At 37.4% G+C, this 144179-nt stretch overlaps 7 protein-coding genes across 12 annotated transcripts; 3 read left to right on the forward strand and 4 right to left on the reverse strand.

Annotated features, from left to right (window-relative positions):
• Nucleotides 1-31350: 31350 nt before the first annotated feature.
• Nucleotides 31351-34524, reverse strand: LOC136219172 (probably inactive receptor-like protein kinase At5g41680). The gene is made up of 2 exons (XM_066006451.1): nt 32286-34524; nt 31351-32207 (listed from the first exon to the last, which is right to left on the reverse strand). Exons 1-2 carry the CDS (start codon nt 33016-33018, stop codon nt 31564-31566), a joined length of 1377 nt encoding a protein of 458 aa, XP_065862523.1. The 5' UTR covers nt 33019-34524; the 3' UTR covers nt 31351-31563.
• Nucleotides 34525-34665: 141 nt separating this feature from the next.
• Nucleotides 34666-36962, reverse strand: LOC136219173 (probable serine/threonine-protein kinase WNK11). The gene is made up of 3 exons (XM_066006452.1): nt 36681-36962; nt 35747-36250; nt 34666-35589 (listed from the first exon to the last, which is right to left on the reverse strand). Exons 2-3 carry the CDS (start codon nt 36248-36250, stop codon nt 35194-35196), a joined length of 900 nt encoding a protein of 299 aa, XP_065862524.1. The 5' UTR covers nt 36681-36962; the 3' UTR covers nt 34666-35193.
• A 24811-nt stretch (nt 36963-61773) lies between these two features.
• Nucleotides 61774-67155, forward strand: LOC136219174 (FRIGIDA-like protein 1). The gene is made up of 3 exons (XM_066006453.1): nt 61774-62904; nt 66020-66195; nt 66282-67155. The coding sequence occupies exons 1-3, from the start codon at nt 61995-61997 to the stop codon at nt 66921-66923; spliced, it is 1728 nt and encodes a 575-aa protein (XP_065862525.1). The 5' UTR covers nt 61774-61994; the 3' UTR covers nt 66924-67155.
• A 22169-nt stretch (nt 67156-89324) lies between these two features.
• Nucleotides 89325-95669, forward strand: LOC136219175 (probable WRKY transcription factor 20). 4 transcript variants are annotated; one of them, XM_066006454.1, is made up of 6 exons: nt 89325-89663; nt 91276-91425; nt 92059-92602; nt 92757-92886; nt 92969-93127; nt 94857-95669. In XM_066006454.1, exons 1-6 carry the CDS (start codon nt 89430-89432, stop codon nt 95356-95358), a joined length of 1719 nt encoding a protein of 572 aa, XP_065862526.1. In that variant the 5' UTR covers nt 89325-89429; the 3' UTR covers nt 95359-95669. The 4 variants fall into 4 exon arrangements, with proteins under 4 accessions (XP_065862526.1, XP_065862527.1, XP_065862528.1 ...); XM_066006455.1 differs by lacking the exon at nt 89325-89663 and adding an exon at nt 90482-90668; XM_066006456.1 differs by lacking the exon at nt 89325-89663 and adding an exon at nt 90698-90858.
• A 1155-nt stretch (nt 95670-96824) lies between these two features.
• Nucleotides 96825-98657, forward strand: LOC136219177 (uncharacterized). The gene is made up of 2 exons (XM_066006460.1): nt 96825-97217; nt 98053-98657. The coding sequence occupies exons 1-2, from the start codon at nt 97034-97036 to the stop codon at nt 98655-98657; spliced, it is 789 nt and encodes a 262-aa protein (XP_065862532.1). The 5' UTR covers nt 96825-97033.
• On the reverse strand, nt 98069-102059 carry LOC136219176 (scarecrow-like protein 21). 3 transcript variants are annotated; one of them, XR_010684067.1, is made up of 3 exons: nt 101956-102059; nt 98974-101043; nt 98069-98672 (listed from the first exon to the last, which is right to left on the reverse strand). XR_010684067.1 is itself a non-coding variant. In XM_066006459.1 (3 exons), exon 3 carries the CDS (start codon nt 100705-100707, stop codon nt 99238-99240), a length of 1470 nt encoding a protein of 489 aa, XP_065862531.1. In that variant the 5' UTR covers nt 100708-100801; nt 100883-101043; nt 101956-102059; the 3' UTR covers nt 98792-99237. The 3 variants fall into 3 exon arrangements, 2 of the variants coding, with proteins under 2 accessions (XP_065862531.1, XP_065862530.1); XM_066006459.1 differs by lacking the exon at nt 98069-98672 and having other exon boundaries at nt 98792-100801; nt 100883-101043; XM_066006458.1 differs by lacking the exon at nt 98069-98672 and having other exon boundaries at nt 98792-101043.
• A 20465-nt stretch (nt 102060-122524) lies between these two features.
• On the reverse strand, nt 122525-123046 carry LOC136219179 (uncharacterized). Its single transcript, XM_066006461.1, has one exon. The coding sequence runs from the start codon at nt 122931-122933 to the stop codon at nt 122622-122624; it is 312 nt and encodes a 103-aa protein (XP_065862533.1). The 5' UTR covers nt 122934-123046; the 3' UTR covers nt 122525-122621.
• Between the last annotated feature and the right edge of the window lie 21133 nt (nt 123047-144179).

A 144179-nucleotide genomic window follows, 5' to 3' on the forward strand; every position in this document is an offset into this window, starting at 1 on the left:
CTTGACCTAGTTAGTGTCCATCTCTTCTTTGCTTAAGTTGAGTAGGCGTATAGCCTCACCGATTTGCTCAATGGAGCATTGAGATGAGGAGGAGATAAGTTCACGAGCCCCGGTTAGCTCGGCAGATAGCTGGGAGAAATGCTGAGTGATTTCAGCATAGGTTGTAGATGTTGAGTTCGCAGCTGATAAGGCATTAAGTTTTCCTTCGATGGAGTTTATGTGATTTACCATCATCAGCTGTAGTTCAGCCAGCTTCATTATTAATTCTTGCTTGGGCTGCTGAGAGACTAGAGAAGTCATGACATTCATCAGCTCCTTCAGACCTTTTAGTTCAGTCAGAAGTTGAGTGACGAAAGAGAATTGAGTTGGCTCAGCAGGAATGGACCCAGCAGCATCGGTGTGAGACTGATGAATATCTTGAAGTAGAGCGTGAGCTGAGTGGATGATTTTCCTTCCAGACTCAGAAGCATTTAGATAAGTGTAGGATTCATTAGTGTTATGCTCAGGGGCCGTATTGTTGTCAGCACCGGATGGAGGAGGTGTTTGGTGCTGCCCAGAAGTGAAGGTGCCAGCTTGGTCAGCAGCTGCACTTTTATTTAGGCCAGCAGCAGGAGCGGACTGGTTTTCTGTTTGCTTGATAGGAGTAGGAAGAGTTCGATCAGCAGTATTATTCACCTGCTCAATGTCAGTCTGAAGTTGAGTTGTAATTGGAGGTTGAGGCAACTCAGCACTGTCTTTAGCAAGGGGAGTTTCCTTTGCTAACTCTTTAGGTTGAGAAACAAAAACATCGAGCACTTGCTCTGTTGAAGGTTGAGTGGAAGTGTCGGCAGAAATGGGACCCTTAGTGGCTTGTCCCTCAGCTTGAGAAACAGAGGCTTGTTTTTCCTTTACTTGGTCCGGAGTTGGCTCAGTGATGTTGGTGAAAAATTGGAACTGGAGCCCGGTCAAGTCTGTGATTGGGTCCCTCAGAGGTGATTCATCCAGCAGATCTATCACGCTGGGCTTTAGAGCCTTTCTCTTAAACCTCTTGTCTGCACTGCCCTTTGAAGTTTTGGTTGGAGGAGAAGGGTCAGCAGTAGGAGAGTCAAGTGACTCAGAGGAGAAGTTGAGTCCTAAGTCAATGTAATGGTTCTCTTCAACCTTATCCTTCACTGGAGACTTAGCTCCGTCCTCATTAGCTTGCTCAGCATCAGCTGTATTGCTCGGCTCAGTAGACCCTAGTTTATCAGCTTGAGGCTGTTCCTCAGTACGGTCCAGTTCTTCCTCCTGATCACGCGGAGTCTTTTCCAAATCAATTTCTTGACTCCGCACGAAGTGTGATTCTTTTGTAATCACAAAGTCAAGTGGTTAGCATCAATTGGCTTCAACCCAGAGGTTTTCTTCCTCTTTAGAGGTTGATCTGGTGTTTCCTCACTTTCTTCCTCAGGCTCAGCTCTCTTCTTATTGCCTTCGGCTGACTTAGGTTCCCCTTGAGCTGACTCAGCATGAGCAGCTTTCTTCACACCAGTTACTATCCTTGGAGCTATGTTGCTGTCTTTGGTTTTGGGGGTTGAGGATTGGTCAGCTTTCCTCTTTCTTTCCTGCCTAGTGCGCTCAGCCGGTGCTTCTTCAACCATAAATTTCTTTCCTTTCTTGGTTACCTTAGCATCTGCTTCCTCAACCATATTATCCTCAGCAGCATCTTCTTCAGTCACAACACCCTTCCCTTTCTTAGGCTTGATAGGCTGAATGTGGGCCAGCGCGAGTAGGATTCCTGAGGTGATTTCAGTGCCTTCTATGTCAATTTCCTCTTTTAGGCTGACCTCGTGATCCTAGAGGATCTTGGTGATAAGGGAACCCATCCTGAGGATCCCGGTACTGCGTTGGAAAGCCCCAATGAGGAAAACAGGTATATTGAGTGGCTTATAGTTCAACATATGATAGATAAAGCACTGCTCAAAGTTTGAGGTTGAGGAGGAGGCGTTGACCTTAGGAAACAAGAAATTGGTCAGGATATAGCGAGCTTCCTTTTGATGCTGACCCATACACATACTGGTGATTTCTCCCTTGTGATTTTTCGGTTTACGAAACTCAACAATGTACTTAACGTGCAGGTAGTCGTTCGTGCACCTGAGTTCTGATCCTTCTTCCTTTAGCTTTAGTAGTTTAGTGAGATAAGAAGGAGTGATGATGATCTTCTTGTTTTTTACTGTAGTGACCATATAATCACAGTCATCGTTGTCCACTTGGAGGTTAGTGTAGAATTCTTTTACCAACTGTGGGTAGGTTGTTCCAGGGAGAGAGAAGAGAGTAGTCCATCCGTTCTTTAAGATCCACTCGCAGAAAGGTTTCTCAGCTTCCACAAAGCTCTTAGAGAACCATCGGCAGTGGAATACTTTGAGATTTTTGACGTTCTTTAGGACATAGGAGAACGTCCTTTCCTTAGGTTTTTTGTTCTTTTTCTCCTTCCTCTTCTTTGATGAGGTTGGTTGGTCAGCTTGAGGGTTTTCGCGAGGCATGCTGACCTTGGGAAAAAATTGGTCATGCTGACCATGAGTTTGTTCTTGAGACTCTGTGGAAGTCTCCTGATATTCATGCTCAGCAGGAGATGGAGGATTTACATCGGAGCGATTGTCATCGTATTGCTCGTCGGAGTGGTTCTGGGAATCGCGAGACATGGTGTTCTTAAGGATTTGAGAAATACAGAAGATTAGGGATTTCAGAGAGAGAGAGATTGAATGCGATAAGTTTCAAGCGTAAAGGGAAGTTAGTGGGAATTCATCCACTATTTATAGTCAAAGCGCGTCGATCTGATAGGTCAGAATGGCGGTTTGATTTTGAAACGTTCAACGGCTTTAAATTCTGACATTTATGACACGTTTGGCGTATGGGATTCTAACATTACGCATACATCATCCTAGGTGGCTACTTAAATTCGCGTGCAAACATTAAATTTCGCAAGTTGTCTTACTCAGCATCTAGAATACTAAACGTTTGGAGTTCTGAGTGCTCAGTTTAGCGTAGAAGGGATTCATATTATGTGAAGTAACTCAACATTTAGTAATCACTCAATATATATAGCAACTCAGCATACAGTGATTTTATATCATTTAATTTTGCTCAGCATATGATAGTTACTCAGCATATTATAATCACTCAATATTCATTCAGCTCAGATATTTATTGAAGAGGATTAGACATACCGATAGCTTCCCTTAGTATGCTGAACTTCTCACGAGCCAATGGCTTCGTGAAGATATCCATAAGTTGTTCATTTGTTGGAACATAGGTCAGCTTGATCTCACCATTGAGTACATGATCTCTGATGAAGTGATGCCTTATGCTGACATGCTTCATCCTACTGTGTTGGATTGGATTCTTAGATAAGTCAATGGCACTTTTGTTGTCACATTTGACTTCATTCGTTTTGGTTTCAACTCCATAATCATCCAGCTGTTGCTTGATCCATAGGACTTGTGCAACACAGCTTCCAGCAGCAATGTACTCAGCGTCAGTTGTTGACAGGGCAACTGACGACTGCTTCTTACTGAACCAAGACACTAGACAGCTTCCAAGGAATTGACATCCTCCTGAAGTGCTTTTTTGCTCCAGCTTGTCTCGTCCATAGTCAGCGTCAGTGTATCCGATGAGTGTGAAATCACTTGTGTTTGGATACCATAGACATGCATTCACTGAGCTTTGCAAATATCTAAGGAGTCTTTTCACAGCTATGTAGTGAGATTCCTTAGGGTCAGCTTGATATCTAGCGCAGTAACATACTGAGTACTGAATGTCTGGCCTACTTGCAATTAGATAAAGTAGAGAGCCAATCATACCTCGATATAACTTGCTGTCTACTGACTTACCTTTCTCATCAGCACAAAGCACAGTGTCAGTACCCATTGGGGTAGATATAGGCTTACACTCTTCCATATCAAATTTTTTCAATATTTCCTTAGCATACTTAGTTTGGCTAATGAAGATGCCGTTTTTACCTTGTTTGATTTTAAGTCCAAGGAAGAAGTTGAGTTCTCCCATCATTGACATCTCAAACTCAGTTTGCATCTGTTTGCTAAATTCCTTGCACATAGATTCGTTAGTAGCACCAAAGATAATATCATCTACGTATATTTGTGCTAACAGGGTATCTTTACCCTTTTTCTTAATGAATAAGGTTGTGTCAGCTTTTCCTCTGACATAGTTCCTGGTCAGCAGGAAACTGGTCAGCCTTTCGTACCAAGCACGTGGTGCTTGCTTTAGGCCGTACAGAGCCTTTTTGAGTTTATAAACATGGTTTGGGAATTTTGGATCCTCAAACCCTAGAGGCTGACTAACATACACCTCTTCATTTATAACTCCATTAAGAAATGCACTCTTAACATCCATTTGGAACAGTTTAAAGTTCATAAAGCTAGCATATGCACATAATATTCTTATTGCCTCTAATCTAGCTACGGGTGCAAAGGTTTCACCATAGTCAATACCTTCCTGCTGACTGTAACCTTGAGCTACAAGTCTGGCTTTGTTCCTGACTACATTACCTTGTTCATCTAGCTTATTGCGAAATACCCACTTTGTTCCTATGGTCTTTTGATTCTTCGGTTTAGGCACTAGATCCCATACTTCGTTTCTCTTGAATTGATCAAGTTCCTCTTGCATAACATTGATCCAGAATTCATCGTGCACAGCTTCCGAGAAGTTTTTCGGTTCATGAACTGAGACGAACGCAACATTACTGAGATATCTCCTGAGTTGATTTCTGGTCATCAGGGTGTTCTCAGCAGCATCAAGAATGGACTTCTCTGAGTGTCCTCTTGGGATCTTGATCTCTTTTGGCAGTGTTGAGTTTTCAGACGTTGGTGTTTCAACAATCTCTGCAGGATTATATTGGTCAGCAAAGATAATTTCAGGTTCATTTTTACCTTTGGTCAGTCCTTGAGGTGATGACTCAGTGGCTCCATTTTGGTCAGCGGAAGCTGAGCATGGGTCATCTTCTGTAGGCTGACTTATCTTCCCTGCAGGGTCAGTTTCATCGAACTCAATATGTACAGACTCTTCTATGACATGAGTTCGTTTATTAAATACCCTATATGCTTTGCTGTTTGTTGAGTACCCTAAGAAGATAGCTTCATCAGCTTTTGAATCAAATTTAGCAAGGTTGTCCTTAGTATTTAAAATAAAACATTTATAACCAAAGGCACGAAAGTATACAATGTTGGGTTTTCGTCCTTTCCAAAGTTCGTAGGGGTTTTTCTTAAGTATAGGTCTAACTAAAGCCTTATTGAATATATAGCAAGCTGTGTTGACAGCTTCACCCCATAAATACTTTGAAAGCCTATTCTCACTCAGCATTGTCCTAGCTATTTCGACTAAAGTTCTGTTCTTCCTTTCAACTACACCATTTTTTTGAGGAGTTCTAGGAGTAGAAAAATTGTGGTCAATGCCGCTGACTTCACAGAATTCATCAAATTGTTGATTTTTGAATTCTCCGCCATTATCACTTCAGATGTGAGCTAATTTTAGGTCTTTGTCATTTTCAAGTTTTCTAATCAGTGTTGAGAACATCTCAAACGCTTCATCCTTGCTACTCAGCAAGATGATCCAAGTATATCGAGAGAAATCATCTACAATGACCAAGGAAAATCTCTTACCACCCAAGCTCAGTGGCTGGACTGGTCCGAAAAGATCCAAGTGTAGTAATTCCAATGGACGATTGGTTGAGACTACATTTGTACTTTGAAAAGACTTTTTGGTTTGTTTACCTTGTTGACAAGCATTGCATAATTGATCCTTCTCAAATCTAAGTTTGGGCAAACCCTCAACTAATTGCTTTCTTGCTAGTTTGGCTAGGAGATCCATGCTTACATAACCAAGTCTCATATGCCATAGCCAGGAATTATCTTCCTTTGACACTAAGCATATATTCTTTGAAAACTTCTTTTCTAAACTCAGTATGAAGACGTTGTCAACACGAGGGGCAGTTAAAAGCAAATCATTTGTTTTTCCCTCGAGTATCCGACACTCAGTGACATCAAATACAACCTTTCTACCGCTGTCACACAGCTGAGCTACGCTCAATAGGTTATATTTAAGACCCCTGACTAGGGAGACTGACTCAATAGTAGGATTACCTCCAATAGTACCTGATCCCACTATCTTACCCTTTTTTTGTCTCCAAAACTTACATTTCCACCTCGTTTATGCACAAGTGTGATGAACTGAGTTTCATCACCAGTCATATGCCTCTTGCATGCGCTGTCAATGTACCATAGCTTTGACTTCTCCGCGCACCTCAGGCTCACCTGCAATTGAACTAGTTATCTTTAGGTACCCAATTCTTTTTGGGTCCTCGTTTGTTAGAGATAACAGGTGAAGCATCATATTTGATTTTGTGACGACATACATTTATGGTGTGGCCATCTTTCCCACAGTAGTCAATAAACCACCCTTTGAGTGTGTTTCCATTTTTGGTCAGCACGATGATGCTGAGCATACCAACACACACTTACAGTGTGTCCTTTCTTTCCACAACAGTCACACTGACTGTTCTGTTGAGTGTACCGTCTTTGTTGACTCGTATCTGAATACTCAGCATTTGGATAGAACCTTTTCTTAGCCGATGAACTCAGCTGGTTCTGTATTGAAGCGATGTCCTTTCTCAGTTTCTTAGAATCTGATTGGACTTCCGAGACAAACCGATGCATGATTTTTAGATTTTCATCTTGCCTGGTATTGTCCTGGAGCAGATGTCGGAGGTCACTCAGTTTGACCTCTTCAATCTCATCACACCGCCTGCTGAGTGCTCTTATTTTCTTGTTACACTTTTTGATCAGTGTATAGAGGTCACTCAGGGCATTAACCATTTCATTTCTAAGCAAGGATATAGATGTTACCTCATTAGAGTGTTCCTCATGATCAGACTCGTCGGAGAGGTCAGCTTGCTCAGATCGGCAGTCGTTAATAGCTTCGTCAGCCATAAAACAGATATTTGTTGAGTCAGTGGCATTAGCTTCTGATGAGGTTGACTTATCACTGTCACTCCATGTGGCCACCATTGCCTTTCTACTGCCCTTCTTTTTTTTCTTCAGAGTAGGACAGCTTGACTTGATGTGCCCAGTTTGATGGCATTCGAAACAAGTAACAAGCTTGGAGCTGTCCTTCTTATGTCTGCTGTCGCTAGACTCAGCTCTGTATTTATCACTTCTTTTGAATGTCCTTTTGCTGTTCTTGTCGCTTTTCCTAAACAGATTCTTCATCTTCCTGATAAACATGGCCATCTCGTCATCATCTGATGAGTCAGCTTCGGTTGAATCAGCTTTCATGACAAGAGATTTTTGCTTCTTATCCTCAGTTTTCTCTTTAGCCTCAAAGTTTTTCATGGAGATCTCATGGGTCAGCAGAGATCTGATGAGCTCATCATATTTGTATGTGGTCAGGTCCTGAGCTTCTTCAATAGCTGTCTTCTTAGCTTGCCAGCTCTTGGGGAGACTTCTCAAGATTTTCTTCACCTGCTCTTCTTCTGTGAAGTTTTTGCCGAGTCTCTTAAGCTCATTTATGATGTTGGTGAATCTTGAGTTCATTTCAGAGATGTCTTCATTTTCATTCATCTCGAATAGCTCGTATAGCCGCATGTGTTGATTCATTTTGGACTCTTTGACCTTACTGGTTCCTTCATAGGTAACCTCCAGCTTCTTCCAGATTTCTTGTGCTGACTCACAACCTGAAATTTTGTTGTACTCTACAGCATCTAACGCACAGTGAAGCATCGTATTGACCTCACGAGCCCCTTGTTTCGGCATTATTGGCGTCCAACAAAGAAGGATGATGAAGACATGATTTACTAGACTACCTGTACCAAATGAAAGCCCTTCATAAAACAAAAAATCTAAAGCCATAAAGATTTTAAACCGAAGTGGTTTTGGATTGAACTAAATGGTATCAATCCAAATAATCCTTATGCCCCGGGTGGCTTTCCATTTCCCACAAAATGGAATGCCAATCCAAAATCTTCTGACACCTGGAAGCTGAAACGAGCTTTGGCTCCGATTGAAGAGGCTGCCCGCGAACCAGAATTGAAGCTTATCATCATAAATGGGAATATAAAGACATGCTTGAAGTTCTCCAAACCTTTGGATGAACCTGCTTCTATTCCCGAAAGCACGACATTATATATCCAGGAACTGACTTATTTGCCGAATCCGAAAGTGATTTCTTCATTTCAAATTTAATTTACTTTTGATTTTCCTTACTTTGCAGGTAATCTGACTATGTCTATTCATGCTGTTATCATAGCTCGCCTGAAAGAGATGGAAATGGAGCATGAATCTGCCCTTAAGAATTAAGAACCAAATTCTGAGCATCTCCCATTGGTGATTGACGAAGCTGGGACATCCCGAACTCCTGCTGCTCAAAAACCGAAACCAACCAACACGACCTTGTTGTTGGTGTGCCCTAGTTCGTATGCATTAGTCCTGGAATATGTATTATACATTCTGTATATTGTTTGAATACATTGTATACGTGTTATATGAATAAAGGCAATAATTCATAATGTTTATATCTTGTGCAATGAAACATGTATGGAGTATTCGTTGACTGATAATCATGAAACGTCTGACACCTGTTCTATTCGTGGGAACGAATATAACTATAGGTCTATGCATCTAGTATCTGTGTAGTTGTGTAGGAAGCACCACTACAACACTTGTATAGCCAGATCTGTATATAAGTACACATTGATGTAGCTCAATGTGGGACTGGACCAATTCGCTCTAGAAAGATTCATGGTGGACGTGCCATTGATCTTTCCAAGTGTAGAACTCTATTATCTCTAGACCTATTTCATTATAGTATATGACGTGGAATGTCGTTCACTTTGATATACGCCTAACAGGTCCGTAACAGGATGCAAAATATGGGCATATTGGGTGGATCGTTGAACATGTTATTGTGGATAAATGAAGTGAAGGGATTGTTGAAACACCTTTCCACATGATTTTGATTTGACAAAATTATTTAAATTAATCCCATGATTAAGATAATTAAATTTAAGTGTTTTGGTTTAATTGTACTAATATGTTTGTTCAATGTTGAGTAAGTAAACTGATTAGAATAGGAACAAAGTGTTCATAAAAAGAAAGACAGAATAAAGTCAGCATAAACAAATCACACAGCAGAAGCTGAGTGGAATACAACTCAGCGTTACAAAAGAAAATTCTTCTTCAGAATAACGCTTGAAGGCTAAGCCGCCCGAAGAAGCTGAGTAGAACGTAACTCAGCCCAGATAAAGAAAAAATTGTAGGCAAAGCCAATCTAATCAAGCTGTGTACTCGTCAGGACAGCGCCAATGATCCGTTAACTAGAAGACATAGTCCGAAAGATCTCTACAACAAATCAGAAGTCTCGGAAATATGATCAAAGACCTTTTCGAGATGCATGGACCGTCTTGCCTTTGGCTAGAAGACAAAGCTGGCGCTAGAAGACGAAACTGGCACAAGAAGACGAAACTGGCAAGCCTGCCTCCTGCGCAAATCAGAAGACAGGATTGACCTGCGGTTCTGGAAGTTGAGCAATGCATGACGAAAGAAGACCGTTCTTCTCAACGGCTATGTCGGATTTTCAAATCATTGGAGCTTCAGAATTCAGTATAAATGGACAAGTTCATCACTTGGATCATTGCCGAACATATACAAGAGAAATAGACAAGCAAAATCTTCACCAAGTCAAAAATTCCAAAAGAGAAGCTGTCTGAATAGAAAAAGCAAGTTCTTACACCAAATTCCAATCATTGTGTAAAAGTCTAGAGTGAATTTGTATTCATCTAAAGTGTTCTTCGTTTTGAGAGAACAATTTTGTATCAATTGTAAAGGTTAGAAGAGTGGAGCTGAGTACTCGGTTATAGTATTCAGTATGAGATAGGATTGAGTAGACGAATAGAGGACGGTACTCTTGCATACTCAGTTGGTATTGTAAATGGTTTGTGCTCTACCTTTAAAGAGCTCAGTAGTGGATTGAAAAAGCCCGGAGGGATTCTAGGGACTGGACGTAGGCGGTGATGCCGAACCAGGATAAGACTGCTGAGTAATCTCTAACCCTTTCTCTTGATATATATATATATATATATATATATATGTATGTGTTGCTTGCTTAAATTACTCAGTATATAATTTGTACAAGCCAGCGCTGAGTAATCAGAGTGCTAAGTTGGAAGCTGACCTAAAGTGTTATTTCCCAACTCACAATTAAAACAGCTCTAGTCAGTGTCTGATTAAAGCTGTCTCATACTTCACTTAGCCTTGCTGACCTAAAGCTGAGTTAAATTATCAAACATTTAATTAAGTCAGCATTATTAAGCGAAAAAGTTATATTAGTTCCTAACCCCCCCTTGGAACTAATCATATTAAGTTACACGGGACCATCAAGTGGTATCAGAGCTCAGTAGCTCACTATCCAAGATAAAACTATCTTGAGCTGATCCCTGTAAATGGCTGAGAACAGCACTCGTTTCCTTCCAGGAAATCAAACAACACAGATACTCCCTGAGGGATTATCAATCAGTCGGCCTCCTCTGTTCTTCGGGTCAAATTATACATTCTGGAAGAACATGATGAAAAACTTTATCCAGGCAATAAACATGAGTGCATGGCTAGCTATAGTCCAAGGCCCGTTTGTTCCCTATAAAACTATTGATGGTGTAAAGTCCGTCAAAAGTGAGGATAAATGGTCAGATGATGACCTTAAGAAATTACAAAATAATGCTTCGGCTATGTCTGTGCACACTTCGTTGAAACTTAATAGCTCTAACCAGGCATTAGGGATAATTTGACAGGGGTAGATGTTGAATTCTTGAAGAATCGAAACAACGCCGACTTGGAGGGGAAAGCTCATTTTCCACTCTAAATATTGGGTAAAGACGCCTAATTTGAGCTCGAAGGGGGGATTATAAGCCCTTTCGTTCGGTTGGTGAAGGGAGACCGTCATCGTCTCCAACCAGTCATACTGTTTTTTTTAAGTTCTATCAAGTCTTCCTTAGTTAATGAAGATGGTTGGTTTGGAATCCTAGGGTTTACCTTCCTAGGTTTCTTAACAGCCTCTTCATCCTCCAAAGGGGAATTTTGAACTTTGGTTTGGCGAATTTTCTTAGTCACGGCTTTAGGGGCCATAAGGAAAAGAAAATTCAAGATGAAGATGAGGAGGTAAAAGTTATGAGAAACTTACAGGTTTTTTCCAGGAAAATAGTAGGAGAGGAAAGTAGCAGAAGATGCCTGTGATTTATGAAGAAGGTGGTGTGTGAAGCGTCTTTCTTTTGGTTAAAAAAGCATTCATTAATAAAATGAATAATAAATGACCCAAAGAGGAAAACGGTGTGTCAGTGAAAGGACTAAGCTGATGACATCACTATTAGAAATAATAACGATGACATTCCAGTGTTCAAGAAATTCCTAAAGGACGTCATCAAAGATCTAAGGGAGACTCATGATATGGTATGAAATATGAGAATGAGCTTAGACATACAAGCTCAGACCCACTATTTCATATATCTGGCCAACCCATCCAGCTATGAAAGACCTTTCCGGAATTAACAATGTGGAAAGAGCTTTGGATTCCAAATTACACGCTCAAGTCACTCTATTACGGAAATGTAGCTCTCGGACCAATCAAGAAGTGACACGTGTACAAAGGCACAAACACAAATACCTGTAAATAGCCAATTGTGACCCACGAGGATCAAAATTTGTGACATACGCAATTTGTATTAGGTGAATGCATGGCCTGTTGAAGTCCGTATGCATGTCGATCTTCTACACAACCTAAGAGACTTGGTGCTCAAAAAAGTCCTAGTTCGCGATCAGAATCTAATAATTCTAACTCCTTCTAAATCTAATACATTTAATTCATCAACTGGTTGAAGATAACAATTAATTTACACAAGTTTAGTAGTACTTGCTCTATCAGTCTTTATGGGAACGATTCTGGACTCACCAGATACTAAAGTGCACTTGCTTTTGTACGTGTCAGATCTTTAATTGTTTTGGTCCTTTTTTCTTTTGCTTTCATTTTATACTTCTTGTATAGCTCGTGTTTAAGTCCTATATACAACCTTGTAATATGTGTTTTAAAGGTGTCAAAATTGAACAAATAGTGACAGAAATTAGTGAGCAGTTTTTTTTTTTTTTTTTGTAAATAGGAGGGCATGTCCAGAAACAAACAGAAAAAATTAAGAAGAAGAAACTATTTTTTTCATGGATCGTCCATCACAATCCCCGTTAAGAATATCCTGGAGGCCTATAGGAGGCACATCACACTCGTGATAACCCAAAGATTATGATCCTGCGAAATTTGTCATCCAGTCGGCAGCTTGATTGCCTTCACGATAAATATGGGAAAAAACAACATCCCATTCTCTGTCCCTAATCGCATAACATTTGTGAAGCAGCCACGCTTGCGGGTGATAAACTTAAACACCCTCCTCCATAGCCTGAATTAAGTCTCGTGAATCGACCTCCATAATTACTTTCTGATATCCTCTTTAGTGAGCAGTTTTACGATCTTAATTATAATATTATTCTTCCAAATAAATATTTTTCTCTTTATATAGTCGTTAGATAAAATTAATTGAATCGTGTAAATATTACGTTTTAAGTTATTTAATTCGCATATTAAGTTTTTATAATCAATACACAAACTTTGAATTTCTAATAGGTTAGATCCTTGATTTTGCAATTTTATTCATTATAATCACACATCAAGCTTCTTTCATGTTAGTTGTAAATATTAACTTTGTCTAAAAGTGTTTTACTTATTTTATTATTTTTTTAATAATTTTTTTATATATCTAATATCACTATTGAGAGATAAAAAAAACACCAAACTGAAATTAAAAATGCATCAAACATAAAAAAAAAATCAAACAATTAGGAAACTCGATATGCTTATTTAATTTCCCAAATAATTTAATATATAATTATAAGTTCATTTTTACATCACATCATGTCATTTAACATAGTTAATATCTTGCCCCTTTACATTTGTGAATTACTATACCTAGCGACAAATTCCTACCTCTAACCTCGAGAATTGACCGAACTATCCTTTACACAAAAATTGAAAAAACCCAAAACCTCTCAAGAACCCTATACAATCTTCGATCAAATCCGGACTAATTTTTGAACCGAATCATGGATGGTGACAGAGGACGGAAAGGGAAAGCGAAAATGGTAAGATTTACGGTTTTATTTCGTTGATTTACGCTTATATATGAGATCTGTGGGTAGTTTTTGAAAATCGCCGGAATCGCAGTCGAGCATATGAACATCACGCCCGACCTGTGGTTCCGGCGTAAGAACATCACGCCCGACCATTGGTGCGGGCGTGATAGCCACATGCCCGCACCACTGGTCGGGCGTGATGTTCAAACGCCCGCACCATAGGTCGGGCGTGATGTTCATACGCATAAGGGTGTTTTTTTTTATAATTTATATTTACATTTAAATTAATTTAGTGTAATTTATAATTTATATGTTACAATTTTAGATTAACTTAGTGTAATTTTTTGTAGACGGAGCGACCCACTAGGAGTGGAAAATCCATCCCGTCATCTGCTCGTCGTCTAGATATGGACGACAAGGATGATACACCACGCCATACGAGATTGCGTGGTATTGATATATCTACTCGTATGCGAAGAGGGGCTGCGACGGAGCAGATGAGGAGGGGGCCGATTGTGGATCAGCCCGATATTCATGGATCGGAGGGGGCGACAGATTTTGGTGACAGAGAGCCTGATAGCGATTCTGTGGAGGACTACCTGGATGTGGTAGCCCAGGTACTGCGACAGTCTGCAACTGCACGTGATCGCGAGGGTGAGGATATCGATGAGCAGCTGACCCCGGTCAGACAGCCGACCCAGCGCATAGGAGGTCGCTTTGCGACTACATGTACTTTAGTATAGTTTTAATATAATTTAATAGTTAATTTTATAACTTTAGTATAATTTTAGTATAATTTAATACCTTTAGTATAATTTTAGTATAACTTTAGTATAGTTTTAGTATAATTTTATAACATTAGTATTTTTTAGTATAATTTTATAACATTAGTATAATTTAGTATAATTTTATAACTTTAGTATATTTTATAGTTTTAGTATAATTTTATAACTATAGTATAGTTTTAGTATAATTTTAGTAAAATTTAATAGTTAATTTTAGTATAATTTTATAGTTAATTTTATAACTTTAGTATAATTTAATACCTTTAGTATAATTTTAGTATAATTTTATAACTTTAGTATAGTTTTTTTTGGGAAAGAACTTTAGTATAGTTTTAGTATAATTTTAGTATAATTTTACAACTTTAGTATAATTTTATAACTTTCAGGGACCAGCAAACGTCCCAAAGCTAGTGAGGACGAGAGCTGGCTAGTTAGTGGACCGGTGGATGGTGGCCCCGTTGATGGTTCCGTGATTCCTAGTTTTCTAGGACATGTTGCCTCACGGATGCTGAGAGGAGAGCTTCGGTCGTTTCTAACATGCTACAACAGATCAACAGCATGCCGAGATTTGTGGGTGTGGTTTTCTGGTGCGTCACCCGAGGTAAGAATAATTTAGTTTGTCAACATTTATTGTAATTTGTATTTTTAACTATAAACCTCAAAAACATTCAGTAATTGTATATGTGTCATTTTACAGCTGAAAGAGATGATCGAGAAGACTGGTTTGTCTCACCTTCCACATATCATGTTTAGGAACCTCGACACTCCGCTGTTGACTGCGTTCGTGGAGCGGTGGCAGCCCGATACGAACTCCTTCCACATGCTGTTTGGGGAGATGACTATCCAGCTGCATGATGTATGGCAGATTCTTCGGATCCCGATCGACGGTGCGATGGTGTCCGAGTCTCCCACTACTGACCGGCTTCATGCCATGTGCATGATGATGTTTGGGGTGGATCGGGAGCAGCTTCTGTCGCCGACCCGACATTTCTGGAGTGGTGGAGGTGCATTTGTTGAGGCTATACACAGGCTTGTCATCCAGGGTAGGGATGACGCTACTCGGGCCACAGCGTGGATGTGGCTTATGCTCGGATCCACTTTGTTTGTTGACAAGAGTGGAGATAGGATTAGGCCAGCCCATCTTGCTGAGGTTTACGGCGGTGTTAGAGGGGCAGGTGGATTTTCATGGGGGTCTGCTACACTTGCCACATTGTACCGGCAGCTGGGGATAGCGAGCAGAGGAGACTGTTCTGGTATATGCGGATGTTTGACCCTACTACAGGCGTGGATATCCGAGTATTTTCTGGTGTTCTGGCCGCATAGACCAGCTCACGTGATCTCAGCTGACCATGCCCGTGCACTAAGATGGGAGGTCGGGGTACCAGGCAAGACGACCGCCCGACTAGATACCATACGTGGGCAGCTGGACCGTATGACGGCAGCAGAGGTATTTTATAAAATTTTAGAATTAATTTAAGTATTATTTATAGTATATTGTTATTTATTATTGAGTATTATTTTTTTTCAGGTGACGTGGTTGCCTTATGGTCCTGTCCCCGATGATGATCGGCTTCGAGCGTCCTACGACGGTTGGATACGGTGTAGGGACATCGTCGAGCCGTATATGCCCGATCGAGCGTTGCGACAGGTCGGATATACTCAGCCTATCCCAGCTGAGTGTATTAGACCCGATAAAGCAGTACGACCATGGAGGTCTTTATCGTACAAGCTCACGCATTCCTCTGTCACAGTTGAGGATACCTGGCGGAGATTTCCATCGGCTCGGGGCATTGATCGGAGGAGATGCCGACTAGTTGGATACGATCCCACTGCCTGTGATCCTGCTTATATGGACTGGTATATGCGATATTCACATCCTCATCTCCTTCATGCATCACGGGCTGGACCGGTCCAGCATGCTCGTGCCAACAGCGAATTTGTAAGTTTATTATTATTTAATATTATTATTTAGTATTAGTTTATATGTGTTTATTTTTTAATATTTACTTATTTATTTTTTTGCAGTGGGTTAGTTGGTTGTGGCGTGTCACCCAACTAGCGGCTACCCACCGATCTGACGAGGATGCTCCACGCATTCAAAGGGAGATGGATGAGTTTATGGACGCGTGGCGTCGGGCGAACTAAATTATTTTTGTAGAACTTCATACATTTTAACACTTTTGATATTATATGTACTCTTTTATGTTTATTAATTTTTATTTTAATGTTTATGTTTTTAAATTTTATTTGTTAAAGGGTAATCCGAGTTAAAATGCCGTAATTTTATTTCTAAACGGATAATTCGAGTTAACCACAATCAAATCAATAAATTTTTTTGTGATTTATTCATGCGGGCGTGAGGTAATCACGCCTCACCACATGGTGAGGCGTGATTACCTCACGCCTCACCACAGGGTGAGGCGTGATTACCTCACATCCGCATGCCGGGAGAGGTTTTTCCCCCATTTCCCACCTCAAAGCCTCAAAAGGTACTTTCGTCCTTTCACGGGGCTAGAGGTGGGAAATTGGGGCTGGGTTTAACAACACCATTACATTTTTATTATATACATAAATATAAATCGAAGACGAAATATGCTTTTGGGACTTGGTAACTCGTTAAAATAGCTAAACGTTGTAACTCGTTAAAATAGCTAAACTCTCAAGGTTCATTTGTTTCCATTTTTCGGAATTGTTTTTTTTTTTTGTCTTCCAATACCAAACAGAAAATGGAAAGTGTTTGGTAAAATTTCGAAACAACTACTTTTTGCAAAAAATAAAAAATAACTAATAAATGTCTCTCAACAGCAACAAACGGCAAACAACTAACAGCTAACAACAAACAAAAACAATTGAAACAAATTGGCCCGTAATACCTATATCTAAACAATCATAATCTTCTAAGCAAATAAGGAATTTCCCTTGAACATTAAATCTATTTTACACTTTATTATCTAGAGTCTTTGTAACAAAAAAAAAAAATCTTAACCACCGGATAATATAGTATTTGTTGACATGCTATAACCGTTTAACCATTAAAAACAAAGATAAATTATAACTATGGTACCCGACGTTTAACCTTTTTCACACTTTGATATATAAACTTCATTTTTCGCATAAGAGGCATAGTTTGACAAAGTCTTTGGCTTAAATGTGAGACCCACTTGAGCTATAAAGACAATTTAACCCTTCGTTTCTATATCTAATCTTCCCATTTTTTTTATTCTTCTCTTTCTATTACCTCTTTGAATCACTAAAAATTGAAGAAAAATCCAAAGAGTTCATAATACTGAAATAAAAAATTGCTAACAAATTCGCCCAATGACGAAACTATGCAAAGTTTTTTATAATATCCCGAAATTGATTTACTTTTTCACATCTCAATAAAAGGTAGGCAGCAACATTTTCATTTCTTGTAGGAAAGTCATCACAATAAAACATTCTCATATCATCTCCTACCTTCTTATGTCCCTCCCTATTTTGGTGTGCAAAACTAAAATTTGGCTACCAAAAGTTTAGATATTTTTAATGGTTAATCGGATTTAAAGTTTAGATATTTTTAAACTAAAGTATATCATTATTGTAATTTATCTATATTTTTAATGGTTAACGGTTGTGACAAGTCATATATACTATATTATACAGTCAACTTAAATTCATGTATTTTTTATGCAAAAATAAAAGATACCAAAATGTAAAAGATGAAAAATTGAGGTATCATAGTTGTAATTTATCCTAAGAATGTATGACCTTTATTTTCTAGTTAAAAGACAGTATATTACCATAAATAGAAGTTATCTTAAGGTTGTGGTAAGTTAATGTTTTGTATTATATACATATAAAAATCTTGATTTTATTCTAATGTTGGATTAGTTAAACAACCATATACACACCTAACTAATTTGGTATTACCCAAAACTTTATTGAAAGGTCTTAATTTCCCATTCCCAATTAGAAACCAAACCTGTTTGTATGGGAAAATAAGGACAATGTCACAAACTGGGTAAAAGACACAAATTATAATTAGCAAAAAAAAAAATGGAATTTTTATAGGAAATTTCACATCTTTTAGATGTCTTTATTTTGTTATTAATTAATTAATTAATTTTTGGAATTGACAAATTGGCTGCTTTTGAAATGAGACTGGCTTCAAGTTATATTGTTAAAGCATCATTTTTCACCTATTTCATGAAGGAGAAATGAGTACTTATTTATTTATGGGTTAATACATATATTTGCCCTCGTATTTTCTCGGAAAAACAGATTTGCCTTATATCAAACAAACTCTCAAAAACCTCCCTGAGCTTTCCTCGAACCTTCACATATGCCCTAATCTAACGGGGTTGTGATTTGGCACAAACGGCGTGCCACGTATGACGCCACGTCCGCTGCCAACACATTAAAAAAATCCACGTCAGTTTTTCTCACCATATATACGAGCTTCCATCCCCTTCTTCCCCATTTTCATTCGTGATTTGCCCCTGTTCCTTCTTCTTCGTCCATGTCTATATGAAAGGGAAAGAGTTAGGGCAAACTGAAGACTGTGTTTTCAAACTTTCAGGACGTGTTATTGAAGAAAGAAAGATGACAAGTGAAAGCTCCATTGGGTCGTTACATTCTCTTCGCCATAGGAGGATGGAAAAAACGTACGATGATCCCCCCAAGTTCTATTACTGTGAATTGAAAGCGCCCAGATGGACGAGCTGGAGTGACGAGAACCCTGGAAGGAGATTTTATGCATGCCTTAAATTTCGGGTATGTTTATTGTGTTCTCAAATTAGGGATTTAATATACAGATAATTAGGGTTCATCAAAATACTTTTCTGAAATTAAAGGGTTATGTATAAATTGTTGGATTGTTGGGTATAAATTGTTGGAATGTTGGATTGTTGCTGATTGTAAGTTTGATTGTTGCTGATTATTAGATTATTGTAAGTTTGCTTAATAACAAAATGGGTTAATAGGTTGGGAATCATGTTTTGCTTATTCATTGATGGACAAAGGGTATGATTTATGTATATTAACCCAATATTGGATGATAATCATACTGTGTGTAAGCTGATATGGTTCAATCTCTATGTGATTAAATATACAGGACAAAGGATGTGGCTACTTTGATTGGCATGACGAGAAGCTGTCGGTTAGAGCAAAGAGTGTGGTTGATGAGCTCCGTCAACAAATTAAGCACTTGAAGGAGGAGAATCACACGCTGCGCACTGAAGGAGAATACACATCCAAGGATGATTCATTGTACTGGCAGTCCCTGATACAAACTCAGCTTGACAAGAATCATGAATTGGGAGTTGTGCTAAAGACTGTGAAGAAGACTAAGAACGTCTTAATTGGGTTGCTTGTCATCACTTGGCATTTTTTCATTTACATGTGGCGTTTTGGACCAAGTCATGTAATGAAATAGTGTCCTTTAATCTAGCTGTTGATTTTGCAAATTGAGCTATTGATTTTGCTTCATTTTCTAACTAAAAAAGGTCATTTTTCAGACCTACTAGGAGATGAAGACAAGGCATATTTCTTACTTGTTATTTCATTCTATTTGATGACTGAGGGATATAAGGAGTGGCGAATTGAAAGCTCTAAATCCATTTGATGGGTTGAGGAATCTTTTTAAATGAGATCTTCAGTGTATTACTGCTCAGGGTTGTGTTCTGCATCTCTTACCTCCATTTTCCATTTTTGAGTTTAAGTCTGATTATAAGGAGGCTTCTCAACTGGAGAAAGAAAATATGGAGACATGCCTGTGACTGATTTATAAGACATGCCTGTGACTGATATTTACTTGCAATAACAAAGTAGCTATTAATTGGAAATGCGTTTGTAAATTTACATAGTTAAGGTTTATTAGTCCCTGAATTTTAATTAATCTATCAACTCATTTATTCAGCTAAAACCTTTATATCGTAAATTGCTTTCACAGAAAGAATAGATTGTTGACTGAAAGACTCCATCTTGTAAAGCATTTAGTCCAATAATTTTTTACAGAAGTTGTTTAAAAATTACCAAATAAAAGGCAGATGGTTTGCTTTTAATTAATCCACATAGTATAATCCAAAGCTCGAAGTGTACCCATCAAATAGCTCAAATACATCCAACAATGACCATGTAAAATATCCTCTTGCATTTGATCCATTCCTTTCAATTCCAAATACAATAATGTCAACTTGAAATGATGATCCAAAAAGAAGAAAAGATTGCACCAATGTACAACTAATACTCATAAAAGAATAATTGAAATATTTTAGTTTATTTTTTTTTATTAGATTTTCGTATCTAGAGTCAGTGTATCCAGTACTAAATCTTAGTTCCACATTCACTACACCAATTGATATATTGTGAAATTTTTTAATCGGAATATCCGCAACCCTTCCTCTTGAGCTCAATTGGATCCGTAAATAAGAGAATTGTCGGCTCACCGACATAAGCACTTTGATGCTCAAGTTAGCACTATACTTAAATCTGAAGAGTAAAGTAAAAGTAGAGGCTAGGGTTTTTCGGCGTACATGTGAGGTTCCTTCTACCTTATATTTATAGATCGTGTGGCCTCTTATAAATGTTTTCTCTTAGCACCTTTTTACATGTCGGGCTTCTATTGGAACATTTATGTCTTCCAATAGCAAGTCATTACGTGTAAAGATTTTCTTTTGTGGTACTTACTTTTAATGGACATGACCGTCCTTCGGCCTTTGCCAGCTCTGCCTCGTTGTATTATTGGCAAGGCTAAGGATGGGCTACTATTTTTTAAGGCGATTCTCAGCCAGCTATCTTGGAGCCTCCTTATAGGACTTAAGTTGAGCAGTCGAGATAGACTTATTTCAGTTTATTGTTATCACGTGTATTAGAAACACAATTTATTAATATAGTTATATCTCTTTCTCTCCATTTTCGATGTAGATTTAGTTCATTTCAGTTCCATTGTCATTTTTAGAATCGCTTATTGTTAAAACATTTCACTTCAAGACCGCTATTTTAGAAGCGGATCATTACAAATAAAATGATAAGTTATGTTGCTATAAGAATATTAAATGAAAACTAATTGATAATGACATAAAAGGATAGAAGCTTTTAGATGAGAGAAAATGGTAGGGATAGTACTAAATGAATTTAAAAAGACTTGTATCATTATTAATAAAGCCTGAGAGAGAGAAGTGCAAGTGTTACCATCTCAATTTTATGACATAAAAAAAACTTCTATTTTGATTCTTAGATGTTGACTTAAATTAAATTAAATTGAATCAAATACTTCATAGCTAGCCTAGGCCCTATATAACCTCAACTCTTAAAAAAAAAAAAAAAAAAAAAAAAAAGATGGTCCAAAGATGAAAGAGAGCTCAATTTGTGACATTAAGTGTGGTTGGTAGGGCAAGGTTAGGTTCATATAGTTGTGGTAATATTATGTATGTTTTTGTGTTTTGTAAGTATGAAATGGCATCTTTTGGTTGCTAGCTATAAACTATAATGTATACTTATTAAGGTGGTTGCTCTAATTTGTAAGCAACTATTCAATTATGTTCAAATGTCACATTCTTTATATTGTTTTGCAATTATATGTTGATGCACCACTTGAAAGCAAGAACCATCAAGGTTTGTATGGAAAATAGTAAAATTTGGAGTTAGAATCGAATACTCGGGATCAATCGAAAGAAATTTATAAAAATATACAAAAAAAAATAGTACTAAATATTAGTAATAGTTATTTTCTTTGTAAATGATATCAAATCTATAGTAGATTCTGAATATAATAAAATTGCTCATGAAATCTATATATTTAGAATAAAATTTTCCGATGATTTTAATGCTTTTCATTTTCTCTCTAAAATCTATCTTTGTGACCACCTACTTTTGTTCATAAATGACGTTAGAAAAGAAAATTCAACAAAATCTTCATATTTATTACAATTTTTTTTTTTTATTTTTTTTTTTTTGTTATAATACACATATTGAGAGTTAAGGTTCCTAAGCTCTCATCACAAATGTATTTAATTAGTGAAAAATGAAATTCATCCTACATTTGTCAACTGAACTATAACACACAATATTTTACTTTTAGGTCAACCTATCTTATCAACAAAATCTCCATATTTATTAAAAATTTTACTTTTAGCTCTCTAGCTTTTGTACTTTAATTATTATTAAAACTTTAATTTATTTACACATTAAATGGTAAATAAATTAAAAGGGAAAAATACAAAAATAAAAATAAGCATCTGATTTCATTGATTCACAAGTAAAGGATATGGCAATTAGTAAATCATGAAACAACTTAAAATATAATAAGTAAGACTGTCTCGCTTTTGACGAGGATACTTCCGCCGCCCCTTTGTTGCAAACCCTAAGTCCGACCACTGCCGCTTTCTCAATGGAAACTGTGATTGATGATACAGCCTTGATTACACTTGCTGCTGAAGTTGAAGCGGGTTTAATTTTGCAGGCCGATGATGTTCTAGAACAGCAGGAGCCAACGAAATGGAGCCTCCTAGGTCGAATTCTGACGGACCGCAACATCAAAATCCAGGTAATGAAGAATACCTTTGCCGACCTCTGGCGACCGTCCAGGGGTTTATGTATTTCTGTTTTGGGACCAAATCTATTCAGATTTGATTTCTTCCACCCGTTAGAGAGGGACCGAGTCATTCATGGAGGCCCCTGGACCTTTGAACAGAACTTGCTCCTGACCCGGAAAGTAGAAGACGGGCAACACAGTGATGAAACTCTATCCTTAGCGGAATTTTGGATTCAGGTTTATGAGCTTCCAGTTGGCTTCATGTCTGAGCGTGTAGCAGTGAGCATTGGTAACTTCCTGGGTACTTACATCGAATCTGATCCGAATAATTTCTCAGGAGCTAGCAGGTTGTTCATGCGGATTAGAGTATCGATGAATGTCATGCAACCCTTAAAAAGGAAAATGAAGATCGCGAAGGCAAGGGCTGAATTCTCATGGATATATTTTAAATACGAACGGTTGCCCACATTCTGTTTCTTTTATGGCCTGATAGGTCATGCAGACAAATACTGTTCTGCTTTACTTGATCACCCGCAACCAGATAAAGCAGAGAGGTCGTATAGCACAATGCTTCGAGCTCCCACAAGGAGAGTGATTGCCCAGCCCCAGTCGCGCTGGCTGCTAGATGGACCACCATTAGTTGTGCCTACATCTGCTGGTTCTCCAATGAAGGAAAATATTCCCCCCAATGACACAACGTCCACCATTGCCCAGCAGCCCCCCGTCCCTAAGGTCCCTTTCGGAGCTTCTGTCTCGGTAAGGATAAATGTGTTGGAACAAAAAACAGCCAATAGTGCTAATGCTAATAGCCTAGAGGATGGAGTCCTCATCTCAGAAGTAAAGCGCAGGAAGCAGGATCATCAGGACTATGCATATAAGGAGAAAATGGAATGCGATGGCGGAATGAACGGGTTAGAAAAGGGGACATTAGCGGGCTCTGTACCGGAGACCCGCCAGGACCAATGAGCACCTTAAGTTGGAACTGTAGGGGGATGGGCAACTCCCGTACAGTTCGTATGCTAATTGCCCTTGTTGATAAGTTAAAACCCGATTTCATCTTCTTGATGGAAGTGAAGTGCTGTCGTGAGAAGATTGAAGCGCTGAAAAGGAAGATTGCTTATCAGGGTATGTTTTTTGTGGATCCTATTCAGCTAGGGGGTGGTCTAGCTCTGCTGTGGAAAAATAATGGAGTGGCTAGTCTTCGGGGTTTCTCCAGAAATTTTATAGATATCAATGTCTCTTTTCAAGGTTTGCCGGAGTATCGATTAACCGGTTTCTACGGGTACCCCGAGCGTGCTCGCCGTTCCCAATCTTGGGATCTGATCAAACATCTCGCTAGTGCTTCTACTCTCCCTTGGGTTATCATCGGGGATTTTAATGATATGATGTCATCTTCCGACAAACGGGGTGGCCGGCGTCATCCCCCGGGTCTTCTCAGTGGCTTTACTAACACTCTCTCCCTATGTAATCTCTTTGAAATTAAAATGCAGGGTCATACGTTTACTTGGGAAAAGAGCCAGGGCTCGTTGAATTTTGTGGAAGAAAGATTAGACTAGGCCTTCGCATCCTCTAACTGGTTATCCCTGTTTCCCGAGGCAAAGCTCAGTAATGTCGAGGCCCATTGCTCTGATCACACGGCTTTGTACCTTGCTCTAAAACAGACAAGCTACGCTTGGAGGAGGAGGTTCCGTTTTGAGAATTCATGGCTGAGAGAGGACAACTGTAAACAGAAGGTAAGTGATGCATGGGAAGCGGGTAATAATGAGGACTTGATTCCGAGACTAGAGAAATGCGGCAGACAGTTAATGGTTTGGGGTGAAGATCTCCGTCGGCGTTTCCGCGGTGATCTGGCGGATTGTCGATCTGAAATTGCAAGACTAAAAAGAAGGGGAGACCATCACTCTCATCAGCGCATTTTGACTATTAGGGGGCGGCTGGATATGTTACTTGCGCAGCAGGAGACTTATTGGCGCCAACGGTCCAAAAAATTGTGGTTACAAGGAGGGGACCAGAACTCTAGCTACTTTCACAAAGCCGCTTCAGCAAGAAAAAGAAAGAACAGCATTGAAAAGTTGAAGGATGGTAATGGGCAATGGCGTACATGGGAAACAGGTTTGGGCTCTATCATTCACTCCTACTTTCAGTCAATGTTCAAATCCATGGGATGTGATGAAACGTGCATTCTTCCAAATGTTGCTTCTAAGATCAGTGCCGAGATCAATTCTGATCTGATGTGTGACTTTGATGAGTCGGAAATCAAAAATGCACTATTCTCAATGCACCCTGACAAGAGCCCTGGGCCTGACGGGTTCAATCCTGGCTTCTATCAGAAACATTGGGACATCGTGGGGACTCAGGTAACATCTTATTGTTTATACTGGTTGAACTTGGGTATTATTCCGAACGACATAAATGCGACTAATATTGTTCTTATCCCAAAGAAATCAATTCCGGAATATGTCTCAGACTTGCGCCCAATAGCATTGTGTAACATCATCTATAAGATCATGTCAAAAGTGTTGGCAAACCGCCTAAAAAAGGTGTTGCATCTTGTTATTTCTCCGTCTCAAAGCGCCTTTATTCCGGATAGGCTGATTTCAGACAACGTGATGCTTGCATATGAAATTAACCACTACATACACAAGAAGTCAAATAGACGCTCAGGTATTGCTGCTCTCAAACTTGATATGTCTAAAGCCTATGATCGGGTTGAATGGAAATTTCTGGAATTGATGATCCTCCGATTGGGTTTCTCTGCAAATTGGGTCAATCTAGTTATGCAATGTGTTCGTAAAGTGAAATATGTAGTGGTCAATGGTAATCAGGCCAGTGAGGAAATCGTCCCAGAGAGGGGTCTTCGTCAGGGTGACCCCATTTCTCCCTACCTGTTTATTATCTGTGCAGAAGGATTATCACTGACACTGCATAATCTCGAGATACAAGGGCAGATCCATGGTTGTAAAATTGCTCGCAATGCTCCGTCAATCTCTCACTTACTATTTGCAGATGACAACTACTTCTTCTTCAGGGCTACCGAATCAGAGGCAACCGCAATTAAACTCTGTCTTGAGATGTATGAAAAGGCGTCGGGCCAGCAGATTAACTTTAGTAAATCTTGTATTGCGTTCAGCAAAAGATGCCCGGAGGCTAATCGAAACCTGACAAGCTCCATCCTTGGAGTTACAACTTCAAATGTCCATGGCAAATACCTGGGATTACCTTCAGTTATTGGCCGTAATAAATCACAAGTCTTTGCTTACATAACGGATATGGTGGAATTGAGACTGAGAAGCTGGAAATCCAAATTCCTGTCACGAGCAGGCAAGGAAATACTGATAAAATCTGTTCTTCAGGCATTGCCTTCTTATGCAATGAGTTTATTCATGATACCTGAAGGCCTGTGTAACGAGCTGGAAAGGAAGCTGAACGCTTTCTGGTGGGGTTCAAACGAAGCAGGGAAAGGTGGAATTCGCTGGAAGGCGTGGCATCATCTGTGTGAAGCAAAGAAATTTGGAGGAATGGGATTCAGAAAGCTCCATCAATTCAACATTGCATTGCTTGCTAAGCAAGGGTGGCGCTTCCTCACATGCCCGGATTCACTTGTTGCTCGGGTCTATAAGGCTCGTTATTTCCCGGATTGTTCTTTTCTTGAAGCGGAACTCACCGATCAGCCAAGTTTCATTTGGCGAAGCGTGGTAGCAGCAAAACATTTACTGATAACTGGGGCGAGAAAAATGGTCGGAGACGGAACTATAATCCATATCTGGCAGGATCCTTGGCTCCTAGACAAACAGAACCCGATGATAGAGAGCGCGAGAATGGACAGTCTGGACATCAGTATGGTTGCGGATCTGATTGATGTGGAGACAAACACCTGGGATGGAGAACTCATTCGTGGCGTCTTTACTGATAGGGACCAAGATCATATTCTACAAATCCCCCTTAGCAGAAGGCGGATAACTGATTCGTGGTTCTGGTATGGTGAGCGCAATGGTATTTACTCGGTCAAAAGCGGCTACAGGCAGCTGTCAGAAAGAAATATGGAGACCCCGATACCCATTCAAACAAAGGTATGGAACTTATTATGGGAACTTCACATTCCGCCAAAAGCAAAGAATCTCATGTGGCGGGCGCTAACTAATTGTCTCCCTGTTATGGCTGAGCTAAGACACAGACATGTCCCGGTGTCTAATACCTGCCCTATTTGTGATGCCACTGCAGAAACTACTCATCACGCGCTGTTTGAATGCCCGTGGGTTCGGGCGGTTTGGCGTCGCTCTGCTGTTGGAGAAATCGGAAGAACCAAGGCGGGTGTAATGGACTTCTGGCTGGCAGTGTCTGTTCGACCGAGGCAGCAGTTGGAGGTGGCGGTAATGTTATGCTGGAAGATATGGCTTAACAGAAATGAGCTAGTTTGGCAGCAGAAATTAGCTCCTGCGGCAATCGTTTTTGAAGGAGCTGTAACGTATTTAACAGCATGGAAAGAGGCTCAGGCTAGACTTTCGTCTTTTGGGGAATCTTCGATTATCGCTGCTGATACAAATAAATGGTCTAAACCGGCTCAGGGATTCCTCAAGCTCAATGTCGATGCTGCGTGGTCAGATGAAACGACGAAAGCAAGTTTTGGTTGTGTTGTTCGCAATGAAGAGGGTGTTTTTGTTGCTGCCCGTAACGGATACTTACCAAATGCACCGGATTCCACCTTTGTCGAAGCCCTGTCAATCCGCGAAGCCCTTAGCTGGATCAAGGACAATAATTGGAGTAAGGTAATTGTTGAGTCTGATGCACAGATTGTGATTCAATCAATGGTCCACACATCGAGGGCGATATCGCCTTTCTTTGTCATAATCAGAGATTGTAAGCAAGCTCTTGACAACCTTTCGGGGTGCTCACTAGCTTTCACCAGACGTTCTGCTAATATTTCAGCACATGTTCTTGCTAGGAATGTAATAGACAGTGATCACTGGGGTGTGTGGTACTCAATCCCACCTCCTTTCCTTTGTAACAGTCTTACCATTCTTTAATTCCATTCATTCTTTCATTCAAAAAAAAAAGTAAAGGATATGGTCTTTGTTGTTACAAAAAAATGTATTTTAGGGTATTTTTAGTGGTAGAAATTTGTAACAAAAAAAAAAGTTTGTTACAATTCTAGTAACAAATAATCTTATCCCTAAAATCCAAAATCATGCTTTCTTAAAGCTGCGGAGAGGCCGAATGCGTCAGATCCGAAGAGTGAGACACTTTTTATGACTTTAAGAATCTGCTTTTTAGACTCAGAAAATTATAGTTTCGGTCTTTGAAAAATTACAGTTTCGGTCTCTATTTATAATTAATAATTTTTTTACCATACAAAATTTTAAATGACAACTCACTTCTAATGGAATGTTACTAAAGTCTCTAAAGTTACAATAGTTGTTACCAACCATTTTGTAAGTTATAAAAAAAACTATGCTTGATATATTTTTAACTTCATGTACTTATTTAAAAAAATCAACTTCTTCATATCTTTAAAACGTCTTATTTATTCTCATAAACTTGCAAAACATGACCTATTGACCCCCTAGAATTCACGTGGTAGAGCAATAGTAGATTTTGGACAAGTTGATGTGCATAAGTTTAGGAGATCTATAGAAACAAATTTGGGAGGAATATGTCACTTAGAGCATCTTCAACAGTCTTTTAGTTGACTCTTAAATTAAAATTTGATGAGAGAATGTTAAAAACCAACTCAAATAGTCTCTCAGTGACTCCTTAAATCACTAGCAGTCTCTTTCCACTCTTAGCATCTTTAACAGTTTTTTTTATTATTATTAATTTACTATTAAACAGGCTTGGAAGTTGTTGGTTACTCCAAATTCTTTAGTGGGTAGAATGTTCAAAGCTAAATATTTCTCTAGAGACCCATTTCTTTCCTCCAAATTAGGCAATAATCCCAGTTTTGTTTGGGGGAGTGTTTGGAGAGCAATTGAGGTTCTGAGATTGGGGGTTCGGTGGAGAATTGGGGATGGGAAGTCAATTCATGTGTGGAAAGATCCATGGATAAATACTGTGGCTCCATTTATGGTCCAGGGTGATGCTGTTATGCAGCAGGATGATACAAAAGTGGCCGACCTGTTTATTCAAGGCAGGAAAATCTGGGACAGAGGGAAGGTGGAGGATTTGTTGACTGAGGCAGATGCCGAAATTGTGTGTAGGATGATGTTGCCTATCAGAGAAGTTGAAGATGGACCAATGTGGAACTTTACCAAAAATGGCATGTACACAAGTAAATCAGGGTATAGAGCTCTTTGTGATGGTTATGGTGGAGAGAATCAGGAGGATGGGTGGAGTAGAATTTGGAAGATGTATGTGCCTCCGAAAGTTAGAATGTTTGTTTGGAAGCTGGCCTCGGGGTGTGTGGCAACTAGGCATAGATTGGCAGGGAGAGGGACGTCAATTCCAACACAGTGCCCCTTCTGTCATTCTGACACTGAGCATGACCATCACCTCTTTGTGGATTGTGTATACGCCCAAGAATGTTGGAACCTATCCGGGATCAATACGGATGTATTCCAACCTGATTATCTAACGGGTTCTATTTTGCAGGTACTCTTGTCCAATGATCAGGACTTCATAACCAAGGTGGCAATGACGTTTTGGGCTATTTGGAACCAAAGGAATCAAATAGTCTGGGAGAGCAAAGTCCAATTACCAGAAACGGCAGTCTCTCTTGCGAATAACTACCTTGCTGCCTGGCGTCAGGCCCAGTTGAAGATCCCTCCTGTTGCTGCCCGTCATCCGTCCACGTCCACAGCAGCTGATGCCGTCAATGCACAAAATCATCCGAGCACAGCACCTCAGGCGGATGCTGCGACCCATGCCCGGCTTACTGCGCAGCGCCGGCCACCTGCCGCCATTAACACCGACGCAAATGCAATGGATGGCTCTGCTATCCGTCGACACCAGCACGTGATGCGGTTGACATCGACACAGGTACGACACACCAGTTGGTCTCGCCCCCCTCTAGGCTTTGTCAAATGCAATTGTGATGCGGCTTCTTTTAAAGCTGAGTCTCGAAGTGGGGTGGGAGCTTTACTTAGATCCTCTGATGGATCCTTTATGGCTTGTCGTAGTCGCCAAGTCCCCTTTATCGATGATACCAGGGAAGCTGAAGCATTAGCTCTTCGTGAGGCACTGCTTTGGTGTGCCTATCTTAATTGTATTAATGTGTTGTTCGAAAGTGACTCGCTGATTGTGGTTAATAGTGTCAATTCGCTTGATCCAGACTTGTCTGTTTATGGGTCTGTTATCCAGGATTGTAAGTTTTTGTTAAGCTGTCGACACGATTATAAAGTGTCCTTCTCTCCACGCCTAGCGAACAGGGGAGCTCATGTCGTTGCACGACATGCCCTGTCCAATGCTTGCTCCGGTTTGGTTGCAGGAGACTATTGTTGCTGATTCAGATTAAGGAATGAATATCACTTTGCCTTCAAAAAAATAATAATTTACTATTAAGTAGTATCTCCTCCCAATATTAGTAAATATAACAATACTTGATAATTTTAATAATAAAATAATAAATAAGAAGTGAATATGATGAATATTGTTGTTAGAGATTATATATATTAATCACTTCTCAAATCACTAATAGATAATTATTTATATTACTTTTAGAGAATGAAGTAAAATGCTCTTAAGAAAGTCGAGTGATTTAATAGGTGAATTTAAGCAATAAACGTTTTTAAATTACAAAGGCAATTCACTTTTTTGTACACAAGTATAACAACAACAACAACAAAGCCTTAGTCCCGAAATGATTCGGAGTCGGCTAACATGAACCATCATATATAACCGTGAAATCAAGTCGTGTCAGCTACACAAATTCGCTCCCTCCACTCCTTCCTATCCACTACCATATTTTCCTCAATTCCCAGTAAACTCATATCACTCTCGATCACCCTCCTCCAAGTTTGCTTAGGTCTTCCCCTACCCCTCACCACTACATCCCTTTGCCACTCTTCGGTTCTCCTAACCGGCGCATCAAGCGCTCTACGTCTCACATTCTCAATAGATGTGACCCCTACTTTTGTCCTAATTATTTCATTACTCACCCGATCCTTTCTCGTATGACCACACATCCATCTCAACATACGCATCTCCGCCACCGACATCTTATGGATGTGGCAGTGTTTCACTGCCCAACACTCCGTACCATATAACAATGCTGGTCTAATTGCCGTCCGGTAGAATTTTCCCTTCAATCTATTAGGCATGCCGGGGTCACAAAGGAAACCCGTAGCACTCTTCCACTTCGACCAACCAGCTTTAATCCTATGAGCAATATCTCCATCTACTTCTCCATCCGTTTGGATAATAGATCCTAAATACCGGAAGCAATCCGAGGCCTGAACAACTCTCCCATCTAGGGTGATTGTCCCTGCCTCCCTACTCCTATGGCCGCTAAACTTACACTCCAAATATTCTGTCTTACTTCGGCTCAATTTAAAGCCTCTAGATTCTAGAGTTTGTCTCCATAGTTCCAACTTCCTCTCTACTCCTTCTTTCGTCTCATCAACCAACACAATATCATCTGCAAACAGCATGCACCATGGTATACCATATTGGAGTGAACTTGTTAGTTCATCCATAACGATGGCAAAAAGAAATGGGCTTAGTGCGGAACCTTGATGCACTCCAATCGTAATAGGGAACTCTTCAGTCTTCCCAACACTAGTACGTACACTCGTGCATGCTCCCTCATATATGTCCTTTATGATGTCAATATATTTCCGCGAAATGTATTGAGTGATTTGACTAATATCATCGCTAACATATCACATCATCGAAACTTAATATTTCATTGTGTTATATCATTGAAGTCAACAAATTAACACGACACAGGACCCATCAAAAACTAACAGATTCGATTATCATTAAATAAAGCTCATTCATTCAACTAGTTATTATGTATAAACATTGGCTTCATCCTTGGGGGAGAAAGGGATTTTATTAGACAAAGTTCTCCTTCATCCAAAGATCACATGAAAGAAACAAAGAAAAAGCTCAGTAATTAGAAGCAGGAGTATCCCAAAGAAAAAGCTCAGTAATTAGAAGCAGGAGTATCCCAATCCTCAGGAATAACAGTATGCAATAAACAACAATCATATGGACTAGGCTCCGAAGCCATTGATGAAATTGAAACATCTTCATGTTCATGTTCACTTCCTACTTCTTCTATCTTCTCCATTACTTCTCCCATCCTCGGCCTATCCTCTTCCAAATTCGCTACACATTTCAGCGCAATATTCAGCAGAGGAAACGCATACTCTCTCGCACCTATATTCAACTCCTTATCAAAAACTTCCCCTGTCCATTCCTCTCTCACCATTGATCTCACCCATTTTGGAAGATCAATCCCACTTTTCTCCACTGTTTTTCCTGTCAGAAGTTCTAGCAAAATTATCCCAAAACTGAACACATCTCCCTTTTCTGATACCGTTCTCTCCGGTGCTGTGTAACCATTGCAGACCAGTAAAGAACATGTCTTTCTGTCTATGAATCCTGTGTATCCGTATTCACTTATTAAAGCTTCTTCCTTTTCATCTATCACTATGTTTGATGACTTTAGGTTTCCATGTGGTATGGCTTCTGGATTCTGGTATATGTAATCTAATCCCCTTGCAATTCCACTTGCTATTGATAGCCTGAGTTTCCATGGAAATGTCTTCTTTCCTGCAATGTGATCTGAAGATGAATTTGATCAGCTAAAACATAACCAAAAACCGAAACACTAAAAATAGGTAACTTATTGATTGAACTTACTCTCTAGCAGATTTAACAGGCTTCCACTGCTTTGATACTTGTAAATCAGAAGTTTTTCTTCAGGGGTAGAGTTATAGCCAATCAAAGGAAGGATGTTAGGATGTTTTAGGTTTCCGATTCGCCTTATTGTTCGACTAAATTCCTCGAAAGATATCTGAAGTTTTTTGAATCTTTTGACAGCATAAACAGCATTGTTCCTCAGGATTACCTTGTAAAGGCTGCTGTAAAGTGTGTGGCTTTGTAAGTCAGCTGTGGCCTCGAAAAGGTCATCTAATTTAAACGTTTCTTGATCGTCCACGAAGAAAACTAGCTCGGATTGTCCTTCATTTGCTTCTTGATGCACAGGTTGGGGAGGTATCTCTGCTAAAGATTTCAGGAATTTCCTATCTTTTGCTCTTTTTGATAACCTCTGAGTCACAAAGTAGATGAGCAGCAAGAACACGAAAATAAAGGCGAAACCAAGTAGAAATGGCATCAAATCTAAGAGCTGTTTGTACCATTTCTTTCTCTTGTAACCTTCTGTTTGACTACCAGTTGAGGGACTCAAGGAACCACCATCGTTTTCGCCTGCAGTGACTCGAAAAGTTAACAGTTTTCGAAGAATATACACTGGATTCGCAGTTTGTTCCGAGGAATGTGTCTGATTTTGGGGATCAGATAACTCAGCTTCTGTACATAATATGATCAGCATAAAAGAGGCCAATGCTGTGATGAACAGCCCGAAACTCCGCATTTTCGCAGCCTTTACTTGCTTATTGAATCATATCAGAAACAGGAGTTAATTACTTGTTTTGTTTCGGAAGATGAGGACAGTCACAGGTTACAAAGAATGTTTCTGTCCATAGCTCATCATTGGATATACCGATGAATCAATGTTCAATATTTAGATAACTTCAATGTTGAAATCATATTTAGGATCAAAGTATGAAGTTGGTGCAGTTGAAATCAAAAATTGGCATTATTTCAACAATGTTATCAACACATAAATGCAGACAAGTATTTGGAGAAACCAATATAAGTTGTTATGGCATTTTGTTGTCATTCAGATAACCTTTTTTTTATCATTTCAATGCATAATCATATGGTATTTTTGGTCCATGTTAATGAGAAATTAAATTAATGGAATCATGTTTTGTGGCAGAAGGATGTCTTTCCATAAAAAGGTTGCTTTCTGCATAATTAATTAAAACTTGAAGTCATTAAACTGTGCTTAAAAAACTTGAATTCCTCTGATAGCCATTTGGAACTTGGAAGGTCATAATGAAACTAGCATCACAATAGTTTACCAAAATCTTGTTTAATTTATTAATCCCAATACACAATCATTGAATTTGAGTATTAAAATGAGGATGGATTGACAATTTCAACTAAAGAATGTTTGAATTATAATGTTAATCACATGGGCAACAGTAATAGTAACAGATAGATGCAGCAATAATAGACTTCCATCTCCCTTAAATCAAATTATTTCTACTCTTTTTTTTTATATACTTTCTTCAAGTATTGTTGTATCGATGATGTGATAATATTCACCTAGTCATCTCCCGACAAAATGAAGATTAGTCCGTCTCCATTATATATTAGAATTCTACGATTGAGAAATTAACTAATGAAATAAACTATAAAATTTTCCACTATCATTCAAATCTAATGGTGACCGGCTACATTCCATTTGATAAATCACTAATCCGACAAATCTAATGGTGACCGGTTACACTCCATTTGATAAATCACTAATCCGACGTACAATACACCTTTACTGGTATCAATATTAGGTTGTTGGCTTAGAGAAAAAGCACATTTTGATCTGTTCACAAATAATGTCAAACCTAGCTAATTTCACAATCTTCTTCTCCATAATGTAAGTTCTACCTGATAGGACAAATCTAAAAAGTCTGGAATAGAATTAAACATTCATTAATTACTGACAAATTCTATTCAATATATATATAAAGAATTTATTTTTAAGGGTAAAAAGAACTCCGAAAACTATCATTCAATCAATAGACATCAAAACATTCGTGTTAGTGAATTATAGATCTGTTCAAAACTCATCCAACCCCTCCAACCCCCATTAAGTGAATCTTCTCTTTCTAGAACTCGAACTCAATATCTCTAACTTCTTAATCTCCGACTTGAAACTTTCGAACACTCAATCCAACGTTAGTTGGTCAGATCTCTCATTGTCCCTTATGTGATATGACATGAAAACTTAGAAACAACAATGTTTTTTTTCCCTATATTTTAATAATTACTCATAATACTACTTTATACTCAAACAGTTTTCAGAATAATCCCATCCAATTCAAAAACACAAAAAATAGGAGCAAAATGCACCAGCAAGAAAGCAAAAAGGTAGAACATCAAGTCTGCAAATTGATTTCAGAAAGAGAAACTATTATTATTTATTTCCAATAGTATATTTTTGACAGAAAGGAAAGCATCCTCGTCAACCCCACTTGGGACTTTTTTTAATAATAGTGATGGGCTCAATGCCAACATATCCACCTCCTCTCACAAGCTTGAAAGGTCATTTACTTTTGCTTAAAAAGTCACATTCTCTGCTGCTACATCCATCATTTCCAACCTCCTTTGCTTCCAAATTACATTACTCCCAATCCAACTCACCAATTCACCAATCCTTCAAACAAATCTTCATTTATCCTATATCTTTTAAATTAATTGTACATTAAACAATAAATACTCCTTGTATTAAATCAATAAAATACCCACAAACCCCATCCCATAATCATAATCATAATTCTACTATTTTATGCCCCTACTCAAACTCTATGCATAAACTAACTTCATCTTTTTCTCTTTTTCTAAAAGGAGAAAAAAAAAAGTAACAATTCAAAACAGGATTCTAGCATAATATCAACATAAAACACAACCACATCAGTATATATTATGAACAAGCATTATTATCTTCGTTTTCGTCGTCATCAATTTCGTCAAAGAATGAATCTTTCAGGAGGTCTGCAGCAGAGGGTCTTGCCCTAGGCTGAGCAAGGCAATTCTCAATGAATGCCCTAACTTCTGGATCCCTAACCTTGCTTAAAGCCTGAGGCCTTACTCCTGATGATACTTTCTTGTATATTTTTGCAATATTGTCACATTCGCTATACGGAATCTCCAAAGTAACCATTTCTAACACGCACATACCGAACGAGTAGATGTCCACTATTTCTGTGTAATCCTCTTCGTAAAGCTCTGGTGCCATATATTCCGGTGTCCCCAGAATTGAATGTGCTGAATGATTCTTTCCCACTATTGCAGCCAAACCAAGATCACCAATCTTAACCTGTAATTAACATACAAAATCACAATAGGAAAAAGGGCGAAAAGCAAAATAAAATAAATAAAGAGCATATGATTCATATTCTGCTTTCTTTACTTTATCCACCACCAACCAAACATGTCATACTAATTAAGAAAAAGCAAAGTGGTTATGGTATTACCTGGCCAATGTTCCCATTGACAAACAAGTTACTGCAATTGAGATCTCTATGAATGATACAAGGCTCATGTGTATGCAAATAATCCAACCCTTTCAGTATCTGTTTAGACCATTTCTTGAGTGCCTTCATTGACACATGCCTATGTTTCTTCCTGTATTCCCTCAAATTCCCAGATGTGCAAACTTCTGTTATGAAATTCAAGGTGTTCCGCTCTTCGTCCCGCCACACATTGTATAAACAAATGATGTTCCTGTTCGTTAAGCTTCTTAACAACCGAACCTCCGAGTAAAGCCTATCAATAGTAGCTGGATCATTACTGAAGTGCCTTAGTTTCACTTGATTCCAGGCAACCTCTATCCCTTCTTCCTGATCAAATGCTCGGTATACCTTCTTAACTGCACCAGACCCTAACAACTCGCTGTAACGTCCATAGCGTCCAGTGGGATCAATTTCAACAAAGGGCTCCGAGTCCTTATCAGATGAATCAGGGCAAACGCTTGGCATCTTTAAGGAAAAATCACAATATGAAATCAGAGACATAAAAATTCAATTCCTATGCGCAATTGAGAACCTAATTCCAAAAAGTACCAAAACAAACAAAGGAAAACAAAATTTTGAACAAGAAATTAAGCAATCTCCATATTTCATTAAGAAATTGTAACAATAGAACATCCAAAACTTAAAGTAAGCTTCTAGAACAGATAGAAATGTAGAATTCCTTAATTACTACGCATAATAATACATCTATGCATGATTCAGTTCTCAAAATTTAGGAACACAAATTAACAACACCCTAATATCCAAGAAGACAACTCAGAAAAAACTAAAATTAAAATTAACCCAATTGACATACGAAATTAAAATGGAGAAAAAGGGGTTAATTAGCCCTAAACAAACAACATAAACAAAAAAGAAGAGGATATTATAGTATTACCTTAAACAGGAAGGCTTAGGCAACAGAGAGCAAAAGCTCTTGTTGAGAGAGAGCTCTGTGTCAAAGCAGAAAGCTTTGATTTCAAAAGCTAGTGTGAATAAAAGGAGAAACAAGTAAGGAGAAAAGCTCAAAGGTTTAGGGAGGATGAATATATATATGCGGCGGTGAACATCTTAACCAACAATATCAATATTAAAGGATTAGGCTTTCGGAAAATCGAACGGTTCAAATTTAGGATTTTGAAGATTTCATCCTTTAATTTTAATTGATTTGGGGGCGGGGTCAGGCAGTGTAAAGCATGTTTTTCTTTTTCTTAATGGTGCAGTTTGCCAGCTGTCGGCATAAGATCCTTCTTAGACGCCACGTTGTAGCGTGTTCTTCTTGGACAATATAGTAATTTCAGAAATATGTTTGAGGGAAAAAGTCAATATTTATGGGGCGTATGATCGGGGTCGTACACGTCAGGAAGTGATGTGGTATATATGGCACGGACGGTTTAGATGACGATGGCGATTCCAGCAAATGTGGAGGGGTCAACTATTAACATCTGGAGCGTGTTTGGCTTGGGAATTGGAGTATGAAATTGTTTCTCCTTTCCCTCCTAACAGACGGTCAATTTTCAACCAAAGTATGATCTAACAACTTGGTAGTATTACTGTTTACGTAATTCAATTTTCGCCATCAACATTCATAACTCCTCAACCTACTTCAATAACCACCCGAATTTTGAAGTTAGGATTTTTTTTTTAAAAAAAAAATTGAATTTAGGGTTATAACCTCTCAATTTGCTTAAAAGGTCGTAAATTGATCTTTTAGTTTGATGTGGCATCGAGCTTACCGCAAATCAAATATTTTATTTAAATCCTGAAATATAACGGTTTGAATTAAGAGGTGTACCCTTTAAATTTTAAACAACAATGATAATAATTTTTTTTTTTTTTTGTGTTTCTTCTCTTCTGTTCTATTCGGTTTCATTTTCTCTTCTTTTCTAAAATTGCTTCTTCTTTTGTCTTCTAAAATTTTTTTTTTTTTCTTGTTTTATGAGTTTATTCTCTTGAAATCGTTTCTTTTTTCAGTTTGTGTTTTTTCTTTTTTTTTTTCTTTTCTAATTTAGTTGTGTTAGTGTTGTGTCTTAAGGATAATAGTTTTGGAAACTTTTGTTGAAATAAATGAATAGTTCGTTTGAGATTATTTGATCCATTAGAAATAGTAATTGACTATATAAAAGCATTTTATCTTTTATTCCACAATTAATAAGATGGAAAAGATTCATAGTTTATAATCATAGGGTATTGCTAAATACCGCCCTTAATTTCCGTTTCACCGCATTGTTTTGACCATTTTACCCTTGCCACTTTTTTTTCCCCTAAAACCTTAAAAACTCTCTCTAGTTTTCTCTCCCGAGCACAAATCCCGGATTTGAAAAAAATGGATCAAAACATTCCCGAAGACAATGAGTTCGAACATGAGGTAATATTACGAGAATTAAAAACGTTATTAATCATTTTTTTATTTTTTTTTATTCGAATTTTGCCTGGGCGGGTGGCGATTACCACCCGTTCCTTAGGCCGATCGGATGAACTACCCGATCGGCCTAAGGAACGGGTGGTAATCGCCACCCGCTCCACCCATGGAACGGGTGGTACGCGCCACCCGTTCCACCTTTGGAACGGGAAGTACGCGCTGTCTGTTTCCACCTATGGTGGAACGGGTAGCCTGCCCGTTCAGGCAAAAGTGGGCAGAAATTGCTCCGAACTAACTTCGAACGGGAGAAATAGGCCCGAAGTATTTTTTTTTGTAATTTTAATGTAAATTTTTCGTATATTCAGGTACCGATAGAAGATTGGAACCCCGATAACATTGATTATAGTTCGTGTTTTATAACGGATACCGTTTTCCCCTCCAGTTAGGATGCTATTGATTGGGCAAAAAAGATAGCTATTCAGAATGGGTTTGAGCTTGTAATATCTTCGCACAAAAATGGGGGTAAACAGAAGTTGTTGCGCTGTTCACGGGGTGAACGATATAGAGGTGTTGTGAAAAATGATGAAGATCCTGCAATTAGGAAAAGTAAAACTAAAGCGTGCCGATGTAAATTTCAGATTAAAGCCTATCAACATGCAGACCTTTCGGGATGGGGGATAAAGGCTAAGGCTGGGTTAACTGGAATGCATAACCATACAATGCGTATGTATCCAGAGGGAAGTCGGCAAATGAGCGGACTCAGTATCGCATCTAAACAAATTGTGCGTGATATGTCTTCAGCTCAAGCAAAGCCTTGTGCTATTTTAGCAGCAGTTAAAGAAAAACACCCAGAGGACAACTCAGTAATTAAACACATATATAATTACAGGGACAAAATGAGGAGGGACGCGTTTGAAGGTAGAGACCTGGCTAGTCAATTCTACCATATTGCTGTGGAGAACAAATATGTCAATTACACACAGGCTGATTCAGGTGTGATAACGCATGTGTTCATGGCACATCCAGAGTCAGTTGATATGTTCAGGACTTACCACTGGTACATCGGCATTGATTCAACGTACAAAACAAACAAGTACAAAATGCCGTTTGTTGAGATTGTTGGGATGACGCCATGCAATAATAACTTCAAGATAGCGTATGCTATTGTTAAAGACGAGACCGAAGGGAGATATCATTGGATTTTGCAAAGGCTGAAGATTTTGCTTGGGGATGATCTTAACCCGACCGTTGTTGTTAGTGACAGGGAGCTTGGGTTATTAAAGCCGATACAAGAAGTTTTTCCACAAGCAGCGCACTTGCTATGCACTTGGCTTATTAATAAGGATGTGGAAGATCGTGTGTATAGAATCATTGGAGATAAAAGGCCTTGCCTCTAAATTCAAGAATGGCAAATGGAGAACAATATTAGAATCATTAACCATTGAGGAGTACGAGACCAATCTTATGATGATGAAGGAAAAGATGAGCAGGTTCAAAGGAGTTATCTCGTATGTTGAGGAGACGTGGTTGGTGCATAAGGAGAAGTTTGTTGTTGCTTGGACAAAGGAGTTCCTACATTTTGGTAACACAACTACTTGTCGAGTGGAGAGCGAACATGCTAGTCTAAAGCAATGGCTCAATACGGCAACTGGGTCCCTTGACACGGTATGGCAGAAGGTTCACAAGCAGATTGAATCACAAGCAACCAATATAAGGTATTTGCAATTTCTTCTACTGCGATTTTGGAATTTGCATTTAGGGTTGTATCATTTCACTAACTAATAATAATTTTGTCTTCGTATCAGGTACATGCTTGAACAGTCGCGGCTTCGTCAAGCAGTCACTTTCACCGGACGCCCATTAAGCCAACTTGTATTCAAAGTCTCTCATTATTGTCTGCAGTTGTTGAATCAAGAGTTAGAGCGTATGAGAGGGTTGAGCCATGAAGTGTACGTGCGTTGCGGTTGTGTATTGAGAACATCGCATAAGATACCATGTGCATGTGAACTGAAACGAGCTTGTGATCTGGAACAAATGATCAGTTCTGAGAGTGTTCACGTGTTTTGGAGAACACTTTTAATCAATCATGGTCACACTGATGAAAATGACGGGCGTAATGATCTGAACGAGGAGCAGTGATATTTTAAGTCCTTAGTGGACCAAGTCTCTAAAGCCGATCCATCCGTAATGCGTAATATTTCAATGTTTATCCATGATCAACTACACCCTGATCAAGCTCAGTACACCGAACCCGATGTCAAAATTAACGTGCGGGGGCGACCTAAGGTGAGCAAATCCACAAAACGTATGCCGAGTTTTTGGGAATATAATGAAACTCGTCGTGGACGGGCTCGTTCTACTAGTTCATCTAGGAGTCGTGGTAGAAGTGGCAGAATTAGCTCGTCATCCTCGGTACATAATGCTGCCTCATCAGGTAAATTATATCTGATAAACCTAACTTTTTTTTATAACTGTTTTGCAATATAGAGTTGTTTTACACTAATATACATGAATGCAGATGGAAAAACGTATCATGGTTCTGAATTCGTACATTCCGATAAAATAGTTGGCATAATTAAACCATCGTCGAATCATACTACGACGTTGTAGGTGATGGAAATTGTGGTTTCCGTACGGTAGCAACTTACATTTTTGGTGACGAAGAAGCGTGGCAGACAGTTAGGCATCACATTCGAAATGAAGTAATTGCTAACCGTTGTTTGTATCAAAGAGTGTTTGTTGATACTGTTGATGCAGCTCTTCGTAGAGTAAGTTGGGACGGTGCAGGTTGTACGCCGGATTATTGGATGATCATTTGGGATGACTTATGGCCGGTTGCTACCATGTACAATTCTGCTATCATGTTATTTGGCTTCTCATGTGGGGACACATTAGCGTTGTGTGGTACTATCTTACCATTGTATGCCGCATCGACTGCTACAAGACCATCACGTGAGATTTGTATAGCTCATTTAGGGAATCACTGCCAGCACTACATACGTTTAAATTTATCGCCTAACTTTCCGGTGCCCCCTATAGTACACTGGTGGTTTGTGCACCGAGGCCAAAGCGTTGTAGGATGGGAGCGCTTCTATCAGGATAGGGTGACACAGTGGACCAGATTGGCCCAACTTAGGGGATATTAGTGGTTGATATTCTATAATGTTACAGGTGAATTCTGATGAATTATGTGTGGTTCTGTAATTTTACAGGTGAATTGTGATGAATTATGTGTGGTTCTGTAATGTTACAGGTGAATTCTGATCAATTATGTGTGGTTCTGTAATGTTACAGGTGAATTCTGATGAATTATGTGTGGTTCTATCAGGATAGGGTGACACAGTGGACCAGATTGGCCCAACTTAGGGGATATTAGTGGTTGATATTCTGTAATGTTACAGATGAATTTTGTGTGGTTCTGTAATGTTACAGGTGAATATTGATGAATTTTGTGTGGTTCTGTAATGTTACAGGTGAATTGTGATGAATTTTGTGTGGTTCTGTAATGTTACAGGTGAATATTGATGAATTTTGCTACTTCAGTTATCCACATTCCAACGTCTATATTCCAACGTCTATATTCCAACGGCTATATTCCAACGTCTATATTCCAACGTCTATATTCCAACGGCTATATTCTCCATCTATAAAATTAAACAATGTTGCTACTTCAGTTATCCACATTTACTCTTTACATTACGATCAACGAAAACTCTCAAACATAAATGGCTTCATCTGATTTTACCAACGAGTTCCCTAATTTTCCTCCCGAGAAAAGCATAGTTTCAACTTTGAATAAGTCTGATTGCACGACGAAGATGCTTGATTATCAATACTACGCAATCCGTGTATATGGAGAGACATTTGTGAGTCCAACAATGTTCCATCCTGAATTTCCATTTATGTTTTGCTTCAAGCATCCGTCTGCTGGTGAGTTTCCAATATACTCACTACACATGTTGTGGTTCTTATGTTATATGTATTACATGCCTTTTGAATTTGCTCTAGAGGAATGGTTGAACAATTTGAATGAAGGAAATATTCCTAGTCATATTCAAACATTTCTGAAGTGGTTTATGCCTATTGATGACTGGAAAGCTATGTTCGCCAGACTATTGCGTGATAATCAGAGGGGAATCATCCCTAAAAAAAATTTCAACTCCATCATGCATCAAAATGGTCATCTCGCCAAATGGCATGTGAAATGATGACGTGTCTGGCTGCCACCGCTCAACAAATGCCGTGATCAGTGCAACATCTATGTGACTGTGCATAATACCAGGTAAATGGAACAAGCCAGATGACTCGATACGCGACTGAATCGTCCGGGGAGAACCACTGTACCATAATCTCAGCTTCGTGCAATACCCTGATCTGGTATGACACCTAAGGACGCCCCTGTCCTGACCGGCCCATATAGCACATGCAATATGTCCCAAAAAGCTCGGGATCACAGCACCATCAAATGGACCCCCGGGGACGGGGTCCTTCACAACCCAGTCATCCTCTACACTCCTCGATCGCTTGCTGCTACCTGAAATTACAGCAAACGGTAGACATTAATTTTTTAGTATATTTTTCAATAATCACGATTAACACAAATACAAATAAACACATTTTTTAATTTCTCTTACCAGAAGAAGATGCTGTGGTAGAAGAAAATCGTCCGTCTCGACCCCTCGTCACAACGCCACGATCTATGGGGATAGTATCAGCACTAGGACGATGCATAGAAGCATCCCCGTCCATGTCTATACCAGCCGCCTCATCCCGTCCCTCAGCACGCTCCGCCTGTGCAGTATGTGCCCTCCGGGCGTCCGCCATAAACCGCTGCTGCTCCTCCCGGTCCCGCCGAGCAGATGCAGTAACAGGACGTGAAGACGTGCGTCTAGGGTCAGCTCCCTCCTTATCCTGTAATATTATTTATTTATAAGGTATATTCAATTTAACATAATTTTTTTTTCTATACGTTCGGGTTTGCCTACGCCCGGTCCGTGCAATTTTTTTTAAAAAAAATTCAAAATTTGCCCCTTTTTGGCCTGGGCGGGTGGTTTACACCACCAGCCCTAAGGGCCAAACGGGTGCGGCGCACCAGTCGGCCTTAGGGCCGACCAGTGCGCCGTAAACGTTTGGCCCTTAGGCCAAACGGGTGGCGCATGCGCCCCACCATAAGGTGGAGCGCATGCGTTGTACGCGTTCCACCTTAAGTGGAACGCGTACGTCGAGCGATCCACCCTAAGGTGGATCGCATGCGTCGCGCGCTCCGCCTTACGGTGGAGCGTGTGCGCCGTGCGATCCACCTTAGGGTGGATCGCTCGACACGCTGCATCTCCACCTACGGTGGAACGCATAGTTCATGCGTTCCACCGTAGGTGGAGATGGATTCCGGCGCCCGCCTAGACGAAATTCTGGGATTTTAATCCCGAATTTCGGCCCGATTACTCACGATTTTGATAAATTTTTTTATGGAAATACTTACCGTAATACCCATGTATCCTTTGCCGATGCCTCCTCTTCATGCCATCTCGTTTTTGGTCGGTTTTTTTTAGAATGGAAAAGATGTTGAGAGGATTTGGAATTTCAAAACTTATGTTTGAAATAATGAGAAGGGCAAAAAGGTCAATACAGGGCGGTGAACCGGAATTTTAGTGCGGTATATAGTCGCCCACTAATCATAACATAAAGTGTCTATACAATATGAAGTGGGATTGTATTTTATGAAACTAATTAAATGGTAATAAACTTAAACATCTCAAGTCAAGCATTATATTATAGGATTGATATAACGTCGTTGAGACATGCATGTAACAGTGTTTCATGTTTGTGAAACAAGGACCGGATCTCACAAACTTTAGATATGAAGATATTTAGGCAGTTATATGGATGTATATGAATGACTCATATACATTGGAGATCCGCCATGAGATAACATGATGAATAAATCTGCCAAATGTCACATGTCTTATCTCATTTGTGGTAGTAGGTGTAACTAATCATCACGTTCAAATAACCATCAAGAGTATTCTAGATTATGTAGTGTGATGATTTGGTTATATTATCGTGCATGATCAGTTCAGGTGTGCCTTGGGTTGTTTTTGGGTATCGCATAAAGTAATCGCAGGGTAGTTGTTTGATAGATTGAGCATTTATCACTTTTGATAGATGAGAGAGATATTAGGTCATTTGTGGTAGAATTACTCTAAACCTTTGTAAGGTGGTAGGTTAGGAGTATAAATGAAGATTTCATTTAACATATCTCTGGAGCGAATTCAACCTTGTTGGTCCCTTATAACGTTGCAAGTATAGTTCCAAGGGGGGGTTAGGAACTATTTAGACTTTTTCTCTAAACCTTAGGGCAAAATTCTTTTCTAAAGAGAAAAGGATTCAACAGCGGCGCTGAGTGATCAGTAACATACTGGCTTAGTCAACTGGTGACTAGGTCAGTTTCTTAGCTTGAGTCAGGAGATAGCACTTAGAGTCTATTCCTGAGCTCAGATGTTCAACACGCACAACTCAACTTGACCTCTTTACTTGGTCAGTTTTTGGTTATTTTAAGCAAGCAATATATATAAGGAGTTAAAGGTAAGAAATACTTTACTCAGCAGATTTATCCAGGTTCGGCTTCTTCTAAGCCTACGTCCTGTCCCCGGAACACGTTCCGAGATTTCGAATCCTCTACTGAGCTCTTTAAAGGTAGAGCCTCAAACCTTTTACAATCTTAGCAACTGAGTATAACAAGAGTACCTTCCTCTATACCTCTACTCAATCCTAATCTCATGCTGAGTACTATAACCGAGTACTCAGCCTCTCCTTTCTAATCTCTAGAAATGATAAGTGTTTTGTCCTATACAATGATTTGCTAAGACACTTTAGACGATTGAAATAATCACTCTAAACTTTTACACAAATATATGAATTGTAGTGTAAGATTTGCTTTGCTTCTTTGCTTGCAGAACTTGTGTAGAAATTTGGTCAGCGTAATGGCTTGATCAAGTTCTGTGTGGAATGAAGCTTCTGATGGCCCTATTTATAGAGACGTCTGGGCATCGGTCATTTCGAATTTCGAAATAACCGTTGGAGGGAAACGGCTTCCTGTCATTGTCATCCTGACTTGCTCAGAGCTCTCGGCCAATCAGATTTGAGTATCTTCTGTCCTCGGTCAGCTTTTAGTCAGCTCGGCAGAGTGTCTCACCATTTATGGTAAAGTCAACTGGACAGCATACTGTGTCGTCTGAACTTTACCCAAAGTGGAAATACTTTGTCTGGAAGTTTTCCTTAGCCAGCTGCTGTCTTGTACGCTTGTCGAATCTACTCAGCAGCTTCATCTTGAAGTTGTTCCCGAAGGTCTTCCAGATCCTTCGATTGCTGAGTTGCGTTTTGTACACAGCGACATCGTTTTGACAAACGCGGGCCGAGTTGTATTAGAACTGTTTGACTTGGGCTTTGACACTTGTATTGGGCTTGGGCCTTTTAATTCTTGTGTCTTATAAACAATATAACTCAACATTGAACAAACACATTAGTAGAATAAATCAAAGCATTTAAACTTAGTGTGTTTAGAATATGTATTTCAATTATACTTAAACAATTTTGTCAAATCAAAATTATATGGAAAGGTGTTTCAACAAACTCCCCCATTTTGATGTTGGCAAAACTATTCAGCGAGGAACTCAGTATTGAGCTCCCCCATGATAGTTGACCTATTATAACTTAGCAAACTCCCCCGTCAGGGTTGAGCTACTGACTTAGTTTTACTCTAAACATTTAAAGGTTTAATCGAGTAAGTCTAAGGTCAGTTTTCAGATATAGGTCAGCTTATGTAACATATTCTATTTACTCAGTATTAAGCGGAAGGTTTAATCATTTAGAGTGCGCTAAGTAATTTGTTGTTCAATGAGTTCTTAAAAGACAATGTTTTATAAACACATAGGTCAATGTCAAACATGTTATCAGCATTTGATTCAATCAATAAGTTTCATAAGTATTAAACATATCTGATTTAATTGAAGATACATAATGACTCAGTACACAGCAACATATATCATAACTCAGGAATTTAATGAAAGATGCATGTATGATATATTGAAATTGGTAGTCAATGTTTACAAACAAAACTTAAAGACAAGGCATATAAAAGACAAGGCATATAGATTACATCATACTTAGTTTATACTGAGCTAGCCTATATCTATTTCTTTTTCTTTTGTTGGGATTGACTAGACCCATGATGTGTTCTTGCTGGTGTTCTCGCTTGTTCTTTCTCCCCCGTTTTGTCAGCATCGGGAGGAGGAATCCTAAAGCTGTCGGTTAAGACGGCCCTGGTCAGTTCGTTGGACAGCTCTTTAAGTCGGTCAGCGCTTTCATTGACACCATAAAAAATGGCAACTCCCTGATCTGCGATTTCATCGGGTATATTGAGTGAGGCAGCGCTGATCATACTGACGATGAAAGCTTCAGACTTACCAATCCATATAAGCGCACCAGTCAGTCCAGCAATGACTTGATGAAAGGTTTTGAGTAAGTAGATGTCAAAGTACTGACGCTGAACATTTGTGTGACGGATGTGATTGAAGGTTTGTCTTGTGATAGACAGCATCTCGTTTTGTTTCATTGCGTCAGTGTCCATCTCCTGCTTGTTCAGATTTAGCAATCGAACAGCTTCACCAATTTTCTCCACTGAGCACTGAGAGTAAGAGACCATTTGCTCATTGGTCTTGAGTTGCTCGGTGTGAAGCTGAGCAAAGAGCATCTTACCTCATCAGAAGTTGCATATCCAGGGTTCACAGCTGACAAGTTCTATACTTGCTGTTGTAGAGCATTTAAGTGTTGCACAGTTGTCAGCTGGATCTCGGCCAGCTTGGCGATGGAATCCTGCTTAGCTTGCTGTGTTTGATATGAGATGATGATACTCAGCAAGTCCTTAAATCCCTTAACTTCGTTCAGAAGCTGAGTTACTTGGGAAAGCTGAGTAGTCTCCATATTAGAAGACCCAGCAGCAGGAGTAGACGATTGTTGAAGGTCTTTGATCAAGGTTTGTACTGAGTCGATGATGCATTTGCCAGACTCAGTGACGTTCATGTAGCTTAAAGAACCTTCATTCAATTGTCCAGATGCATCAGTATGACCGGTGGGAGGAGGAGTCAAAGGAATGACATGGTCAGTGACTGGAAGTGTTGTTCCAATCTGCACTTGAGGTTCTGGTATGGTTGATTGATCGGCAGAGATGTTAATTAGAGAAGTAGAAACTCGAATACTGTCTGTGCTGACGGGGGAAGATGTGTTTGGAGTCAGCACAATGCTTGGATGGATAGCATTGACAGCACTCGTCTCAACATGACTTGTTGAGGTGGCAGAAGCATTTTGGTCGGCATGTTCCTATTGGGAAGAAACAGAGGCTTGTTTTTCGATGGATGCCGCGAGTTTTCTACCAACAAATCTGAGTTTTAGGGCAGAAGGGTCTTTGATTGGTTATTGAATGGCAAAGGTAGGAAGAGTTGATAGTTCAACAGGAGTCTCACTGACTTCTTCTGACTTGCCTTGATGAGTTTTCTTCTTCGAGGAGGAGGAGGATTGTCAGCTTGAATAGACTCTCCTGAGTGAGAAGGAGAAGTTTCTTCCTGATCATGATGAGGGAGGTCAGCTTGCTCTTAGACTTGATCATCATTGTGTTGGTCAAGTTCTTGCTCTTCTCCAGCATCCAACCCAGTATTGGCTTGCCCAGCTGCAACCTCACTGGTTGTTTCCTCATTATCCTCAGCGTCATCCTGACCGCTGGTCTCTTCTTCTTCATCATCTTCTGAACTATCACCATCTAGTTCTTCCTCAACTTGTGCAATAAACTGGTCGTCCAGATGCACCTCTTCTTCTTGGTCCTCAGATACAGTTCCTAGACATTGTGTGAAGTGAGAGTCACCTGGCACAACAATGTCAGTAGGGATAGCATCGAGGGGAGCCAGTGTAGAAGGCTTCTGCTTCTTTTGAGGTTGCTCATTGGTGTCCTCAGTTTCAGGCTCATCTTGCCTGCTCCATTTCTCAGCTGACTTAGGTCTCTCCTGACCCTTAGTACCAGCTGACTTCTGCCTCTTAGCTGGAGACTCAGCATCATGTGAGGTAGTCTCAACAACTTTTCTTTTTCGGGAAGCTGGGGCCTTAGTCCTTCTCCCTTTCTTTGGGACAGCAGTTTCCTCAGCTTGCTGTTCAGCACCCGCAGCAGCAGCTTTTCCCTTCTTCAGAGGTTGACCGAACTTCAACGCTCTCAGCGAAGCCGCTGTGATCTCAGATCCTTAAGCTGTTTCTTCATCAGTCAGGTCTATCTGATGATCAATGAGGATCCTGGTGATGAGTGATCCTAGCCTTAAAGTTCCGGTACTCCTTTGGAAGCCAGCAATGAGGAATACTGGCATATTGATCGGCTTGTACATCAGCATATGCCAGATGAAGCATTGCTCGAAGTTTGTTGCTGAGGTTGTGCAGTTAATCTTGGGATAGATAAAATAACTCAGCAGATAATGAGCCATCTTCTGGTGCTGACGTATAGATAAGGCTGAGACTTCTCCTGAGTGGCCTTCAGGTTTATAGAAGTTGACCTCGTACCCAGTACCATCCTGATCTCCAAATCTCCTTAGCCTTGCTCCCTCAGTTTTTAATTTGAGCAAATTCCCTAGGTAGAGAGGGTTGATGAAGATGGTTTTCTCTTTCACCAGAGTTGCCAAGTAGTCCTGGTTATCATTGGCAACGCGAAGGTTGTGGTAAAACTCCTTTACAAGGTCAGGATAGGTGGGATCCCTAATTGAAAACAGCTCAGTCCATCCATTTTGTGAAATCCACTCACAGAAGGGTTGTTCGGATTGTACGAATGATTCAGATACCCATCTTGAGGGCTCAACCTTCCATTCTCGGACGTTTTCGAAGACCTTTGAATAGGTCCTGACTTTTTCAGGCTTTCCCTTGCCAGAGGAGGTTTGGCCAGTCTTTCCTTTGCTCGGCGAGGTGACCTTGGTAGATTCCGGCGCAGAGGTTTGCCTGGAAGTTTCATCGGAGCTGGGTTTAGGGTGGCCAGCACCGGAGATGTTGAAGGAAACTTTAGTCATAGTTGAAGAATGCGTTTGGGAAGCTTTGAGAGTTTTTGGAGAGAAAGCTTTCTTTGCCTTAGAATTCGGTAGTCGTAAAGAGAAAACAATGGGGATTTACCCATTATTTATAGCGGTGAAGAATGAATCTTATCGAATCCATGTGTCAGTTTTGCCTCGGGATTGTGAACCGACAAAGATCCTGGCATTTATGACACATTCGGCGCATACGTCATCCTAGGTGGCTATACACGTGCTTTTGCATTTATTCTAACGGATCTAACACTCAGTGTTTAGAATACTAAGCGTTTCATATTCTGAGTGGTCAGTATTGCATAAAGGGATGATTTCCAAGTTTAAACTAACTTACTCAGTGTGCAAATTTACTCAGTATTTGCTGTTCAATTAATTTCAATGAGTACTCAGCAAAAACAATCATTCAGCATAGTAATTCACTCAGCATGCATATTCATTTAGTTCAGGAATTTACTGAAGAGGATTAAACATACCAATAGCTTCTCTCAGTATGCTGAACTGCTCACGGGCCAGTGGCTTCGTGAAGCTATCCGCAAGCTGCTCGTCCGTTGGGACAAAGGTTAGCTTGATCTCACCATTGAGTACATGATCTCTAATGAAGTGATGTCTGATGCTGACATGCTTCATTCTGCTGTGTTGAATTGGGTTCTTTGAAAGATCAATTGCACTTTTGTTATCACATTTGACTTCAATTGTCTTTGTTTGAACACCATAGTCTTCAAGCTGTTGCTTAATCCATAGGACTTGAGCAACACAATGACCAGTAGTAATGTACTCAGCTTCGGTGGTAGACAAGGCTACTGACGCCTGCTTTTTGCTGAACCAGGATACAAGACAGCTTCCTAAGAAGTGACATCCTCCAGAGGTGCTTTTACGTTCCAGCTTATCCCGTCCATAGTCAGTGTCAGTGTATCCGATGAGTATGAAATCATGAGTATTGGGATACCATAAACATGCGTTCACCGAGCTTTGCAAATATCTAAGGATTCTTTTTACAGCAATGTAATGAGATTCCTTAGGGTTAGATTGATATCTAGCACAGTAGCATACTGAAAACTGAATATCCGGTCTGCTTGCTGTTAAGTAAAGTAGAGAGCCTATCATACCTCGATATAATTTGCTGTCTACCGACTTACCATTCTCGTCAGCACATAGGACAATGTCAGTGCCCATAGGAGTGGATATTGGCTTGCAATTTTCCAAATCATATTTCTTTAATATCTCCTTGGCATATTTGGCTTGACTGATGAAGATGCCATTCTTTCCTTGTTTAATTTGAAGACCGAGGAAGAAGTTGAGTTCTCCCATCATGGACATTTCAAACTCAGTCTGCATTTGTTTGCTAAACTCCTTGCACATTGATTCCTTAGTTGCACCAAATATTATATCATCAACATAAATTTGGGCCAGCAGGGTATCTTTACCCTTTTTCTTAATGAATAAGGTTGTATCAGCTTTGCCTCTGACATAATTTCTAGTCAGCAGAAAACTGGTCAGCCTCTCATACCAAGCACGTGGTGCTTGCTTGAGGCCGTACAGAGCCTTTTTGAGTTTATAAACGTGGTTTGGGAATTTAGGGTCCTCAAAACCTGGAGGTTGATTAACATAAACCTCCTCGTTTATAACTCCATTAAGAAATGCACTTTTGACATCCATTTGGAATAATTTAAAGTTCATGTAAGATGCATATGCACATAGAATTCTAATTGCCTCTAGCCTTGCCACTGGGGCAAAGGTCTCACCGTAGTCAATACCTTCTTGCTGAATGTAGCCATGAGCTACAAGTGTTGCTTTGTTTCTGACTACGTTCCCTTGTTCATCCAACTTGTTTCTGAAGACCCATCTTGTTCCAATGGTCTTCTGACTCGTTGGATGAGGCACTAGCTCCCATACATCGTTTCTTCTGAATTGATCGAGCTCCTTTTGCATTGCGATCATCCAGAATTCATCGTACTCAGCTTCAGCGAAATTCTTCGGTTCTTGAACTGAGACGAAGGCTACATTGCTGAGGTACTTCCTGAGTTGATTCCTCATCATCAAGGTATTCCCAGCAGAATCAAGGATTGCACTCTCTGAGTGCCCTCTTGGAATCCTTATCTCTTTAGGTAGATTTATATCTTGTGATGTCTGTGTTTCAACAATCTCTGCAGAAGTAGATGGGTCAGTGAAAGTAATCTTAGGTTCACTCTTACTTTTGGTCAGCCTTTTAGTGAATGACTCAGTAGCTGGTTCTTGGTCAGCGGTTACTGAGTGTGGATCATCCTCGGTCAGCGGCTGGTATCTACCTTTAGGGTTAGTTTCATCGAACTCCACATGTACTGACTCTTCTAAAACTTGAGTTCACTTATTAAAAACTCTGTATGCTTTGTTGTTTGTTGAGTAGCCCAAAAAGATAGCGTCATCAGCTTTTGAGTCAAACTTTGCTAAGCTATCTTTGGTATTCAAAATAAAACATTTACAGCCAAAGGCACGAAAGTATCCAATGTTGGGCTTTCGTCCTTTCCAAAGTTCATAGGGGTTTTTCTTTAATATAGGTCTAACTAGAGCCCTATTAAGAATATAGCACGCTGTGTTGACAGCCTCTCCCCAAAAATACTTTGGAAGCCTATGCTCATCCAGCATTGTCCTGGCTATTTCAACCAGAATTCTGTTCTTCCTTTCAACAACCCCATTTTGTTGAGGAGTTCTAGGAGCAGAAAAATTATGGTCAATGCCGCTGGCTTCACAGAATTCAACAAACTTTTGGTTTTTGAATTCTCCACCATTATCGCTACGGATGTGAGCTAATTTTAGGTCTTTATCATTTTCAATTTTTCTAACCAAATTTGAAAATGTCTCAAAGGTCTCATCCTTGCTACTCAGCAAGATGACCCACGTGTACCGAGAGAAGTCATCTACAATGACCAAGGAAAATCTTCTTCCACCCAGACTCAGCGACTGGACTGGACCGAAGAGATCCAAGTGTAGTAACTCTAACGGACGCTTAGTTGAGACAATATTTTTTCTGTGAAAAGGTTGTTTGGTTTGTTTTCCAGCTTGGCAAGCGTGGCATAATTGATCTTTTTCAAATTTAAGTTCAGGCAGTCCCTCAACCAATTGCTTTCTTGCTAATTTGGCCAGGAGGTCCATGCTTACATGACCAAGTCTCCTGTGCCATAGCCAGGAATTTTCTTCCTTTGATACTAAGCATACAGTTTTTGAAAACTTTTTCTCTAAGTCTAGCATAAAGACATTATCTATGCGAGGGGCAGTTAAAATTAACTCATTTGATTCACCCTCGTATATTTTACATCCAGTAGCATCAAATATAACTTTTCACCCATTGTCACATAGCTGAGCTACGCTGAGTAAGTTATATTTGAGTCCGCTGACTAGGGAGACAGATTCAATAGTAGGATTACCTCCAATGGTTCCTGACCCTACTATCTTACCCTTCTTGTTGTCTCCAAAACTTACACTTCCTCCTCGTTTACGCTCAAACGTGATGAACTGAGTTTCATCACCAGTCATATGCCTCGAGCATACACTGTCAATATACCACATCTTTGACTTCTCGGCACATCTCAGGCTTACCTGCATTGTAACTAGTTACTTTTAGGTACCCAATTCTTTTTGGGTCCTTGCTTGTTAGGTGCAACAGGTAAAGCATCATATTTTATTTTATGGCGACATACTTGGACAGTATGGCCATTCTTTCCACAGAAGTCACATCTGTCCTTCTGCTTAGGATATTTCACTGACTTGTCAGCACCCTAGTGCTGAGCGTGCCAGCACACCTTAGTGGTGTGTCCTTTCTTCCCACAAAAGTCACACTGGACTTTTCGCTGGGGATTCCATTTCTGCTGAGTACCTTGGTACTGAGTTCTCAGAGGAATGTTTCTTTTATTTGGAACCTTTAATTTGTTCTGGATAGTTGTGACGTCCTTTCTCAGTTTCTTTGAAACTGATTGGACTTCAGAGACAGACTCGTGTATGATTTTCATGTTATCATGCAGAGTTGAATTGTCCTGAAGAAGGAATCTGAGGTCACTCATCTTGACCTCTTCCACTTCGTCACAGCGCCTGCTGAGTGCTCTAACTTTCTTATTACACTTCTTGACAAGTGTGTAGAGATCACTCAGGGCATTAACCATATCGTTTCTGAGCTGGGGAAGAGTAATTACCTCATTTGATTGCTCCTCGTAATCTGATGCAACGGATGGGTCAGCATGCTCAGAGACGCACGGCTCAGCAAGTTCGTCAGCCATGAAGCATATCTTCGCTGACTCGGTGGCCTCAGATTCTGTAGATGAAGACTCATCACTGTCGCTCCATGTAGCCACCATTGCCTTCTTGCCGCTCTTCTTGTCTTTCCTCAGTGTGGGGCAGCTTGACTTAATATGGCCAGTTTGATGGCACTCAAAGCATGTAATGGGCTTTGAGCTGTCCTTTTTGTATTTGCTGTCGCTTGAGTCAGCTTTATACTTATCAAACTTTCTGTAAGGCTTCTTAGAATATTTGTCATTCTTCCTGAATAGCCTTTTCATCTTCCTTGTGAACATAGCCATCTCCTCGTCATCAGTCACTACAAGAAATATGACAATTCATGACGATTTTCCTTTTTACGAACACATTTTCGTCACCAAAAATAAATTAACCATGACGCATTTTACCTTTTGTCATTGTTTTTAATTTTCTCATGACAATTTTTAAGAGCGTCTCCATTGTTTGACCTATTTGTCACTATAAGATATATTTTATGACGATATACAAAAAATTGTCACCTATAGTTTTGGAGGAAAAATTTATTAGAATGAATTTGGAGGGAAAATTTTTCCATGACGAAATAATGATATCTAGTGACAAATGTATCGTCATAGTAAAAAGTACTTTTCTATGACATTTTTTATTCGTCATAACTTGATTCGAAGAAAGGGTAACAAATTAGATTTCGTCATTTATTATTATCATTTTTTATATGATTTAAATATAGTCATGTATTTTGCTATTATTGTGACAATGTATGGATTATCATCACCATAATATTTACTGAGAAATTTTAGTAATTTCACATTAAAAAATAATAATTTAAGGACGAAATAATTTTTAATAGATGACGAAATAATTTTTCATCATGGGAGATAAATACGTCATAAATAATCGAGAAAATGTGATAAAAATATGTTGTTATTTATTATTGTTATCTTGTTGTGACTATATTTACATATTGTTTGTCTATTTGAATAATTTATGATAATAAAGTAAATGGTCATAATATAAATTATATAATGTTTTTCCGTGACAGTTTATCTGATTTCTCTGTCTGAGGCTCGTCAGATACCTTTTAGATAGATCCCTTTCCAATTAAAGCTTTACTTGTATACTAGGACTCGAACTCAAGATCTAAGTTAAGCGACTTAAGACTCTGAATCCAACTTTAATTGGTTATATAATATTAATTGATGACTTTTTTATGTCGTCATATAATATAATATTATTTATTATAATTCCTTGTCATAAAAAATAATTTTTTAAAGCAGTGATTAATTAAATTTGGTCATATATTTTTATTTTTATTATTATGACATCAATAATGCATAGTCATATATGTATTTTCATGACAAAATATTCATGTCTATTTAATAATGATAATTTTGTCATGTCAATGTGTAATATTAATATGACCTTATTTAGAAAATATTATTAATTATTATACAGTAGTAAATTTTACAGAATTACATATTAAGAAAAAAAAAAAGTGTATTATGAAATTGTAAGTTGTAGTATTACTTAATGGGTTAAGGTGCAAAAATACCCTTAGCGTTTTGGATTAGGAGCAATTTTACCCCTAACGTTTAAAATGGTACAATTTTACCCCTAACGTTTGTAACCAAGAGCAATTTTACCCATAACGTTGATAAATTAGGTCAATTTGATAAATAATTCATCAAACTGTCTTCTCAGCCATGAATCTTGTCATCTACACTTCACACGCATGTCATTTTATCAGTAACAAATCACAAACATATGTTGGGATGTGAAAAAATATAAAAAAATATAATGTCTTTTGTATGAATTAGACAAAAAAAATCAAAAAATTCACCGAATTTATAAATATTAATCTCCAATTCTATTATTAAATTACAAAAAACATGAAATCCTTTTTTATATAATGATTGATATGCAATTGGTGCGAAATAAAGAACAAAAATATATGTGTTTTATAATAATTTCTGAAATTGACCCAAATTATCAACGTTAGGGGTAAAATTGCTCGTGGTTACAAACGTTAGGGGTAAAATTGCACCATTTTAGACGTTAGGGGTAAAATTGCTCCTAACCTAAAACGTTAGGGGTCTTTTTGCACCTTAACCCTTACTTAATTAATAACGTAAAAAAAGCACTATATGAGAAAATTAAAATCCTAATTAATGCATGCCCAAATAAAATCTAGATCATAGTTAGAAATTAATATTCTTTTTTATATACAGATTATCGCCAACCAATTAGAGGGGGACATGGCAACTCAAAATTAAATAGCTATATGCAATTACATATATGTGTGTTTCAGTAATGGAAAAACTCATCTCTCTTAACTGTTTTTCACTGTAAAAGCGGCACATTATTTGGTGATATATGGAAGTGGAAATCGTGTGATGGTGAAAGCAAAGCTAACAGAATTCGAATCCAACTCTATTACTTCTATTACTAGGTCCAAAACTCATCTCTTTCATCTCTTTTGCACATGAAAATTTCTTTCATTTTCTCTGTCTCTCATTTTTGTTTAGTGACAAATTGAGTGTGCAACTTGAATTTCTTCTTTATCCCTATATAAGCATCTACAAGGACGAAAAGGAATAGAAGCAATTACCTAACAACGAGAACAAATGTCTTTTTCAACGCAATTTTGCCAAATTACGGTGAGGAATTTATAGAGAGTTAGACTACTCTCTCCTAGAAAAGTTTTTCGGTAGGTTTTATAGGTAGGACAATATCATTTGCTTATTGATTCGATCATGCTTCGTTTTCCTTATGTATCTTATCAATTTTCAGTTATATAAGAATCAATTAACGGAAATTGTTTCTCTAAAGTCCATACAGTCCATGCTGACACACACGTTAGATTTCATATGTCTACATCTCAAAAAGGTTCGGTAATGAGAGGTACATGAAACAGAATCAATGGAACCTTGATGTATAATTTTTTTTAAGAGAAACCAATTTCTAATTTTACAATCCTAATTGGTATTCAGTGCAGGTCATTTTTTCTTCACAATGTTGCAGTATAGGATCAGCAAACTCATACATGCTCTTGAAGTCGCCACCATGAGCTGCAATACGCTATCAACTTTGCTCATCCAACTAGGTTGTCATTGTAGTGCATCAGACCCGATGGAAGTTTCCAGTTTCAGTTTGGGATCCTTTAGAATTGAAATGAAGTTGATGAGATATTATATATACACATTTTATTGCCATTTGAATTAATTGGTTGGTAATAGATTGTTTTTTATCATCGTTTTCTTGTTCTATTAAACACAGTTAATAAAAAATGGTACGGTGGTTTATGAATTTACAATGGAAGTCATGCCAACAACAAGCTTCCGCTTGACCTATAGATTTTTCTGTTAATTAATATATGGATAGTACATTGTACCAACTAGTTAAAAATAGAAAAATTTGGCTTATTATGTTATGAATCTTGATAAGCAAATCAAGTTTTAGTTGTATATATGGAATCCCTGATATGAGTCAAAGACCATCTCTTACATATCTCTGGACATAAACTTTTAGTTACAATATCATTTCCATAACTTAATACTCTTTATTGACGACTTAAATTTTAAAATAACAATAATTATGACATTTATAATGTCATCAAAATTCTGCAATTTAAGTTAAATATACATATTCGTCACCTTAATTGTGTCTTTTAATGACAAAATATGAATTTCGTCACTTAAATATTTAAGTTTCATGACAAAATTTAATCTTGATTGATAGAAATTTTGACAGTTACAACGTCACGAAAACTATATAGTTTCAATCTTTAATTAGAATTTGTCACCTTAACTATATTTTTAGATGACAAAATTTTGTTTGACGTCATTTAAATGTTCACAATTCATGACAAAATGAAGTGTGAAGTGACAAAATATTTGTAAAAATAGTGACAAAATAAACGTTACTAAAACAAAATAAATATAGTGACACATGTTCATGTTTGTCATATAAAAGTAAATCATTCATGACAAAAGAAAAATACATCACATATACATAATACCACGCTCCTACTATGACGATCGATGTGACAACAAATTTTTGTCACATATTGTGTATTGTGACGAAAAATTATGCTTTTATGACAAATTTTATCCGTCATAAAGATCAAATTTCTTGTAGTGAGTTGAGCTCCCGTCAGTGGAGTCAGCTTTCATGACAAGAGACTTCTGCTTCTTGTCTTCAGATTTTTCCTTCACCTCGAAGTTTTTCATAGATATCTCATGGGCCAGCAACGAGCCGATGAGTTCGTCATATTTGTAGGTGGTTAAATCCTGAGCTTCCTCAACAGCGGTCTTCTTTGCTTGCCAGTCTTTAGGAAGACTCCTGAGTATCTTTTTGACTTGTTCTTCCTCAGTGAAGATTTTTCCAAGTCTCTTGAGCTCATTAATGATGTTGGTAAACCTTGCATTCATGTCTGAAATGCCCTCATCATTGTTCATCTCGAACAGCTCGTACAGTCTCATCTGCTGATTCACCTTGGACTCCTTTACTTTATTGGTTCCCTCGTAGGTGACTTCCAGCTTTTTCCAGATCTCTTGCGCCGACTCACAACCTGAGATTTTATTATATTCTGCAGCATCGAGCGCACAGTGAAGCATATTGATAGCCGAAGCGTGATTTTGAAGCTTCTTAAGATCATCCTCTGTCCATTTTACCTCAGCTTTTACAACTGTTAGGCCAGCCACAACTTCGACAGGTACAAATGGGCCTTGAACTATAGATAGCCAGGCACTCATATTTGTAGCCTGAATGAAATTTTTCATCCTATTCTTCCAAAAGGTATAGTTAGACCCGAAGAATAGGGGAGGCCGAGTGATGGACAGCCCCTCAGGCAGTATCTGAGTTGTTTGGTTTCCTGGGAGAAACCGAGTACTGTTTTCGCCCATGGTAGGGATCAGCTCAAGGTTGTTAGACCTTTTACAGTGAGCTTTTAAGCTCTGATACCACTTGTTGGTCCCTTATAACGTTGCAAGTATAGTTCCAAGGGGGGGTTAGGAACTATTTAAACTTTTTCTCTAAACCTTAGGGCAGAATTGTTTTCTAAAGAGAAAAGGATTCAACAGCGGCGCTGAGTGATCAGTAAGATACTGGCTTAGTCAACTGGTGAATAGGTCAGTTTCTTGACTTGAGTCAGGAGATAGCACTTAAAGTCTATTCCTGAGCTCAGATGTTCGATGCGCACAACTCAGCTTGACCTCTTTACTTGGTCAGTTTTTGGTTATTTAAGCAAGCAATATATATAAGGAGTTTAAGGTAAGAAATACTTTACTCAGCAGATTTATCCAGGTTCGGCTTCTTCTAAGCCTACGTCCTGTCCCCGGAACAAGTTCCGAGATTTCGAATCCTCTACTGAGCTCTTTAAAGGTAGAGCCTCAAACCTTTTACAATCTTAGCAACTGAGTATAACAAGGGTACCTTCCTCTATACCTCTACTCAATCCTAATCTCTCGCTGAGTACTATAACCGAGTACTCAGCCTCTCCTTTCTAATCTCTAGAAATGATAAGTGTTTGTCCTAAACAATGATTTGCTAAGACACCTTAGATGATTGAATAATCACTCTAGACTTTTACACAAAAGATATTGAATGTAGTGTAAGGTTGCTTTGCTTTTTGCTTGCAGAACTTTGCGTAGAGATTTGGTCAGCGTAATGGCTTGATCAACTTCTGTAAGTGTTGAAGCTTCTGATGGCACTCTATTTATAGAGACGTCTGGGCATCGGTCATTTCGAATTTCGAAATAACCGTTGGAGGGAAACGGCTTCCTGTCGTTGTCATCCTGACTTGCTCAGAGCTCTCGGTCAATCAGATTTGAGTATCTTCTATCCTCGGTCAGCTTTTAGTCAGCTCGGCAGAGTGTCTCACCATTTATGGTAAAGTCAACTGGACAGCATACTGTGTCGTCTGAACTTTACCCAAAGTGAAAATACTTTGTCTGGAAGTTTTCCTTAACCAGCTGCTGTCTTGTACGCTTGTCGAATCTACTCAGCAGCTTCATCTTGAAGTTGTTCCCGAAGGTCTTCCAGATCCTTCGATTGCTGAGTTGCGTTTTGTACACAGCGACATCGTTTTGACAAACGCGGGCCGAGTTGTATTAGAACTGTTTGACTTGGGCTTTGACACTTGTATTGGGCTTGGGCCTTTTAATTCTTGTGTCTTATAAACAATATAACTCAACATTGAACAAACACATTAGTAGAATAAATCAAAGCATTTAAACTTAGTGTGTTTAGAATATGTATTTCAATTATACTTAAACAATTTTGTCAAATCAAAATTATGTGGAAAGGTGTTTCAACAAACCTAAGTAAGTAAACAAACGTCTCTGTATATGTAATTTGACAGTTTTCATAGTCACGATTCAATTTGATTCGTTTTGGATATAATTGATGAAAGATCGTATTTTACTACATCGATTCACAGAAAGTTAAAGGTAAAGGATTCTGATACGAAAGACACCACGACTCTCAGTCATGATTCCTATTTGCATATCCATCAAAGCTTACCATCCTCTAGTCCCCCAACTCACTGTTTTGGACCTGAATATCTATATAGTGATCCGAGTAGGAACAAACTGAAACGTTGTATGAGTCCTTCCACAATAGAACAAGCTCCCCACTTATTCCACCATAATTAAAAGAGAAACAATGATTGAACAGAAATTTACAACGAACCACATCCAAATGACTTTTATCAACCAAGGTCTCCATAAGAAAGATAATATTAGGGTTTTGTGGTTTTACCAACTCCCCCCAAAGAATGAATTGCACGAAGGTAACCTAGTCCTTAACAATTCCGGCTAAGACAGTTCATTGCTCTTGACAAACCTGATGCACAAGCCTCACCGCTTCAGTGTTAGTCAAAAAAACCGAATCCTTAGAAATTAAAGAAACAGAACCCCTCAAAGTTGATTGCAAGACTTCGTTTGTAAGAAATTCACTAATATTTAGATTATTTCATAGGTTTTGTACCAAACTGTCACCAGAACACCAACCCTTCTTCATTTGGACTCAAAACTAAGGTAAATAAAAAATTATTTTTTATGCTCAAAATCCTAAAATGTACATTAATTATAGGATATGGAGAAAGAAGCTTTTGCAACACGGACTTTTATATTTATTAATCATTATGTTGTGGTTTGTACAAAATTGTTAGTATTTCATGAGTTTTTATTAGTCATCTTTATGTAACAAATTTTTCTGACGAACCAATGTGTCAAGTTGGTATCTTTTGAATGAGAATAAAAAGACATTCATACGTTAATAAATTAGTGGTTTAGTAATTAAGTTTTTACAACAGTTTTATGTGTACCATAAATGATAATAAGTTGAATTGTAACATTTTTATATATTCACTTCTATCTTCAATTCTTAAAATTTATTAATATTAATTTTTGTTTATCTCAAATGAAAATTATTTAATTGGATTGCCATATCTATTGCATTCATTGTCTATTATTATAAATTTGTAAGTAAGTTGATATTGATGTGTGTGTAATATAGAGTTATGTCATATGTAGTCTCATACTATTTTTAGAATCAAATTATAATCATTCGTTTTAATTTTTTATTCGTGAATTTGATACTTATCCTAATAAAAATCATAATTGCGGTTCGTTTGATCTTGAGTTTTACAGCACTATAGTTGCATTCACTACATTTTTACTCAGTTAATATACCGTTATTCAAGCATATTGACATTATGAAAATTCTATTCATGGTATAAATATTTTATTTTTTGACGTGTATTTTTTATTTTATATATTATTAAAAATATTAATTTTTTTATCAAATATACCCCTATTTAAGTTGACTTTTTATATTGGAAATATATAAAGTTATTTTTGGATGCAATTAATTTTAAACAAAGTTTTTTATTTAAAATTAATTACATTTCTTAATTAGTGTACATTAAACTTAAAGGGTGTTTGTTACGTGGGATAAATGGAGTGGAATATGGATAAAAAAAAATCTAAAGATAAGGAATGGATACAAATCTTATATCTAAAGAAGACTGGTATAAAAAGATCCGATAAGCTTCTACAATTTTAATAAAATGGAAAAATCAATTTTATCCCTCAAATCAATATTCTACGGTTTAAACGAAAATAATATAGTAAAATATATTATTTTATTTTTATCCATATCACACAAATTAAATATAAAATAATAATTATCAACTATTTAATTTTATTTTATCTCAATCTTTTATCTCAATATTTATGTTTATTTCTCTCCCTACCAAACTTCGTTAAAAAACATGTAATGTGGAAAAAACATGATAGTTAAATACGTTGTATCCGACTAGTTTCATTAACGCCTGGATTCGGAAGAAATATAAATGTCGGAGCATGTCTCCTATCTCCACCCGGTTATCGTCGTCTCGGCCAGTGGCACCGTTATATGCCTCATCCAAAGCCAGGAACTTTTTAGCTTTCTCTGCCTCTCTGTCTAGGGTTAGGGTTTAATTTTTTTATACATTATAACAATGGCATCCTCGAACGGGACTCTGAAAACGATAGAATCAGCGTTGAAGCTAGTGGATACCAAAAAGGAAAGCCTTAAGCGTGCCTATGATGATTTACAAGCTCACTCCTCTCTTCTTTCCTCCTTTCCCCTCTCCTGGTCTGACATCGACGCCCACTTCTCCTCCCTTCAAACCTCCCTCACTCGTCGCTTTCAGGACCTCCAACAATCTCTTGAATCCTCTGAGCCACTTGACTCAGCTGTCGTTCTTCACGGGTCCGGTGGTTCCGATCAATTGGCAACCGTTAACGGTGGAGACCCATCTTCTTCGTCTATTCAATTGCATGAGTCTCAAACGCTGTCTAAGGAAGTCCCTGTGCACGAACCATCATCTTCTCTTAATGCATTGATTGGTAACTCCGCTGCTCGGCCGGAATTGGTGCTTCTGTGCGAGAAGAGGGATGGTCAAGGATTGAGAAACTATTTTAATGATCATTCAAGAGAGCGAAGCTCTATCCGGGAAGAGCTTGTAAGTTTAATGAGGGCTGTTCCAGATGCAGGGGCAATGGTTTTGGATGCAATGGAGGGTTTTTTTCCAGCAAATTCAAGTTCTAGAGGTGATAAAGATACGGACCTGTGCCATTTGAGGAAGGGTTGTTTGGACTTATTCGAGGTGTTAATAGAGACTAAACCCGTTCTGAGTGATCAGGTGAAAGAAAGAGCTAAAACCATGGCTTTGGAATGGAAAAATAAAGTGAATTTGGATGGGGATTGCTCTTTAGAGGCATTAGGTTTTTTGAATTTGATTGTGGCATATGAGTTGTGGGGGATATTTCAAGCAGATGACCTTTTAAATTACTTTTTTGTCATTGCTCGGTTTAAGCAAGCTACAGAATTGTGTCGGGCTATTGGCTTGGGAGACTTAATAAATGGTAAGATTCTTTTCATTTAAATTCAATGCACTTGAATGTATCAGCTTGAGTCTGTTTCTTATTGTTATTCTCTAGGTCTGTGTGGACTCTTTTGTGATATTTTGATGGGAAGTGTTATTGATGATGAACTCAAGGTGTTCACTTGTTTCATTTGTGTCTGCTACTACTAGGCAAGCTTACTCTATAGCCAAAAAGCTATTGTAACTAGAATGTAGTTTAAATATGGAAGTTCATGTGTGATGGTACAGCCTACAAGTGCAAGTTAGGTTGAATAGTTGGAAAAAGTTGGGAAATTGAAACTTCATTTTTTACATTGATGATAGAATGAGTGATACCTGGAGAAGAGTAGTTCTAAGGCAGTGAATGTGTAAGATTACTGATGATGCATTTGGGGAGAAAGGTCATTGGTTGTCCGTTTTGATGTTTTTCCATTTAAGCTGTAATAGGTAAATTATTTTTGTTTTTATGAACCGGAAGAATTGTGTTATGAACATGGGGTTGGGATCTAGTTATGGGACATATAATCTTCTAGGAAAGAATGCTTAGGAGTCTTCCTTCCCTTACCCGTTTTGTTGAAACAATTAGGAGCTTGTTAAGAGAGAAACCCGATCTTAGAATTGTTCGGAGCTCATTAAGAGAGAACTCCTTGATTTCTTAAGGTTCAGTTGGATTTTTAACTGATCTCTATTTTATTAATGATCTCCTCCCCTTTAAATAGAAGAGACAGAACTACAAGCTAACAAGGGATAATAGGAACGAAATAATGCTAGCTAGGGCTGTGTAGGCAACAACTAATTAACAATAGGAAACAACAACTAATAAGGAATAGAGATTAGAAAGCAAGTTTTGCATACCTTGGAACAGTAGCGCTATTGTCATTGATGTTAGCCTGATTTCTTGACGATCACGGTTGATACTCTCTCCTTCAGAACCTCTGTCATTGGTACGACTAGCGTTAATCTTCCGAGAAAGATCATCCAACCGTGCTGACATCTCTTGTTGTTTTGCCTCACTTTCGGCCTTGTCCTGCTCCCGTCAGATTTATACATGGCCATGAAGGTCAATTTACTTCTGTAGGGTACGAGATCCATAACACTAGGCTTTGATACCAAGTTGTTATGGACACGGGTTTGGGATGTAGTTACGGGACCTTGTACCCTATAATCTTCTAGTAAAGAATGCTTAAGAGTCTTCCTTCACTTACCTATTTTGTTGAAACAGTAAGGAGATTTAAGAGAGAATCCTCTGATCTTAGAATTGTTAGGAGCTCATTAAGAGAGAACTCCATGATCTCTTAGTTTCATTGGATTTTGAACTGATGGTTATTTTATTAACGATCCCCCCTTTAAATAGAAGAAACATAATTACAAGCTAACAATGGATGCGTAAACAGCAACAATATAGGAATAAAATAGTGCTAGTTAGGGCTGCGTAGGCAGCAACTAATTAGGAATAGGAAACAACAACTAATTGATTAGGAATAGAGAGTAACCAAGTATTGCGGAAATCAAAACCTATCCTAAATGGTAACTATCCTATACAAAAAATCAAATCAACTTTTAATTCTATTAGGAATAGAACTTATTAAAGAAACAGAATGTAAATCTATATAGGATTCTAAAGCTGCCTGATTCCTGACAAATTGCTTATGCCAAATATGTGTGTAGGTCAGTAGTAGAATCATCATATCTCCAGGATAGTATCAGGATACTAAGATCATTACTCTAAATTTGTAATTTTGAAAACGTCTGCAACCTTTAGTAATTTGTTGATACCATCCATGGTCATTTAGCACAATCTAAATGCTAAATGGGTAATTGTAGTAGCATGCATAGTTATTAAAGGCGCATGGCGCACCAAGGCGCAAGGGGTCCTGGAGCCATGGCGCATGGCGCATGGAGATGGCGCGCGCCATAGGGAGACAAGGCGCACTTAAAAAAATAAAAATTATAAAAATATAAAACTAACATAAAACTAAATCATGAAAATATCTTAAGCATAAATAAATTTTAAAATGCAAAATAAACCCCATATTAGAAAACTCTAAAGTTGAATACTAATTCCTAAGTTCTACTCCTAATCAAAACTCTCCAAATCCATCACTCCTCATCATCACTATCACACTCCTCATCTAAGGCATCATCAAACTATTGATCATCAAACTGTTGAAGTTGAATTCCCTTTGGCTTCTTTGTTTTTGTTGTTTGAATCCGTTTGATGTGTTTTCTTTCTACTAAACTTCTTCCTCTTTTAATGACTCTATCTCTTACTCTTCAAATGACTCTGTCTCTTCCTCTTTAAAGAGTCTCTTCGTCTTCTACTTAGTTTAAAACCTATAATCTCTCTCCTTTTTGATACTTTTTGTTAATATAACATGTGTTCCATTCCGATATATAAAGTAGCTACCAAAAAAATGCCCATAACTGCCTCTAACTGTCAAGGCGCGCCTTGGTGCGCCTTTGGCAACTGCCTTTGGCGCAAAATGGCGCACCAGGCGCGCGCCATAGCGATTGCGCCTCGCCATGGGGCTTCCATGGCGCTAAGGCCTGCGCCTGGTGCGCCATGCGCCATAGGCGCGCCTCAGGCGCGCCTTTAATAACTATGGTAGCATGAAGAATGAGCTGTTTTGTTTCTCATTTTAGAAGTGATATGATGAACCTGAAACATGGACCCCAATAAAATTCTAGGCTGATTGTTGAACTGGATATTCTGACAAGAAATTTGGTGGAAAACATGAAAGAATGTAGATATGGCTGGAATTTCTATGTAGAACCACACTGGAGGGAAATGATTCCAGTTATTGACTAGTTGCTTTTGCAAAGTTTCTGTATGCATTGACAAAAGCATATGGATAGGATAGCTTATTATTATTATCTGATAGCATGCCTAATTTTTTTTAACCTAGACCGTTGCACTATATAAATTAGTTTGACATTTGACTGACCACCCAATTGACCATTGCTTATGCAAAGAGTATGATTAAGTCAACATGCACAGTTAGGGAATAAATAGGACGTGTTCTCTTCTGAATGTGAGTGTTCTGAAGTTGTTGCTTATATGTCATCTGCTATGAAAATTCCATGACAGAATTTCTGATCTGATCTTTTGTACACAGATCTTGTTCAAAAGCTCATTGAGAATGAAAAACACCTCTTGGCTCTCAAATTTGTCTTTGAATTTGGACTCACTGAGAAGTTCCAACCAGTTCCTCTCTTAAAAGATCACATTAATGAGTGCAAGAGATTTAGTAAGAAAATTTGTGAGGAGGGGAATAACTCTGCTAAAGCAAAGGTAATTTGGCATCCCCTTGAATTTCAGAATTTCTTAATGTCTTCAATATATTCTGTTGTTCTTACTCATAACTATGCATCATGCAGAATGATGCCAGATCCAGAGAAATTAATGCGTTGAAAGCAGTCCTTAAAGTTATTGACGAACACAAGCTTGATTCTGAGTATCCACGGAAGGAACTTGAGAGTCAACTTGAGACGCTACAGAAGCAGAAGGTAGACAAGAAAGTTGTTGCACCATCCCCTAATAATAGGTCTCAACAGCTATCAAAGAAACAGTCACAACAGCAGCAGTCAAAGAAGCAGCGGCTGAATGGTAATAAACGTCCGGTCTCTATCCCAGGCAGCATTTCTGGTGCCAGTTCAGCTGTTCATTCATTTCAGCAATCACATTTACCACCTGCAGGTTTGTTGTCAACCACTGGGCCTTATGGGTTAATTGGCTCTGCTCCAATTTCCTCTTATTCAGGCGCATCAGCTGGTCCTTATAGCATTTCAGGGGTTGCCATGGGTTATACGGGTAACCCAGGACCTGCTGGGGCCCATCCATACTCTGCAGGTAACCCAGTCCCTGCTGGGGCCCATTCATACTCTGCGGGTAACCCAGGCCCTTCTGGGACCCATCCATACTCTGATCCATATGTGCCAACTGGTTATTATGATAGATCAGCTGCTTATGGTGGATACAATCTTCCACCTCAATACCATCCTGGTTACTATCCCCAATAGTTTTTGTAGTACTGGTACTTGTAGTTGAGCTTTTGATGGTATAATAGCTTTTGCCTGACTTTTGCACAACTGGTCATCGGAAAGCAAGCCTTTTCCGTGTTTTTATACATCATTACAATGTAGTACAGGAGTTCATGTTGGTTAGTTGAAATTGTGGCTGTTGGCACACTATGAAGTGTTTAAACAAGACTCGCAATGGTAGGAAATTACAAATCCGTTCATATTACATGTTTATATGTGTTCAGAAAGACTATGGAAGATCGTAGTCCATGGCGAATTTCCTTCATTACAACTTTTTCATGTCAATTCTTAGCTAGTAGTTTCTGGTAGATTTCTAAAATGAGCATTTTCTACTGGTTTTCATGTCAACCGGAAGGTTGATTAGTGCATTTTGAAAACATGACTTGGCTCTAAGTGAGTTTAGTTGTGTTGTTTAGGATGCATATGGCAACTCTATATATGAAATCCTGGAACGAGTGATTAAGCATGATGCAAATCCATATATTGAGCTGTTAGTTTTTGTTACGCCAAGTTCGGGTGAAATTTCTATAACGAGGTCGTTGCTTTTTTATCTTCTCTTTGATCGATAATCTAAAATACTTCTGAAGCGTGTTCGTGTTTTGAAAATTTCACTTTTTTTAATAGGTTGATCTGTTATAAACTCATGTAATATGATCATTGTCATATAACATAGATGTATCATGCACAAGTAGTTTGCAACTGTGATTAGCACCTTGTTGGTTGTCATCTATTTGAGTAAGGTCAAAGAAGAAGATTTGTGATATGGATTGGAGAGTTGATGCATGTTACAGGTTCAAGCTTCGTGATATTGTTTTATTATTTTCTCCAAAAATATTTGGATTATGATTCACGTTTTTATTTCCTTTTATGACTTGAAGATATTGAAATAATATATCCAGAAGCATTACTCTAAACAAGTTGGATAAAAAATCTTGAAAGTCAATTGCAAATGTAAGAGTTTCATGTACAAAATATACTTAGGATATGCATTTTGGTTCGTGTGACAGAGTTATTACCAAAACTATACGGGCCGTTTGTTTGATGCATTTTGGCTCTTAAGTTAAAATTTGAGGAGGGAGAATAAAAAATCAGCTACAACAGTCTCTTAGTGACTCCTCAAATCACTAAGAGCCTCTTCATCCTCTCTCTCCACTCTTAGTGCCTCTTAACTTTATTTTTTATTAATAATTTATTATTGATGAGTTTCTCTCTTCACACTATTGGTAAATATAACAATAAATAATAATCTTAATAATAAAATAATAAATAAGGAGTGAATATAAAGAGTATTGTTGGAGATGATATATCTTAGTCAACAACAACAACAACAAAGCCTTAGTCCCGAAATGATTCGGGGTTGGCTAACATGAACCATCATATAAAACCGTGAAATCAAGTCGTGTCAGCGACACAAATTCAATCCCTCCGCTCTTTAGCCTTTGTTCGATCCCTCGCTCCCACAGTTTCATAATGTGACTCATTAATTTGATTCCTCGATAGTTGGCACAATCTTGGACATCGCCTTTGTTCTTATGCAACGGGATTAGGATACTTTTCCTCCATTCGGATGACATCTTATTGTTTCTCCAAATTTTGTTGAAGAACGTCGTCAACCATTCGATTCCTCTCTCTCCCAAACATCTCCAAATCTCAATAGGGATGCCATCAGGTCCTACTGCTTTCTTCAATCTCATCTTATTTAATGCCATTTTGACTTCACTCTTTTGAATTCTCCGTATGCATTCACGATTTATCATATCGTGAGGGATACTTATATCTCCAACCTCTTATCCGCGATCTCCATTAAATAAGTTATCAAAATAGGACCCCCATCGTTCCTTGATATCCTTATCTCCAACTAGGACTTTTTGGTCCACATCCTTCACACATTTAACTTTTTCGAGATCTCGCGTCTTCCTATCTCTCATTCGAGCAATTCTATATATGTCTCTTTCCTCTTCCTTCGTATCCAATCTTGTGTACATATCCCGATTCACCTTTGCTCTAGCATCTCGTATGACCTTCTTTACTTCCCTTTTAGCCTCTTTGTACTTTTCGTAGTTCTCATCACTCCTGCACTTCCCTAATATTTTATAGGATTCTCGCTTACTCTTTACTGCTTCTCGTACTTCTTCTGTCCACCAAGATATGTCCTTACCCGGTGGCATGCTACCTTTAGATTCCCCTAGAACTTCCTTCGCTACTTCCCTTATACTATGTTCCATTTTAGTCCATATCGAATCTATATCTAAATCCATATTATAAGTCCAAATATCTTTTTTGGCCATTTCATCCAAATATCTTAGTCACTCTTAAATCACTAAAAATCAATTGTTTATATTATTTTTAGAGAGTGTACTATGAGTCTATTGGAGATGCTCTAAAAAATTTAAAATGAGTTATCTCTTGTTTGTTTATGAGATAGAGGATGAGATGATGAGAGGGATAAAGATTTTATCTCATCAAACTTATACCTGGAGGGGGTGGTATTAGATCTGGGATAAGAATAGTTAGATGGAAAAAACTAAGTTATCCCTGCAAGATAGTTCAATTTAATGTATTTAAAATTGGATAAGGGTAATATAGTAAAATGTATTATTTTATCTCTATCCCTATCCCACATAACAACCAGTATCTTATTTTTATCCTTATCCCAATCATTTATCTTTATCCTTATCCCAACTTTTATTCCTATCCCCATCTCCTCAAATGCCAAATGCCCTGTTAGTACTTTATTATTATTTTTTCTATTAATTAGTTTTGTTTTTTTATTTTTTATTTTTTAAATGCAACTTCATTAACAAAGAGCAAGGTGACACTCATTCTCGTTCAATTGGACTCTTAATGACTAAGTTCTATTTGATCATTCACCACCATTAGATGTAGTCTTACTATAATCCTACGGTTCTGAAATTACTTAATTAACAGATATTTTTTTAATCAGTCCTTTTATTTTTTATTATCATTCAAGAATTCTTAAGTTTTTATAATGTTTTCTATTGATTTCTTGTCACAAAATGTAAACATTTTAATCTCTTGTTAATTGAAGCTTTGTCTTTTTTTTTAAAAAAAAAAAATACCAGGCATTAAGTACAAGTTAATTTGATAGTCATCTTACTTTTTTTTTTGGCAAGTACTAGATTGTTTTCTATTGGTAGCATCATAGTAATAAACTCTGTAATTTAAATATAGGGTTGGAATCTAGATTGCAAATTTGCAATTATTTTATTCTTTGATTTTCTTGAGCATGTGGGTTAGGTAAGGCATGTTGGTTTTTGTGATCCTCCAAACTACAATATCATAATTAGGCCAAGTTCTTTTTTTTCATGGTGAAATCGAAGAAGAAGAAGATCGTTCAATTTAGTAGAGTTCGGTGTGAATTTTTCTCCTTCGAAGTCAAAGAAATTCAATAGAGTTTGGTGTCAATTTTTCTCTCTCTTTGCTAAAGTGGTTCCTTGTTTTAGAAGTTAATTAAGGATTAATACGTTAAAAAAATATTTGTTAACTAAGTAATTTCAGAACCGTAGGATTATAGTAAGACTACATTTAAATAGTGAACAAAAGGATCCAATTGAACGGGACTGAAGTTACACTTATCTTTAACCGTCAAACTTTCAACATCAAGAGGAACTCCAACAAATAAACAAGGAGACTTCCGAAGAAATAAGGAGATTGGAGAGAAAGTGCCTGTTTAACAATCACATCACACTTCCAAAACTTACTCTTGATAAATTGATATCTTCAATAAGAAAATGTGCTTGCGGTAACTTAGAACCGTTTTCATAAAAGCTATTGATAACCAATTCATTGTCATATTCCAAGAACTCTCGAAAACTACCATTACATGCAAGCTTTTAATCGGCTAATACCGCTCTAAATCAACTAATAGCATTCTCGGTTTAACAACCTACACATTCGACAATAGATTGAAAGGAACGCAAACTCCCGGCACCTCTAACAATGATTCTAACATCACCACTCACATGCGGACCTAACCATGATGCGTTTAAATTAACCTTAACAAGAAAATCGAGTGGTACTATTCACAGATTACTTTCATTACTCATATTTAAACCGTAAGTAGAACATGACACCATGTTCTCGATTAACAACCTCCACATTCGATAATAGTCTAAAAGGAACACAAACTTTTGGTCTCTCGATGATTCCAATATTAACATCTACGTGTTGATCTAACCATGATGCGTCCAAATTAACCTCAACAAGCCAATCGACCGGAGCTATCCACTAATTGCTTCATTACTCCTATAGATGCAGGTAAAGTTTAGAAGTATCTTATTATACACAAAAGTAAAAATTTAATAATCAATAAACTTATCGAAATTATTATTTAGATAATTTGATATTATTTATGCAAATAAGGGTTGGTCTAAATGATAAGGGGTTGAATCTCTAAGTTTGATTCTCCACTCTATTAAAATTTAGCCAATATTAATAAATAATCTATAAATTCCATTATAAATCTTCATTGTTCTGTTTATCCTCGTCTTGGGAATGAATAAATTAGCTTTAACCTTTCTTAAAAAAAAAAAAAAGCTTTGACCTAAATTATTTTTTCAAACAAAAAAAATCAAATTAATTATTATTTAATTTTTTTTTGAGAAATATGCTTGTATTTTCATTAGATGAAAAAAGAAGGATTATAACAAGCAAAATATAAGAAATAAACGTTCAAGCAAGTAAAAGCTAAAGCCAATACAAGATCTACGAAGTGATAAAACGACTACAAAGAGTAAAGAAAACTATAAAAGGTATAAAAAACATCAAACAACAATGTAACATATACTTTTCGTAAATCAAATCTGTAGAAAAGCATATGCAATCCAAATTTCATCCTTTAAGTGTAAAAGGATTAAATAATGTAATATTGTTTCTTGTTATATTTTTTATTTCACACTTGGTTCGCACTTTCTATGTTTGACCATAGATAGAAATTTGTAAGGGTAGTAAATGGGTAAGCTTAATGATTAATTTGTGAAAAACAAAAACTTAAATTTTGGCATTATATAACGAAGCTCAGTAAAAAATCAAGCTTAGATTTGATAGTGGTGATTTATTTTTAACCAGTATTATAATATAAGCAATAGATTTAACTACAACTTATTAGTAGTATATAGTTAGATTAATTATTAATATGGCATATAGTCTTAAATAAGGACATAATTAATAAAAGTCGGTAAGTTTAGTGTTTTAATATTAGTAATATTTAAGGTTGATTGCGCCCTTGGCGGCTAGACATAATAATGTCCCCTTTGAAATTGAAAGTGCATATTATGGTCCCTCTTTTTTGTTTTCTTGCCTTTAATGATCCTTCTACAACTTGAGTTCTTTCTGTCTACTCATACTCATCGATATTATTATTTCCTTTTTTTTTTGTTTTTTTTGTCAATTCATGTAAAAATCTAGTTTAATTTCTTAAATAATTGTTTAAAAAACAAAACTGATTGTAGATATTTAGATATCAACTTGCATTTAATCCATTGAACCTTGAATCTAAATCGGACTAGCCGTCTTAGAAGTTGTAATTTCATGTCAAAAAAAAAAATTGTATGAATATATATGATTTAAGAAGTTCATCTGTATTTATTTAATTAATCATTGTCCACAGTTAATTAATTGAGTTGCAATGTCAACCATTACAATTAGCGTAAAGGCTATAAACTCTCTGATTCATATTTTTTTTTATGATTTGGATGTTTCTATTTTTCATAAATATATGTGTAATTAAATTAACAAATAACGTTAATGTGTACTAATTTGGGATATGTGTCCCTTTTAAAAAGAAGTTGAGTTTCTTTCCAACAAAATATTGGATAATTTTGGAGTTACAAACTCATTTTCACAATTTTTACATTTAATCGCAGTCGATAATTACATATAACATCTTTTTTTATTATCAATCATTGAAGGATACTAGATGTCATGTCTCTATATATAATCTTATTAAGTTCATAGAATTCAATTGCTTTCACTATCACCAAAACATCTAATTTTATATAATATCCAATGCTTATACTATTTCAAAACCATCTTAATCATTTCTATTTTCTTTTTAAATAATTTGTATAGTTTTTTTTTATAGAAGAAAATAGCTTTATTCATTAAAGACCCGTGGAATCCTTACATAAACCGTTCTTTGTACTCAGGAGTAAAAACGAAACATAAGAGCTAGCATCGAAAAGGGCTTGGCGGGTCGCAATCTTGTTCGCTGACCTTAGAACAAAAGACAGATAAATCTGGCCTAGAATTTAGCAGATCCCGACAATCTTGGATGATCTTATCGAAATCAAAAATGTCCGGTCTCGAAGAGTTGAGATAGTCCATGATAAATTTTGCATCAGTTTTAGAATAAACATTTTTGTAGTTTAAAGCATTCACCCAGGAGATGTTTTGTCAGAGGGCTATGGACTCAATAATCTTTACTTATGCAGCTTTGTTATAGAAAGAACTGTGTAGCGCAACAAATTGGCTTGCCAAGTTTTAAAGTACTATTCCATACCCACACTTCCCTACTCCCTGGAAAATCAAGGCATCATTGTTACACTTCCATGCCCTAGTCTCCGATGGACACCACCTGAAAGGTCTCGTAGAAGGTGGGTTAAGGGAGATGACATTTCGATTTAGAGGTGATGCTTGCGCTTCACACCCTTCGGACACAAAGGACATCACACGACTAACTGTCATTTCGAGGATTTCACACTGACCATTCCACATCAGTGAGTTCCGCTGCCGCCACACACACTAGAGGATTGTAGTGTATATGTTGGCCTGGATTGCATCGATCATAGCACAAGTATGCATAAACCATTCGCTTATTTCCTCAAACTCGTAAACTAGAGTTAAGAGGCTTGATGCATCTGTACAAGCTTGGGCAAAAGAGCATCCCAGGAACAAATGGCCATGCTCAATATTAGAAGTGCAGTGGAGGCAGTTCGAAGGAACTTGCACATGTTTATCTGTCAAGCACCAGCGGGTAGGAAGAACAATGGAGCATAACTTCCATAAAAGAACCCGAACTCGAGGCAAGATGTTTAGCTTCCAAAGCTTTACCCAACCTGCTTGTGGTTCCTGATATAGATGAAGATTTGCCAATATACGGTATCCCGATTTTGAGGTATACAACTCATTGCTCGTGTAGTGCCATATCATATTATCATCATGATTGCAGAACGGAACCAATATATAGCTAACAACTTCAGGTTCTTGCGGTGTAAACAGTGCATCCAGTTTCCCTTATCCCAAATCCTTGTTCCTTTAACAAACAGATCAACAACTTTGAGGTTCTCATCCACCACTAAACAAAGATAGCACACAAAAAAACTTCGAATTGGTAGGCAGCCATAGTTCAGACCAAACGTTACTTGACCTTCCATTCTCTATACTCAATCTCAACCTCAAGGATAGAACTTCCTTCGTACTCCACATACTCTTCCAAACATAACTAGGATTATTGCCCAATTCGGAAGTGAGGAAAGTAGTAATAGAAAAATATTTGGCTTTGAAGATTTGTCTACCAAACTATAAGGATTGTGAATAAGTTTCCAACCTTATTTCCCCAGTAACGAAAGATTATAATAATGTAACTCTCTATTACCTAACCTGCCCTTATCCTTCTTTACACTCTGCTTTTTCCAACTAGCCCAATGAATATTCTTTTTCCCATTCTCATTCATAACCCATCAAAATGAATTCATCATCCTTGGAAAGTCCTTACAAATAGAGGGGTATTAGGAACGTGCTCATACAAAAGGTAGGGATAACTTGGGCTATAGACTTGAGTAGAACATCCTTTCCTACCATATAAATAAAACAAAAACTCTAGCTGCTAAGTCGCTCTATAATCTTTCTTTCAGAAAACCAAATATTGTTGTTTTGGATCTCCCAATAAGAGACGAGAGTCCTAAGTAGCATCCAGTATCCAGAGGGGAGTGGACCTGTAAAAAAGAGGAATTTTTTTGTTCCAAATCTGGTTTCACATTTTGGCTGAAAAATGACCGATTTGGCATGATTAATAACCCGGCCTAATGTTACTTCGTATGAATTAAGGATATCAATGATCACCTAGCATTCCTCCACCTTAGCATGAAAAAACAGGAAATCATCATCAGCAAACAGCATATGTATACCACTGGGTGAACCACTTTTAACACAACAATCATGTATTAAACCCTCAGTCCCAGCTTGTAGTATCAACCTAGAAAGAACTTTAGAGTATAAGATAAAGAGATAAGGAGATAAAGGATATCCCTGACGTAGCCCCCTAGCTGGTTGTATAGGGCCAATAAAAACGACACTGCTTGAAACCCTATAAGACAGTTGTTACGCTCAACATAATCCAATCAATCCATTTACTATGAAAACACATATTACACATCACACCCTATAAGAAAACCCAATCCACATGATCATAGGCTTTACTGATATCAAGCTTCAGAGGAACTTCCAGTTTCATGTTTCTGTTGTTATGTCTCATATGGTGGATGGACTCAGAAGCTATCTGCATATTATCGATCAGGGATCTGCCCAACACAAAAGCATATTGAGTCTTAGAGATGACATCAGGGAGTAATAATTTAAGCCGATTTGCTAACACTTTAAAAATTATCCTATAAAGCATATTACATAGGGAAATTGGACGCAACTCCATCATCAACTCAGGATTATCACATTTCGGGATCAAAATAATAATCGTATCATCCAGCTCAGTAGGAAATTCATTTCTATCTAGCCAACCTTACAAGCACAAAACACATCATTACCAATTAAATCCTAGTAATGCTGAAAGAATCTCAAGCTCAGACCATCAGGCCTTGGTGATTTATCAACTTGCATTTGGATCACATCAGTTTTGAATTTATCAATATAAAAAGGAGCAATTAAACGCATATTTGCATCATCAGTTACTACTCGGGGAAACACATTCACCGTCTCAAAATAATGTATAATAGGAGAAGCAAAAAGATTTGTAAAATAATTTTGGATGATGTTACCCATTTCTAGTTGCCTAAACAGTAATACTCCATCCGCACCCGTAATTAGACAAGCAAGTTCTACTTTTGCCTATCCTTGATGCATGCATGAAATAATTATGTGTTATTGTCACCCCCTGCCAGCCAAAACGCCTTTGTTTCCAAAACATCTCCTCCGCCCCAAGCTAATAGTTCAAGTTTCTTTTGGCTTAGCAATCGAACTCAGATCCGATTTATTCCTTAACACCCTAATACGCCTCTTGTAACTTTTTATCTTACCGATGAATTTCTTCTTAAAATCTCTGCCCCATTGTTCCATCAAGGAGGAGCATGATGCTAGCTTAAAGATCACTATAGTTGAGCCGCTAGCAGCGCAACTTTATCGAACCAGATCATCAAAACTAGCTTCTTTAGTCTAGTTTGACTTGAATCGAAATCTTTATTTCTATTGACCCTTCAACACTGGCTGGAGATCAAGGAAGATGAGGGTGTGATTAGACTATGTTGTGGCCAGTATAGTAAATTTATATTCGGGAAACCTGTCAATCCAGTTTGTGGATATGAAGCCCCTGTCCAACTTCTCTTGAACCTAGAACTCCGTCTCTCGACTCCTCTCCCACGTATATAATTTGTATAGTTTCTAAAACTCGTATTTCAAATTTATTTTTTTCTTAAGTTTTTTAGAAACTTGTTGAATTAGATTATAGTCCTTAAACCATTAATACATTACAGTCTAGTCTATGTATTACAAACACAAGTTCAAGCTCTAATCTGTTAAACAATATGCACTAGTAGCTTGGATGTAGCTCCAACTACATAGATACATGTACCCAAAGATCATAGCTCAGAGCTAGCACATAACAAAACATACCATACCAACAGAACATTTGAGTATCAAATGATCAGTGTCAAGTCATCAATCTAAACCTTCATGAAACTTCAAATCAGTACTAATTCGACTTGAAGATAATCATCGACAAACATGATTAGTCAATCATAGGGTCATCATTGGCCATATATTTGAGAGGTTTTAGTGTGATTAGTCATTTTCTATTTTTTAGCTTTATTTTTGTTTTTAGTCTATTTTATCTTGTTATATAAATAGAGTCGGTGTATCTCTTTCTTCTTCAATGAGCATTACATGATTTCATTAATTTTTATTGTGTTTTATGATAATGTCACATAATCATTCGTTTTATATTTGAGTTTGAGCTTAAAAAAATAAAATGGCTCGACCCCCATTGAGACAAGAAGACACCCTAAGCTCACCATATATTTTTGCCAACCAATGAAACACCATCCTTTACCTTAGTCTCTTATATTTTAACTGGTCCAAATTGCCATCAATGGTCCAGATCGGTAAAGATAGCTTTCATGTCAAAAAATAAGTATGGTTTTATTGATGGATCAATAGAAACACCACCTCTGGATGTCCTTTATACGCAGTTTCAAAAACATGTAATGCAACTGTATTAACTTGGCTACTTCATATTGTGTGTTATCCAATTGCACAAAGTATCATTTGATTGGATTTGGATAAGGCCTCTAATGTTTGAGATGATTTCCATGATTGTTTCTCGCAGGGGGACTCCTTAATAATTTTAGGAGTTAAACTAAGAAATTCACAATTTGAAGCAAAGAGATCTGAGTGTAACTGAGTATTATACTCAATTGAAGATACGCAATGATAAGATGATTAACTTAAGGCCACTTCTAAAAGTGCAATTGTAGTCCAGCTGCAGATGTGGGGCTTTCACTAATCTTAGAAGCCAACATAATCCAGACCAGGTAATTACATTTTTAAGAACTTACAGCCTATGTGATAGAATCAAACAAATTATATAGCACTATAGAGAGGTTTAAGGCCAGACTTGTAGCAAAAAGGTTTAGTCAAATTGAGGGTATTGATTTCATTGTTATTTCTGCATAAGTTGCAAAATTCACAACCATAAGAACCTTGCTTGCTATTATGGTTCAACAGTCTTGGTATATTGAACAACTAGACATTAACAATGCCCATTTACATGGAGATTTAGATGAGGAAGTTTACATGATTCCACCACTTGGCTTAATTGACGTTTCTTCAAACCAAGTATACATGTTACGAAAATCCTTTTATAGCTAGAGGCATGTAGGAAGGGAATTAGAACTTAAAGTTAACTAGTGCCATCAAAATAGTTGGTTATATTTGGCATGTATCACACTATTCACCCTTCACCAAATCCACAAATGCTAATTTTGTTGCCTTATTGATCTATATTGATAATGTCATATTGGGTGAAAACAATATGGAATAGATTAAACTTATCAAACAACACCTTCACACCCTATTCATCATTAATATCTTGGAGTCTTATACTTTTTCCTTGGTTTTGAATTTTCTAGATCCAAAATAGGAATTCACATGTGCCAAAAAAAATACACTCTTGAAATTCTCAATGACACTGGTTTATTAGGTTGTAAACAATCTTTAACTCTAACTATACCTCACGTCAAATCATCTCTTACCATATTCTCATAACTGATATTTCTACTTATAGAAAACTCATAGGTAGCGTAACTACAAGAAAATAACAGTTTAGAGACGACATTTTACCAACGACGGATATGTCGTAGTTATTAGTGTGAACATACCTACCGTTTGCTTGCAAAATTATTCAACCAGCATTATTAATGAATATACCAAGAAAATTCCAACGACGTATCGACGACAGATATTACCAACGACTTATGTCGTCTGTAATTGTAATGCCAAATATGTGTATACACAATGTCGTTGGCATCACAGACAATATACCAACAACTTATCTGCAAAATCTTTGTTCCAAAAAAAAAACTAAAAAACCTAATTGCCTCCCACTTATTTCCTGAAATTTCCATCTCCCGCCTCTTTCCCTCATATTCCCTCACTTTGTACTTAACCTAATTTCTCTCTCAAGTTGTTGTGGCTCTATTTCCCCCATTCTTTCTTCTCTTCAATGTCTTACCTTCTCGAATAAACTCTTAGGCGGTAAGAGGGTTTCTAATTTTAGCTGCCCATTTCCCCAATTTCCTAGTAAGGGACAAAGGGTGTGCATAGAGACCGTAGAGTAACGGTAAAAACAAAATGGGAAGGAAGAAGGAAGTACTAGAATTCAAGGAATTAGCGCCGTATGACTTCAATGTATGGAATCCGTAAAAGAACCGGTTGCGATGCCGAGATGAGGGAGGACATTTCAAAGGAGAAGTGGATCGACATAGACAAAGCCTAGATCTTAAGAGAGAAACTCAGCTGGTGCTACGACAAAGTCTCTGTTCACGGTATTTTTTTTCTCTCTGTTCACGGTATTTTTTTTCTTTGGTACCTATGAAATTTTTTCTTTCATTATCTCTAATTGATTCAGTTTGTGAATTAGGTCCAAGGTGGATGCATCTAAGTCCGAATGAATTATTCATTCTTTTTTGCGCGGCTTATATTTAGGTACTTTGAGGTTCTATATTATTGTCTTTGAATTCTAGCGAAAGTGTATTGAACTATGATTCTTGATAATTATTCTATGGGCATATTGTGGCGATAATTGATTATGTTTGTAGTAGCATAATGTTAGGGTTATTTATTATTTCAGAAATAAGGTTTGTTTAATAAATCTGGCTTAAAAATTGTTGTGGGCAGGATTAGTTGGTGTCAGCAGTATTTGATTGTAAAATAATGTTGTGTAGTTACAGTACGTATCTGGTTTTCCTTCATTGGTTTCATTTTCCCCTTGGAGCATGTTGTATGCTTGTCTTATCCTTTAACAGAGCAACTAGCTAGCAAGCTTCCCTTTCTCTGCTTACCAAGCTTTTCATTCTCTTCATCAGCACTTAAAATTCTGTTTTCATCAGTTTTTTAAAATTATTCCCAATGAGGAAGAATTGCCATAAGACAGAAGAACTAAGGCTCATGTGGAAACTTGTTGGCTGTGGTGAGAATAACTGAGGCTCAATGAAAGTCCCTTAGATTGTTCGCACGAGCTTCTATTTTAGATTGCTATAAAGGATCATTATCCTTAAGAACTCAAAGATTTATGCTATTTTTATTTGAAAACCGAATTATAATTTTATTGAAAAGATGGATAGTGAATTTGGATTATACATGTCTTTGAAATAAGAAATTTTACTCCACTAAATCAAATAAATTTCAGAAAGAACTGAAGAAAGTAGAGTAGAGTAGAATAAGGATCAGAAGGAGAAAGTTTGGATGTATCGGATTATAATTCTCAAGTTATGGATCTTCATAATCAAGTGTTGGATGTTTCAGATGTTCCCCAGTCCAATCTTGCTATCTCATCTACTCCTCCACCTTTGAAGGATCATGGATCTTATAGAGTTGCAGGGCTCTGTACTTATTTTTATTTTTCTGTTCTCTCCAAGTCAGGTCCTGTTCAATTACACCGGAGATTCTTAAGCAATTGATTTCTGCTATCACTCAGAAGATTGAAGATCTTGGGCCTTCTCATTGTCATGGCAGGTATATGGATCTACTTCTTCTTCTAGATTTTTGGTTCTTCATTCACAAAAGGTATCTCAATAGTTGTTGCAATTATTTGTGTGGTCAGTATAACATTTCAAAGATCCATGGTGGTAATGCTAGGAACTTGGTTGCTCTACATATCATATCTGTGACTGAAATCATGTCTTGTGCACCATGACCTTTCTATAATGTTTTCAACTAATCCTACCATTGAGACTTTGTTGATTCCATGATTGAGATTTGGTTTCAAAAAAATTACAGGATTTACTTAATCATGAAATCATTATTATTGAATGTATGTAGCTTATTCAAGTCTTCTATCACTCTGAAAACTAGACATTGAGGTGGAATGGATATTATTTTTGTTGGCTTCTTAATTTGAATCACATTTCACATTTTGTGTCTTCAATTCTAATTAATGTGCTTGTGGTATGGAGGTGATTAGGTAAAAAGCTTTATATGCAGCAACGACCTCATCATCCAGTTCGTCTAAACCCCTTTCAGCGTTGCTGCAAGAATTTCGGGCCTAAAGATTACAATGATGTCAAGTAAGAGTCAAATGTGTGAAGTGGTGTATTTCAAACTTGGAAAATCACACCTAGTATTGTTTTATTTGCAAAGATTGAGTAAGATTTGTTTTCATTACAATGCCTTTCTTGTATGGTTGTAGAAACTTGTTGAAATTTGATGTGGTGTTTTCATTACAATGGCTTTCCTATTTTTGGCTAGGATTACATCATTTTTCCCTGAATTATTTTTTTTTTCTTTTGGAGAAGCTAGAAAGAAACGTTGTGGTTGTCTTATGCTTAATTTTTTATATATAAAATGCTAATTAAATTCTTTACTTGTGGAAGAAATTCGATTTTACAGGTTTAACAACATGTTTAACTTTTGAAGTTTTTAATCATTTTCATTGCTCTTTCTTTCTATGGCGACAAATGCTTTTAGTTTGAAGCCTTCATTAATTTCTTATTAGGGGGGGGGGGGGGGGAGATCTATTTTGAATTATAGAAATCATTAATAGCATGCAATTATACCCATATAGATATTTTAAGGGATAAGGTGTAAAAATACTCCTAACGTTTACGGTTAGGAGCAATTTTACCCTTAACTTCTATAATGGTGCAATTTTTAGAACCAACTAATATACAATTGGTGCATAACAAGGAGCAAAATATTTATATTTTATAATAATATCTGAAATTGACTTAATTTGCCAACGTTAGGGGTAAAATTGCATAATTTTAGACGTTAAGGGTAAACTTGCTCGTGGCTGTAAACCTTAGGCGTATTTTTGCACATTTCCCATATTTTAATAAAAAAGAGAGTAAGCCATAGATGGGATGGGACCTTGAATGTTTTTAATAACGTTTTTGATATATTATTTTAGATTATTGTACCTTTTTATAGAGTATAGATGTAATTAATTGATAACAATAGGATCTGGTCGGTCCAATATTTAATTTACAACATCGTGTTTATTTTGAATGTTTTTAGTTCTCCTGAACTTTTTCATTGTGTAAAATATAATGGATTTCTATTAGGATCGATACATTTGTTATTTGACGATAGGAAGAGGAAGTTCTATGCTAATTTACTTACATCTGAATATCTTTCCATGGAAATATAACACAATTTCCTGAGTTACTTTCTGGATGAATTTGAGAACAATCAAGGACAATGGCAAGGTTCCTGCCAAAGGAAATGGAACATATAAGAGTGAACAAAAGGCTTGGATGGTATATGACAAGCTTCTAATAACTATTGATAAAGGTTTAGTTACTCTGTTTTTCCATGTATCACGTATAGAACGTTTATTGTGACAAATGATGTATTTTGAACAGTTGCCATTTGCTATATTCAATTTTTTTCATGTATCTAACCAACCATATGAATGATATACAATAATTATTGGGATTTGGAAGGATTCAACATTTTGTACAATTTTCGTGTTGATTAAAAGTGTAATTCTGTACCAGTTTATATTGCAGTATTTTGATATATGAAATTAATATGTTTAGGTACATATATGTACAATATTTTGTTAATATGTAATTCAGCGACGACATGTAGACGATTTGTATGTTTGCTTCAACTTACTGATGATACAATTACAATTGACTTACTAACGATATATATGTTAGCAAGGACATAACGATGGCACTATTATAACGACTTACAAACGACACTAATACTAGCAATGTACTGACAATTTTTATTTTACTGACCATTCACCAACGACATTGTTGATGTCATTTTACACGAAATGCCAACGACATACAAACGAAACAAATTTACTGATAACTTACCGACGACAACATTCGTGTGTATTAACAAGGACAGTAATCATATTGGCAGGTCACATACAATTTACAAACGACATTGTCGTTCCAAATAGAAACGACATAGATTCTGTCGTTGGTATTTATTTTACCAACAAGCGATTTGGCTTCGACGTATATTTTGTCTGTATGTCGTTGCTAACAGTGATTACCGATGAAAATATGAAAATTACCGATGACATTGTGTCGTTGGTAAACTGTTAATTTCTTGTAGTACTCTACATTACTCGCACAAGACATATTATCTCATATATTTTGAACTAGTTGTCACAACACCTTGTTTCTCCAAACAGATGAAATTTCTTGTGCTCACAAATTCCTCAAGTACCTCAAAGGATCACGCTGCCCTGACTTATTCTTTCCTCAATCCAATCGATTAAGGTTATAAGAATTTTCAGATTTTGATTGGGCTTCTTGCTCAAAAATAAGGAAGTCTATATAAGAGGATATGCAGTTTTATTGGGCAATGCTTTGATAACATGTAGATCGAAGAAGTAGAGTACAACATCCATATACTCTTATGAGGATGAGTACATAGTCATGACATCTACATATTGTGAATTTTATTGACTTCTTGCACTTTTTCAAGATTTACATTTTCCACACGTTCGTATTGTTATCTACTTCATTGTAATCTTCACTTAGCAAACTACCATCTTCCAAATTAGCACGATTAACATCTCCATCCACGTTCATATTCATATCTACTTCAGTATCATATTGTTTGACAATAAACCAACTTCATGGTATACTGCTTCATCATGATTAATCTCTTCATAACTATGTCCAACACCATCTCTTTCGTTAATCTCCATTGTCATCTTTTGTTGGTGTTCCAAACAACTAATTCATTCAAACATCCATTGTAGGTTGCTTGAATGTACAGTTAACAATGAATGGTCCAAGTTCTATTCTTTTAGTTATTGACTTGTTTGAATGTATTTACTTGGATAGAGCAAACATTAATTGGACATTGAATATGCGAATTGCTTGGGAGGGAATATGTAGAGATTTTTCATAGAGAAAGTCGTTTTCTGGAAAAAAAACATGCATATTGTTAGACAATGATTACAAAATACGTATTTGTAACTGACACAAACAAAAGAGCGTTACATAGTACTGGTTTAAAATGCGCAATTTATAACATGCACAAACAAAAGCGTGTTAAAAGAATACCGTTTTTTGCATCGTGTGCAATGGCCATTACAAAAGGCAATTTGCTCGTTACTAACAATTTTGTTTGTAACGGGCTTGCCTCTACTTAAACCCTCATTATTTTCCTTTATTAATTATGTTTGAGGTTAACATTCCTTAATTCTTTTTCAGCCAATGATTAAACTTTTTCGTGAATAGAAAAGATTAATTGGAAGATGTTTGGTGTTTGTGGTTTTTGGCGAAAGGAAAGATGAAGATGAAATTTCTCGTAAAAAAACTCATTCTGCCACCTGATTTAATTAAGGTTAAAACTTATGTCTATAGATTGCAGTTCAATTGATAATGATGACAGATTTATTTTGTAGAAAAGAATTCAAATTTGATTCTCATTAATTATAGCTGCAAAGGAAGGAGAAGAGTTTTAACTGTGATAAATCCCGAATAGGATTATCTCAATAAAAATACCAATGATTTAGTGAAAAAATAGTGAACTTCAATTGAGTTTTTGATAGTTTTATTTATAGTATAAAAGAAAATAAAAGAAAATTAATTAGTGAAAATAAAAAAGAGCTTTAAGAGTTGATACTTGATACATATAATTAGTCAATGTGACATAAAAAAATCCAAATTCAATGTAAGAAGTCCTTTTTGATAAACTCAATCCATCAATTGATAAGTAATTAAGTTATTTAAGTCTTATATTACACTACTCAATCACTTGACAAACCTAAATTAGTTGTCTAGCTTTAGTTGTTAGATTAAGTAGAGACATCATCCATTTTCACACTCACTTTTTTTTATATTTCCCTTTCCTTTTCCAATATTTCCTATTCACTTTCACTCTATCCTTCCCACGTAAATTTACTTTCTGTTATTTTTTTCACAATTTAAAAAAAAAAAACTAATAATATAAGTTAAAACTAAAAATATGCTCATAATTTAGTTATTTAATTTGAGTGATTGTTTTTTTAAAATATTTTCATTTTGATAATTTTCTTTAAAGTTTAGGATTTATTTGCTTCAATTGTTACTATTTAGTGTTTGTTATTGCCGATGGTAAAAATCCACACTCCACTCGACATATATGTATTGATTCAATTTGTGTTGCCAATTAAAATTTATGTTTAGTGATCAATTGGTGGGGTTCAGCTCATGCTTTTTGCCACAGGTTTATCAATGATGACATTTGTAGTATTTCTCACTTGCGTTTTTCTTGACTTTCCTAAACTTTTCTCCTCCCCCTTCTTTTTGTTTGTTCTCCTTCCGCTTCTCTTGTTCAAACACTCATTTTTCGTTTATTAATATATAGCGGGTTTGTCAGTTCTTGGGCCACGGGTGCTCACCCCGTCCAAGTTCTGTCTCGTCCCAATTTTTATAAAAAAAATACATATTAAATTAATATAAGGATATTGGAGAATTAAAAAATGAATTATAATATATACTATTACAAAGTGAAGTGGATTATTTTATGGAATAGAATGGAATTTTTTTAGTGAAGTCATAAAACGTTTCATAATTGTGATAGTCGACATAGAACATGTTAAATTGATAAACATTTTGTTTATTGAATTACAAATAAAGTAATTTGCTTAAAATATATAATAAGAAAACAAGTGAGATTATTAAGTAATTTTGACATTTGAATCAAGACATAATTATAAGGACAGGTTAACTATAAGATATATGTGTTTAGATTGATATTAATGCTTTTGTTAATATTTGAAATACGTAATTGTGCTTAACCAATTCTTGAAATTGCCCTAAATTTCATTATTCATTGGTTAGAGTTAAAATTAGTAACAATCAACCTCACATGATTTCACAATTTATAGCCCTTAATCAGGAAAAGTTTTAACTAATGTAAACTTATCATATTTATAAACACATGAAAATCGTGGATATCAAGTACTACAAGTGTTTATACGTTGATACTCACACACTTGGAATGTGTTCAAGGGTATCTACTTTTATAGAACGATGGGAACCTACGTGATACATAACCATTATACGTGCCGTCGTCCGACCCGGTTGGATTGGATTGGTATGGACTTGTATTTTTTTTTTTTTTGAGAAAATTTGATTTAATTAATTAATTAATTTAGTAATTTAATTAAATAATTATTATAATGTAAATGTTTAATCAGTTTTTCAAAAAACATTTGAAAGGATCTTCAACTAACCCTGATTTTTCTCCTTGTATTACATATCTTTTTCTTCTGACCTCATCCATGACTCATTCCATATTTTCTTCACTTGGGTATTTTTGTTTTTTTTTTTCCCACATTGAGTTTCAACAAAATATATATTCTCTAACTTAACCGCGCTTTGCGCGATCTTGTAATTTTGTATTTGCGGTTTTTAAAAAATTCATATTGAACGAATGACAGTATGAAGTATAGTATTATTGTCTTCCTGAAGTCGTGTGTTTGTTAAAATAAAATTCAATGATGAATAATTATCATATATTGAATATACAAATGTAAAACATGTATGAATTATAATTTGCGATTTAATCAAATGTGATAATTATTTTGAAATGGAATGAGTAATTGATTTATTAAAAAAGAATTAGAATAATTTACAATATTATATGAATTTAATGTGTTGAAAAAAACGGTAACATATATAAAGATGATTATTATATATTATTTTTTTGGTTCGTAAAGGTATTTACCGCTGACAGCATTGACTATCCCTTTTACAGATAGTTTGCCCCTCTATGGATGAGACTGCTGACCATGAAAATTCTTTTCATTCCCAAAAGTAAGAATCGAACTCATTATTATATATTATTGGTAATTTAGTTTAATGCGTTAAAAACCATAGTTTTCAAAAAGAAAAATTGGATAATATCTTACAAAATATACAATAGTTTTTTTTAAAAAAAAAAATCAGTAAAAAAATACAAAATAATTATTTATAATCATGATGTCTCTTAATATATTTATTTTTTAAGTTGTTAGTTACAAATAAATCATTGTTCTTCAATGTCTCAAATTCCACGGGAATTCCGTCTTTCGAGAGGAGGGCGGCCAACCAACGAAGAGTTGGCTTACGGAGCTTACTCGTCCAAGGGGCGAAGGGGGAGGGGGGGAAGAGAAGGCAATTACTTATATGTTTTTTTCCCTTACATTGTTAGCCAGAGCTAATTCCCGAGGACGGAATCAAAAGAGATGCCAATTTGACGAGAATCGGAACCAATAACGAGAAAATTACTTTATATAATGACTGGAACTGCTCCCTAAGACATGGAGAAGTCATTTTTTTTCTTTTCATCTGATCGGTTGAAGTACACAACTCTTTATTAAAAGGGTTCAATGAATTCGATTCATATCCATTTCTTTTTTGGAAAAATCGGATGCAACCGCGCACTTTTTTCCCTTTTGAGCAAACAAAATCTCATTTTTAGTGCCCTCGTATTTTTTAGCAAGGAAAATCCCATTATGTTGAGAACCAATTCTATGATATCAACTTTGTGCAATTGATGAAATCACTTTCATCTTGTCATGTTAATATGAATACAAATTAGCGTGGAGGAGCAGAAGTTGAGAGCAAATCATTGAATCCCAAAATAGGATTTATGGGATTTTAAAGAGAGTATTTATGTTTTTTGATTTGTAACAGATCTAGAAAATCAAGGATTGTAATCTTTAGATTTTTGTAACTGACAATGGAAGTGATGAACATTGAATTTCTTTTGAAACGTTTATGGAAAAAATCAAGGGTTGTAATCTTTTAGAATTTTGTAACCGATAGTGGAGGTGATGACCATTAAATTTCTTTTGAAACGTTTTTTTTTATAGAAAGTATAATTATTTTCTACTTTCTTTTACACCTATTTTTGTTTTCATTTTTTAATCAGATTTTTAATAGTTTGATACCTTAAAACTCTTTGAAAACTAATTTTATGATATCTAATTTTGGACAGGATTATATTATTATGATAATATGAATATGCATTAGCCTGGCGGAGTAGAAATTGAGAATAAATCATTGAATCTTATGAGAGGATTTATGTGTTCTTATTTATAACAGAGGTGGAAAATTAAAATTATAATTAAAAAAAAAATTCTAAATGGCAACATAGGTGATGAACATTAAATTTCTTTTGAAACGTTTTTAAAGAAATCAATGGTTATAATTTTTTTTTTTTATGATTTTTGTAACTAATAGTTGAAGTGATGTGCATTAAATTTCTTTTGAAACGTTTTTAGAAAGTATCATTATTTTCTACTTGTTTTATATCTATCAGTAAATAATATTTTTTTTGAAGTATATCGGTAAATAATATTGAGTTGTCATGTATATAAAAATCGAACAATAATTTAAAAAACATGAATGATCTAGTGTATATATATGTATATAAATTCTATGTTTTTTTCTTCCAAAAAATCATATGCTTTCAATATTCTTAATCAGGTGAAAAAATTAAAAAATTTATAACCAAATAAATAATCAATTATATTATTTTTTCTATAAATCATCACCAACGAACAAGCTATTTTTATTATTATTTATGAATCTAAATTGATCTTTAAGCGTAATTTATAATTTCAAATCTTTAGGAATAAATCGTTATTCTTTATAAACTACCTAATAAAAAAATACCTAATAAATGAATTCTCATTTAGACGTATCATTCGTTTTTAGTTTTATTTGTTTTTTCCAAACTCTCGACCTTCTTTTGTAACAAAAAAAAAAAGAAACAAATTCTCGCTCAGAAAATTGTGAACCAAAAATATCAGGGCATAACATATCATGTTCAAAGGAACTTAACTTGATCAAAAATAAAAAAATATCTAATACCAACTAATATCATCATGCTTTTTATTGTTTCTCCCCAATCAAATAATGGAATAACAAATTAAATTAGACATATGAAAAAGTGGTTGATATCTAATGCCACTCTATATGGAAAGGTTGTTAAATCACTAGAAACTAAAAAAAAAAAATTCTGTTTATATATTTTTTTTAGAATTAGTTTTTCCTATAAATAAAAATTTGTAGTTTAGTATTAAAAAATAATAACAATATTCTTCATCATAAAACAAAAAATAATAACAATATTGATAAAAGATCATAGTGGTAACAATATTAATATGAAAATTAAAAGAACAATTTATTTCAGTAAAAGGAGTTTGAGAAACAACTTTGGTTAAGCTCAAACTAAATTAATTAAAATATTACAACGGTAAGAAAAGAAGAGGGTAAAAAGTAAAAAAACAGAGGGTGGAAGCATGAAACACGTTTTAACAACCAGAAGAAACACCTAATAAAAATGACAGCCCAATGAGAGGCTTCCATTCAGATCCAACCCATTACAAGTCAACTCAACTTCATCTCTTTTTCTTCTTATTCACTCCCAATTTTACTTCTCTCATCAAATTTACAATCCTACCCTTCCTTTTCCTCTTTTTAGCAATCCATTTCTCTCCTCTCTTTGACTCTCCCACACCACCAGCGCTCACTCTTTCACTTTTTCCCTCTTCTTCTTCTTCCTGCTGCAATGGATGATGGTAACTCCGACTCTGACCTTCGCCTACGCTCTGGCGCCGATGGCGTTTCGGACTCCGGCGATCCGTCTCGCCTTCACTCCGACACTGCTTCTGTTGTTGGGGCTAGGTACAAGCTCATGTCGCCGGCGAAGCTTCCAATCTCCAGGTCTCCTTGCATCACAATTCCTCCTGGTCTTAGTCCTACTTCCTTTCTCGAGTCTCCTGTTTTGCTGTCAAATGTTAAGGTTAGTGGTTGTTTTGGATCCAGTTTTTTTTTTTTTGCTGTCTGTTTGGTTGCTATGAAAATGTGGAATTCGGTAATTTTCTGTTCGGTTTTAGCCTTTGCTGAGGAAACTGAATACGGAACTGAAAGTGACTTGTTGCGAATTTGAAGATCTGTTTGGCAGCTGGTAGAAGTAGAGCAAGCATAGCAACTTCTAATTTTAGTAATTATTGAGAATCTAGTTCTCCATGCAGCCAAACACAGGCTTAAATTTGTTTTTTTTTTTTTTCTTTTTTTATATTTTATTCCATTAAATCTCTTATAATTGAACCGGTCACCAATGAAAAAGATTCGAAGTTCTTATTTCTTTATTCATAAAAATCTTATTTAACTAATTTACAGCTATTTAAAGGACGGTAGTGATTATAGCTTTCTTTCGTTAAGTTCTATAACTCTTTCTAGCTTTCAAGTGGGCGATTTTGTAGGGGCATTAATTAATCCATTTTGTGATTTTGACTTAAAGGTTGAGCTATTGAGATTCTCTTTGTTCCACCATAATTCTGAAATTCGTAATTCCAGTTACAATATTTTGTCGTGTTTTGCTTTTCCTCCTCCCATGGTTTCATACTTGTAAATTGACATATATATGATGTGCTCAAATTGGAGCCTGAAGTTGGATTCTGATGCTTGATGGTATAAAACTTTTTTATTGGCGCTGTCTCCACATTAAATTGTTCTGTTGGAATTTGTTTGCAGAATATATCTTTCTTTCTCCTTGTAGTATGAGTTTTGCTCTTTTTTTAATGCCAGTGTTGTTTTTTCACATAATGAATCTCTTACTTTCCTTGGTGCTCGTTCTTTGTTTTCGTTTTTGCTTTAATGCGCTGTTGGCTGCACAAGGAAACAAAAACTTTATCATTGTCTTCACAGAATATGGAATAGATGCACTAAGGAGGTTGATATTTATTAAATGCACTACATAAGTGAAGAGAAATAAGAAGCTGGAAAGGATATGTGGCTCAAGGGGGTGAGAATAATTTCAATTCTGATCGAATGAACATTGTGGCCTATGATGTAAAAGATTGTATGATCCCTATTCCAGAGCTGAAAATGATGAAATAAAAATGTGCCTGGTCAAGCATAAATATTGATTCAAGTTGAAGGGTATCAGGCTTCCTGGAAATATAATATATACATATGATACAAGGAGAAGCATGGTTACAAGTTTTGCCTTTCTCATTTTTACTGTATTTATTATGTCATTGCTACTCCTTTCATATAGACTAGTGCACATCAGCTTGGTGATTCACATGATTCCATGCACTGGTCTTTCTCTATTTATTGATACTGATAGGAAGGGATATATCTAAGAGCTGTACAGATGTTTTCGTTAAAAATATGGGAATAATGGTGTGAAATGATATCAGAGAAACTTGTTGATCTATTGGTACTGGGCTTAAAACATGCAGGGATTGATAAAACTACCTGCATCACTTTTTATTCTTTCTTTGCTTTTGTTTGCTTCTGTTACTTGTTATTACTTGGTAATGGTTATGTTCTTTTGTGGATTTTTTTTTTAATAATTGAAAGCTACCAAATAATTGACTTTAACAGTATTTTCTTGGCTTTTGCAGGCAGAGCCTTCCCCAACTACTGGTTCTTTTGCTAAGCCTCAAACAGGACATCTTTCCAATTCATATTCAGCTGCCCCTGTTCCCTCCAACACCTTTGGAGAAAGAAAATCTAGTGGCTTTGAGTTTAGGCCCCATGCCAGATCAAACTTGGTAATTTCCATGGCTAAAAGATTTATCTATTATGTGAGCTTTGGGGCTTGATTTCATTATTTCAACAGCAATAATAGGAAACTGAAGTTGGGCTACCCTGTTTGTTGTATTTTCCATTAGCCTTATAAAGTTTATAATTTGGTCACATGTCATTGGTAAGCGTTCTTTCTTGCTTTTCCTTTATACAGCCCAAGCATTGGAGGTGAGACATGAGTTTGATTAGGTTGGAGTGTCTGAAATGTATATTTTTGGTATGAGACCACAACATAGCGATATATTTAACCAAAATATCCACTGCTTTTATGTGAAGATCCAACTTTTATGTGAGCTTTGGTGCTCAACTTCTGTTTAATTTCAACAACAATAATAGGTAACTGTCGTTGGACTACCCTGTCTGTTAGATATATTTTCCACTGGAGTCTTGGAAAATTTGTAATTTTAGTGACATGCCATTCCATTAGTCACTTGGTCAGCATCAGTTCATTCTTTTCCTTTAATAAAGTGGAAGTTTCTGTACCATATCCACTGCTATTATGTATTGCTGGTTGAGAAATCTGTAATCTTGATGTGTTAACAAGTTTTCCATGTCTATCGCGAAGTATTGTTTGCCTAATGTATTTTATTAATTTCAAGGTTCCTGCAGATATGCACAATCATATAACTGAACAATCTCTTCAATTCCAAGGTCAATGCAACTCTCAGGCACTTGCATCATCACCTAAGGTCAAAAGTGAGATGGCAGTCCCCTCAAATGAGTTGAGTCTATCAGCCCGGCTTACTACTGCTACATCTGTTGCTAGTACAGCTGCTGAAGTTGATTCTGATGAATTAAACCAGATAGGACAATCCAATAATGGGATTTCGGCTACACAGCCTGATCATAAAGTAGGAAGTGGGGTTTCAATGCCAACTGATGATGGATATAACTGGAGAAAATATGGGCAGAAACATGTAAAAGGAAGTGAATTCCCACGTAGCTATTACAAATGTACACATCCCAACTGCGAGGTGAAAAAGTTATTTGAACGCTCCCATGATGGACATATTACAGAGATTATCTACAAGGGTACTCATGATCATCCCAAACCTCAACCCAACCGTCGATATAACGCTGGTGCCGTTTTGTCCATGCAAGAGGATAGATCTGACAGAATTTTGTCTATACCTGGCCGAGATGGTAAGGAGAAACTTTGCAGGGATTTCTTTTTTTTTTTTTTTTTTTTCCATTCTTTTTTTTTTTTTTTTTTTTTTTTTGTGAAAAAAGAGAGAGAAAAAATGGTGACAATAAATGCATGTTCTTAATTCCTTTTGATCTATCACTTCTGTTACAGCATCAGGTGCATATGGTCAAGTGTCCCATGCTACTGAATCAAATGGTACTCCTGATTTGTCCCCTGTGACCACAAATGATGATAGCATAGAAGGCGCTGAGGATGATGATGATCCCTTCTCAAAGAGGAGGTATATACTTAACACAGTTTTAACTTGGTTCTTATTGGTAAAAACCTGTACTAATTTACAGATGTTGTACATAAATCAACAGAAAAATGGATACTGGGGGGTATGATGTTACTCCAGTGGTTAAGCCTATCCGAGAGCCACGTGTTGTTGTTCAAACTCTGAGTGAGGTTGATATACTGGATGATGGGTACCGCTGGCGCAAATATGGGCAGAAAGTAGTAAGAGGCAATCCAAATCCAAGGTATATAAATTGTTTCCTTGTTTATGATAAGAGCTATAATATTTTCATTAGTGTTTTTGTCTCTTCTACTATTCAAGGTTTTTGTCCTATTATTTTATGAACTTTTGGAAGTTAGCATTTTTTTTTCTCATGATGTGGGCGGTGGATCAAATGATGAGATTACTTCCTCATGCATAAGTATTTCTGCTTAGAAACTAGAAAGCGGGAGTGGTGAATGCCCATGATTTACTAAGTTTTTTTATTGATTCGTATTTCATTAACATGATGTCTTAAATGTATATTGAGAAAGTTGTTTAACTAAGCATAGGCAGAACTGTGTAATAACATATTTTTTTAATTAAACAAGTTAGCTTTGGGCATGTCTCTTGTCCTTGTGCAACTTTCAGGGTCATCTGATACTCTTGCTTACTTGCTGTATAGTGTATGTCTACTTGTTTGCATTTATTTATGTAAGGCTGCCGAAATTAAGTTAATTAGGAAGATTGAATATCTCAAATATTCAACGTTCAATGGAATTTGAGTTTTGTGTGCAGATCTGTGTGCATCCAAGATGTGACATTTGGTTTAGTGCATGATAAGAATTTGAAGGCTTTGATGAATGACCTTTGCTAATAGAGTTAAAGGGACTTCTGAAGATAATTGGTAAAGGATGTAGGCTCCAAGGAGATGCAGATGCTTGTTAGTAAAATGCTTCATTTGCTGTTTGACTATGATAAGATTGGAATCAGACTTCTTGTTAACTTGGTCAATAATTGCAAGCAATAGGCTATCCCCAAACATATGATGCTTACTAGTGTAGCAAATTTTCCGTTATTTGGCATTTCCATTTCCCTGCCACTTTAACATTCATTTCCTATTCAAAATATGTTCTTTGCTTGCTGCAAAGGTAGTTTTCGGATTATTGCTCTGACAATCAAAATAACAAGTTGTCAAAATGAAATGTCGCTTTTAACCTTGAAGATGAAAAGGGAAAAATAAGGGATTCTTGAAAAAAATTCAGCTTGGTTTATTATTGGCTTTATTGTTTATAAATGAAGTGCGAAGTATTTTATTGAAAAGGCAAGATTTACCATAGGAGGATCATTTATTTTGGTTTTGCTTATATGATGTGTACTTCTAATGGGATCATGGTTTTTGCTTTGTTACGCATATGACTATTTTACCCCTTTGTGTGTTCTGTTAAGTTCTCAACTTTTTGGTTTTAACTTTTATCTATATTCTCTTCTGATCACAAAATGACTTTAACATCTAGAATTCATAATTTGATGCCAGTAGAATGCGATCTGTTTTTCTGAAAATAAAATTGCGGAGTTACTAATTTATTTTCCATGACATTCTTGCTAGTCTCTTACCATATTTATGGGGATAATGATTTTGGAGGATATAAAGCATTACCATATGTGACATATCATAATACTTGGTGCAAATTTTGTTCTTTTCTCGTTTCTCAATAATAGGTAGTATACGTACATAATTACAAAAACATTTAAATGGAAATATTGGTTAGATGAGTCCAAAAGTACTCTAACTCTAGTCAAGTGTGATAATAATGGAATTCAAAGTGATCTTGAATAAAAATCCAGTTCTCGGAAATGCATTTGCCTTATTGAACAGCAATGTCTAGTCCAGAGATTCTAGACTAATTCATGCTACTACTCATATGTATATACTTATTCTTTCCCAGCTCTCATGAGATTCACGTGTCTTATCATATTTGCTCATTCTGCAGGAGTTACTATAAGTGCACAAATGCTGGATGCCCCGTTAGGAAACATGTGGAGAGGGCGTCACATGATCCGAAAGCAGTTATAACCACATATGAGGGGAAACACAATCATGATGTTCCTACAGCCAAGACTAGCAGTCATGACACAGCAGCACAAGCAGCTTTGAACGCAGCGTCAAGGATAAGGTCCGATGAAAGTGAGACAATTAGCCTTGATCTTGGGGTTGGGATGAGTTCAACTGCTGAAAACATATCCAATAGCCAGCAACATGCAAACCATTCTGAACTAGCCCGACATCAAGCTCAAATGAGCAATTCCGGTTTCAGGATAGTTCAAAGAACCCCAATGACGACTTACTATGGCGTTGTTGTTAATGGCAGCGGCATGAATCAGTATGTCTCTAGACAAAATCCTAATGAAGGACTTGGTGTTGAAATTCCGCCTTTAAGCCATTCTTCCTATCCATATCCGCAAAATGTGGGAAGATTATTAACAGGTCCATAAATATCTTTGAAAACGAGTTGATATAAATAAAGTTCCTATGGGGATTTTCCCATTTCCGTTGCTGATTCCGGCTGGTAAATGAGGAAGCTACAATCTGAAATTGGGAATATGGATTGTTTATCTGGAAGGTGATGTTGGTATTTAACCTGGGCTGTTGCAAATTCTTTTGTTGCCAGTTGCTGTATTAGTTAACTCTTCTGAGCACAAAGCTTTGTACAAATATGAAAGTAACACGGGCATTATTTAATTTCCAAAAGTAACATTATTGTAAAATTAGTACTTGAAATGGATTGATTCATTTTGGGTTTCCATTGATGTTTAACTCGCCAGAATTCGAACCTAAGACCGAGCATTGTTTTGGTTGCATATGTTTCACATATATGATATTAGTAATTAAGTTTATTTTCCTTCAGTTCTTCAGATAGATATTATTCTAATCTCGGTCTAAGCATTTCAGTGGATATTATAACTGTTTGTTGAAAGGGAAGGTAATCGAGAGTACATAATTCTTTCCATATTTATTAGTTGATTTATGTAAATAATGCACATTATAGGGAATGACAAAATCTCAATTTCAGTATAGTTTTCCGACGAACCAGCGACCCCTAGATCTGAATGTGAATACAAAATCTCCTCTGATGTTGAGTCTGAGATGGTGGTCCAATAGATAATCAATATGATTGGAGAGGACGCAAATGACAAAAATCACATTATGTATTCTCTTTTTTCCCTTAAAAACACGTGTTGGATTCAGATTTGTAAGAAAATTATCTGGTAAATGGCAATTATAGCCACTTATCTTTGCCCTCTACCTCACATGAAATGAAGTTATTCAATTTGGTTATTTACTACTAACATAAATGTAACTCAACATCCACTGTTCTCTATTGATGGAAATGATGTTATGGAATTTAGAAAGAAAAAAAAATCTGATGATAAATGTTTTTCTGAACATCGGGTTCGTTAGACCATAATTTTAATAAGAACAAAACTAATTGGTCATAGGTAATTGATGTGTTTTTTTGTATTGTGAAACTGGTAGTTTAAAAAAAACATTTGTTTGAGCTTTTAGTTTGACACTATGGATACAAGAATTAAGATTGTTTAGCATCACATTTACTATGAAACCAAATTTTTTATTTTTCAAAATCATCGTTTGCGAAGCTTTCTCTCTCTAAAACATTCATTTTCTCTCCCCTCCCCCAAAACAATACCTAAATAACTCAAAATCTAATCATATTTTATTGGTAAGAAACTAATAAAAAATTGCAAGATTGATTTTAGCATCAAATCTCCAACAGAACAGCATGGGGGTATCTCTTTCCTTTGCACATACACGTACTGAACTTTTTCTTTTAAGGAAGTTTGATTGAAATTGATGTAGCTACAGTAGACATAGATTGGATGCATTGTTCTTGTCGTGTACTATTATTGCATTTGTTAACCTTATGTTTACTCTTCTGGTGGATTAATAGGGTGGGGCTGAGATTATAAATGCAGTGTAGACAGCATACAAAAACTCTTAATTTCACCCCTTTTGTCTTTGCTTTAATCAAAGTTATGCAGCCACGTTATAGTACAATTCTCCACCGGAACCATAAAGCTCTCTATTATCTATTCAATTATCATCAGAAACTGAAGCCAGAGAGAAAAAAAGAAAGAAAGAGAAGCAAATATGCAAACCATGTGGATTTCCTTGAAGGAAAATGTCAACTGCGGAAGTAAGCACAGTAATAAGGTTTTGCTTCCAGGAAAGATTTGTGTAAAAGAAAACTTGAATAAGGAGCTCATTCGTCGATTCCGAAGATCATTTAGCGAAGTTGTTAACAAAGGATTCCACTCTCCATTTCTCTATTCTGGTCAGTATCCCTTCAAACTCCTCTTCTGTGGCGTTTTTCAGTGTCCGTTTCTGTTTCAGTTCTTAGTAATTACTACACCATAGAGAAATTTGCAGTTTATGTTGCTCACTTGTTCATGCTAGATTTTCTGCATGAAGACTAATAAAGGTGCAAAACAGCAAGTTTATGTAAATAGATTGGCATAGAGATGCTAAAGTGCTTTTGTTTTTCATATTGTGAATTTTCTTGTTTATTTTGTCTACACTGATAAAATCAATTAAATATAATCCCAAAGTGGTAAAGTTCTATGCTTTTCTAAGATTAGGAATTAGGGGTATATAATATATTTTAGTTTTATTCAAGTCATAGCCTATGGAGATACTGGAGCATTCAAATATGGGAAACAAAAGTGGTGGGCGCATCATATAATTGCAAAATCTATAGATGAAAGAGATGTTTTTGTGTCCTAGCTAGCTAGCATCCATTCTATTCTATGGTTTGTTTCACTTAATGGTCCCCTATAACGTGAATTTCAGTAATGGAAATTTTAACAAGACAAAAACTACAATGAAAATGATAGGACAAGCTAGTAGGACAAAATATCTTGAGCATTAGGGTAGATTCAGGGCCTGTTTTGCACCGTTTATTGCTACCGTTTGTTATTACTAGTAGAAATTAGTTAATTTTCCTTATGAAATACGTGTGTGAGGATTTGTTTCTTAATATCCTAAGTGAAAAAGCAAAAACAAAAAGGAGATACGAAAAAGAAAATCAAATGGTGGCACTTAGTTTTCGAGTGCTTGTTGATTATATTAGTTAGACTGAGATATTTTATATCATTTGTGGGATTTAACAGAGCTAAACATTGGAGATCCGGCAAGAAATATCACAGAGATTATATTCCAAAGAGCATTAACAAACCCATCAAATCAACTAACAAGGAAAATCAAAAGGGTTCTAAGGGTGAAGAACTCAACTGAAGTTCTTGAAAGGTTTGAGAAATACAGAGAAAAGGTAAAGGAACTTGCACATCACCGCCAACAAAAGACACATCCAAGAAGCACAGTTGATGGAAATGAGCTTATGCGGTTCTACGGCACAACAATGTGCTGTTGCGGTGAAAGATCCAGGCGAGTTTCTGAACTCTGTCGAGATCCTGCTTGCCGAGTCTGCAGAATCATTCAATATAATTTTGACACAGATTACACCAGGAAGAATGGGATTAGATTAAGTACAAATAGTGAGGAACTGATCGATAAACCGATATCATCATTCAAGGCGAAAATCGAAAGGGCTGTCATAGTATGCAGGATAATTGCAGGCACAGTTGTTGATAGGATTGATGAGGTAAAAGAAGGGTGTGATTCTGTAAGTAGTAAAAGCCATCACCCCAGCTCTGAATCTTTGGTTGTAAGAAATCCCAGTGCTGTACTTCCCTGCTTTGTCATAGTTTTCACTTGAGATTCTGAGATTTGTCTGTAAATGTGTCATTTTTGAAGATCAAAACTTTTTCCATCTCATGGACAAGACAATTCAAGCTTAAATACATCTGCAGTTGGTAAAATTTTTATCTAGAAAAGTGAAATATTTCCTCATACAAAAAAGAAAATGAAGTAACATCTAAAATTATGAAGAACAAATTTCATAATCGTCTACAAAGTATCAAGTCATTCATCTTACACAAGACCCTATAAGTTACCATTTGCATATTCATTCATTAACAATTCTTTCCAGTTCATAGAAACTGATGAACATCATATATGCACAGTTACTTCACCTTCTCTTCTTTTCTCTATTCTTGGCTTTGTTGGGAAACTTTCTTGCACAAATCATCCTAACAAGATCACAGTTCCAAAGTGGCCAGATGACAATAGAAATGTGGTTACTCGCCGTTATTGCATATGAGTTGATTCATTACTAGATGTGTTCGTTCCTGTAATGATATTGTTAAGCCATTTAATTACAAACAAGAACATTAAATGATTCTTCCCTTAGATTGCAGTTTGAAGCAACAAAACGTCCTTCAAACATCTTCTAGCTATCACGTCCATGCGCATGAAACAATAAGAGGTCGGTTCATCCAGCCAAGATATAGAGCTCCATCTCTCTCTTCAAGAGTATACTTATTAGAGTAGCTCTCCAGCAAAGTCTTGATAGTAAAATTCACGAAGGAACTTAACGGATAGGGTGTAAACCCAGCCATGGAAAACCGTGACCTCCATTTACCAAAAACTTCATGTCGTTCCACTCTCTCTGCCCCCTCACATGCTACAACGTTGACAACCTCTCGAGCAAGACAATGTTGCTCAACATTGACACGCTCCTTGTGCTCCCTTGGTAGAGTGACATCGATGGATTCAAAGATTGCCAGATAATAGTTTAATACCTCAACAAAACGGGGAACAAATGGAGCAGTATTAGTGTTGGATTCTTGCTCAATAAGAGTTACCACCTTCGGTGATAAGCTCTTAACCAACCTCAAAATTCTGTCGCGGTGATTTTGAGTGCCTACACTTTCATCGGGCATGTGGTGAAGTGTTAAAGCAAAATTAACTGCTATGGCTTCACCAGGTCGAATCACAAGGTTTTCAAGTTGAATTTCAGGAGCAGAAACTGAAGCAGCATGGAACTCAAAGGGTACCTTACATGACTCAGCAAGCCTTGATAGTCTCTTCCCCACTATGTCAAGTCCTCCTCCGCGAGCATATGCTGATGTCGAATCATCAATTCCAGTAATTCGAATCTTAGGCGGCCCTCCAGGCCTGGAAGCAAGAGCCTGGATTAAGGTGATCCACTGGCTTCCTTGAGCAATTTGGAAATCAATGATATGAACTCTACTTTCATTTCTCATTGCGTCAGCAATAGCTCCATTTGCTGACATATACCCAAACTTGAAGTATGGGCAGACTTCATAGAGGATATGCATGTAAGACAGAAGTTCTGCACTGGCAGGCTCCTTGCATCTTAGTGCCTTGTAGATACAACTTCCCGATGATTGCAACCTTGCAACGAGACCTTCCAGCATGTAGGCAGCCAACCGTTGGAGTGGCTCACCATAAACCGATACCATTGGCCGCAACTCTGTCAATAGCCAGTTGACTGTAGGTGAATCATTATTTGAAATAGCTTGAGCACAAGCACAAAGTGCTTCTTTTAAGTCTCCTCTGGACATCATCTCTGCTAAAAGCTTCCATTTTTGTTCCTCAGATGAGACTTGGTTGGATTCATTTGGAGTTGTTATATTATACATGTCAAGATCTTCCACAGGCTCCAACATTGCAATTTCTAATTCTCTTAGCTTGTGTACATAAGACTGCTTTTCTGGTGAACTAGTATTCTCAGAGGAATCCTGCAGGTCATGTAAGCATGACTGAGAATTCAGCTGAGAAATTACGCTTTCATTTGGCGAGAAACTAGCAGTAGATGGAGAATTTTGAACAGGGTAACCAGCAGTCCCAGAGGATGATTCTGTGGCGAAGTGCGGTTCAAACTTCTTAACTGAAACCTGCATTTCCTGGCTTCCATTATCAGAAAATTCGTACTGCTCCAGTTTCTGGGTGTCAAGCCAAAAATATTTCTGGTCTTCTGTAGATTGGTCATAGAACCTGTGACACCTATCCATAAGAGTACTTCTCTTATATGCTTGTAGCGAACGATAGACAAGTCTTTGATTCAGTAAAACTTACGAGGACTCGGTGTTAGAGGGCAGTAACAGGAAACCTTTCTGGCATAAATCTAATCAAATCCAGATGATAGATAAGCTATCAAGAACTAATAACACTGCCTATAGTGAACAATGTCGGATTATCAGCTTCACGCAGACCATGTACTATGAAGCTGAAATACACTGCAGAAAAGAGGATTGTGATTCATTAGGCTAAATTTGATGAGAAAAAGATACACATGGTATAAGAATCATCAATCATCTAGCAGATTGTAAGCTCAAATATGTGTTTAATAAGCAGCATTTTGACTTTTGATGCATCTTAAGAAGGCAACTGATGCTCAATTAAGAAACTTGGGCTGCTAAATATGTCACTACTATGCACAATTAAGATAAATGAATCTATCTATCTGAATTTTTTACCATTCAGGAAGATAGAGGTGAGGAAATTATCTAACACTGAGTCTAGAAAAGTTAAAAAAAAAAAAAAAAAAAACAGATATTATCAAAGACGTTATACCTTCTTGATTCCTATACCATTAGAACAAAGAACTCAAGGTCACCTGGGAAATAAGTTGCTGAAACCCATTCTACAGACAAAATTTCTTATTGACTCGAACAATATTGAATTTTGGAGCTCATAAAAACAACTTAAACACTTCAATCTAACATCAATAACATTTTTTTCTACCAGCCAAAAGCTCACAGAAAAGGAATTTTCTATGTAAATTCCGAAATCCATAGAGAAACAAAGACTCCAACTGATTCAAAAGGGCTATATGTGAAAGAGAAATCCATGAACCCAAAGCCAGAAGTGATGGATTCAGGATTCTCCTCCTTTAAACACCATTAAAAACCAACCTTTGCCTCAAAAACAGAAATTTTTAACTCTTAAGTAACAAAGATCAGCACCAACCTACAGTACTAACTACACCAAAAAATTATCACAATTCAGTAATAGAAATGGAGAAAAACAACTAGACAGAAAGGAATCTTACTTTAACACAAGAAAAGTATGAAGAATTTTTTTAAAAAAATGAGCATCTATCATAGATCCTCATATCAATTTCAAGATGAAAAGTCAGTATGATATACCTTGATAGACTTGCAATTTCCTCAGGTTTGATTTTCCTGCGGAGATTTAGCTTAAGCAGAAATGGTCCCCTTCCAATGAATCAATCTATATTTTATAGCAACAGTTTCCTCCATTGACCTTTGTATATTTTACAATTACATTTATGCCACTAAAATCTCTATCTAGATGGGACACTCCTAAAAGGGCCCTTTCTATGACCAATTACATCAATTAAACATTGTAAATAAAAATAATTAATGTTCACCTACATATAAATTAAATTATCTAATAATTGGTAACTTTGTATAGGAAAAAGATTCACTAAAAGTTTAAATAGTAGTTACATTAAATTAAATTAGAATTAAGGTGTAAAAATACTTCTAATGTTTTGGATCAGGAGCAATTTTATCTTTAACGTTTAAAATGGTGCAATTTTATCTCCTAACGTTTGTAGCCAAGAACAATTTTACGTCTAATGTTGATAATTTAAGTTAATTTGAGAAACAATTCATCAAATTGTCTGCTTGGTTATGAATCTTGTCATCTACACTTCACATGTGTGTCATTTTATTAGTAACAAATCACAAACATATATGTTGGGATGTGAAAAAATAAAAAAAATATATTGTCTTTTGTACGAATTAGACAAAAAAAATTCAAAAAATTCACCGAATTTATAAATATTAATCTACAGTTCTATTATTAAATTACAAATGAAATCTTTTTTTTCAAATGAATTGATATACAATTGGTGTAAACTAAGGAACAAAAATATCTGTGTTTTATAATAGTGTGTGTGTGAAATTGACCCAACTTATCAACGTTAAGAGTAAAATTGTTCTTGGTTGCAAATGTTAGGGTAAAATTGCACCATTTTAGACGTTAATGATAAAATTCCTCCTGATCTAAGGATATTTTTATAACTTAATCCATTAAATTATTAGCTAGTGTGATTATATTTAAAGACTTAGGTCGGTCCTATATCTTGACTAATTAATAGGGTCAATGGTTGTTAAGGAGGGTCAAATTAAAATACCTCTCTCTATGTAAATAAATGTTGTACGGTCATGAATGAATAGATAATGTTGTTGTAAGATGTTGAAAATTCTTTCTAAATTTGTGTACCAACAATGGAAATATTAAAATACAATTTTTGTCTTTCCTCTCATCATATTACATCATTTTTTTTATATATATTTAAGTTTGTTTGTTTTTTAATAATTTTTTATAATGTGCCACTTGTTACAAGATTGATTTTAAATTTAAACTTATTAAATGATTCATTTTCAATACAAAGCAATAGTGATAATAATGAGATAATATCTGTAGGTAGTGTCATAATATACTTTTATCATTTTAATTATCTTTTTCATTTTGTTAATTAGATATATATTCTAAATTTTATTCTTGTCTCACATGATTTACATGTATTTTTTATGTTTAAATTAAATAAATAATTATAATATTCAAACTAAATTAAATAGTATATTAATAATTGGAACCTTGCAGAATTATCAAGATGCATCGTTTATTGAAACGCTATCGGTCCGTGAAGCTCTTAGTTGGATCAAAGACCGCGGATGGAAGGATGTAATCATTGAATCAGATTCTTTGATCGTGGTACAGTCTATGGCCCGCCCGTTAGAGGTTTCATCTCCTTTTAACGCCTTAGCCAATGATTGTCATTTTTCATTGAACGAGTCTTTTAATTGCTCTATTCGTTTTGTCTGCCGTTCTGCAAACTCTGTTGCTCATTTATTAGCTAGAAGTAGTATATTACCTTTACATCGGGGTGAGTGGTTTTCTGTACCCCCTGATTTTATTTGTAATATGTTTCTTCTTCATTCTTAATATATGCTTCTTTGGTTGTCAAAAAAAAAAAAAAGTATATTAATAATTGAAAACATGTTATCCTTTCATGAAATATTTCAATACTTGCCCCATCATTGTTTGAGCTTTTGTACACGAATAGACGGAGAAGTTGTGCCAACAAGAAAGATATTAGGCACACGTGCTAAACGATAAAGAAAGGCAAGGTTATTAATGTATTTAGTATTAATGTAATTACATAAATATATAAAGGGTAGAATAGAAATTAGACATTATAAATGATAGTATAAATACATGTAAATAGGGTTAGACTATGCTTACTTTGTTTTTGACAAAGTAAGTCTTACTTTTTTTTTCATCCATTGGATGGTGATAAACTTTGACAAAGTAAGTTCATCAAATGGTAGAAAAACAAAGTAAAGCTTACTTTGTGAAAATATTTCACATTGACTATGCCATTTTCCCTTTCACATGACACAAGATACATGACAGACATTTGTTTTCGTGTCGTCTGAATATTATTCGTGAGAGTATTTTAACTGAATGTCATCTGAAGGCGAAATAAAAAATGCGCTCGATTCTCAGATGACATTACGATTATAGAATCCTGTAATCCATAGAAAACACGCGTTTTCGTTAAATTTGATGCGCTCAACAGATGACACTTCTAATAAATGAATGTCATTGTATGCCGAAAACAAAAAAGCGGCAAATGAAATTTCACTTATGCGGCCATACCAAATTTTAGGCGCTCTATATCATTTGACTGAAATTTCAGCTGATATATAAACTCTATCTCAATCCCAAACCCCAGTTTAGGTTACGCAAGCTTCATCCCTCTCATCCCTCTCTATCTCCATGGTTGATTTGAACATGCAATCACTGGGTGAGCTCGAAACACTACTGGTAAGCCATATTTTCTTTGTTCCTAGATGTATTAGAGTATCATTGTTCCTTGCTCTATCTTTTCCTCATCCGATTTACTTTTGTGTATGTCGATTTCAGCAGTTGGTATAAGGATCTTGTGATTTTCAGACCTATCATTGAAAGGTTTAGATCTCTCGCTTAGCTACACTGATTTTATTGTATTTAGATTCACTGCTGTAAAGCTAGGGTCTTTATCTTTTTTAATCTAGGGCAAGACAGTGCCTGATATTTTAGATGGTATGAACTCATCTGATTCCTTTTTATTTGAACACAATATTTGCAGGGATAGTAAGAATGCTTCAGTACATAGGAAGGCTGACTGAAGAGATTGTCAATCGGTTCATGCCTTTAGCATATGGGAAGATTTCTTTAACTTACTGAATATATATTAATGTTATGTTGGTTTGAACTGATTGGTCATGCCTTTAGAAGTGATTGTGTATGTTTGATGTACTGTTTTGGAACCTAGAACTCATTGATTTAGGAAACTAGCTTGATTTAGTATATATATTGTTATGTGGGTTTGAACTGAACGATTACATATATGTATGCTGTTTATGTTTGAGGTTCTGTATGAGTATGTGTACGATTGTTCATTTGGGCATGTAGCTTATTAATCATGCATCAAGTATTAGAGGAACATTGTAAAAGGGTCATTGAGCATGTGGCTGATTAGGCATACTCTAAAGCTTTGAATGTTCATTGTGATTGGCACTACTCTTACACTTATGCTTGTAATACTGCTACAAGTGATTGAGTATGTGTATGTGTATGTGTATGAAACATGTTTATGTGTGATGTTCTGTTGATGTTTATGTTTGAGGTTCTGTATGAGTATGTGTACGATTGTTCATTTGGGCATGTAGCTTATTAATCATGCATCAAGTATTAGAGGAACATTGTAAAAGGGTCATTGAGCATGTGGCTGATTAGGCATACTCTAAAGCTTTGAATGTTCATTGTGATTGGCACTACTCTTACACCTATGCTTGTAATACTGCTACAAGTGATTGAGTATGTGTATGTGTATGTGTATGAAACATGTTTATGTTTGAGGTTCTGTATGAGTATGTGTACGATTATTCATTTGGGCATGTAGCTTATTAATCATGCATCAAGTATTAGAGGAACATTGTAAAAGGGTCATTGAGCATGTGGCTGATTAGGCATACTCTAAAGCTTTGAATGTTCATTGTGATTGGCACTACTCTTACACCTATGCTTGTACTGATATGGCTTGCAAATGATAAGATATCACCATACTCTTTTTTATTTGAACATGACCTATGATGATAAGTAAGGATTCTGAATGCAATTCGTTTATGAAGCATGTATTAAAGGGTAAATTTAGGCTAATTGCATGTACTTATATGGCTTGCAAATGATAAGATATATTTTGATTAGATAGATTAATATACATATACATACGAACTGAATAACAAGCTCTACATAAAGGGTTATGTATGTGCATTGGCCATACTCTTACTATGTTCCTTTCCACTCGGTTTGATATCGTAACAACAACATTGAACATGGTGATAGGTTTATGATGCATTCAGCACAAACATAGTCCATTGTTTTGACAGCATCATAAACCTCATTACCAAGTTCAGAGTACCACGAGTACAACCCAAGTGGAAGGAGCATTGTAAAAGGGTCAGTTTAGTCTACTTGCACATACATACAAACTAAATAGCAAAGCTCTACGTTATATTACAAAAGGGGGGATGAGTGTTGCCTTTCAGCTGTAATTGATGGTCCAAAGCTCCTTAGCTGTTCTGACTAGTGAAAGGAAATTTGGAATTGGAATGAGAACCACATTTGGAGCTCACATTGCCTTTCGATTCTCCTTTCACTTAGTCAGGACAGATTAGGAGATTTGAACACCCTTCATATTCAGCACAAACAGAGTCCCTTGTGGTGACAACATCATTGTTGGTCCATTATAACGTGACAAGTTAGTTCCAAGGGGGGGATAGGAACTATTTAAAATTTTGTCTGTTAAGGCTGACTTCTTTTCTTTTAAAAGGTTTACACATCGTGACTAAGCAGTTCGAAGACACAAGCTTAGTCAACTTGTGACTAAGTCTGTTTCTTTCCTTGAGTCCCTTGAGTCAGGAAATAGCACTTAGAGTCTATTCCTTAACTCAGCTTCTTAGTATACTTAACTCAGCGTGAGTTCGTTACTTAGTCAGTTTTATAGCAAGCAATATATGTAAAGGAGTTTAAGGTTAAAAATAAGTTACTCAGCAGACTTATCCTGGTTCGGCCTCTCCGCCTACGTCCAGTCCCCGGAACTCGTTCCGAGCTTTTCGAATCCTCTACTGAGCTCTTTAAAGGTAGAGCACGAAACCTTTTACAATAGAAGCTGAGTATACAAGAGTACCTTCCTCTCTACCTCTACTCACTCCTATATCTACCGCTGAGTACTATAACCGAGTACTCAGCCTTTCCTTTCTATTCTTCTAGAAATGATAAAGTGTTTGTCCTAAACAACGATTGCTAAGACACTTTAGATGATTGAACTCACTCTAGACTTTTACACAATAATATGGAAATTGGTGTAAGGTTTTTGCTTTGCTTTTCTCACAGAACTTCGTGTAGAAATTTGGTCAGCGTTTTGACTAGTTGAAGATCTGCATCGAATGAAGCAAATGAGAGGCCTTTATATAGTGACACTTGAGGCACCGGTCATTTCGAATTTCAAAATAACCATTCGAGGGAAACGGCTTCCTGTCGTTGTCACTCAATACATGCACAGTGTCGTTGGCCAATGAGATTCTTGCATCTTCTGTCCATGGCAGTGCTCGGTAGCTTTTCGTCTGGCAAACAGAATGTTTCGACATTTATGGCAAAGTCTTCCAGACAGCTTCCTGCGCCTTCTGAACTTTACCCAAAGTAGAAATACTTTGTCTACAAGTTGGTTCTTGTCTGCCGCTGTCCTGACTGCTTGTCGCTTAACTCAGCAGCTTCCTCTTGAAGCTTTTGCTAGAAGGCTTCTCGATCCTTCTTCATACTGAGTCGTCGTTTTGCTTGAAACATCTATGCTTCATCTTTTTGGGCCGTGAGGTCATGATTATGTTGACTTGGGCTTGACTTCCACTCATGGGCTTTTAGACTTTAAATCTTAATGTCTTATAGATAAATAAACTCAACATTGAACAAACACATTAGTATAAATAAATCAAAGCATTTAAATTTAATGTGTTAGAATATTTTTTTATCAATTACTTAAATAATTTTGTCAAATCAAAATCATGTGGAAAGGTGTTTCACATTGCCTTTCGATTCTCCTTTCACTTAGTCAGGACAACTTAGGAGATTTGAACACCCTTCATATTCAGCACAAACAGAGTCCCTTGTGGTGACAACATCATAACCCTCATTACCAAGTTAAGAGTACAACGAGTACAACCCAAGTGGAAGGAGCAAAAGGGTCAGTTTAGGAGCACAAAGCTCTACGTTGTATTACAAAAGGGGGGGGGGGGGGGGAATTAAAGGTCCAACTCTCCTTAACTATTTTGAGTGGAGAAAGGAAATTTCGAATTGGAATGAGAGCCACATTTGGAGCTCACATTGCCTTTCGATCCTACTTTCCCTCACTCAAGATAGTTTAGGAGATTTGGACACCCTCATATCCACTTTGCATACTCCTCAGTCCATATCCGGGCGATCCCTTCATACTCTTCCCTGTTGCTGCGGTATTGCTCAGCAACTGCTTCTTGCCCAGGATATGGCTCCTCACTGTGGGGCTGTAGAAGTAGATCATATAGGTGCCACAAACACTACAAAATGCATAGAATAATTAGAACAAAAATATGATGTTGTATGTTTATAAAATGAAATAGATAAATGGTTGCATTATACCGTAGCAGTGGAAAAGCGATGGTTATTAAGGATACGAGGAAGTTGAATCAACCCCTAAGGAGCCACGTTAGGATGATATATCCTATTCCGGAAGCAAAACTGAGAATAAGAGGAGAGATTTATTAGTGTATGTTTCATGTAGGTGATTATATCTTACTGATCTGAGTTAATATTACTGTTGGAGGTCTGTTTGGGAAATCCTGAGGGTAGCTGATTCTGATTTCAAATACACCCCTTTCATATGCGGTGTATTGGGGGCCTTTCATCCTGATCGACCATGTGAAGAAGTTACCATTGAGAGGACCTGTACGTTATCAACCAAGAAGAATCATTAGAAATACACAGAAAAAACCAGGAAGGGTTACACACAACTATGGATTGACATACGTACCATTGATGGCCAGAAGCCACTCTGGGTTCTCCATGTACAACTTATCCAAGTCAGTAATTATGTCTCCTGGAGTTTCAACAAGGGGATCCATTGTTGGTAAGTTTTCTGGTTGTTGAAGGTATGATTCTGAATTATGATGCATATATTTATAGTGATATGATATCATTGTGGTAAGTGAAAGGCCGTGAAAGGGGAAAGGTCACGTAATTACTACTGAGTTTAGGGATGTGTGTAATATATTAATGGCTTGCTTGACTTTTGCAGATACCAAGACATTTGGGATTATAGGCCTAATTATTACTCCAAGATATGGATTGACTTATGGAAGATTGGTTATTTTTTGTGTGTTTTAATTCATAAATGTATTGGTTATTCAAGATATGGATTGACGTTAGGCACAAATGTAAACATATTATGAGTATTGGTCTCCAATAAAATTAAAACCATTGATATACAGAATTTAATCTTCATATTTTAGAATGTTTCTGTATTTAGGTATAAAAACCAGAAATTCAAACAAAGAAGAAGGCATAAAGTGACATTTTAATTTTTAAAAATGTCATCTAAACAGCAATAAAAAGACATTAAAAAAATGTTTCTGTCATATGAATAAAACTCCTTTGACATGGTTGATTAGGATATGTGCCATCTAAACAGGCTATAACGGCAAAAATTATTATACGAACTGTCATCTCAAATTAAATATGCCAATTTTCCACACGCTAACCTGACGGTTTTAATTGTCAGAATGTCATGTGATGACATTAAAGGTGACGACAATAATAAATAAGTTGCATCGTAACAAGGGAAAGATGACAGTAAGAAAATAGGCTAATGTCATGTGTGATGACGAAACATGACAGAACCTGACCGTCGTCTGAAGGTGCGATAGACGGCAGCGAGCCCCGTGACAGATTTATATCTCGCGGGACGACCGTCTTTAACCGTCGTCTGAAGAGGGTTTTGGCATAGTGATTTGTGTCTAATCCCACATGCTATCAAAGCAAATTCTATCACACTCTCAAGCTTTATTAGAATATTCATCTTTCTTATTAACTAATTTTGTAATTTTACATCCATTATCTTAGTAAATGGCGGTACATTTACTTTCAACACCTAATTTTCCTTTTCCCTAAAACGTGTATTGGAAATTGGTTCTTCTCTCTCATCACGGTCTCTATGCGTCTTGGAAAGGAGAATCACTACTTCTTTTTCCTGTGTTTTGAGAAAACTTGCTGGTTTCTATTGTCATCTTCCTTCTTTTGCTGATCTCGTTTCAACCGCTCCATATTTCTTCCATTATTGTCTGGTTCAGTTTGAAGCTATTTTTTGTTCCGTTTTTTTTTCATCTCAGATCATTTTTGTCTGGCTTTCATCTTCATCGGATCCTTCAGATTTTGGATCGATTTTCACTGGTTTCTTACTCTCTATTACGGTTTCGACCTCACTCCTCATTTCCAATCGGGTTTTTTGGCATTCATCGGTTCCTCTGTTTTTTTGGATTTCGGATCGTGTCGATTGTACTCCTCATCTTTGATCGATTTTTGGGCTTTCATCGGTTTCTCTGTTCTCTTTCGGATTTCGGATCGTTTTTTTCTCTGGTGATCTTCATCTTATCTGGTTTTCATCTTCATCAGTTTATCTCTGTTTTTTTTCTACTTCAACTGAAATGACAGAACCTGGATTTATTGACTTCGAAGTTTCGTCGGACTCTTCTCCATCTCTATCCGCGATGGCTAAATCGCCGGCACCTCCACCAGAGTTATTCTTACTGGAATTACCGGTTACTGCTCCGGTTCCTCCAACAATCAGACGTGTAACTTTTGGCCAGCCATAAACCATTGGTTCTCATTCACCAACCGGTGCATTGTCGATGTCTCAACTGAACTCCAAGGTACATCAGCCTAATTTTTCTGATCAAGTTCTATCTCCTACACCATTACATGATATGAATAATATACGGTTTCGTGACGGAAATACTTCTAGACACCAGTCTTCTTATGTTCAAGATGATCATACATACTCTCTACAGCTTACTACAACGGATAGCCCGAACACTGTGCTTGTTACAGTTCCCTTGAATGGTTCTAATTATGTCACTTGGAGGCGAGCTATATTATTAGCTCTCTCCACTAAGGAGAAACTCGATTTTGTGCTTAATGATGACTTCACTCCTAGCAAAACCTCACCAGGCTTCCATAAATGGCAGCGGGCTGACTGTATGGTAATGTCTTGGATCCTAAATGCAATTTCTAAAGATCTAGCAGATGCTTTTGTGTTCTCTTCTTCTACTAGGACGCTCTGGAAGGAACTTGAACATCGTTTCGGAGGCTCAAATGGTCCTCTCCTTTACCAATTGAAAAGAGAGATTAATGTTTTTAGACAGGGAAATTTATCCATTGCACTATATTTTACTAAACTTAAACGCTTATGGGATGAGTTAGCCTACTTATGCTCTGTATATGTTTGTTCATGTGAAGCTTCTCACATCTGTACTTGTTTAGCTATGTAGAAGATGCATGAATCACATAATACAAATAAGCTAGTGCAATTTCTTATAGGCCTTCGCTCTTACTATTCTCCTATTATACATCAATTGCTGCTATTAGATCCTTTACCAAGTTTACACAAAGCTTATTCAATGTTGCAAAATGTTGAGAAACAAATGGAGGTCAATTCTGATCATGTTCAATTGGAGATTGCTCCTCTTGCTACAAAATCTTCTGTTCCTACTACATCTAATAACTTACATGGTCAGAAAAGAGATTCAAGCAACAAGGCTGATAGGTTTTGTACTTATTGTAACAAGCCCGGTCACGAGAAGGATTCCTGTTTCAAACTTCCTGGGTATCCTGAATGGTTTCAGGAGTTTAAAAAGAAGAAAAACAAGAACTCTAAGACTCGTGCTAATCATGTTTCACTTCTAGGAGATACACCTTTGGACGGATCTGATTCTGAAAACAAGAAAAATAGGTCTTCTAACTATACCATGCCTCATGGCTTTGCCCAACTGGTTCAGACTGAAGTTCAAAGAGTTATGAAGAACAAAAATTCCTTATCATTTGGTGATGAATATCCATCCAACTCCTCAATGTGTTTGGCAAACATTTCAGGTTTTGCAGGTATATCTTCTAATTCACAACTTAATTCTAATATTGATCACTCTACTACTAATCATTCTACTTATTCTTCCAAATCTACTTCTCCTGTTTGGATTATAGATACTGGAGCTACATCGCATATGTGTAATATGCTTAACCTTTTTACTTCTATTACTTCTAATAATTGGGTTCATTTACCAGATGGATCCAAAAATTAAATTACACATGTTGGTTCTATTACCATAAGTTCTGATTTTATACTTCAGAATGTTTTACATATCCCTACTTTCACTCATAACTTGTTATCGGTTGGACGTTTAATACATGATTCTCATTTCATTCTCCATTTTTTTCCTCATTTTTGCTTATTTCAGGCCCCTCAGTCTGATCATGCTATTACTGTTGGCTTTTTTCAAAGAAGCTTATACTACCTTACAGCTCAATCTTTTGATCCTACCACTATAGCTACTTATGTTTGTAATAAAGTTGACAATACTCCATCTATTTTTTCTACTTTACCACTTACTAATGTTGTTCATGACAGTGATTCTGTTTTTTGTGGCATCATCGATTAGGGCATGCTTCGGTATCCAAATTAGCACATATTTCAACTCTTCCTCCTGTTTCCCATACTATGTCATGTAATATTTTCCCTATGGCTAAACAACACCGTCTTTCCTTTTCCCGTACTGATATATCCACTATTTTACCGTTTCAATTGTTATATATGGACCTCTGGAGACCTTATAAATTAGCTACCCTTACAGGAGCTAAATATTTTCTGTCCATTGTTGATAATTACACACGTGCTACTTGGACTATTCTTTTAAGTGATAAAATCCAAGTTTTTAATGCCATTAAGTCATTTGTTGTCTTAATTGAAAATCAATTTAACACCAAAATTAAACAGATTCGGACTGATCACGGAACAAAATTTCTAAATCAGAATTGTCAAGTTTTTTTTTCAAATCAAGGAATTTTTTCATCAGAAATCTTCGATTTATACCCCTCAACAAAATGGGATCGTTGAACGTAAACATAAACATTTACTTGAAATAACACGTGCATTATTATTTCACGCATCCCTTCCTAAAAAGTTTTAGGGCGAAGCACTTTTAACCGCTACTTATCTCATTAATCTACTACCAACTCCATTATTGGATTGGAAATCTCCTTACGAAAAATTACATGGCACAAAACCAAATTATTCTTCTCTTAAGGTTTCTGGTTGTCATTGCTTTGTTTCTAATCTTCAACCATCCCGTGATAAATTGGATCCTCGAGCATTTGGCGGTATTTTTGTCGGTTATGCTTTAGATAATAAAGTGTATAAAATTTATAATCTTCAAACACATAAAATCATTATCTCCCGTGATGTTGTGTTCAATAAACAATTTTTCCCACATGCTTCAAACCCCTCCAATTCAAACTCTATACAAATTGACTCTACCACATTTCCAGTTACCAATATTATACCTTGTATACCATCTAATATTACTTCAATACCAATTCTTACTACTAATCCGCCCCCTACACCAACCATACCCCACACTATTAATCCTACTCCTACTATTTCGGCCCCCACCTCTTCTACATCTATCAATTCATCACCCACTATTCCTCCTATTGAGACTATCATTTTACCATCTGATATCTCTCCTCCTAATAATCCTAATTCATCATCTTTTCCTTCACTACCTAACAAATCTCTTACCCCTAATCTTCCATCTATTTCCTCTTCTTGTCCTTTATCTACTCATAATTCTCCATCTATTCAACCCATTATCTCTTCTTCACAAAATTTGGAGCCACATACTTCTCCCACTCTTCCACGACGTTCTCACTTTGGAAGACCAATTAAAACCCCATTATGGCTTCGAGATTTTGATACTACTTCCCCTAATTCATCTTCTCATATTTCATCTTCTCCTATTTTAATTTTACCTCCATTTAGCCAATCACATTCTGCTTTTATTTCCACACTTAACACCTCTCTTGAACCTACTAGTTACAAATAGGCTGCCTCTAATCCATAATGGCTTCAAGCTATGGATGTTGAATTAAAAGCATTAGAAGAAAATAATACTTGGGACATTACCTTTTTACCTCATGGAAAGAAAGCTATTTCCACTCGTTGGATTTTTTGCATTAAACATAAACCTGATGGTTCAATTGATTGATTAAAGCCCGTTTAGTGGCTCGTCGCTATAACCAAATTCAAGGTATTGACTATTTAGAGAGTTTTTCTCTGGTGGCCAAAGTTGTCACCGTTCGATTCATGATTGCCATTGCTGCCGCCAAAGCTTGGCCCATTCATCAAATTGATATAAATAATGTCTATCTCCACGGTTTCGTGGACGAAGACATCTACCTCCATCCTCCGAATGGGCATCTAAAGGTTAAACCCGACCAAGTATGTAAACTCCGTAAATCTCTTTACGGTCTTAAACAAGCGGGTCGTCAATGGAATAAGGAATTCACATCTCAGATTCTTGCTTTTGGTTTTACCCAAGCTTCTTGTGATCATTACTTATTCACTTATACCCAAACGAATATTTTCATTGTACTCATCGTTTACGTTGATGATATCCTCATTACCGGTAACTCCGAGGAGGTCATTTGTCACGTAAAAGATCACTTACATTCTCTGTTTACTATTAAGGATATTGGTCCTGCTAAATACTTCTTAGGTATTGAACTTGCTCGTGATAAAACAGGCATATTTTTATCCCAACAAAAATATATTTCTGACTTGCTTTCTGATACGGGTTCAGCTGCCCCTCACTCCTCTCTATGTCCAATACAATCTTGTACTAATTTGGACCCCTCTCTTGGCACTCCTATTCCTGCTCCCGATCAGTATCGAAAGCTTGTTGGACAACTACTTTATTTAAACTTCACTCGCCCCGACATTGGTTTTGCAGTTCAATAGCTTAGTCAGTTTATGCACCAACCATGTTCTCATCACCTTGAGGCATTATTCTATCTTTTGCGCTACCTCAAAGGCACACTTCATTATGGTTTATTCTATAGCATCAATTCGGATTTTCGACTCACAGCTTATTGTGACGCTGATTGGGGCATGTGCAAAGAAACACGCAGATCCATTGGTGGTTACTGCATTTTTTTAGAAAAGCTCTCATTTCTTGGAAGGCAAAGAAACAATCTACGGTTAGTAGATCTTCCGCTGAAGCCGAATATCATAGTATGGAAACTACCAGTTGTAAACTTAAATGGATCTAAACCTTTCAACGATAGGTCTGAAAATCACAAGATCCTTATTCCAGCTGCTGAAATCGACATACACAAAAGTAAATCGGATGAGGAAAAGATAGAGTAAGGAACAATGATACTCTAATACATCTAGGAACGAAGAAAATATGGCTTACCAGTACGGTGTTTCGAGCTCACCCAGTGATTGCATGTTCAAATCAACCATGGAGATAGAGAGGGATGAGGGGGATAAAGCTCTTGCGTAACCTAAACTGGGGTTTGGGATTAGAGAGAGGGTTTATATATCGGCTGAAATTTCAGTCAAACAATAAAGCGCCTAAAATTTGGTATGACCGCGTAAGTGAAATTTCATTTGCCGCTTTTTTGTTTTCGGCATACAATGACATTCATTTATTAGAGGTGTCATCTGTTGAGCGCATCAAATTTAACGAAAACGCGTGTTTTCTTTGGATGACAGGATTCTGTAATCGTAATGTCATCTGAGAATCGAGCGCATTTTTTATTTCGCCTTCAGATGACATACAATTAAAATACTGTCAAAAAAATATTCAGACGACACGAAAACAAATCTCTGTCATGTATCTTGTGTCATGTGAAAGGGAAAATGGCATAGTGAACTGATCATTTTTACCTGATGTACACCAAAGTGTGAAATTGGACAAAGGTTGTACACCATTGATGAAATTTACCCTGAAATTGGATATTGATAGTTGTAATTTGATCAATATAATTTTATAAAAACTTTTGTATTAGATGGTGCATAGCAATGGCCAAATGGACCATAGAACTATATTTTTTTTCCTAATACATGAGTTTTTTTTTTTAACAGTTTTAATGAGTGAGTTAGTTATGGGTATTGGTACTAATTTAATTAAGAGATTTAAAGTTTTAATATTATTTTTTATGTGAAAATATTAATTATGTTTTATTAATTGTATATAATTATCTAGAAAAACTAAATTCATTATTCTGATATATATACAGTAACTGAGCGATGAAAGAAAGCCCGAGAGAGAGAGAGAGGGCGATAGGGTTTGCGAGAGGAACAGGGAGTGATCCTGATCCGGTGGCGGGCCGGCGATGGTGAGGGAGGGGCGGTCAGAGGAAGGGGGGTTGTTGTGCGGAGGGGGTGGTGGCTGCGTCGGGTTTGTTTGGCGGACAGAAGGAAGGTTGCAATGGGGGCGGGATGGAGAGGAGACCGGGATCGGCTGGATCTACTGCTGATTCGGTGCATGGAGGGTCGTACGGCACGGTCCTGATCGACGGGAGAAAGGGAGAGGCGAGGGAGGCTGGTGCTTTTGCGCCGGCAATGGAAGGGGAGGCTGGTGGCGGGGAGGGCAGATCTGATGAAAGGGGCAGGTTTAGTCTGTCTAGCCGTTCAGGCGAGGCGACGGTAGATCCCGCAAAGGCTTTCAATAATTCCTTGTATCTAGGGAATCTTAAATTGTCGTGGAAGGATACCATTATGGGGGTTGTAGAGGAGGAGAATTCCATCAAAGGAGGGATGGTGGATGAGGAATGGGAGGGAATTCTGTCAGATTCAGATATAGAAGATGAGGAGCAAGATGATCCTTTGTGTCCTGTTATCCGTTTATCGTCAGCTCATAAACGTTCCCTTCGGTCCAAATGGAAATTATCTTTAATTGTGACTGTCCTAGGGAAAAAAATTGGCTTTAATTATTTTGCACAGAGAATTCATGCTCAGTGGGTGAGAAAAGGGAAAGTCAGTATAACTGACTTGGAAAATGATTATTATGTAATTAAATTTACACAGGCCGAAGATTATGAAGCGGTTATTAATGGGGGACCATATATTATATCCAATCATGTTCTTGCCATTAGGCCTTAGGTCCCTAACTTTAATCCAAGGGATTGTTCAGTTAACAAGATTCTGACTTGGGTGAGATTCACGGGTCTCCCGATTGAGTATTATAATGAAATCTTCCTAAAGAAGATTGCAGGGCTTGTTGGGAAAGTCCACCATGTGGATAAAACTACTATTGGAGCTGAAAGAGGAAAGTTTGCTAGGGTTTGTGTTGATATTGACTTAGCAAAACCCCTTTTTGTCCAAATTCTGTCTAAAAATACCATCTACTTTATTGAGTATGAAGGAATCCATAAATCTGTTATGAATGTGGGATGTTTGGGCACAATTATGAGGGTTGCCCTAGAAAGAAGAAGGAAAGCGAGGATGTTGCTGAGGCTGTATTGGTAAGGGAAGAGGGGATCCAAGGGGATGGGAGGAATTTTGGTCCTTGGATGGTTGCTAAGCGTTCTGGGAGAAGGAGGACGCGTGCTCCAGTGGCTCACAATCTTCCTCTTGATATTATTAGTAATCAGAGTCTGCCCCAAAAGGATTGTGGAAGCACGGAGTTGCCTAGTCCAAAGGATCGTGCTGCCTCTAGCAAGCCTTTGGAGGTATGTTCTGGTTCAAGGTTTGGGGTTCTTCTAGTGGAGGAAGATCAAAACCCTGGTCCTTTTAATGAGCAAGCAGAGTTGTGATTGCCAGACTTAGAGCCTGATGATCCCGGTGATAACAATATGGAGACGGTCAACCCTTTGTTTGAATCCAAAGAAGCTCCTCAGGATTATTCTCAGGCTCATATTCCTCAAGTTTCTGAGAGGAATAATGAGGTTAGTCTTTCTAAACTCAGCAGTGAGACTAGAAATGGGAAAACCATGGGGGTTAATAAAATGAATATGAAAAAACTGAAGGGTAGTCAAAGAATTTCCAAAATTCTTTTAGTACCTTAGAGAAAAGGGGGGCGGCAGGTACCTCCACTAGGCTCTTAGGAGCCCCGAATAAATATCTGGCTTAGTTTGGGCAGGCCTGGGTTTGCTGTCCTCTCTTGATGGATCTGTTTGTTTGGAATGTTAGAGGAGCGGCAAGCAAGGCGACCCGCATCCATGTAAAGGATTTAATTAAGCAGTTTAACCCTTCTTGTTTTGCTTTATTAGAAACTAAAGTCAGTGGAGCTAAAGCTCATGAGGTGGTTAGTTTATTTAAAAGTTGGAAGTGTGTCAGGTCGGAGGCCACGGGCCGGGCTGGTGGGATTTGGCTTTTCTGGAAGCTGGATCTTGTTCTTTTTGATATCATGATGATAGATAGGCAATTTATTCACAGTAAAGTTACTTATCCTGGCAATAAACCTTTCTTTATCACTGTTGTGTATGCTGATCCTATCCTTGCTAATCGTAAACGTCTGTGGGAGGCTTTATTTTCTTTAAGTATGGGTATGGTGGATGCCTGGTTCATTGCTGAGATTTTAATGATATTGCTCTTATGAGTGATCAAAGAGGGGGAGGAAATAATTATATTAATCAGTGCCTTAATCATAAATAAAATATGGATCTTTGTGGTCTGTCAGATCTTGGGGCAGCTGGTCATAAGTTTACGTGGAAACATAATAGTACATTTGTTCGTTTGGACAAAGTTTATGCTAATATTGTGGCCCAAAGTAGGTTTCCTGAAGCTGTTGTGTTGAATCTCCCCTTCCGTCATTATGATCATTGTCCGATATTAGTCAGGTTGGTGAGAGCTCCTCGTTTTAAAGGGATAAGACCTTTTAGGTATCTGGTGGCTTGGGAATCTCATCCCAAGTTCAAGAATTTTGTTCATGATAATTGGAAACCCCAATCCAATGTGCTTATGGCTGCGGAGGGATTTAGAAGGAACATGGTGTGATGGAATAGAAACACTTTTGGCCACATTATTAGAAGGAAACAGAAAATTCTGAGCAGGATGGAAGGCATTCAACGTATCTTGGAGACCAGATTTGACCATAGTTTGAGTTGTATTCTTAGATCCCTCTAGAATGAGTTGGAAGCGGTGCTGAGGCAAGAAAAGTTGCTTTGGTTTCAGAAATCGAGGAAAACTTGGATTAAGGATGGAGATCGGAATACGAGGTATTTTCATCTTTCTACTGTTATCAGAAGACAGAGGAATCGAATTGATGCTATCAAGGATCCTAATGGGAATTGGGTTTATAAAGATGATGAAATCCATCTATTGGCAATCAATTTCTATAAAGACTTATTTAAAGAGGATCCGGTGGATTTGGATAGAGCTCTAACTAGGACTACGTTTCCGACGGTTGGTGAGGATAAGATTATTGATGCTTTTCACCCTATTGATCAGAAAGAGATTAGTCAGGCAGTGTTTAGCATTGGAGCTACTAAAGCTCTGGGGGTTGATGGGCTTCTGGCCGGGTTTTACCATAAGCACTGGGAAACTGTAAAAGATGGAATTTATAGTTTCTTCAAAGGGGTTTTTAATGGGTCGGAGGATATTAGGCTAGTAAATAAAACTCTTCTGGTCCTGATTCCTAAAGTGGATAAGCCGTCTTCTTTCTTGCAAATGAGGCATATTAGTCTGTGTAATGTGCTTTATAAGGTGATTACTAAAATTGTGGCCAATAGACATCGATGTATCCTTCCTGATATTATTAGCCAAAATCAAGGCAGCTTTTTCCCGGAGAGACAGATGATGGACAATATTGTTATCGCTCAGGAGATGGTTCATTCAATGAAGACCAAAAAGGTTAAGCGTGGCATTGTGGCCCTGAAACTGGATCTGGAGAAAGCTTATGATCGGCTGAACTGGAGTTTTCTTCTGGATAGTTTGGAAAAAGCTGGGATTCCAGATACTTGGAGGAGTTTGATTGAGGTTTGTATTTCTTCTCCTGTTTTCCAAGTTTTAATTAATGGGGATTTGTCCGAGGAGTTTACTCTATCCCGGGGTATCCGTCAAGGGGACCCTATGAGCCCGTTCTTATTTGTTATAGCTATGGAGAGGTTATCTCATCTCATCCAAGATGCTGTGAACACTGGAAGGCTTCATCCGGTTTCCATTAATAGATTCTGTCCCCCGATCACCTATTTATTCTTTGCTGATGATGTTATGATCTTTGTGGAAGGAAATGAGGAGCAAATTGGTGTGCTAATGGATATCCTGACCAACTTTTGTTCTGCTTCAGGCCAAAAGCTTAATATCCAAAAATCTAGAATGTTATGCTCTAAGAATATGGACCCAAGGGTTGGTAAAAAGTTGAGTGAGATTTCTGGTATTCCTCTAACCAAGTCTCTTGGTAACTATCTGGGGGTTCCTCTCCATAGTGACAGAGTGTCAAAAGCTTCTTTTAAAGAAATCTTCGATAGGACTAATAATAAATGTGCTAATTGGAAAGCTAAGACCCTTTCCCTTGCGGGCCGCCTTACTTTGATCCAGTCTGTGAATGGTTCTGCCCCGAATCATTTAATGCAAGCTTGTAAGTTGCCTGAGCTGGTTCTTAATGGCCTTGATAAGATCAATCGTCGTTTCCTGTGGGAGGATTCAGAAGAGGGGAAAAAATTCATCTGGTTCCCTGGAAAGAGGTGTGCCAATATAAGAATAGGGGTGGGTTAGGGATCAGACAAGCCAAGCATAATAATAAAGTGCTTTTAATGAAGCTTCTTTGGAGGATGTGGCAGAATTCGGACGCTCTTTGGGTTCAGTTATTGTGCGGGAAGTACAGAAAGGATAAGATTTTTGGGGGCCCGAAAGAGAGAGTTCCTAATTGTTCTTTCTTATGGAAAGGGGTTAACCCTGTGTTTTCGGAGTTCTGCTCTGGGATTGGTTGGTCGGTGGGCAATTGTAGATCAATTAGTTTCTAGAATGATACCTGGCTTGATAAGATACCTTTATCAGAAGTGTGTATTTCTCCTTTGCCTCTGGAGATCCGAAACTGGAGTATCGCTGATGTGGTGGATTCAGAGGGAGATTGGGTTTGGTCGAGATTCGAATCTTACCTTAATCTGAAAACGCTCCTGAAAATTCGTGGAGTTAAAGTTAGTAGTAAAGAGGAGGATGGGGATAATCATTATTGGTCCTTTACAAACAATGGTACTTATTCCTGCAAATCTGCATTTGAAACTTTCAGTCTTAACTTGGATACTCCTCCTTCAATCTCTTGGAAGAATATTTGGGCCTTAAAAGTTCCTTATCGCATTAGGAGATTCTATGGCTTAGCGCAAAGAATAGGTTGCTTACTAATGTGGAAAGGAAGAGACGCCATTTAGTTGAGGCAGATACTTGTTGCAGGTGCAAAGTTTAGGCAGAAACCATCTGTCATGTTCTTAGGGATTGTGCGAAGAGTAAGAATGTGTGGAAGAAAGTGATTCCAAGCCAGTTGCTACCTGACTTCTTTGCCCACTCTGAAAACGATTGGTTGTTAAATGGTGTTAATGGTTTGTTATCGCCTGAGATGGAGCATGGTGCTATCCTCTTTGTCGTTGTCTGTCACCAGCTTTGGCAGTGGAGGAATACTGAGGTGTTTGGAGAAAAGCTATAGTGATTCCTAATCTGCCTGATTATTTTCTCCAAGAAAATTAACACTATTATCAATAGCTTCAAATGGGACCATTTAGCCAGTACTAGCCAGAAATCTGTTGAGCATCTTTTGGGTTGGAGTAGACCGGGGGAAGGGATTGTGAAATTAAATACCGATGGCTCGTGTCTTGTGGACGGCAGAATTATAGCTGGAGGGGTTCTGAGAGATGCTGGTGGCAATTGGGTGGCTGGCTTTACTCAGAATCTAGGGATGGACTCTTCCTTTTCTGCTGAGCTCTGGGGTATCTTCTCTGGATTTAGATTGGCCATTGATCTGGGACTGAAAGGCTGCTCGTGGATTCTGACAACCTTGAAGCAGTTAATATGATTGCTAACAACAAGGCTTTGTGCTTGAGTAGCTAAAACCTTGTTAAAGAGATCAGAAGATTGTGTTCTTTATTCGATATCATCTCCTTTTGTCATGTGTACAGGGAGCAGAATAGGGTGGCAGATCGCCTTACTGCGGAGGGCCATGAAAGGATGCCGGGAATTTCAACCTTCTCTTCTCCTCCGAACTTCCTTTGTTCGATGCTGTCAGATGATTGGGTGGGGGTTAGTTTCCCTAAGCTAATCCCGGGGTTAGTTGTTGGTTTTTTTTTTGTTTTTTTTTCCTTTTCCTACCAAAAAAAATCTAAAAAAACTAAACAAATGTATTAATTATACCTTATCCTATGGCTTATGGCATAGGTTAGCCGGACCTATAGTAAAAATTGGTGGTTATATGCTACAAATGATTACAATTTTGTGTCGGTTTTCCTGTGTTCATTCATTTAGTACCGGTTGGTTCGGTTTGCATATTAATCGCAATGAGCAAACAAACACAATTTCACTTGAAAACTTAAATAATTGTACTACGTACTGAAATTATATACTTAAGCAAGCAAATAAATGAGATATATTCATTTAAGAAGAATTAAAGTAGCAACAGAGTTGAAGAATGAAAAACAAACAGTATTAATGGAAGTAAATTCATTTCTTGGCGAAAAGGCCACCGAAGACACTGCCGCCGCCTCCATTCTTCTTCTTCTGTGGGACAGATACAGAGTTCTTACGGCCACTGGAGGTGCCTGTGCCGGTGCCGGTAGGAGTAGGAGTTTTGTCATCTGATCTCTGGAGGATAGGATCAGTCTCATAGAATTGATCTTGCTTAGTCAACTTGCCAAGAACAAAATCAAGAAGTCCCTTTTCTTCTTTAATACTTCCACCACTAGCTGATGATCCCTTTGCTGCTGCGTAGTAAACTCTCACCGGAGGAACAAAGCTCATCGGAAGAGAAGCCATTCTTCTTTTTCTCAAGTCTTAATGGTATGGAGTATGGAGTTGTGGTTATGGTAATTTATTTCTCTAATGTATGGAGGGTATGTTTCTGCCACAAGCTCTCCACAAGTGCCTTATCTTCTTCTTCAATGCTATTTATTTTCTTTTTCATTTAGACTAACCAAAAAGATAAATCCATAGAGAATATGGATCAAGATTTGACATGTGGCATACGGATAACCCATTGTCTTTGGCTTGCCTTTAACTTCCGAGTTCCGTTTTCCATGTCACTCGGGAGATCGACCTCACGTGATAATTAAAATATTGGTGTCTCTTATAATATATATGGGTTCATATTACGAGTTTTTATATTAAGTATCGGGTCTTTCATGTCACTCGGAGAACACCCAATTCACATTTGGACACGTTTATTGTGACCCCGTATAATAATTAAAATAGTGGAGTCTTTTATAATATACGTGGATCGATGTTACACGTGTCAAAATATGTATGGAATGTCCACCATTTGATATGGAGAACCAGGTGCTTCTAATAATTTGTCATAACTTCCTCAACATCTTTCTAATGGGTAAATTACACCAATGGCCACTGAACTTTACCTATTTAACATTATGGGAGCCATTGAACTTCAATTCTTAACAGTATGACAACTGAACTTTACACTTTTTAAGGAATTTAATTCTTGAAAATTTTCGTTTTGGGGTCATTTAGGTGCTGTTTTGTTATGAGAGAGAATGAATTTTTAGAGAGAGAAATCTCCAAAAAATGTGATTTTGGAAAATAAAAAACGTGGTTTCATGGTAAATGTCGTTTTGAACAATTTTAAATTTTGAATATTTTCATTTTGAGGTCGTTAAAAAGTGAAGTTCAATGACCACAATGTTAAAATGGGTAACTGGTTGTTAATAGGGCCGGGCTAAGAGCGCTCATTGTGGTGTGACATTCGCGTCCCCCACATCGTGGATGGTGGAACGATTGCACCCCTTGCGCGTGAGAGAGTCTTTCTCCTAGTAATTACTTAAAGGCCTGTGAATGCCATTTACTTATAAACTAGTTAACATTCTCATTTCTTTCCTATGTGGGATAAGAATGTTTAGTTTATTTTTATCTTCTTCTAAAGCATTTCAAGTGGTTCAATTTAAGCGTCAATTTCTCATTCATCACTTGTCCGTTTTGAGTTTATAATATACCGTTAAAAAGATCGCATGTCATAGAATACGTTTACATATTTCAAGTTATTCTAAATTCCATTTATCCGTTATATATTTAAGTCTCAAGTTGACAAAAAAATAACAAACCAAAAGTTGTTTATAATTTGTTTTGGATATATATAATTTATAAAAATAATTTTAAATTATTATATATATTTAATATATATAAATATTATTCTATCCTTGTCTAAACTTTTCCCTAAAAAAAATATATAAATATTATTTATTTATTACATCATCCGGTTCGATCAATCCGAACTATCCGATCCGACCAAGTGATTCGTGATCCAATCACCAATCCAGTTTGATGTCCTGTCCGGTTCTGATAAGATTGTATTTTATAGCAACAGTTTCTTCCATTAACCTTTGTATACTTTACAATTATATTTATGCCACTAAAATCTCTATCTAGATGGGACACTCCTAAAAGGGCCCTTTTTCATGACCAATTACATCAATTAAACATTGTAAATAAAAATAATTAATGTTCACCTACATATAAATAAGTTACTAATTATTATAACATCACTATAATTTTTTATCTAATAATTGGTAACTTGTGTATAGGAAAAAGATTCACTAAAAAGTTTGAATAGTAGTTACATTAAATGGAATTATTACCTAGTGTGATTATATTTAAAGACCTGGGTCGGTCCTATGTTTTGACTAATTAAAATAGGGTCAATGGTTGTTAAGGAGGGTAGAATTAAAATAGCTCTGTGTATGTAAATAAATGTTGGTGTACGGTCATGCATAGATAATGTTGTTGTAAGATGTTGAAAATTCTTTCTTAATTTCAGTACCAACAATGCAAATGATGCGGAGCATTTCCTTGGAGGATCGAGTCCGGACGAGGGAAGTCGGAGGAAAAACCAAGTACGAACAACAAGTGAGTAAAGATGCCAACACAGTGCCACATGGCAAGTCAGCAGCTAAGGCACGCTCCGCGTGAGTGAAACCACACTCCGCGTGGAGCCTGAGTGATCCGGAAAAAATGGCACTGAAAAGATCAGCAACTAATCCACGCTCCGCTTGGATTGTCCACGCTCCGCTTGAGTGAAAACACGCTCCGCATGGATGAAGGTTTGATCCGGAGAAAAGACCAGCAGTCAATCCACGCTCCGCTTGGAATTCATTTAAAAGACCTTGCTTCTTACTCCAGCTTCCTCCATATTTACAAATCTACCACTCCTTAATTACCACTCATGCCACTCCATATTTACACTCATCCCACTATATATTTACACCCATGCCACCCCTTTATCTTTATCCCAAATTATCCCTATCTTTATCCTTTTTAATTAGTTAAGTGATTTGCCCTTTTATGTAATTTGCTTTAGGGTTTTGAGATGGTATAAATACATCTTTTTCTTTGTAATTGGATTAACTTTTTATCAATAAAAAATCTACCTTCTTCTTCTTCATTGAAGCTTGTTAAGGTTTTAACCTTCAACAATGTGGGGATCATTGATTTCCTACGGATTTAGTCCGTAAAACCCGAGATTCACTCCTTCAAGTTTGGCTTGAGAAGAACATCTTTGTTAGTTTATGATTAAAACTAACTCGTCCCAAATTAATCTGTATCATTTGGTATCAGAGCCGATCGTTTTCCTAACAGAGACTTCTTTCGCATATGGTTCAACCAAGTTCATCTCATGTATCCGAAGAACCCGCCATCAAGAGAGGAGAGAGTTTTGCCTTTTGGAGTAAAGGGCTTGAAGAGAGGTTTAGAGAAGGAACTCGGAGGAGCGATGAGTCTATGAGGAGATTTAGAGCCTCTTGTGAGAACCTCCTTCGAGAGATCCGAAAAGGTGCTTATCCATCCTTGGAAGTTCCTCCTAAAGATCCATCACCAATCTTTTCTCCTTCACACATTGAAGAGGTAAATCCTAAACTTCCAATTTCTCATATTGAAGTTGTGGATAGTCCTATTGCTAGGAAGGAATTGGTTGTTTGTGATGTTGAAGTGGGTTTAGATTCTTCTTGTGAATTTGTTGATAATGAAATTGTAGAGGAGGATTTAAATTCATTTGTGGATGAGGAGGAAGGGATTCTTGTAAGTGAGAACATATGGAAGGTTGAATTTGTGTGTAGTAATAGTGAGAAAACCCATGTAGCTAGTGATGCTCCCCAAGTGTTTGATAAAAATACCTCTTAAGCATAATCGTATTTGTATGTTTGATGAAAGTGAAGGCATTATTCTTGAGAAAGGGGAGAGTGAGTTTGGGCTTGTTAGTCTCTTTGAGGAGAATGAGGAAACCACTTGTTGTGTGGAAGTTGATGGCTATGGTGATGGGAGAGATATTGGTGGTTCAACTATAGTTGGGTGTAACATGTCATTTGGGTCGGGTAGCTATTCAAATGGTTTGGCCGGCTTGAACTATAGGGAGAAGTGGAAGGGAATGAGAGGTCATGGGAAAAGATGGTTCGTGGACAAAGAGGGAAATGAATTTGAATACGACCATGAGGAAGATGAGTTAGAAGAGGAGATTGATGAAGAGGAGAACCAATTCGAGAATGAGCTAGAAAGAAATGAGGAACATGAATTTTATGAAGGCAAGTTCGAGGATGAGGTTGAAGGGAGAGAGAGCGCTTCCAAAGATGAAATATGTGAGGATGGTGAATTCTATCATCGTGCAAATGAATTTGATGATGGTGAAGATGGTAGAGCTTACTATGATGAGGATGAACGTCGAAGGATTGAGTGGAACCAATATGAGGCCGCTTATGAGAAAGACGAAGATGAGGTCTACTATGATGAGAGTGAGTGTTGGTGTGTTGAGTGGGATCGACACGGGGCTCCTTATAAAGATAATGAAGGTAGATTCCATTGTGATGATGAATTGGAGGATGTTAAACGGAACTACCATGAAAATATCTATAAGTATGATGGAGGTAGGTTCCATCATAAGATGAGTTGGGACATGTAGGGTGGAATCAAAACGAGGGAACTTATGATGGTGATGAAGATCGGTTCCAATATGAATATGAGTCAGGAAATATTGGGTGGAACCGAAACGAAGATGCTTATGATGGTGAAGGAGGTCGGTTCCAAGATGAAGATGTCGGGAAGTGTTGAGTGGAGCCAAGTTGAAGACACCTATGAAGTTGATGATGATGGCAATGAGCACAATGTGTATTTGGTGATGAGGGTGCCAATGCCTAGTGAAGAGGAGCATAGCCAACATCATCAAATATTTAGAACTCGATGCTTAGTTCTTGGGAAGAAATGTGAGATGGTGATCGACGGAGGAAGCCAAGTGAATATCATTAGTCGGTCCACCGTGAGTAAGTTTAGGTTGGTTCCCGAGCCACATCCTAGACCTTACCACCTTGGTTGGGTCAACGAGGTGGAAAAGCTTCAAGTTACTTATTGGTGTAAGGTTCATTTCACTATTGGAGCTTATGTGGATGAAGCTATGTGTGATGTTATGGAGATGGATTCTTATGACGTGCTACTAGGTAGGCCATGGCAATTTGATTGTGATGCCTCATATGCGGGAAGAAGCAACACATACACCATACACAAAGGCGAAGTCCGATACATCCTTAAACCTTTGAAGAGTTCTCCTAGTAAGAAAACGGAGTCCACTTTGGGAGTTTGTCCAACTCGGGAGTTGAATGTGAATGGGTGCATTGGTGGAATAGGTGAGACATTGAACCATCTTGACTTGGGTTCCATGGATGAATTAGCTAGCCACTCTCCTAATGAAGCCAAATCCAAATAGGAGAATGAGGATGAGAAGGGGGGTAGCAAAGTTGGAAGTGAGGAAGTTGAGCCGATGTTCGAGGGTGACAAGTACGTGTCTTCCAACAAACCACCTAAAGGGCTTCCACCTTTGAGGAAGCTACCACATGACATAGCATGGTATCCGGGAGATAGTGCACCTAGCTCTAAATATGGTGAGTTGAGCTCTAAAGAGGAAGATGAAGGTTACTCTATGAAGCCTATTGATAGCACCGAGACGCCTAACACATGCCACATGCGAAGGAATCAAGTCACTCACTTGGTAAAATCTGAACTTATTCTTTTGTGCTTTATTAAAATATATGTGTTGGAATCTTGGTTGTGTATGTTGAGGGAGAACATTTCCTATGATGGGCCCATGAGCGGTGACCTTGTTGTGAAGAATGTGAGCTTCATTGAGTATCTATTGAATGGGAATGGTTTCCCGAGGGATATAGAGGACATGGAAGGAAGTCAAGACTTGGTAAATTCGAAACTCATTATCTTGTGCTTTATTGAAATGTATGTGTTGGGGTATATGTTATGCTTTTTGAGGGAACCTCAACCCTACGAGGAGTCAATGAGAAGTGATCTCATGGTGAAGAGAGTGGGTTTTATGAAGTCTTTGATAAGTGGAGATGGCCACCCGAGTGATATAGAGGAGATGGGAGAAACTCAAGAATGGCGGGATAGTGGCCAGTTTATTAAAGGAGAAAGTGTTGAGGTTCCGAAGTTGTTAACCCAAGGTGAGGTAGGAGCCAATCTAAGTGTGCTTGAGCTCACTATGAAGTGGGTTGATAAGTGTCACTGGGACATTCAATTTGATGTCGGCCATTGGCGAAGATAATGAGCATGGTAGCCGGGTTAGTGGAATGAATGAAAGCGAAGGCCAGGCATATTCAACTCAAAATCATGTTTGGGTTGTGAAGAGTACTCAAGGGATCGCTCCAATTTGGGTTGATATATGACTTAAATATATTTTCATGTATCTAAAACTTAATATAAATTCATCCAATAACTAAAAATCATGAAAATGAAATGTGTAAAAATAAAATAAAATAAAACTAATAAATAAAAAATTAAATGAATAAAAAGTCAAACAAGAACAAAATAAAAGAAGTACGTGAAAATTAACGAATTAATCTTCACGAAATTTTGTTATGAACTTAATTTCTTTAATTTGAGAATGTTCATAGTAAACTTTGCATCTATTACCGTTAACCTTAAAGTGAACTCCGTTAGGTCCTTCAAGTTCTAAAGATCCATAGTCGAATGTTTTAACGACTAAATATGGCCATGTCCATCTAGACTTAAGATTACCTGGAAATAATTGGAGTCGTGAATTAAATAACAGCACTTTATCTCCAACGCTAAAGCTCTTGACTTTAATCTTGGCGTCGTGCCATTTTTTCACTTTTTCTTTATATATCTTTGCATTTTCGTAAGCCAAATGGCGTAATTCATCCAACTCATTTAAGTTGAGCAATCGTTTCTTACCTGCTTGTTGCAAATCATAGTTAAGTGCTTTAATAGCCCAATAGGCTTTATGCTCTAATTCGACTAGTAAATGACATGCTTTCCCATACACTAATCGGTACGGTGTCATTCCTATTGGTGTTTTAAATGCAGTACGGCATGCCCATAATGCATTGTTAAGTTTACAAGACCAATCTCTTCTTGAAGACGAAACTGTCTTCTCTAGAATCCATTTGAGTTTTCTATTTGATATCTCTGCCTGACCATTCGATTGAGGATGGTATGGCGTAGATACGCGGTGGTGTACTCCATATTTTCTCATAAGTGTTTCAAAACTTCGGTTTATGAAATGGGTACCTCCATCACTTATCATGACTCTAGGGCATCCAAATCTACAAAATATATCTTCAAGAAACCTAACAACAACCTTAGAATCATTTGTAGGGGTTGCAATTGCTTCAACCCACTTTGAAACATAATCTACGGCTACTAAAATATAAGTTTTACCAAAAGAAGGGGGAAAAGGACCCATGAAATCGATCTCCCACATGTCGAAGACTTCAACTTCTAACATGTTTGTGAGAGGCATCTCATCTTTCTTTCCTAAATTCCCGGTTCTTTGACATTTGTCACAACGAACAATAAATGAACGAACATCTTTAAACAATATAGGCCAAAAGAATCCACATTCTAATATCCTAGCTACTGTTTTACTAACGTTGAAGTTCTTTAAAACGTTCCCAAGTTTCATAAAGAGTTTCATTATCATTTTGAGAAAAAGATGTTAACTCTTTTATGACTCTTGCGGTTTTTGCTAAAGAAAAATATTTTGATAAAAATGCTTGGGCTAATTGTTCCCAAGTTGCAAATGTTGCGCCTGGCATCGAAGTTAACCATTCTTTGGCTCTGTCCTTCAAAGTGAAAGGGAAAAGGCGAAGTTTGATTGCTTCGGCAGTCACATCGGGTATTTTAAAAGTGTCAGAAATTTCAAGGAAATTTGTCAAGTGGGTGTTAGGATTTTCGTTAGGTAACCTATAAAATGTTACATTATTTTGCAACATATTAAGCAACACTGGCTTAATTTCAAATTGGTTTGCAGTGATTCTGGGTCTAACGATACTATTGGTTACACCGGCCACTCCTGGCCTAGCGTAATCCATAAGTGTTGGTGGGTCTGCCATATTATCAGACTCGGTATTTGTTTTTAATGGGGTTTTATTTTTATTTTTCTTGTTCTTTTTAATGGTTTTTTCAATTTCTGGGTCTATATGATCTGGTACTATGCCTAAACTTCGAGAACTGCGCATGAACTTGAAATCTTACACGAACCGAAATTACCTTCAAAATAGAACTTGAAAAATAAATATGTTAGTGATTTGAAATAAATAAAATATAAAAGTTTGAATAAGTATGTATAAACCTAGATTCGAAATAAAACACGAAAAATCTAAATTTTTGTTAAAAAATTTGGCGTTCCCCGGCAACGGCGCCAAAAACTTGTTGAGCGATTTCCGCAAGTGCACGGCTTCACTTGTAGTAATAAAAAGATATCGATCCCACAGGGAACATTTTTTTAACGAAAACTTATTTTAACTCAGTTTGATTTACTTTCAAGGTTTATAATACGGAACATCGTTTAATTGGATTTGGTTTTGAAATTGATAGAATAAGAATTAGATTAGAGAATGTAGAATGTTAGAAATCAATTCTGTTTTGAGAATGAATTTACAAGACAGAAACGTTTAGTGCTTTAGAAAAGGGAATAAATGTATTCGTTTGCATTAAGCAAAGAAAAGAACTTTAAACTTTGTAAACAATTATATTAATGTAATAACGTGAATTCTTTCAATTAAAAGGCTTTGAACCGCAGACAATCCTCCTACGGTCAGGTTATCAATTTGCCTAAGTGTTCAACAAAGTTTTCTTGTAAATATTTCGAATTCAACTACGTTTTAATGAAAACACCAGAACTCACTTCGGATCAATTACAGAAGTGCTACATAAAAATCTATTGAATTGAATAAACTTTATTAGATGAAGTATGAATTTGATATAAGTTTACAAAGAACAAGAAGCATGGAAGATTTCGATGACTTTCAAGCGAACGGGTTGTCAATCCTCTCCTTGAACTTCGTTAGAGTTTGTCAGGCTCCGGGGCGAATCCTCTACTAAATCTTCTCGCTGAATCTTCGGAATAGTGATGGGTACTTCTACTACCAAAATGTAGACTAATATGAACAAATCTTAATCTAAATCTAAATGCTACTGAGTTTGTAATTATTTGGTAAACAATGTGTGTACATTATATTGCTTTTTGCAAAAATCGAACTTCTAACTCTGAATCACTTGACTCAGAATTTCTGCGTTAATTTTGTACCTAATCTTCTCTTCAATCTACCTATCTATTTTTTAACTCTGAAATCAACTCTCTATTTATAGATGTTGAGGAGTCGTGTCTAAGGAACGTGTCTGCTGTGAAGAGGCGTTCTTATCCAATCGAACGGATGCATTTTGTTGAAAACGAAAATGTGCAACTATTGCTTCCTGAAAATCTGAACTTACCGAGAATGTAAATTCTCGGCCGAGAATGGGGGAACAGATTTTCAGCCTTCGAAATGACAAGGGGGAGAGCTGGGCGACGCGTGTCGCGACCGAGAATGGAGGATTCTCGGTCGCGACACGGAGTATTTTTCTCCATCTCTGACTTCGTCCTCGTTTCGGCGCATTTGATTTTCATCGTCTTTGACTCCTTTTGTAGGGTTTTTCCTTTGTGTTTAACCTCTTTTCATTCCTATTTGGATTTTACCAAATATTTAGGTACCTCACATGAAAGAAACATATTTGAACGTAAAAGTATTTGAAACAGATATAAACAGTACGATTTTATAGCAAAACTGATGTAAATATTAATGATATTTTAGGTATATTTTGGGCTTAACAAATCTCCACACTTAATCTTTTGCTAGTCCCGAGCAAAATTTAACTGAATTTATTCATTAACTAACCTCGTTATCAATAATAAAACATATATCGCTGTATTCCTTTTTAAATTAGTTAAGCCGAAAAGACTAACTTCGCATGGCAAATTTATACGCAAAATATCGAGCTAACTAGTATAAAGGCGATATATCATTCGTCTTGTATTTTTAATTTTTGAATTGAAGTATTCGGGACGATATAAGCTCGCATGTTATTGAGTCTTTCGTCTTAAGGCATTTCAAAGCACAAAATTTCCTTTCCCAAACCTAAACTATTATACTAAATGAGTAAATATTTGGGTTTAAGTTTTTTGCTTAGTTACGCCGGAGATAAGGGTGGTCTCGATCGTAACTTTATATGCATTTTATTTCTTTTGTGTTCGCTTAAGAGGTACCGACCATGCCATGGGTGGACGCAATCGTTACTTTAAACTTAAACACGTTTAATTTTTGCTTTTAAACGTTCCTTCCATACCTCGATTGTGATAAGGGTGGTCGCAATCGTGGCCAAAAGTAAACGATACTTAATTTTCCTCCATTTCATACCTCGACTGTGATAAGGTTGGTCTCAATCGTGGCCAAAAGTTAAGAATTCAACTAATTGATTAATTAATATGAGATATAAAATTAAAATTGTAAATTGGGAAAAAGAAAGATAGCACATTCATCCTATATTGACTTAAAATTCAACATGTATTACGGCTAAAGTTTCCTTAAAAACTTCAATTAGTGTTAATGTAAGACAAAAATCAAACCGAGCTAAAAATTGTTAGTTCAATTTAATGCCTATAAACCTAATTGAAAATTTAAAATAAGATTTATTTTATCATGAATTGCATGATATAAAATAGAGGTTGAAATAGAATTTATTTACTTAAATACATTCACTCGAGACAATTTTACTTAAAATCGTTTCGGAGATTTGTGAAAAATTTGAAAAAATATAACCCGTATAGAAACGTTTATTTCTATTGATAATGATAACCTAAGAATAATCATTTGTTTTGAAATTATGATCAATTTATAATTATATAAAATGTAACGTATAAATAATGTTAAATAATTTGTGTTGCTATATATGTTGCATTTGCATAAAACAAGTGTTGCATTTGAAAATGTTGCTTCTAAAATATTAACATGTATTTATGTTAATATGAATGGCATTTATTCTTATACGTTGCATTCATTCGTACTAAAAATAAAATGATATATGCAATATCTCCTCCCACACTTAATTTGGACCATGTCCTCATTGGTGCAAAAATGGATAAAACACGAAAAAATTAGTACGAAATAAATCATACGGATAAAGAAAGAAAAATTTGCAAAGCATCCATCATAAAATAAGCAAAATGTACCCAACAAAACATAAAATAGAAACGTTGTACCAAATTTTGATTCAAAATAACAAATCAAGATAAATAAAGAGAGAAAAGACTAGATAAAACCTAAACATGTGGAGGTGAATCCGTTGGAGATGGTGTGGTTTCAATGTTTTGTCGACGGAAAAACGAAAGCATCCGACGACTGGTAGACTTGTGCTCTCTCCTTAAGTTGTTGAGATTGTCATTCATCACCATATTGTTCTCCACCAAATCATCAATCCGCAAATTCATTTGGCGATTATGTGAATTGATTTGGTTCAAAATCCGCCTCAAATCAACCGGATCATCATCTTGAGGTGCTTGGGGTTGTGGTTGTGCTTGTGGTGCATCTTCCGCTTCTTCCGCCATGCCTCCTTCTTCGGTACCTACAAATTGTGAACTTGAAGCTCCTCCACCCATATTACCATGAAGATGGGCAATACGGGACTCATAAGAAATAAAGGCGAGAGGAACCGAAGTAAGCAATAAGTGAGCCCGCTCAAGAGCCGAAATATTCAAAATTGGCACATATCCATGGTAGGAAGACATATCATAATCGGCCAACTCTCCACGTGCACCCAAAACAATTGCGGTAATAAAATTACCGAGAGGGACTTGAATGGTATGAGCCCTCGAGGCACGATACAAATTATCAAATAGCATACCTATGCTATCAACCCTCAAACCTTTAAACAAGCAATCAAGAACGAACAAATCCCGAACTTGAATTTTTGAGCTCTCAACACGACCAAACAAAGAAAAACTCAAGAATTTGTGAAAGAAGAACACACAATTATCCCGAATCATCTTACTTGAAGTGTTTTTCGAGTTAAAATAATCCTGACCCGAAAGAGTGTTCCAAATTGTGTCATTGTCAAAATCCCTAGGTTTGTCATGGAAATCACTAGTAGGAAAACCAAACATATTTCCCATGGCTTCATAATCTATGGTGTAAGTCACACCATTATTTCTAAAAGAGATGGAAGTTTTCCTCTTATCAAGTTGCAAAGTAACCAAGAACTCGACAATATATTCCGTAATGCTAGGAAAACGCATGGAAACAAATGTTTGCCAACCCAAAGCCACAATGAAAGCATTAATCCGAGTAGAGAAATTTAACTCTCTTACCAAAACAAAGTCAAGGAAGTGCATATCCACGAACTCCCTTTTGGCATTGGAAAAATGAGTGAAACGATTCGCCTCTTCCTCGGAAGCTATGTCAAAATAAGCCCCACAACGTATACGAAGGCGATTTGCTTCCGTAACTTGTGGCTTGTTACCAACACGCTTTGTTCTAGGCATGATTGTGGTGTTTAAGGTTTGAAAAATAGAGATGAAGAGATGAAGAGAGAAAAACCAAAGGTTGAAGATGAGTTGGGAATTGTAAGGTTGAACTTGAATGAAAGAGAAGGTAGATGAAGAAGTAATTGATTGTAAATAGTGATGAATAAATTGGGAAGAGTAAAAGTGATCTATTGGGAAGAGTTTAGAGTATGGGATTGGGTATAATTTGAGGTGATGTGATGTTTGTGTAAGGAATAGGTATTTATAGAGTTGAATAGAGTGAGTTATAGGTAGATTAGGAATAGGAATAGGCTTAATTTAGTGCAAAAATTCAGAATTCCCATGCCTATAGCACGCGTGTCGCGACCGAGAATCCGGATTCTCGGTCGCGACACGGCAATGTCAGAGAGGAATTCGCTCTGAAATTGGTCTGTCTTCGCTAAACTTACTGAGAATCAATAATTCTCGATCGAGAATTGGCCCCTGGTGGCTTTTATTCGCGCAATGCGACTCTATTCGTGCAATTTTCTGAGTAATTATGTCCTGAACCTAATTAAAACTGTACCTGTACTTAAAAACATAAATCAAAAGCATTAAATACAAGGAAAAACTAAAGGTTGATCCTTATTAATTGGAAAAATAATGAGATATAAATGCCTTAATGAGATTTTAATGAAGCATTAATGTACCTTTAAGCGTATAAGTTAAATGAATCATCTTTAATGAAATAAATACAAGTTCATGTATAAATTACTTAATTAAAACCTTGATTTATTGAACATAATAAAAATAGATTAAGTATATAATGTGATGAAAGTATGAACATACGTGTTAATTTTTTTTTTTTGGTAAGAAGGGAAGAAAAAAAACAAACAAACAAAAACCTAACCCGGGATCAGTCTAGGAAGACTGACCCCAATCCTATCCTCAAGAAGAGAAGGTAACAAAAAAGAAGGAGGAACGGAAAGGGTAGAAACACCTAACATCCCCCCATACCCAGCAGCTGCCAAGCGATCCGCCACGCGGTTTTGCTCCCTATAAATATGGGAGAAGGTAAGAGAATCGAAGGCAGGACGAAGCCTCAAGATGGCTTTAATGAGATTCTGACTCTTAAGACAAACAGTCTGTCTATCCGAAATCCTGTTGATAGCCTCCAAATTGTCAGACTCCACCGAAAGTCTTTTAACACCCATGCGAATGGCGAGTTTAATGCCAGACAAGATCCCCCAGAGCTCTGCAGTAAAGGAGGAGCCCGTACCTAAGTTATGGGTAAACCCAGCCAGCCAGGCGCCACCAGCATCCCGAAGAACTCCACCAGCAGCAATTCTGCCATTACTAAGGCAGGAGCCATCCGTATTCAACTTGACAACCCCTTCCCTGGGCTTCCTCCAACCAACTAACTGGACCTCTTTAACCGGGGAGGGGTGAACCAGGGGCTCTCCTTCAAAACTCTTTGTAATAACAGAGAGTTTTTTCGAGAAGTAAAACCGGAGGTCAGGAATAAAGACAGTCTTCTCAGCAAATAACTCTTCATTCCTCCATTTCCACATTTGGTGACAAATAATAGCGAAGAGAATAGCCCCGTGCTCCATACTGGCCAACAAATTCCCATTAACGCCTTCAGAGAACCAGTCAATATCAGAGAACCCCATAAAGGAAGGAAGGATGTGGTGAGGAAGGACCCCTTCCCAAACCTTTCTACTATTCGGGCAATCCCTCAAAGCATGGCACAAGGTTTCCACATGGCCGCTGCATCTGCTACAGGCACCAGATACAGCCAAGTGCCTTCTGTGTCTATCTGCATTCGTGAGGAGCCTGTCTTTGACTCCCAGCCATAGGAAACTCCTAATGCGGTAGGGGACTTTGAGGGCCCAAATGGACTTCCAAATTTCCAAAGGAGGATCAGCCCTATTAGGGGTAAAAGCTTCATAGGCCGATTTGCAAGAATAAGAACCATTATTAGTCAAGGCCCAGCAGTGTCTGTCCTTATCCTCCTCCTGATTACTAATCTTCACACCTCTAATATTAAGGAGGGTCTCCAGGCTAAGAAAGGAGTCGAACTTAGACCAGATCCAGTCTCCCTCCGAGTCCACCACATCAGCAATTCTCCAGGAGAGGAGATCATTCGGCGGAGGGGCGATGCACACCTCAATCAACGGTTTGTCACCAATCCAGGTGTCATACCAGAAACTAATGGATCTCCCATTACCCACCTCCAAGCCAATCCCCGTACAGAACTCAGCAAAAACAGCACTAAGCCCTTTCCAGAGGAAGGAACAGCTGACAACCCTCTCCTTCGGGCCACCAAAGATTCTATCTTTCCTATACTTGCCGCACAGAAGACGAACCCAAAGGGAGGAGGGGGATTGCCACATTCTCCAAAGAAGCTTCATTAACAGGACTTTATTATTGTCCTTAGCTTGCCTTATACCAAGACCCCCCCTGCTCTTAGGCTGGTAGGCTTCCTTCCAAGGGACCAGGTGAATCTTCCTCCCATCCCCAGACTCTCCCCACAGAAAACGCCGATTAATTTTATCAAGGTCGTTGAGGACCGGCTCAGGGAGCTTACAGGCTTGCATGATGTGATTTGGAGCAGCGCAGTTGATAGACTGGATTAAAGTAAGGCGACCTGCAAGTGAAAGAGAATTAGCTTTCCAGCTAGCACACAAACCGTTAGATTTGTCCAAAATGTCTTTAAAAGAGGCTTTGGACACCCTGTCACTATGAAGAGGGACCCCAAGGTATTTCCCAAACGATTGAGTCAGGGGAATGCCAGACATCTCACTCAGTCTTCTACACAAGCTATTATCCATATTCTTGGAACAAAGCATACGGGATTTATGGATGTTAATCTTCTGGCCAGAAGCCTCACAAAAGCAGTCGAGGATATCCATCACAGCCTTAATTTGTTCCTCATTACCCTCCACAAAAAGCATGACATCATCAGCAAAGAGTAAATGGGTAACAGGGGGGCAATGTCTGTTGATGGAAACAGGGTGGAGAGTCCCTTTGCTCATCGCCTCTTGGATCAGGTGAGACAATCTTTCCATGGCAATAACAAAAAGGAATGGGCTCATAGGATCCCCTTGACGAATACCCCTGGATGGAGAGAACTCATCCGACATATCCCCATTGATCATAACCTGGAAAACAGGAGAGGAGATACACTTTCCAATCAAATTCCTCCAGTTCTCCGGGATACCAGCTTTGGCTAAACTATCCAGAAGAAAGCTCCAGTTCAACCTATCATAGGCTTTCTCCAGATCCAGCTTGAGAGCCACGATCCCTTTCTTGCCTTTCTTAATCTTCATAGAATGGACAACCTCCTGGGCAATAACAACGTTATCCATCAATTGTCTTCCAGGAACAAAGCTCCCTTGATTTTGGCTGATAATATCCGGAAGGATCTTCCGGATTCTATTAGCCACAATCTTAGTAATATCTTTATACAAGACATTACAAAGACTGATGGGTCTCATCTGGAGAAAGGAAGACGGCTTGGCAACCTTAGGAATCAAGACAAGGAGGGTTTTATTAACCAAACTGATATCGTTCGAACCACCAAAGACACCTAACACAAAGCTGTATATACCCTCTTTAACAGTGTCCCAGTGTTTATGATAGAAACTAGCGGGGATACCATCAATACCAGGAGCCTTAGTGGAACCGATGCTGGAGAAGGCCAGATCAATCTCTTTAAGCTCAATGGGATGGAAAGCATTATTAATAGCATCCTCCCCCAAACGAGGAAAGGAAATGCCAGAGTGGGCACTCTCTAGGTCCACAGCTTCCTCTCTGAACAGGTCCTTGTAGAAATCAAGGGCAAGGCGCCGAATGTCCTCCTCCTCAAAAATCCACTCACCACTGGCGTCTTTAATAGCCTCGATCCTATTTCGTTGTCTCCTAATGATCGTTGATAGGTGGAAAAACCTGGTATTCCGGTCCCCGTCTTGAATCCAAGCCTTCCTAGATTTCTGGAACCACAGAAGCTCTTCATGTCTAAGCACAGCTTCCAACTCGTTCTGAAGAGCTCTTAGGTGACCATTCAGGCTATGATCAAAACGAACCTCCAAGCAACGCTGAACACCTTCCATTCTCCTCAAGAGTTTGTTCTTCCTCCTGATAATATGACCAAAAGTATTTTTATTCCAAACAGCCACATTCCTCCTGAATTCCTCAGTAGCGAGGAGAACATCAGAGTGGGGATGCCAATTGCTTTTAACGAAATCCTTAAACTCGGGGTGAGACTCCCAAGCCACCAGATACCTAAAAGGTCTATTACCTTTCAGCCGATTTCCTTTGACCAAATTAATGAGGATAGGGCAATGGTCTGAGTGACGGAAAGGGAGATTAAGTACCTTGACCTCAGAAAACCTATAAATCGCTGCAACATTAGCGTACACCTTATCCAACCTAACAAACACACTATTCCTTTTCCAGGTAAATTTGTGGCCAGCAGCACCCAGGTCCGAAAGCCCGCACATATCCATACTTTGCTTATGATTAAGACACCGGTTCACATAATGATTACCCCCTCCTCTCTGATCACTCAAGAGGGCAATGTCATTAAAATCCCCGGCAACCAACCACGCCTCCACCATGTTAGAGCTAAAAGAATGAAGGATCTCCCACAGCCTTCTTCGGTTAGTCGAAACAGGATCAGCATAGACGAAGGTAATAAAGAAGGGTTTATTACCCGGGTAACACACCTTACTATGGATGAATTGACTGTCCATAGTAACAATATCAATATTGACTTGACCTGGCTTCCAAAAGAGCCAAATCCCCCCTGCCCGGCCAGTAGCCTCCGACCTGACGCAATTCCAATTCTTAAACTTTCTAACCACCTCATCTGCTTTGGCTCCACTAACCTTGGTCTCAAGAAGGACAAAGCAGGAAGGGTTAAACTGTTTAATGAGATCATTGACATGAATGCGGGTAGCCTTGCTCGCCGCACCTCTAACATTCCAAACGAAGAAGTCCATCAGAGGGGGAGACTACAGACGCAGGCCCAAACCCTAGATCAGGTATTTGTTTGGGGCTCCGGAGAGCCTAGAGGCGGTCCCAGAAGGACCCCTTTTATCCAAAGAATTCAAACCATGAAGGTTCTTTTTAGGTTTCCCTTTGGGATTCTTCATGTTTAACTTACTCACTCCTATAGTCTTACCAGTAGGAGCATCAACAGGAGGATGTAGAGTACTCGCCTCCCTACTCAAACCCTTCCCAGCTGACAGGATAGACTGGGGAATCTCTTTGCCTTTAGCAGAAGCATTAGAGACAAAGAGAGGATTAATAGAATTACCCAGACTAGAGGCATGCTCTACCGACTCTAGACCAGGCATGCTTAAATCAATCTGCTTATCAGAAGGATCCGAGTCTTGATCTTCCTCCATAGACAAAACACCGAACCTTGACCCGGAACCCGAAGCTGAGTCCACTCCAGTCTCAATCCCCTTCTTAATATCCGGGGGTCTGACCTTGATCTCAGGAGCAATCTGGAGAGTAGTCATCTTCGTACTGATATCTGGTGAATGATTAGCATTAACATTAGCCCGTGGCTTCCTTCTCACTGGCCTCTTAGCAAGCATCCATGGGCCAAAGCTCCTTACTTCCCCTTGACTCTTCTCAGCTTCGCCTATGATAGGTTGCACCAACTCCTCCACGTCCTTCCTCCTCTTAGGACAACCCTCAAGGGTATGGCCAAACATACCACATTCATAGCAGATGTTGTGTATACCTTCATATTCAATATGATAGACCTTGTTTTGAGTACAGAACTGAGAAAGAAGAGGCTTAGCGAGATCAATATCGATACAGACCCTGGCAAACTTGCCTCTCACTGCCCCAATGGTAGTCTTATCAACATGGTGGACTTTCCCAATAAGGCTACCAATCTTGTTCAGGAACCTATCACTGTAGTATTCAAGAGGTAGGCCCGGGAACCTAACCCAAGTAAGGATCCTGTTAACAGAGCAATCATGGGGATCAAAATTTGGGACCCAAGGTCTCAGAGCCAACACATGATTGGAGATAATATACGGACCACCATTCACAACAGCATTGAAATCCTCAGCCCTTGTGAATTTAATGACATAATAGTCATTTTCAAGGTCTGTGATAGTAACCTTTCCTTTCTTTGCCCATTGAGCCTGGATCCTCTGGGCAAAATAATTGAAACTGATCCTTTTCCCCAACACAGTGACGATTAACGCCAATTTCCACTTCGATCTCATGACCCGCTTGTCATCTGAGGACAGCCGGATCCTAGGACACAGCGGGTTATCAGGCTCTCCATCCTCAGAATCGGAATCAGAGAGAAAATCCCCGGAATCATTCTCAAAAGCATCCACCTCCATCATGGGATCCTCCTTTGACACCCCTAGCAACTTATCCCTCCAGGAGGGGCCTCCCAAATCCACGGAAACTTCCGCTTGAGCGGCTTGCGTAGTCTGTGCGGCTTGCACGGCCAGCACGGCCTGCGCGGCCAACGAAAGTCGCACGGCATGCTCATCCTGCTGGGGAGAGACGGCCGGTACTCCCTGTGGCCCAAGCACCGGAAGCGGCCCTCTAACTCCGGAATCATACGCGCGTCCCTCCGCGAAAAACGAGTCCAAGACCGCGGCCGCGGCACCAACACCTTCCAGCCCCCGATCGGCCGCCGCATCCCTAGAAGCCCCCAACGGCACCGACGCACCCCTAGCACCCCCCGTCGAAACCGCCGAATCTGCCTCCCCACCATCCACCCACTCCGATCTACTCCTATCCCTCGACCGATCCCTCCGAATCCCGCTGCTCCGCCTCCTCCCCCGAGGAGATCCCTCGGATCTCCCATCATCCGCCGCCGCCCACGCCTCATCGATCCCGGAGCCATTGGCCCGCCCGCGCCCCGCCACCACCAGATCCGACACAGGCCAGCCGCCTGCCTTCACCGACCCATCCCCCTTAACCTTCACGATCGCCTTGGTCATCGCCGAGAGAGAGAGAGAGAGAGATTTACTTTTCTTAAATTCTACTATTAGTTATAGTTAATTTAGTTATAACTAATTGAGAGAGAGAGAGAGAGAGAGAAAATTGAGTTATAAAATTGATCCTGTGTTTTAGAGAGAGAAGAGAGATCTGAAAGAGAGGAGATAGATCTAAAAGAGAGAAATAGATCTGAGAGAGAGAAGATAGATCTCAAAATTCTCCATCTTCATAAAAATTCTTCACCATGACAACAGATCTGAGAGAGAGAAGCCAGATCTGAAAAAGAGAAGATAGATCTAAAAGAGAGAGAAAGATCTAAAAGAGAAGAGATAGATCTCAAAACTCTCAATCTTCATAAAAATTCTTCACCATGACAACAGATCTGAGAGAAAGAAACTTTACTGTGGTTAATTAATAAAAGTCATATGAGTTTATTACAAGCGTTATTAACGTAATATAAGCAAGAATAATGATTATTTGGTCAACATGAGATGAACTAGAATGAATTGAAATTTTTATTGATCAACATATATGTACAAATTTAACAGAACATAAAAAATAAAAGAAAAAGATAAATACAAAACATACACATATTTACAAATGGATAAACAAATAAATTTAGACTACTCTAAATACTCATCCCTATCAATCGGGATTTGTCTAGCCCTAATACGTTCTAACTTCAATTGCACGAAAGCTTGACGTTCCGGTGCAGAAAGAAATCGTGGCCCTGTCCTAAAAATACGTTTTACGAGGCCTTCATATTCCAAGAATTCATAGTCCAAAGTTGGAAAAGATTCAGCATCGCTCCAAGGAATAGAAATAGTTCCCATGGCCCCGAGAATTATCCCATATATGATATTGCCGAAACCAATCTTCTTATCTTTGGATCGAGAAGCGGCAACAAGACCTTCCATTATGATTTTGGAGGTATCAACTGTATTGCCTTGGAAAATATCTCCAAGGACGTATAAATCTGTGTCTTTGACAACACTACTAAATGTGCGGCCGAACAAACTGTGACATAGAAATTTGTGTAGGTACAACATCGAATTGGAGTTAATGGATTGGTTGTAGGCGAGACTAAGATTGAAACGCCAAAATCCTGTTAGCATCCTCCAAATATCTCTGGACGTCATATCTCTGCCAGGATGATGTTTGGTTGTATCCCTCGGGGGAAATCCAAACCAGGCATGTAATTCAGGGTATCCAAACGTAAAGGTTTCGCCATCCCTACGAAAACTGAGACGCACCTATCGCTTGTTCACAAAACGAACTGTACAGAAAAACTCGAGAATCCAGTCTCCAATAATAGGAAACCTCATTTGGGCGAACTTGGTCCATCCCAATCTCTCTAGATAGTGATTCATGTCATCGCTTATCCCGAGTTCATCATTTAAGAACTCGTCCATATATAGCATACCGACGAAGAATGTAAAGCGAAGTCTGTAGTAGCGTCTGCCTTCGTCAGGACGCTTATTGCGTGAAGCATCAATCTGCTTGGGGAATTTGTGTTTGGTAGTCATGGTGTTTGAGGAACAGAAATGTGTCTGGAACTTTGTTTGAAAATAGTGTTTGTAGAATATCAGATTTTATCTGACTGAGATGAATAGAAAAGCTTGTAACAGAAATCTGAACCTTTGTGATTTATTTATAGAATTATAGGACGAAAGAAGGTGTTGTTTTGATGCGAAAAGACACAAAATCAAACCTTTTGGAGTTGAAGAAAACTCAATTTTTCGAGTTTGAATGGCTGTGTCTGCAGGAGGAAGAAGAAACAGGTCTGATGGTGCAGAAAACACCCGTGTCGCGACCGAGAATCCTGATTCTCGGTCGCGACACGCTGATTTCCTTACGGAAATCAGGCTTCGAAACCCTATTTTTCCGATTCTCGGCCGAGAAAATAAATTCTCGGTAAGATCAGAGAAATCCCTTACCTTCTTCCAAATTTGAAAATGTAAATTCTCAACTGAGAATCCTAAATTCTCGGCTGAGAATCACTGAATTTCTTCTAATACAAACTATTTACCTAAAATCTGAATAAAAACATGACTTAAATATATTTTCATGTATCTAAAACTTAATATAAATTCATCCAATAACTAAAAATCATGAAAATGAAATGTGTAAAAATAAAATAAAATAAAACTAATAAATAAAAAATTAAATGAATAAAAAGTCAAACAAGAACAAAATAAAAGGAGTACGTGAAAATTAACAAATTAATCTTCACGAAATTTTGT

This window comes from Euphorbia lathyris, chromosome 2 (genome assembly GCF_963576675.1).
Source record: "Euphorbia lathyris chromosome 2, ddEupLath1.1, whole genome shotgun sequence".
Classification (NCBI taxonomy): domain Eukaryota; kingdom Viridiplantae; phylum Streptophyta; class Magnoliopsida; order Malpighiales; family Euphorbiaceae; genus Euphorbia; species Euphorbia lathyris.

What these genes read in the sequence shown, in the direction of transcription:
- LOC136219179 (XM_066006461.1), bottom strand. Translation starts at nt 122,933, where the DNA reads ATGGCTTCTCTTCCGATGAGCTTTGTTCCTCCGGTGAGAGTTTACTAC.
- LOC136219176 (XM_066006458.1), bottom strand. Translation starts at nt 100,818, where the DNA reads ATGGATAGGTGTCACAGGTTCTATGACCAATCTACAGAAGACCAGAAA.
- LOC136219173 (XM_066006452.1), bottom strand. Translation starts at nt 36,250, where the DNA reads ATGCCAAGCGTTTGCCCTGATTCATCTGATAAGGACTCGGAGCCCTTT. An exon ending in TCAATGGGAACATTGGCCAG is followed by an intron (nt 35,590 to 35,746) that starts GTAATACCATAA and finishes TGTTAATTACAG; the next exon opens with GTTAAGATTGGTGATCTTGG.
- LOC136219175 (XM_066006454.1), top strand. Translation starts at nt 89,430, where the DNA reads ATGGATGATGGTAACTCCGACTCTGACCTTCGCCTACGCTCTGGCGCC. An exon ending in GATCCCTTCTCAAAGAGGAG is followed by an intron (nt 92,887 to 92,968) that starts GTATATACTTAA and finishes ATAAATCAACAG; the next exon opens with AAAAATGGATACTGGGGGGT. An exon ending in AGAGGCAATCCAAATCCAAG is followed by an intron (nt 93,128 to 94,856) that starts GTATATAAATTG and finishes CTCATTCTGCAG; the next exon opens with GAGTTACTATAAGTGCACAA.
- LOC136219172 (XM_066006451.1), bottom strand. Translation starts at nt 33,018, where the DNA reads ATGCGGAGTTTCGGGCTGTTCATCACAGCATTGGCCTCTTTTATGCTG. An exon ending in CCTGTTAAATCTGCTAGAGA is followed by an intron (nt 32,208 to 32,285) that starts GTAAGTTCAATC and finishes ATTCATCTTCAG; the next exon opens with ATCACATTGCAGGAAAGAAG.
- LOC136219177 (XM_066006460.1), top strand. Translation starts at nt 97,034, where the DNA reads ATGCAAACCATGTGGATTTCCTTGAAGGAAAATGTCAACTGCGGAAGT. An exon ending in CTCTCCATTTCTCTATTCTG is followed by an intron (nt 97,218 to 98,052) that starts GTCAGTATCCCT and finishes GGGATTTAACAG; the next exon opens with AGCTAAACATTGGAGATCCG.
- LOC136219174 (XM_066006453.1), top strand. Translation starts at nt 61,995, where the DNA reads ATGGCATCCTCGAACGGGACTCTGAAAACGATAGAATCAGCGTTGAAG. An exon ending in CTTGGGAGACTTAATAAATG is followed by an intron (nt 62,905 to 66,019) that starts GTAAGATTCTTT and finishes TTTTGTACACAG; the next exon opens with ATCTTGTTCAAAAGCTCATT. An exon ending in ATAACTCTGCTAAAGCAAAG is followed by an intron (nt 66,196 to 66,281) that starts GTAATTTGGCAT and finishes TGCATCATGCAG; the next exon opens with AATGATGCCAGATCCAGAGA.